The 107,319-nt window shown below is 59.1% G+C and overlaps 14 protein-coding genes across 14 annotated transcripts; 9 read left to right on the top strand and 5 right to left on the bottom strand.

Annotated features, from left to right (window-relative positions):
* Positions 1-2,857: 2,857 nt before the first annotated feature.
* On the top strand, positions 2,858-3,553 carry BESB_045140 (uncharacterized protein; the record flags this gene model as incomplete). The annotated part of the gene is made up of 2 exons (XM_029362965.1): positions 2,858-2,860; positions 3,110-3,553. The coding sequence occupies 2 exons, from the start codon at positions 2,858-2,860 to the stop codon at positions 3,551-3,553; spliced, it is 447 nt and encodes a 148-aa protein (XP_029220331.1).
* Positions 3,554-5,547: 1,994 nt separating this feature from the next.
* On the top strand, positions 5,548-8,988 carry BESB_045130 (uncharacterized protein; the record flags this gene model as incomplete). Its single annotated transcript, XM_029362964.1, has 1 exon — positions 5,548-8,988. The coding sequence occupies one exon, from the start codon at positions 5,548-5,550 to the stop codon at positions 8,986-8,988; it is 3,441 nt and encodes a 1,146-aa protein (XP_029220330.1).
* Positions 8,989-12,945: 3,957 nt separating this feature from the next.
* BESB_045120 (SART-1 family protein) lies at positions 12,946-19,605 on the bottom strand (the record flags this gene model as incomplete). Its single annotated transcript, XM_029362963.1, has 11 exons — positions 12,946-13,064; positions 13,562-13,658; positions 14,114-14,235; positions 14,578-14,647; positions 14,879-15,053; positions 15,379-15,598; positions 16,144-16,286; positions 16,522-16,731; positions 17,237-18,173; positions 18,504-18,771; positions 19,498-19,605. 11 exons carry the CDS (start codon positions 19,603-19,605, stop codon positions 12,946-12,948), a joined length of 2,469 nt encoding a protein of 822 aa, XP_029220329.1.
* Positions 19,606-22,974: 3,369 nt separating this feature from the next.
* On the bottom strand, positions 22,975-24,864 carry BESB_045110 (transporter, major facilitator family protein; the record flags this gene model as incomplete). The annotated part of the gene is made up of 1 exon (XM_029362962.1): positions 22,975-24,864. One exon carries the CDS (start codon positions 24,862-24,864, stop codon positions 22,975-22,977), a length of 1,890 nt encoding a protein of 629 aa, XP_029220328.1.
* A 3,738-nt stretch (positions 24,865-28,602) lies between these two features.
* Positions 28,603-29,328, bottom strand: BESB_045100 (MSP (Major sperm protein) domain-containing protein; the record flags this gene model as incomplete). Its single annotated transcript, XM_029362961.1, has 1 exon — positions 28,603-29,328. The coding sequence occupies one exon, from the start codon at positions 29,326-29,328 to the stop codon at positions 28,603-28,605; it is 726 nt and encodes a 241-aa protein (XP_029220327.1).
* A 3,379-nt stretch (positions 29,329-32,707) lies between these two features.
* On the top strand, positions 32,708-33,861 carry BESB_045090 (uncharacterized protein; the record flags this gene model as incomplete). Its single annotated transcript, XM_029362960.1, has 2 exons — positions 32,708-33,267; positions 33,603-33,861. 2 exons carry the CDS (start codon positions 32,708-32,710, stop codon positions 33,859-33,861), a joined length of 819 nt encoding a protein of 272 aa, XP_029220326.1.
* Positions 33,862-44,118: 10,257 nt separating this feature from the next.
* On the top strand, positions 44,119-52,245 carry BESB_045080 (uncharacterized protein; the record flags this gene model as incomplete). Its single annotated transcript, XM_029362959.1, has 9 exons — positions 44,119-44,606; positions 45,096-45,264; positions 45,516-45,594; positions 45,876-46,198; positions 46,586-47,618; positions 47,914-50,089; positions 50,610-51,525; positions 51,790-51,942; positions 52,174-52,245. 9 exons carry the CDS (start codon positions 44,119-44,121, stop codon positions 52,243-52,245), a joined length of 5,409 nt encoding a protein of 1,802 aa, XP_029220325.1.
* A 3,746-nt stretch (positions 52,246-55,991) lies between these two features.
* On the top strand, positions 55,992-59,810 carry BESB_045070 (uncharacterized protein; the record flags this gene model as incomplete). The annotated part of the gene is made up of 1 exon (XM_029362958.1): positions 55,992-59,810. The coding sequence occupies one exon, from the start codon at positions 55,992-55,994 to the stop codon at positions 59,808-59,810; it is 3,819 nt and encodes a 1,272-aa protein (XP_029220324.1).
* Positions 59,811-62,931: 3,121 nt separating this feature from the next.
* BESB_045060 (uncharacterized protein) lies at positions 62,932-66,056 on the top strand (the record flags this gene model as incomplete). Its single annotated transcript, XM_029362957.1, has 6 exons — positions 62,932-63,101; positions 63,446-63,908; positions 64,268-64,312; positions 64,513-64,623; positions 64,884-65,060; positions 65,220-66,056. 6 exons carry the CDS (start codon positions 62,932-62,934, stop codon positions 66,054-66,056), a joined length of 1,803 nt encoding a protein of 600 aa, XP_029220323.1.
* Positions 66,057-67,511: 1,455 nt separating this feature from the next.
* Positions 67,512-70,120, bottom strand: BESB_045050 (phosphoglycerate kinase PGKI; the record flags this gene model as incomplete). Its single annotated transcript, XM_029362956.1, has 4 exons — positions 67,512-67,787; positions 68,081-68,591; positions 69,044-69,471; positions 70,079-70,120. 4 exons carry the CDS (start codon positions 70,118-70,120, stop codon positions 67,512-67,514), a joined length of 1,257 nt encoding a protein of 418 aa, XP_029220322.1.
* A 2,126-nt stretch (positions 70,121-72,246) lies between these two features.
* Positions 72,247-82,583, top strand: BESB_045040 (Tubulin-tyrosine ligase family protein; the record flags this gene model as incomplete). Its single annotated transcript, XM_029362955.1, has 2 exons — positions 72,247-81,016; positions 81,406-82,583. The coding sequence occupies 2 exons, from the start codon at positions 72,247-72,249 to the stop codon at positions 82,581-82,583; spliced, it is 9,948 nt and encodes a 3,315-aa protein (XP_029220321.1).
* Positions 82,584-86,584: 4,001 nt separating this feature from the next.
* BESB_045030 (transcription initiation factor TFIID subunit TAF5) lies at positions 86,585-92,497 on the top strand (the record flags this gene model as incomplete). The annotated part of the gene is made up of 9 exons (XM_029362954.1): positions 86,585-87,104; positions 87,506-87,659; positions 88,256-88,661; positions 89,305-89,442; positions 89,729-89,893; positions 90,223-90,884; positions 91,141-91,655; positions 91,768-91,986; positions 92,298-92,497. The coding sequence occupies 9 exons, from the start codon at positions 86,585-86,587 to the stop codon at positions 92,495-92,497; spliced, it is 2,979 nt and encodes a 992-aa protein (XP_029220320.1).
* A 2,039-nt stretch (positions 92,498-94,536) lies between these two features.
* Positions 94,537-98,103, bottom strand: BESB_045020 (peptidyl-prolyl cis-trans isomerase, FKBP-type domain-containing protein; the record flags this gene model as incomplete). Its single annotated transcript, XM_029362953.1, has 5 exons — positions 94,537-94,742; positions 95,206-95,335; positions 95,665-95,743; positions 96,254-96,584; positions 97,257-98,103. 5 exons carry the CDS (start codon positions 98,101-98,103, stop codon positions 94,537-94,539), a joined length of 1,593 nt encoding a protein of 530 aa, XP_029220319.1.
* A 1,380-nt stretch (positions 98,104-99,483) lies between these two features.
* On the top strand, positions 99,484-106,294 carry BESB_045010 (uncharacterized protein; the record flags this gene model as incomplete). The annotated part of the gene is made up of 12 exons (XM_029362952.1): positions 99,484-100,429; positions 100,926-100,963; positions 101,541-101,763; positions 102,084-102,170; positions 102,564-102,646; positions 103,279-103,396; positions 103,509-103,584; positions 103,978-104,057; positions 104,437-104,529; positions 104,994-105,112; positions 105,602-105,685; positions 106,265-106,294. 12 exons carry the CDS (start codon positions 99,484-99,486, stop codon positions 106,292-106,294), a joined length of 1,977 nt encoding a protein of 658 aa, XP_029220318.1.
* Positions 106,295-107,319: the final 1,025 nt, after the last annotated feature.

The following is a 107,319-nucleotide window of genomic DNA, read 5'->3' as shown; positions in this document are numbered from 1 at the left end:
GTCGACGGAGAGCCAGGGAGACCGGAGTGTGCATAAAAGCAGGGAAGAAATCCGCAACAGGCAGGCCAACTATAGAGAGGAGGAGGAAGCGGCAGGCAACCAGCGGGTGAAAGATACAGGCGAAAAAAGCCACGGAGGACGGCGTGCGGAGGGGCAGACGCGACGATGACTTTGACCGGTACAGTCGACGAAGGAACTTCCCTCGCGCTTGCTAGATGCAGTTTCGTCAAAGCAGAAGACGTAGCACCGACACTGATCGCTAAAAAACAGCGGGAATAGCTAGTTCATCTGCGACCCTCGAGAAGCTGGCAGTACAGTGCGCAGGGCAGGATGCTGGCGCTCCAGAGCGCCTCGATTCGTCGCGTCACAGTCGTGAGGAAGGGCCGAATAAAAACCACCGCGACAATACCCGAAGACATACGATGGCGAAGAATGCCCGCCGACAGTGGCACGAAGGCGATGAAAAAACTTGGCCAAGACGGAGGCCATGGGAAGGTCGCCCTCGACCGAAGCGAGACTGCCGATGGCAGAGACAAATCCGAGAAACAAGACGTATTCGCTGGCTGGGCGATAGAGTCTTCCTCAAAGAAGCACGACGGAAGGCAGCAATGCAACGCTCTCCAAAGAGAAGTGATCGGATTCCATCAGCAAGCGCGATGGCGACGGCCTGATATCGATTTGATGCGAGGTTCCGTCTCACAAGGACACCTAGCGACGGGTGTTGAAGGGGGGCGATTTGTGGTCGTTTTGATCTCGACTCAGAAAAAAGCTTGAGAAAGCCACGATGAAGGGGAACTTGCAAAAAGATGTTCCCCAAGCCACAAACGGCAGAATGCCTAATTCTTTCAAGGCCGAAGACACCCGGCAGCCCGTGTGCAGGGTCGCGCAAAGCCTCACTCGAAGGCCGCCTCCGGCATCCACCAACACCGGTGTTTGCAGACGAATGAGTGAAGCAAGAATACGTAAATGAAGTGCGAGCGAGCATGAACGAAGTTCGGATCTTCTCTATGCAGGTCAAGAAGAAGGCGGTGAAGGCAAAGATTCTTCGCAAACGTCCACCAAGGAGAAAAATCAGTCTCCGGTGGAAACAGGAGGGGGGTCCAAGACACACCGCTTGCAGCCCCGTCGGAGACGTCCGCCTGGGGGGCTGGTTTACACGAAAGAACTGGGCGGCAAGAAAAGTCAGCAATTTCAGAAGAGAAGACATGTCCTCTATAGATGACAGCACATTCTATCCGCTAAAAAGAAAGCGACCGCGGAGAGTAATGTCTCCAATCTCGTGGCTGAGTCACTGTTGCTCGTACTCGCAGAGGGAGGTGAGCGTGCCGCGACGCGTAGCCGTGGCGTCACGGGACCAAGTCAAGAACTGCAGCGGAGAAAAAACGGAAAAGGTCTGCGGGGCCGTCGAACTATCGAATGCCTTGTAAAAAGTGAAGAAAAAATGTTGACTCTCGGTGGCCTTGGGGAAACCAACATGTCTACAGAGAGGCTCCTCGATCGACGGGAGGGGCGGTCAAAGGCTTGCCAGAAACATGGCATACCACGCGCGTTGGCGCGTGTAGATAGAAACGGAGACCTTTAGCAGTCCGCCAGTGTTGTTCAGGGTGGTAGATGGACAGGAGAGGAAGGCTGGATGCGTCAGAGCGAAAAACAGTGTAGACAAAACGTCGTGGCGGCTTCCGGCTTCTCAACCTCATGCGCGCGAGGACTATCGTATCCTATCGCACACCAATACAGAGCCAACACGGCAGACGCGAAGTGCTTGTCCCCATGGTCTCCCGAGAGCGCTACACGAACTGAGGGTTCGACTAGACCGCTTAGCGTGCCGAACGAGGTTGCGATGCCACGAGGCATCTGCGAACTATTTTTAACTCCAACTGGTCTGCAGAGACCTCCGCAGTCCGTCCTACTGGGCAAGAAGAGCGATAAGGCGAGCGCGAATTTGTACAAAAGCGGCAAAACGCGCTGCTGAAACGGCGCACATTATTAAATCTTGGGCAAAATGCAACTGTCCACCAGACGACGGGGATAGGCCGCGGAGCCGGTCCCACCACGTTCCCTGATACCTAGGATGAACCGTAAGCCTTCCCTCTCGGTCCGACCTAAAACGTCTGACGGCATTGTAAGCTGTACCAGTCTGGATACGCTGGAACGGCAGCTACCCTACGGCTTGCATATCTGCAAGCGCACTGATCAAGTCCAGAGCCAAACGACCGTTGCGCCGCTGTCTGCCATTCCGAGACTTTAAGGCAACCAGATGCTGAACATAGTTGTAAAAGCGCAGCAGCATCCAACCGTTTATTCCACGACAGCGTACCAAAAAAGATGAGGCACTGTCAGTCTATCGTCGGCTGTGTGCCAGAACATGTCGGGTCTTAACATAACACCAATCGCTTCACGAGGGCGAGGACCACATTTTTTAAGCAAATCAAAGCACTGCGGTCGAGGGTCAAGACACACACCATCAAAACCTCTTAGAATAGCATAAGTAGCTCCATCACAAACGTGTGCGTGATCAAGTTATTTCCGGTAGCTTGCAACCGACCGTAGGGGGGTTTAGGAGACGCGGGGGAGGGCGGTGCTTCAGGCGCCCGGCTGACGGCTAAGAAGAGGAGAGCCGTAGCGAGGCAGGGTCTGCAGGTGACCACGAAGCTCGGTGGAGACTCAGCGGGACCTGGAGGAGACGGTGCGGCGCGAGCAGCTGCGGCAGCGTCTGTGGATTCTTCGAGGAAGGCAGGTCAATGCATGCTTGCCAAAATAGCGGAGTTGGAGTCTCAGATGCTGTTCAGCGCGCTGCCCAAGATGAGAGGGCTTAAGGAGAATCCAGCTACAATGCCCCTTCTTAGCGCGATTTAAAATGGTGAGATCCTGACAGTATATCTGAGGCTGATATCCACGCCCTGCAAAAAATAGAGTATGTCCCTTCAGAGTTGCGGCAGTCCTACACCTATTTGTCCGAATTCATCAACACCGCAATTGAGACAAGCGCTCAGGCCCTTCTGGGCAAGCACGCGCCAAAGGGCAAAAACACCGGAAAGCGAAAAAGGGGCAGCAGGAAGACGCGTCATCTTCTGAGGATGACCCTCTTGCGTTTGCGCTATTCATGCAGTTCGCAAAAAATATGGTTGCTTCCACGAAGGACCAAATCCGAACCCTGGCTATGATTCAACTTGAGACAGTTTTCGATACTTTAGGTACACTTGTGGATGTGGCTGACGCGAATGAAATCGTGTCTTCGGCGTCTATCCTGCGGGGGACGCAGGCTCGTGAGGAGGTAGTACAGCGGCTACATGCCTGGTACAAGACAACGTCGCTGAAACTCCGAGTCCACGTTAACCAGAAGCTTCTCGAGGACAACCTCAGCGCAGAGGAGCTGAAGCTTCAACACACACTATATTACTATGCGACCGAATTCGTCATGAAATCGATGTTCGTCGTCGTCGGGTCTGTGATTGAGGAAGTATGGAAATCGGAAGATAGAGAGCACCCACTTGCGGAAGCCGAGGCCGCGCTACAAGGCTTACCACTGGCAGCGCCCTCCCCGAGAGTATAATTTGGGATAAACGGGTTTATGAGTCCATGTATTCGGAGTATCGGAAATACCTCAACTCCGATGCGCCTTTTAAGGTACAGTCCCCCGTCCTTTCCGCAAAAGAACAGACACAACTTCCAGAAACCCTCGCGAACGAGAAGTTATCGAACGTTTGAGCCTCTAGCTCCTTTTCAAGCCGACACGGCTGAGCCGCCATTTGTCGCAATGTTGCATCACTGAGACGGAACCTGTAAGCTAGTCTGGCAAGACGCGCTCATCAGTGTGAGAATTGATTACCAAGGTCAACAACGTGCCGTGTCAAGAGGCAATCACGACAAGCAGCAGCGGCTGAACGGCGGCTCGGACTACCGCCTAGGGACAATCTATTTCAACGTGCAGCATCGACGTGCAGTAACTTGACGCGCCCAAGTCATATTCAGATCAGGGAACCAAGCATGCTGGAGATTTGTGAGGCCGCCGACGAGTGGCTCAAGCGGGGGTCATCCCGGGCCTCGTTGCGTGTCAGATATACGTGTGGAGCTGAAACTACTTTGTCCTGATGTTAGCACCACTCTTCTCAACTGCGAGCGTCTTACATATGTGGAGGAGACTGTATGTGGTGGCTGGCAGTTCGCTCGCAGTGTCGACGAAGGTACCGCACAGCAGCACCTTCTGCTGCGAGGTTGCCTCAAGACCTCATGGCGACCAACTAACCTCCATTAGTGACTCAGTTGTGGGCGGCGGTGCTGAACCGCCTAGTGAACCCAAGTGAAACGCCGCTTGAAGTGGGCGAGGGAGGGGGTGTCTTCTCGGATCGAGGGGAGCTCCAGAGGGTCTACGCTCCCTGAACCTATAGTTGTAAGCGCTCTCAAGAGGTGGGAATATTTCGGCTGCAGTGTTTGTCAGAATAGAGCATCCTCTTGCCGACGAGACTTGCATGCGTACCGACGGGGTAGCCCACACTTTAGTTTCAGGAGTGTGCAAGCAGGTCCGTGCACGGCATGAACGCGTGCTTGTTCCCGCCACCGGTTAACTAAATGTAATTCAGCCACGGGCACACGTAGGAAGACGTACGTTCGTGCGCACGCCGCTAAGAGACCCCATGCAGCCATGGCGGAGCTCTTTTGGGGCCACCGCGAAGGTGGGATCTCAGTTTGGCTGCGCGGGATGGCACCTGCCTCCTCTCCAGAGCCCCCCCTCAGTGTCGAGTGTCGCTCGGCACGCTTGTTGCCGGGGTCGCGGGATCCTTAGCAGACGGCGGTGCTTGTCAGCAACCTAGAACGACGTAATAGAGACTCCGTGGCGAGCGGGCATTTGTTGAAAAACTGTGCCTCTGTCCTGACCCGCAGCTCGAGCAGACTCACGCCTCAACTCGGCGGATGTCTCCGTTCGTTTAGCCACTGATGCGTGGGCAGTTGGAGACGCGGCTGTCAAGCGGTCGCGCTGCCGCGCACCGCCCGGGTGGGGCAGACCGGATCCCGCGAGCCCGGCAGCCGGTGTAGCCGGTCGTAACAAGGCCTATACGGAAACGCCCTGTGAAGTTATACGTATTTCCAGAGTGATGTTGATGCCGCAATCTCTTGTCCTCAATCTGGACTTTCCGCGCATCCTCCACGCTTGCAGGTGTACCCGGAGGAATGCAACCCTGTCGTGGTCGGCCTTTTCTCTGCCGTTGACTCGAAGGACTGCGGATACTGCGAATGCGTTTCTCCTTCGTAAGCGTAGCAGCCCCATGAGTTTGAAGGGCGACACGTGCGTGGCCTCGTGAGATCCAGTATAGGTTCATCAATGTCAGATCTGCTGCATGTCATCACAGTACACTACCGCTACACGTGAGCTGAGCGGCTCTGTGGATTTTACCCCATCAGCGAGGACGATGTTCCACCGTGTTTGACCGGCGGCTGCGGCTCTTTACCGCTGGGTACATTGCGAGGGAGAGGCCACTCTCGTCGCGGGTCAACGCTGTCTACAGACGAGCGAGAATCGTCGCGTGATAGCGGTACCGGGTACGAACAATGGCGCAGTCACCAAGAGACTTCACGGCATCCGCGCCTGGTGACAAATTTCAGTATGCTGACGAAAAGACAGATGCGCACAGTGACACCGGCAGAGACGAATCTTTTAGCAGTCACGAAATGGCGGCGTTGGCACCAACGGAATCCCGCCGGCGGGAGCCTGGTGTGGACGCCGGCGAACGCAAACGGGAGGCCGTAGACACAGAGCGTGAGGATCTGCAAGGTTACGCTCTGGCCCGTTCAGAGTTTATGTCCGCTGTCCCTTTGGTCAATCCAGAGACGCCTCAGCACTATAAAGGGACCAACAAGGTCCGAGGGCGACTATCTTCAGGGACTGGAGGAGACCCGCGGGCGAAGCGACTTCCAAAAGCACTGGCAACAGGCCGGGCAGGCGTCAGGCTCCTGTCCGCCGTCGCAGTGACCGCAGTGTCCGTCGTCTTGGCTCGGTACGCTTTCCTCTGCGTACTCCGCGTCCCATCTTCGCTTCTGTCCGCAGACCAAAACGCGTCTGTTTCGGTTCGCCGCCTCGCGGCCGGCAGCGGGTGGGGGCAGCCGCCCGCCTCGCCGCCCACCTGCGACAATGCGGCGCAAGGTGGCTCGGGGCCCCCGCCGCCCCCCCGGGAGTGGCCGGCCGGTCACAATCCCCCGCACCCAGTGCCTAGGGATGTGCCTGCAGCGCAGCAGGAGGCGAGTGAATTTGAGTCAGGGGAGCTCGGAACTGTGGAGGGAGACGCAGTGGAGCTGGAAGAGATTGCTAATACTCTGAGCGCTGTTGTCGGCAGGCTCTCAGTAAGTCGCGGCCACATGAGGCACGGCCTGAATGCACTTTTCACCACCTTGAGCAGTGTGATTCCCTTGGTCGATAATCTGAGGAATGCTGCAGCAGAGGTCCGGCGGCAGAAAGACTCTTCGTCAGGCGCGGCTAGTTCGCTGGAAGAAAAACTGTCTGCGGATGCAGGCCTCCCGCCAGGCGCAGCGTCCGCTAGCGCGGATGCTGCGGAGGAGCAAGGGGTCGGTTCGCAGTCAAAGAGCCCTGCAGGAACTCATTTCCCGCAGACACATCCGGAAGGTTCACGACACGCGGCAGACTCTGCCGGCATCTCCCCTGTCCCTCGTGAGTCCTCAAAGCCGGATGTTCAGCAAGGGAGCCTGACAGGCAAGCACGGTGGCGCTGCAGGTCAAGAAGACGCCCTTCTCTCTACAGGGGTCGCTTCCGTCGAATTCCTGTTTGGCAGTGACGCGGAACCTGCCAAGGCCCACGAGGCGCCTACCAGGCTCCCGAGGCTTCCTCCGGGCACCCTCGAGACTGGAGCCCAGTCGCAACTTTCGACCGACCCCCCGGGTGCCGCCGGTCCTCTGAGCAGTGATGAACTAGGCCTGAGGTTCCTGGACCCTACTTCACCCCCTGGACCTGAACACATGCCACTGAGCCCGGCCTACGAAGGAAGCGGTCTGTCTTCGCACAGTCTCTGGGGGTCGCGCACCCTGCTCGAGCTGATTTGGGGCCGTCCACACTCCGCCCCGTCGGACTCTCCCAAAAGAACCGAGGCCGAGACTGGATCGCTTGTGTCATGGGCGCATCGTGTCCGCCACGGGGCTCCGAAGAAGCCTCCTGCTCCCTCAGCCGCCCCATCAGCGCCTCCGGCACAGCCCCCGCGACAAAGTGGCGCCTCTTCACAGCCCGAGCCCCAGAAGTCCAGGGATTTGGGGGCGAGACCGAAGACGCACATGCAGCAGTCCCCATCGACGCAGGGGAGCGGCAGAGCAGGCGCGTCGCGCGGCGGCTCGAGAGGATCTTCGGGCAAACACGCAGCGGGCGGAAAGGACCACGCTGCGGGCTCCGCAGCAGGCGGGTCATCGTCATCGGGTTCGGGGTCTGGCGGATCGCGGCAGACGCAGGCAGCGGGGGCCGGGGGAAGTGGCTCACCTCCGCCACCGGGAGGGCGGAAGGGCGACGGCGGTTGGTCGCAGCGCGGCGGCGCTGAGGGCGGAGCGAAGGACGATGACGAGGGTGATCAGAAGGGTCAGAAAAGGGACAAGAAGAGCAAGAAAGCGAAGAGCGGCAGAGATGAGCCCGGGCTGGGAGCGGGCCGTAGAGGACCACCCGGAGGAGACGACGACCCGGCGGCAGGCGGGGCGGCCGGAAGCGTTGGAGGCAGCGCCGGCGGCAGCGCGGAGCCGACGGTGTCGCAGGAGGGTGCTGCGGGAGGAGGCGAGGACGGCAGCAGGGCGGGCCGTGGTGTTGGTGGCAGAGAGGCGTCGGGAGCGAAAGAGACCGCAGCCGTTGGCGAGGAGGCGCAGACAGGAGACGCGGGGGAGGGCGATGCTCCAGCCGCCCCGCTGACGGCGAAGCAGAGGAGAGCCTTAGCGAGGCAGAGTCTGCAGGCGGGCACAAAGGCCGCTGGAGACTCGGCGGCATCCGACAGACCTCAGGAGACCTCGGCAAGCGGCCAGATCTCAAGTGAGGCGAGTGGCGGCCTGGAACCGGTTCTGCAGGAGATTGAGGCATTAGAGGCTAAGGTTGTAAAGCATTTGGAAACCCTTGTTGAGGCCCTGATGGAGAAAGCGACAACGAGGAATTTACTGCTGGCACTCGAAAACAACGATGATGAAGATATCGGTCTTGATGAAGAAACCATGCAAGGTTTGGAAGAGATTGAAGTCACTACGTCAGAAATCTGGCAGGCCTGTTCGCACTTCTCGGAACTCGTAGACGAAGCTAATAAAAAGGTTGTTGAGGCGGTCGTGAAACAGCATTCCAAGAGTAAGAAGCGAAAGGCGAAGAGGGGGGAACACCCCGCGGGTTCCTTCAGTGAGGAAGACGTCCTTAAGTTGGGGCCATATATGGAGCGTGCTAAGAAGATGAAAGATCGTGCCAGGAAGTGGATCGGCAAGATGGCCGGTTTCCGCCTGCGATCCCAGGTCAAGCGTATGGTTCCTCATTGTCAGCCGTTTGAGCTTCCCGGAAGTGAGCAGTCTGAGGGGTCGCCCAGCCGGCAGGAGACGCGTGAAGCGACACTTGAGAGGATGATGACGTGGTACTCAGAGACGGTCACGCAGCTCAGAGCACTCGTCCGTCAAGACGCTGCCAACGTCGAGAACCCAGAGCGCAGAGCGCAGATGGAAGAGACTGGCCATCATGCTGCACGTTTAGTCGCAGTGTCGGCGATCCGGAGCCTTGGACAGTCGCTCCTAACGCAGTGGAGGCAAGACAGTACGGCCTCTAACGCTGCTGCGATCCAGGGGCTGAATGACTTGTTGAATGGCTTTTCCGATGGCGTAGATCTCTACAGGAACCTATTCATTTTTACGTATGAGGTGTTTCTAGCGACCTTCCACAAAGATGCGCCTTTCCGAACGAATGCGCCATTTCTGTCGCCAGAGGAGCAACGAGCTCATCAACAGGCCATCTTTCGAGCCGCCGTTTTTGAGAAATCGTGAAGCATCCGAGAGGGTGTGCGGCTGTGCGAGTTGCCGTCTCTCCAACTCCACCCGGAGGGGGAATCCGCGCTTGTCGGGGGCAGTAGCGCGAAACATGGAGCGTGCATGATGACGGCCGTGTGCTTGCGGCCGCCATCGGCCGACTGTACTGCTTTTTCGAAGCCTGCCAGGTCTGGGTCGCCGCCTGCTTATGGCAGGGCACACCCTGGGCGCTGCCGCGGACCGACGTGTGAGGACGGTTTCGGGGTTGGGGCATAGCAGCGCTGTGTCTGCACTGTTTGCGGTGAGGGTCAGCCGGCGACAGAGTATGCACTCAACCCCGAGACACGTGTCATCGACTCTGTATTGGATCTATTTTTGCTCGGGGCACGCTTTCCGGCCGATGCGCGTCCACGCTCCAAGTCCAGTTAGTTGATGGGGCGCCCGCTTTTGGGTATGCTGCGGAGGTTTGAGAGTCATGTAGCTGAGCAGAAAGGGGGGTGTTACACACACCTCCTCTGCGTTGCTGCCAGTAGCAATTCGGGTGTCAGTCGCTCAAGATGCGCTCCCCGGGGCGATCCTTGCTCGTGCGAGAACACGGTCGCGTTCGCTAATGTGGATCGTCTGCTGGGTCACTTAGGCGCCGGTGGCTGAGCCGAATGTGCAGCTGTGCGCCACTTTTTATGCAACCGCCGTCCTCGTCAATGTCGATAGGACTCCTGGTCGTGCTCTTGACGGTGTCTGTTGACGTGGTCATCCAAGTATTCGCATTTTGGAATGCCACTATTACGTCAATCATGTTCGACCATCCCCCCTGCCATTGTTGTGTGCATTGTATGAATGGGGTGCGACTAAGTGGTGGGACCAACGTCGAGGACTGCATTTTTGAGCCTTCTTTTTCTTGAAGTTCTAGCTTTGCGTTACCGTTGTCTACTGGCCCAATGCACAGAGCGGACTCTCGGACTGTGAAGGCGCTCAGACGTTATGATGGAACATGTAGCGTTCGCGCGGAAGTTCTCGCCACAAATCGAAGTAGTGCGGTCGAGGGTCAAGAGACACACAAAACCTCTTAGAATAGCACAAGATGCTCGTTCACAAACTTTTGCAGTGCGTGATCAAGTTATTTCCGGTAGCGTGCACACGACCCGAGTGGGGTTTAGCAGTGGACCCACGACGGGTAGCCCACCCGTGCCAGCGTCGGCGGCGTTCGTCAGAGCGCTGCATTCTGTCACCAGGAGACGCGGTGCAATGCGCAGGATTCGGTTCTCGTGTAGGGTAGAAGTCCCACTGCATCGCCTTCTGCGGCCGAGGCCGGCCGCTCGTTGACTGCGCCATTCCACGCTTGCTGCGCCGCGTACTTTGCAGTTGACTCGGATTGTGGTGGCACTGCGTCACCCAGCACGAAAACCCTGAATTCGCGCAGAGATTCTGATGCTATATGGGTAGTATTCGTTAGTCCAAATACCGTATCTCCGTGGCAACTTGAAGGCAACTTAATGAACAGTCCAACTCTAACCATATGCCCGCGCGCACCGCCTCCGTGGCTGCGGAGACTGCCTCGATCCGTGAGCAGATAATCGTGCTTGGCTGCACGCACCTTCAGCACCGACTCCTTCGCGGCACCCCCCTCCGCCCACCTTGACGACGCTGGCCCCCATTGCACTTCTTAGACGTCTGAAACTACATCATCAACAGAGATGCTGCATAAGAGGCGTGATATCCAACGGCCTCGATTTTTGCTACGCTGCAATCGCCGATAACTCTCCCCCGCCAGACCCGCGACATGGCCATGAGGCGACTTTTTCCTGTGTGGAGGTTGGTCGTCTGTTAACGGAAGCCGCCTGTATCGTTCTCGACCAGCCGATTGCGCCCTAGCCGTGGGTCAGTCTGGTTGGCGTATGGCGTCCCAGATATGACGCCGTCGTCGGAAATGCACAGACTCACAAGGCGACCGTACGGCTCCTCGTACCTGACGGAGGTGATTCACCAGGCCATCACGTCGGCGGCTGAAGGGCTATCGAGCAAGCGCTCAAGAACAAAGAAGCAGCGAAAGTTACTCAGAGGGAAAACTGTTACAGAGTCCGGTGAGACTGTCGACTCGCTGGCCTTCACATAGTATATGCAATGTGCTCGCGATCTTACAGATGCCGCCAGAGAGAAGATACGTCGAGTGTCTGCCACCCGAACGCACGCTGTCGCCAGTCACTTGGCTCAAGTCGTGACGTTGTTCCCGTTGCCCCCTCCAGCGTCGGCGGAGTCGACTGCTGTATTGGGAGAGGCCGAGAGTCGGAAGGCACTCCTGCGACGGATGCGGGCATGGTACGAGGATGTGATCATGGGTAGGTCAGACCACATGAACGCCCTACTGGCCGCTGCAGGCTTCGACGACGAGGAACTGATCCTTCATTGGGCTGTGGCGCGCCAGGTGGTGAGGTTTACGACGGCGGGAATGCTGCGGTTAAGCTGTGAAAAACTTGAGGCTCAATGGGAGGAAGAAGACAGCGCGCGTGGACAGGAAAACGGCGATGCTGCGCTACGATTTCCATCTGAAGTATGCATAGGCTTGCAGAGTATATGACTCGTGTGAAATTCTTGTGTGAGTCCCTGTACTCCAACTACGTCGACTACAGGGATAGGGAGTCATCCTAAGTAATCGGGACACCATATGTTTTGGAAGAGAGGGCCACAAAGCCTCTTAGCGGACGAAAGTTATTTCAAGCTGTGAGTGTTGTGTGCGCAAGCCATCGTGCGAACAGCGACGAATACGCGGATCCAGAGGTCACGTCAGGTCAGCGAATATAGCTTCAGTAGAGAGGAATTTGATTCGACTTCTGTCCTCGTCCACGAATTGACTCTACCAGAGACCGGTGTGACGGTCGCGCAGCAGACAATCGATGCCTTCAAGGAGGCAGTGGATGATGCGTAGTGCCAGGGTGCTTGGCGACAAGCACGAAGCTCGCTCGAATGCTGTCCTTCCCACATGAACCCATGTCTGGCAGTAAAGTATTTGTTGGCGCGCGTCTGTGTTGACTTGAAGTCATACCCCTGCTGCAGACCCTGGCTCTCATTGTCAAAGATATACAGGTTTTTTCCGTCTTCCGTTGGGACAGCTTGTGTGGGAGGTGGGCGAGCCTGTCCTTCGCGGTGAGTTCTCTCCATTAGCCCCGCTCGTGAGCGCATTTCCATAACTAGCTGCATGCGTGTACGATAAGCCTATCCATGCAGTCCCAATTAAGGCTGGGCTCCCTGCAGCCGACAGCGTGACTGAAAGACGTCTAGAAGCGTTTTACTCGCGAGACGTGATAGTGAACACTCTGACTGCCCAAAAGTAGTATTCGTACGACCGTGCAGGTAAGAATGTGGCGTCAGGTGGCTGCCGAGCTACAGCGGGGTCGGTCGGTACTCTCGCATTAGTTCACGCTGGCGCTCCTGCGCCGGAATACGACAAACAGCGCGTCTCGCGTGCAACGCATCTGGCGGCGCAGATTCCGCGGCATAACGGGAGTGGGAAGCAATCAACCTACGGCGGCCCTGCCCCCTCCCGCTGCCCAAAAGTCCTTAAAAATGGCCTCTAATCGTCTCGTGAGGAGATCCATACAGAAATATGAGTAAACACCTACTGATGGGCACGCCGGAGATGCTCAATACATACACATTAATACACGATTCCAGTTGCTGCACATCTTCGTGCGGTTCACTTTTGGACCCTGCCAATCAGGAAGGCACTCCCTCGGGTGCAGTTTAGCCTCCTACGGATACACGGGCACGTATATATTTATGTACATACTTATATATACATATATATACGTATATGCTTATATATGTATATATATGTTAACGCGACGGCACGATCTAGTGTTTCGTCGCTCCACAGGCGGGATAGACGGAAGGCGAACGAACGGGCAGCCCCACCCCGCATCCTGCGCAGCCGTAGCGGCTCTGCGACAGGGGTGATTTTCTTTGTGGGCAGAAAGACGTCTACTGGTCCAACGAGCCGCCAGTGAGGACGAGGTGCGACACCTTCTCAGTCTCCTGCAGCTTCTGGAGTGCGTTCAAAGTCGGCAGCGCCTCCATCGGATTCTGAAGCAGCTTTCGCTCTGCAGAAAAAGCACACAGCGTCCGCGGTTGTAGTCTCGAAACAAAAGCACGTGGACCCTTACAGACGAACGTGAGCCGCAAACGCGCGCGAGCGACAGCTCCATAACCCGCGTCGGTCTGCTCCAAAAGACCGCATGCAGCGGTGCCACCGCCAGCGAAAGCTACACACAGCAGACACAGTCCATCGGGACGCCTTCACCGAGCGTGTCGCGTGGGTGCACGACGTCCTCCTTGGCACGGGCTCTTTGAATAGTCTGCACATGTCCAAGGCGACGCTCGCCTCAGCGCAGGATGCATCTATCTAACACTGCTTCTATTTGTAGGCGCGGTCACGCAGCCGCACGGGGATATTCACGAGGCCGGCGCCTACGCTGGAGGGACGATCGGTTCGGGTCGGGAACGCTGCGCAGGAGTGCTTCGCGTGTAGGCACATGGACCCCCGTGATCGAGTTTTTTGTCTCTCAGCCGGCACACGCCACCGCGGCAGACCGCTCACCGATGTCCATCTTTTTCATCTTTTTCTCCTGCTTCCTCAGACTCGGGTACTTGCCGTGGAACCGCCACGAGATCTGCCGGAACGCGTCCTTAGGCGTCTGCGCACAGAGGGAGACACAGGCGTGCGCAGGAGGCCGATAGTTTTGTTCATGCTGTCCAGAAATGTCCGCGAGCCTTCTGCTCCACGCGATGCGCACGGCGCACCTCGGGCAACCCCGCGAGCCCCTTCACCCCCCCCGCCCTCCCGGCGTCCCTGTTCCTGCCTCTCCTCGCTCCTTTCGTCTTCCGCCCTGGTTCGTAGAGGGATGGTGAGTGAGTCGAGTCGGGTGCTGGTCCGCGCGTGACGTGGATCTCTCACTGCATTGGAATGATGACTATTTAAGAAATAGATTGGTTTTCTTTAATTTAATGCGTGAGAATCCCACTGCACAGCTGATTAGTGGCGCGTCCCGTCGAGATCGCGAAGCTGGGATTTTGAGCGCGAGTGGATGTCTCAGAAGAAATCAGCGAGTTGGCGCAGTTTAGACGCCGTGCGGAGCGCGGAGGGACGTACCATGACGTTGCCAAACTGGTCACGCCGATCTATTTTGATGTCCTTCTCTCCCAGCGGCTTGTGAAGCGGCAGCTCGTCGGGGCGGTGTCTGCGCTGCCGCATCTTGTCAAGCGAATAGTGGTCTGAGAGACACCGGAAGACCCAGAATGCATGCGCCAACTGAAGAAAACGAAGCACCAAACACGGCGAACGCTGTGAAGGGCCTCCACGAGGAACAGCTGCAACAGTTGGAGCAACGCGGAGTCGCCCAGCAACACCTCCCGGACGAGCCGAACGGCAGGAAACACACGACAGAAAAGATGGGGGCTGCGGCCGCGACACCAAACTGGAAAAGGCAGCTGCAAAGCAACCGCAGACAGCTCAGGCGCCAGCGACGGCGGAGCCGAGGCTGGAGAGAAGACGCTGCTCCTGACTCCTAAACCCAGAGAAGCCAAGACACTCAGAGAACACGGCAGCGCGCTTACTCTTGCTCTGCAAATATTTCAGCGCCTCCGCAAGGCCTTGTCCCATGGGATTCTCGTTCATGAAGCCGGTCTGCAGGCCAAATTGGCAAGGTGCGAAAGAGGAGCGACGGCAAGCGGTGGAGAAAAATGTCGCAGAAACAGCCTCTGAACGTGCGCCTCGCGGGGTGCCCAGATCGAGAGACGGTGCAACCTGAACTTCGAAATGCCCCGCGTGAAAAGCATACGTGGAGGCTCGACAGGCCTCAGGCACGGGAAGGTCACCCAGAGGGGACCGGAGAGACACGGGGATCGCTCAGCTTACGTCAAGCTCGTCCTCATCCTCCTCTTCGGACGATGAAGCGCCGTCTCGCTCTTTACTTCCGCTGTCGTCCCTCTGCGCGCCCTTCTCGTCTTCGTCATCTTCTTCCTCGTCTCTCCGCGCCCGGTCGCTCGCCTTCGAAGCCCGCTCCTCCTTCACCTGAGCCGATTTGTGCTGCCTAAGACACGCAGAGTCAGCCAGTCAAGAAACCGCAGACCTTTCAGACGGAGATCCCACCTCGGCTCTGCGCATGCCTTGACTCGCGAATATCAAGCATCCCGCATTCGCAGACCCGCGTGAATTCGCGATAACGAAAGAAAAGCAGACAGGGGTAGACCGCTGAGCGGCGGACGCAATCGTTGCCCCCGCGTGTGTGTTGCTAGCCACGGTGCACGGGGCTGTGCACGCAGACATCGCTGGACAGCATGGTCCTGTCAGCGCAGGCGCCGCGTCGTGCAACGCTGCGCTTGCTCCCGCGCTGCGAGCCTCACGGCTCTGCTCACCGGCTGAATCTGGAGCCGACGTAAGCTTCTTGTTTCAAGTTCTCCATTTTTTCCAGAGGCGTTTGCAACGCGCGGCAGAACTCGGTGGTGGTCGTCAGCTGCAGGCCGCGCGTATCTTCCTCCTCGTCGCCGTCAGGCTGGTCGCCGGCGCCGCCCGCCTTGGAGAATCGAGAAGCCATCGGCTCGGTCTTCGAGACGTCCATCGGCAGCAGCTCGTCATCTGCAGCGGAGGCGCGCCGACACAGAGACAGCGAAGCTGTCCACGCGTTCCACACAGAGAACCCGCCGCGAAGCGCAGGCGCAGCCCGGTGTTGAAAGCAGTCAAAGGCAACACCCCGATAGACAGGAAGACGCAGCTGGCGCGCCGAACACGAGTGCAGACTCGCGCAGGGATCACAAACCGGAGTAGTGCGATGTTGAAATCCAAGATTTTTACGGAGGGACAGCGGCGCGCGAAGCCGCGAGCCACAAGGCAAACGCGAACTTGGCGCGGCTCATTCGTCGCCGACCCCGAACCCTAAACCCTAGACTGCGGGCCTCGACAAGCACGACACATCCCTAACTGCGAGGCGATGTAAATCTAAACGAATCCGGCCGCGAGAGCCAGCGGCTGTCGCGTGCTAAGCGGTGAGACGGCGGGAGGAGATACACAGCCAGAGGCCAAAAACGCCGACGATTTGCTGCGATTTTTTCTCCTCTTTTCTGGACCTCCGCTGGAGTGGGGCGAAGGAGAGAGAACGCGGCGAGGCAGGGCAAGGGGCTTACCAACAACGTTGCCTTTGTGACCGGCCTGTCTGCGCAGAAGATTCAAAAGTCTCGCCTGCGGCTTCTTCCTGTCCTCCTCTGTTCCGTCCTTCTCGCTGTCTTCCCGTTGCTCGCAGAGCTTCGTGAGCGCCAGGCGTCGCTGCCTGGAACACGTCGCGAAAGTCCAGAAGACACACCGCGCGCGTCTGGGAGGACGCCCAAGCGGGTGTGTGTGGGCACATATATGTATGCATACCTTACATATATATATATATATATATGTATGCATGCCCATATTAGCTACACGTTGCATGCTTGTGGACTTGTGTGCGTATGACAAGAAGCAGTGCATACCTATAAATGTGTGTGATCGGTGTCTATCTCGAAGCATGCGCCTACTTTTCGAGGCTCTCCTGAAGCTCTCTGTCAACAGCGCCGACGTCTACGAGGTCATCGGATCCTTCCACGTCGAGCTCGGCGTTCTTTGCGTCGTGGTTCGTCTCTTCGCGAGCCCTACGGTACGACGACGGCGCGGGGCTTAAGTTTTTTCCAGCACTGGCAGCCGCAGCTAGCGCCTCTCGCACGTGCTGCTTCTGAGTGTCAGATCTCCTGAAAAGAAAAATGGAAAAAACGAAAGGCACACGGCACAGTGAAACACCCGCGTGCCATCACGGCGCTCAGCGCACGCTCACGCAAGGACTACATAAACACATGCTAAAGATAAATCCGCATTTGAGCGCCATATCCGCAGATAGCCTGACGCGTAGATCTCGTTAATGTCTCGCAAATGTAGATAGCTCGCTTCACAGACTGTTGTAATAACCGTACGCATCAGCTAGAGAGAGGGAGACCTAGACACAGCGAGACATGATCATGGCGACTTGCTGAAAACGCGTACACGCAGAGCGAGGTCGACGGAGAAATCGAAGGACAAAAACGCACCGTAAAAGAACTTCGGCAGCTTAAGCTGAACACTCCTCCCCCTTCCCTGCCCCTCCTGGACGCCTAAGGCCTCCCGCGCGCTGCTTCCATTTGGTGGCTAAGAAGGGATTTTAAAGTGTATTTCTGTGAGACAAACCGGCTGCGTCAGCACGGCTGTGGTTCGAGGTCTTACTTGCTGTCTCTGTCCCTTTTTTCTGCTCGCGAGCCGTGGTGGCGATCTGTCTTTTTCGTTTTGACCGGGACGGGTCTGATTTCATCGTCTTCGTCTTGGTCTTGAGCTTCGCCTTCTTCCTCGTCTTGGGGTTTGGATCCGAGGAGTTCCTTCCAGAACTCTGCGCCTTGTTTTTTTTTCTGGATTTTTTTCTTTTTTTTCAGTTTTCGAAAGGCGAATTCCTCGGCGCCCGTGGCCGCTTCGCGCTCGCCAGTGAGGACGACGGAGGACGCGCCGGACGCGTCGTATTTCTGCCGATTCAGGTGCGCGCCCGTCAGCTCGACGTCATCTCTGTGGTAGGAGGCGAACGCGGAGAGCCCGAGGAGTTTTCGCTTTTCGCGCTCGACGAGTTTCTGGCGCTCGCGAAGGAGTTCGATCTGGACTTCAACCGGCGCGTCCGCGTCGCTGCCGTGGACGCTGGGGAGGATGAAGCCTTTGTCGTCTTCGGGCAGCGATCCTTTGCCCTGAGCCGCCAGATTCTCTCGCTCCCACTCGTCGTAGTGCGCGAGGATCTCCTTCTTCTGAGGCGCGCCGTCCTCGCCCGCTTCCCAGTCCTCCGTGGGGTCGTAGAGCGTCTTCTTCTCCTTGTCCCGCAGCTTTTTCTGCAGCTTCCGCTTCTCAACCAAGCTGATGTTCTCAAGTGCGTCGACCTCTTCGTTCAAACGGCCATCCGAAGTCAAAATCTGCGTATCTTTGAGCGTCAGGACGACCGTCTCGCCCTCCTCGAAGTCCTTCAAGTCGTGCAGCACCTTGACACCGGCCTCCGCGTCCTCAGACGGTGTGCCTTTGTGCCGCTTCGCAGGCGGAATCGAGTCTTCCCCCTGCGCGCGCAAAGCGCCTCCGCCGGAAGGCACCGAAGTCTCCTCGTCGCTGTCGTCGTCGTAGTGTGCCGCGTCCGCTGAAGCGCGAAAAGAGACAACGCCACCGTCAAAGAGCCGCAGTAAAGAATTGCATAGATCTGTACGCATACGCGTAAGCAGCCAGAGAAATACCTTATACATATGTGCACACCTGTAATACACACACGCAGATCCCCATACACGTGCATGCGTCAGATCACACCTACATACGTGCATCCATACAGACGCCCAAATATTGCATACATATATATATATATATATATATATATATATATATGTATATTTAGTGTGGACGTGGTGTACATCAGCTGAGAGGCCCCTGCTCGGCGCAGGTCGCGAGCCTCGCCTGTGCCGGGTAGCACACGCACCTCTCGCTTGTGAAGCCAAGACTTGTTTTTCTTTCTCCTGTTTGCGCATGCGCGCCACCCAGGCCGCAGGGTCGTCCAGGTCGTCGTCTTGTTCGCCGAGTGCCGGACCCCCCGTCATGGCAGCGTGAATCGCTTTCCGCTTCCTCTCCTCCGTCCGGTCGCGCAAGTTCTGCGCAGCCTGCCGGCGCTGCGCCTCGCGCTCGGCCTCTGTCAAGGCTTGGTACTCCGAGGGAGCCGCCGCCTGCTTATCCACGTCTGCAGCAGATCCCTGAGAAGACAAAAAACTCGAAAAGGCAAAGCAGGTGTGCCTCGCCCGCCGCACCGCGCCTCTCTGCGCTTCGAAGTTGCCGCGCGGATGCAGCAGCGACACAAGGATGGCGCCCGCCTCGCAGAGGCCACAGCGCAAAACAAAGAAGCGTTTAATGGTGCGTCAGATGCACAGTAGTATCCAGTGAGTAAACAAGGCGTTAAAAAACGTCCTGGAGAAAGGAAATTGCGGCATTCGCCATCCACTCTTCCACCGCCCAACGGCGACGGAGAACGGCGCGAGCCTAGTCCCGAGAAAACCGATCGTGGGAGTTGCAAAGGCAGACTCGCCCTGTTGTTTATTTAAATGGATTTTTTAAAAGTATCAACGGGCGCCACTGCTGTACGAAGGACGGAGGCGAAAAGCAAAACGTCGGACGCAGGGATCGATTCTCTCTCGGTACGAGCTCCGAGCGACTCAGAATGTGTGCGAGAGAGAAAAAGACGCGAATGGATGGTCTTCAAGTCTTTTCGGGTTAGGGGTTTACTGCCACGTCTCGGTCTTTCATTTGGCAGACAGTGCGGAGATTTGGCAGCCCCCCGAGACTGAACTCTTCGAAACACACTACTCGTTTCTATGAGAGATCTAAACCCTCACAGCAGATAAGAAGACGCACGCGCTGTCCTCGTTGCGCCAAGGGGTTTCCAGATGACTGCGCGAGGCGAGAGAGAAGAGACGGGGTTTTACCTCATCAGCCTGATGTGTTTCATCAATCTTGAGAGGCTGGAGTCCCAGCTTAATCCGCAGTTTGTTGGTCTCCTCCACCGACAAGCTGATCTCCTTCGCGCTCGACATGGCGTCTGTGAAAGGCAGAAGGCGAGATTTATTAGGGCAGATGACGCAGCAGTCTCTGCGCCGATATCAGCGGAGAAGCGACCGCCACTTCACGCCCCCTTTGCTCCCCCCAACGGCGCTTGACGAAACAGGATGCTCCGAAAAGGAAGGCGGAAGACGCACACGCGTCTTCGCGGAGAAACGGATTCTTTTGTAGAGAAAGGTACTTGAACTAACTGCAGAAACCGACGCGCAGATGCGTTCTAGGGCCACTTTGGAGAGATGCAGTAGGGGGTGCAGGTTGGGAAGAACGCCTGAGACTTGAAGGTACGCCCGGATCCGAGAAAGCAAACGAATGGAAACGCAGTAGAGTAAGAAAAGACATGGGCTGGAGGCGGACGAACACAGCAAAGACGGTACAAACTTCGTCCACGCAAAGAATGCACGGAAACGGCGAAGTACATGGTGCGCCGTGCGGGACGCGTGAAAACACGCCACGCAATCCTTCCGCTTGGTTCACATCAAAAGAGTGTACACACGATCCCAGAAGGAAAGTATCGAAGGATACCTAAAAGGGCAATGCCAGAAAAAACAGGTGAAAAAACAACTTCAACTGCCTTCTCGGCTTCGGCTCTGAGTCAGCGTCGTCCCGAAGCCCCGGAGCTCTACCGAGAGCACAGACAGAGGCAGCAGACGAAAAGTTCAGGAAAGGGCACAAAAGCAAGAGGCGAACGAGAAAGAATCGTTAGTGCGGTAAAAACTGCGATATTTTCACGGGGCGTAGTGACTGAGAAGTAGCGCATGCAGTGGTCAGTACTTCCTCAGCGCATGCAAGGTAGACATGTCAACCGGTTCTCAAGTTTACCGAGAGCCGCTGTTTAAGTCGCCGGATCTTCAGAAATGAGTGCATCGGCTCCCCGTTAGAGGGTGAGGGTCTCTGCTAGACGATGAGTCCGCAAGTCTGGATTTTGTAGAGTTCGACGCGCATGCGGCTTCCACTCTCGTGCTTTGCTCTCTGGGGAACTAAGCGTGGAGGATTCAAGGCTTGCTGCAGATGAGTCAAGGCTTGCTGCAGATGAGTCAAGGCTTGCTGCAGATGACTCTAGGCTTGCTGCAGATTCGCAAAAAGAGGGAAAGTTCCCTTTGCTTTCGCCGCTTTGGAGCTTTACCAGGCGCGCTTTAGTGAGCTGAATGTCTCCGAGGCCGGTTTCTACGCGGCCTCTACATATAAAGGCTCAACGCAGAGTCTCTGCGTCGTGGTGTCACTTCTCTCAGAAGCTCTACGCGTCTTTTTCCCTCTTGCGTTTAGCATTCTGTAGCATGTGCATGGGAGTTCCTGCTTTCGCGCTCCTGACTCTCTCCCCGATTGCGTTTATTAGTCGGGAGACTCGTACACTGAGGGTCCTAGTCGGAAGCTGGCATCGGATTGATCTACGGGTATGTAGTCTGCCCTATTCTCAAGTTCTTGGACGAGGTGAACTTGGAGGGGGTTACACATGAGTCGTCACGCAGTATTTGGGAGGGCAAGACGACGATTGTTCCGTGTGTGCTCAGCGTTGCAGAGTTGCCAGACTCACAAGCCAGGACTCATGAAGCCAGGGAAAACTGGCCTTCCTAGATACTTCTACACCGCCTGCGTCCGCCGAAGGCACAGACAGCATGCAAAAGAAAATGTGATACATGATCAGAGGGGAGGTCTACGACGTGTAGCAAAAGACTTCCTAGAATGGCGTAGCGTTCTGCATGAGCCTCGATCGGAGACGAGGCTCCTAGAAGTACCAGCGTCTCCGGAGGCTGGTGGGTCTGATTAACTGCAGCATTTGAACGAACCCTGCCCGCCCCCCCCCCTCTCCCCGGCTTCCTCCCACCTTCCGTTATCATTCGACTTCCGGCTACTCAGGCTGCAATCTGCTCTTACGAGTCCTCTCTCCTACGACCTCGAGAGGGACAGATATGTACCGCGGCATGCAGTGGGCCGATGCAGATATACGCTCCTGTGTCTGTTGAGACAGGCACGTGCAGCGTGTTAGGTTTGCGTGACACTTTGAAACAAGGCAGCTAGCTAGTGGCGATCTGATTAATTGCAGATATTTGAACGAACCTTCCCCAAGCCCCCCCTGCCCCCCCTATATATACACATATAATATACACATATATATACATATATATATATGTATATATATATATATGTAAATATATATATACTTCGACCATACGCTCCTCGCTGTGTGTACAGAGACAGGCGCGTGTAGTTTGTTGGGTATGCGTGGCACACTGGCAGCGGCCAGAGAGCCAGGTAGCGGTGATATCACAGTCGAGGGAACAGCTAAAAATCCGTGGCAACAGGCCATCTCTGCGTCTGTGATCTTCTGACTATCTATCCGCACATGTGAGGATAACCTTGGCCCTGCTCACCGATTCAGCCAAGTGCCTAGCTCTAGGGGCTTTCCGCCTTGACTGGTGTGCCATGTTGGAAAGCATTGTCCTGTGAGCGGAAACACTCGCGTGTCGACAAGGACTGCAAGAAATAGTCCACAATGCATCTGCCGTCATCGAAAACAACACGACCCACGTGATGTATAGCCGACGGCGCGCACAAACTACCTCTGGAAAATCGAGCGCATGCGCATGCAGGGCTTGCGAGGACACGTTTCGCGGGCTGGGGGAGAAAGCGGATGTGGCGCTGATATACTACACACTTCGCTCATTAAATGTGGACAAGGTCACGCGCGGAGATGCACCTTCTTCAACAAAGACAAACTTAAACAGAACACGTCATTGCTGCATCGTCATTCACGAAAAAAAAGTAGGAAGCGAGTTAGGCTCTTGCTTCCCCGTGTGTCGCACACAAAGCAAGAAGACAATTCATCGCTCTTCTCGCCGCCGCGTCCCTGAAGACGAAAAAAAAACCCGCTCTCAGCCTCGCACTCCGCCACACATCCGCGAGGCACCTCCAGGAGGCAGCCTCCAAGTAGCCTCTTCTCAGCGGAAAGAGAATGGCGCCCCGAGCTTGAACCTGCAACCGTCCGCTCCCATCAAACGAGACGGCCGATCGAGCGGTTTCTCGGCTCCCAAGATGATGCGCTCAGAAGCTCTATGCCCCCACCCTTCATACCCCTCCCCCCCGTCCCCCTCCCCCCCCGTCCCCCTCCCCCCCCGTCCCCCTCCCCCGCCTGCCCCTGCCGGAGGGGGCTTGCCTGGCTCACGCGACGCAGTCTGGGGGGCGGGAGAGACAGCGTGCGATACCAAGAAATCACGTCACACGTTTCCAGACGAACAGGGAGCTGGAGGAGTAGCTCGCCCGTCAGTTCCACTCGAGACACTGGATTCTGGATCGTCACGCACTTCCCTAGTCGACGCGGCGAGCTCCAGTTGCGCGCGGGGGCGCGCTCAGCCCTCGACAGCGACGAGAACTAAGTCGCCAGGCTCCGCGGCGGGCTCCACTTGCGCGGGGCGCGTGAGGTAAGCCTTAGGCCACCGCCGCTTGAGGAAGAAGAGGTGGAGCGCGAGGCAGAAGCAAATGAGCGCGAGGCCGAGCATGGTGACGCAGGCGTAGAAGTAGTCCCCGTCCAAGACGCGCACGGTGAGTGCGTCGTGTAGCGGAATCCGCAGCAGCGAGAGGAGCCCGCCGGTTGCACTCGTGACGCCCACGACTTTCCCAAAGTCTGTGGATCTGAACGTGTCGCCCATGTAGGCGTACATCTGCCCACTGAAGTTCGAGAGATACAGACACGAAAACACTGCGCTGACGTAGTAGCAAAACAGCGACTTGGGGATCGCGAAGGCGTACATGAGCACGCCCGACGTGATGATGAAGAGGACGAGCGACATCACCCCCCACATGTCTGCGACTTTGCCGAGGAGGATCGAGGGAATCATCGACAAGGGCCCCAGAATGCCCAGGAGGTCGTTGATCTCCGCGTTGAACAAGTTCTCCGCCGACGTCATGTAGAAGTTGTAGAACAGCGCGTTGAGCGGCCAGTAAATGTAGAAGCAGTAAAAGTACGGCGACCGGATCTGCTTGGAAAAGGGAATGCAGCGAGCGGCCTCAAAGGCCACACCCACTCCGGCGTCTTCCGCACGGTCTGCCTTCTGCGCGTCTCCTGCTGCGGGACTCGCCAGTCCCTGCTGAGAGGAAGCGCCGGTCGCATCCGGACTGGCCTCCATGCTCTCCTCCAACGAAGCCCCAGGCGCCGCTGTCTGCGCAGCTGTTGCGTCGGACTTGTGCTTCTCCAGCGGGGGACGCTCAGCAAGTTCGTTCTGCGCCTCTCGCTCGCGCTCCTGGTTTTCTTGCCGGATTTTCTGCGCCAGCTCTTCCTGGGACTTGTAGCTTTGCGCAGGGAACAGGAAAAGCGCGACAAGGAAGCAGAGGCCGGTCCCCGCAAGCGCGTACGCCAAGCAGATGGAGAAGAAAGACTGGTTCGGATTGCTGCGCCACGAGGCGTCCATGATAGTGGGCACCGAAAAGGACGCAGACATGGCTGCACTCATCGTCACAATCACCAGTCCTTCATGACCCGGGAACAAGTTGCTGATGTTCAGCGCGGGCAAGTAGCCGGCGTCGGCGCCGAGCGCGAGGCACAGCACGCCTGGGATGTAGGTCTGGCAGGACTCGCCCGCGACGCCCAGAAGAATCCACCCCAGGGTATTCATCAGCTGCCCAACGCACGCGCAGACCTTGGGCCCCCGGAAGTCCATCAGCAGCCCCGCGCCCAGCGAGAAGCAGAAGGCGACCGCGATCCCGACTGTGAAGAGAAACTGCACAGCGCTGTCCTGCGCGCGGCACAAGTAGCGCTTGTCCTCCACGAGCGGCTCGCCGCGACAGAGCCACGAGAAGGCGCCCGCGCGAAACAGCATGGAAGACAAATTCGGCCAGCCAAAGAGCACGCGCGCCGAGGCAAACGTGTAGAGGACGTACACCACGAGAAGCACGTAGCGACTGAGGTTGAAGGGCCGCCGCTGCTCGGCTGCAGCCTGCGCGCCAGTCACTGGCTCGCGCGCGGACGCGGCCTTCGCCTCGGCCTCCAGGCCGTCCGCGGGAAGCAGTGGGATGGAGGGCAGCCACGCAGTCGGGGTTTCAGCCGGATTCAAGGCGAGCTCCCCGACCGCGCTGCCGGAGCGGCTTGAGGCCTCCGCGCCCCCGTTCTGACCACCCACGAGACTCGCGGGCGGAGCAGCGGCCTCAACTGCGCCTTCACATGCAGCGACACTGAGGCCAGGCACGGCTCGCGGCGACAGAGGCATCGAGACCCGTGTGGTGTGGTCCGCCGAGGCGTCCATCGTGGTGGAATGGAAACAGAAAAGACGCAGGGGAACGACAGGGAAACGCACGCGCGACTGCAGATCCCGGCTTCCGGTGCACGAAACAAGGCAACGCAAACACGTGCGCGGATGCATGTAGGCATGCAGACGTCAACACTCGGAATGTGGACTATAGGCACGTACTACGGCGCCGCAGAGCTAAAGCAAGGCATATGTGGGACTGTCTGCACGCGCCCTAGTCTGTCATAGGCGGGCGGCGCGAACCTCTGCTTCCCCCGTCTCAACCCGCAGAGGGGAGACGGCCGTTTGCAAAACACGGCGACTTTCTTGACAAAACAACAGCTAGAAGCAAGCGGGCGAGGAGCACCGCCTTTTGGGCCCAAACGCGTACGCTCAGCGACAACTGGGTCAAAGACGTGGCCGCATGCCACTTCTGTACCGGCAAACACCGGCAAAATTCCGAACGACCTGAAGCTGTTCCGCCGCGGCACAAAAACAGGAAAGGGGAAGAGTTCCACCGAATGGGACTGCTCCAGTGATGCGGGGAATGCATCGCTACAACGAAAAAACGAATTTGACCGCCGTTTTGTTCCGGTATGGACCTACGCTTCACAGTCACCTCCCGCAAGCCGGGTTGTTCTTCCCCAAACGGCGCGGCACGGTGACCTCTCCAACAGAAAACCCACGAAATTTGCACTGCTGCTGCAGAGAAGGCAACACTGCCAGTACGCGAGAAAGCAGCGTGATGCGAACTTAATAAAAGACAGAAAAGCCGTCTCTCCTTTCCTCGCAGAGGCGCTGCGGCGGGGCCCCCCAGTTCCACGGCTCAGAGACCAGATATTCCGGAGGCCTGAAATGTGAAGGAGGCAATACAGGAGAGGAGTGGAGAACAGCCGCAACCTGTTGATCGTCGACGTGTCTAAAACTGAAGAACAGAGGCACACCAAACAGAAAACCTCGGCGTAATAGACACACAGTGAGCCGAGCGCCGCGCGACCGTCTAGCACGGTACTACGAGCCCAGTGAGGACAGAGGCCAGCTCGGAGAAGCTGGGACAGAACAAAAACACATCAAGATGATCACGACGGTCCTTGTCTGCGGATTTCCGGCGGTAAAAGTCGGTAGTGGAGGGAAGTACTCGTGGAACCCTTTCGCTTTGCCTAGGTTTCGCGAACCCGGCGCGCGCGCGCCAGCGAGCAGCCGCGCACGTGTGGGCCGAGAAGGCTGTCATCATGACGTCGATCGAGGAGGGTCACGCAACGGGCTACCGCTGGGACAGCTCGAAAACATTTTCACTTCGACAGGAAAAACGGCAGGAACGGCGTGCAGGCAGTTCCGTTCAGATACGTGGAGATGCGCATTGTAAAGGCAAAAAGAGTCTCGCTATACCTGTCGGGTTCAGCTCGCCTGAAATTTAAAAGAAACAAGGAGACAGCGGAGAAAGTGTTACGCAGTTGCAGAGCTTACTGTGGTGAAAACGAACCTCAGAAACACCACACGATCTCAAGGTGCTCCGAAGACATTTCTGCGTCAGCCCTACAACAGTTTGAAACCAGCAGTCCGTGTCTGGCCGTGTGGTCATGTGGACGAGGACTGGCTATCCGCCCCCTCCGCTCGCCTTTAGGTCTCATCCAGAATCATAATACGCAGAGGCAGCGGTGACTAGGCGCCTGATACCTCCGACTTAACGCCTCCATTGCTTGTTTGAGATCTACGTCAAGGTACGCGATATGGGGCTGGAAAAGAAAGGGCGTGCCGGCCGAGACCCCTCTCCCCCACCTCCCCCCTCCCCCGCCCCCCCAAATGCCTTACGAACTACAGTTTCGCCTTTCATTTAGTAGTTAACGGTTGCCTGACACGGTATGCAAGGCAGTTCCTTGATCGCCTGTTTCGCTGAACAGCAGCAGCAGTGCTCCTGTCAGCATCTGCGAGATGCAGGGTTCGGAAACTTACCGGAAAATCCACAGAGACTGGCGGCTCGAGAATCCCAAAAACCTGATCCAGGTGTTCGAGGCATTCGAAGGGAGGACAGACACGTCCGAAGTCTACAGTATTTCTCGCAGAGTGGGATGGGCTTCGCGCCAACAGTAGTCGCAAAACAACACACACGCCTCCAGAGGCAGTGGAGTCGCAGCTAAACGGTCGGTGTCTACAGCTCCCTCCTTGTCTCAAAGTAGTTACCAAAGTAAATGTCTGTTCACGACTCGTGCACGCGACGGGAGCGCGGATCAATCTAGGCAAACTTTGCCACGTGTATTCATATTCGCCTACGGATGTGAACATGCTCCGGAATTGCTAACCTGTGACTTACCCCTGTCACGAGATCACTACTCTTCACGTCGAGAAAGCGAGGTGCTCGCATGCGGCCGCTGTGCGGCACGCATTAGCCCAGAAACCTCCACCACGCCCGTGGACAGCTTCAACAGAGGGTACAGTGGTGACGCACAGACACACAGATGCGCGTGTTTCGCCGCAACGGCGTGAACTGTCACAGGTGCTACAGGTCTGCAGGTGCAGACGGCCTCGTAGCGCTTTCGCGCTGAAGCCGCAGGAATAATGCGGGCATCTGTTAACTTCCGGGCAGAGAACAGGGAACATAGTGTCGCTCTGCGGAAACGTAACACGACCATTCCTTGAGCTGGGACTAAATATACAGAATGACGTGACATGCGCTGGTCGCAGATCTCTTGCAATCTGAGAACGCTTTCACCTGTATCGTGTGCACTATTCTGCCGAGTCGTGCGACAAGAGTCGCCGAGCGCACGCGGATCTCAATGGTGGCTTGCGGTAGCTACGGACGGTATCTCGCGTGCTTGGATCGCCGCCCGGAAGTTGAAACTTTGGCTAAATGCGTGCGTACTCCGAACTGTGAGACCCGCGGAAATACTGCGGACATGGAAGAAAAGCAATGCACGTGTGCCGAGTGGATTAAAGCGACCGGTGGCGCATGCGTAGATACCCACACCTATGCATAGCGTGCGACTGGGGACGCGGCCGTTACGGCGATGGGTAGGGGATGCAGAGACGGCAACTGGCGCGATTCGGCGCGCTGACGCAGAAGTGGCAGAGATCTGAAAGACGAGTGTGAAGCGCCACTAGCGGGTCTAGTGATAATTCGCTGTTCCAAAGGCCACCACCGGAAGAGAGAGCGACGAGACTGGACATGTTTCCTACACACGTGCAAACACATGAACAACACGGCAGGGCGTAAGAATAAAGCCGACCTACGAAGAACAAACGGAAACTCGCGCAAAACACGGTATTCCACTCTCTCGCCTTCTTCCACTCTCCCGTCATACACTGAAAGACGCTCTGCGCCGGTTTTCCAGCCCCCTGGACAATCACGCGCACGCTCAGCGAAGACATTCTTTACAGAAGCGACCTCGGGAACAATAGAGGATGGAGCCGTTCGCCCAGTTTCCAGGTGTCTCTTGAATCAGAGAGGCCGAGGACTCGACAGACAGTCTCCACTCCGTTCTCTCTCCTCCCCAACCATGCAGAAACTCACGACCCTTTCCGTCTTCAACTACACTAATGTGCACGTTGACGTAGTTGTGCTTGGATGCGTGCGAGGAACGGGAGGCCAGAAGTCGTCAGCAAGAGAGGACTGCGTTGCGGAAAAAGGTGAGGTCTGTATTTCCCCTCGTAACAGTTCCGTTTCTCTCTGCTTGTGAGCCCTCTTTCCGGCTCCAACCTTCCATCAGTTGCGTTTCAGACACCCCACTTCCCCCTCACCCCCCCCCCCCTCCCCCGTCTTTAGTTGGCGACCGTCGCAGCAGTTCTTCCGAAGAAGTACCAGATTACAACGCCAATGAAAATGTAGACGGGAATGTGCCACAGCTCAAACATGCCCATGCCGCCGCTCTTTTGCGCGGCGCCTTTGCGGCCAATCTGCGCCTTGAGAGCTTCGTTTTCCTTGACGAGTTCGTCTTTATGGCGCTCCAAGGCCAACGCATACTCGACCAGCTGGTCGTAGCGACTCTTCAGATCTGCAGAGTAGTTGCCTCCCTGGCTGCCGCTGGCGGCGCCATAGCCGCCACTGCGACCAGTGGGGCCTGCGCCGTCGGCGGAGCCCATGCCCGCGCCGCCCACGTGGTCGCCGCCGGACCCGCTGGTGCGGTAGACGACAGACAGCCGAGTGTCTTCGATCTGATCTCTGTCGAGTGTTTGCCAGTAGTCGCGCGCCAGCGGCGCGTCGGAGGTCACAGCTGTGGACTGAATGAGGAAGCGGTCGCTGCACGGACGCGTCGGCTCTTCGGAGAGCGGCTGCAGGACGATGTGAACGACTTCTTTGCCGCCACGCGGAATGACACCGGTCGACGGCCGCACGAGGTAACTCTTGGGAGCCGTCGTCTTGATTTTGAAAGCGACAAACGTGTCGGAAGTGTTTTCCAGATGCAACTCGACAGTGGACGAACTGAAGAGAACCACAGGAAACTCTATCACCTTCTCGGGGGTGATTCGAAGCAACGGTCCCGCCATCTTTTCGACTCAGGCACACACAAACAGAAACGAAGTGTAACACCCTGGAGGCGAGTGAGACAGGACAACGCGAGACTGGGCTCAAGAGCGGACAAAAAGGAGAGAAAAGTCACGGGACAGCAGGACGGGGACGCGTGCACGAAAACACGGAGGAGTTGCTCAAGCCGGGCAAAAAACAATAAAAGGTTCTCCGCCCGGGGCCTGCGATGGGGTCGACGAAGCGACGGTAAGTGGAAAGTGAACCCCTGGAAGGAGCACCTGGATGTACATGCACAAGACAAACTCGTGCGACGAAAAATGGGGAAACAGAGGGTTTGAAACGAAACTGGAAGAAAAAAGAGGAACTTTACGACTAGATAGGCGACCTCCTACGGTGACCGATGATTTCCGCCTTCCCTGCTGGGGATGCGCTGGAGAAAAAGGTGCTGTTACAGGTCACAGAAAAAAGTGACACGACGCCCGAGAACAGAGAAAACGGGGAAAAAAGAACGAAAAGGAATGAGCAGACAAACAACCGCAGGAAGGGAGGGAGAGGCAGAGCCACAGAGGTGTATACACTACATGTGTCTTACGAGAGACAGGTTTCTCAAGTTCGATCAGACAAACTGTGAATGTGGTCCCATCTCCAACGAACCACACGAATGGAACACGCTAGTCTTTTTGTTATTTCAGAAGGCGAAAGGCCGGATGCCGCCACTGGATGGCCGTTGGAAAACCCCTTTTTTTCCTTTGCGCGTGCGCGAACGTCACTTTTTCGCCTGCCGCCCGCCACCCTAAAAAACCAAATACCGCGGAGAGAGGCGGAGGAGGGACGTGCCTCGGCGGTGGTTTGAGATTCAGAACGCTGTCCTGCGCCGAAGCTGCCTTCTGTACGCGGTGTCCGCCACCGCACGTCCTTTCCAACGAACGCTGATATCGACGTATACGGAGACAAACAGGCAGGCCGTGGTATCTCTACGGCAGGGGGGGGAGCCGAACCACCAAAGTCTGCGAGTAGGGACCTGCGCGCCGCCAGTGCGCTTCCGTCCAACGCCTACCTACCTTACGCATTCTATTATGTTTGAACTGCAGAAACCCTCGCACAGATAGGCGGGAGAGTGAAGCGATATCCATTTATTTGGGAGAGGCCAAATAGGGAAGCTCGCACACGTCAGTACGTTGCCTTGCGGATCGCGAATGCCGAAATTCGTAGAGCTTCGCTTGCAGGATGGGACGAATGGCGGTGACAATGTCACATCGCAAAATACTGACGGCTGTGGCAGCAGACGGTGAAAGAGTGGTCGCACGTTTTCGTTGAATGTGGAGCAGCAAAACCGGCTTTTAGAAACCTTCAGAAAAAGCACGCCCCAGCGAACCCGACACCGGCAGGCATCTGCGCTCAGTTCCCGGGGCAGGCGCCGCGTCCGCGGCACGCCCTCGGGATCAGTGGGCGAAGGGCTGAAGGTCCGAAAAGGCAAACACATTTTAGTAGATAGAGGATTTGATGTGCTCTACAAATACGTTCACTTACACCTAGTTTACCCGAACCGACAAGGTGAATCCAGACATCCTCGTGGCGATGTGTGCTACGCAGTGACGGGCCGCTCCTGGCTTGACTGGCAGTGGTCTGGCTTTTCCATGAGATCCACTGTAAATTCACTTTTCAAAGAAGGGCGTAGGAGTGGCGACAATGAGGAACCACGCCATCTCGATTCATCAGATGGCGGAGTCTAAGAACGAGCGTCAGCCCCCGAGGGTCAGTTGCCACGGGCAGCATCTAGAAGGACGACGCGTTGACTGTACGGCAGGAGCGGCAGCATTCCGCAGATTGAAATGCTTTTCTGCGTTGGAGCAAAAGCTTCCGTGGCGGTACGGAAGATCATTGAGTTCTCGGTTGCTTCTTCTTCTTTGCTAGGTTGTACGGATCGAGCAAAGCTCTTTGTTTGAGACGCATATTCGGAAATGTTTTTGACAAAGTACGGAACCGTGTCGACGTTTCTCTTCGCGCTGGCGTACACTGCTTTTCCCCAGTCCTGTTTCGGCGCGTTCGCCGCGTCCAGTTCTTTCCGTTGTGCTGTTCCCACGCGTTCTGACGCCACCAATAGTTTCAGAATCAACAGCGAAAAATGACGCGGCGGACTGGTGGAGAAGTAGGAGCTTCGTGGCGTTGATGGCGCAGGGATGGACGTGTCGCGGAGTCTCGTCTTCAGTTCGTCTTGTGCCCCTGCCATACGCTCACCTCTTCACCATTTTTGCATTTTGAGCAGTTGCGCAAAACATTGAACCACAATCTGGTCCGCATTCGCATGGGACAAACATACGGCTTTGCGCGCTGACCGCCAGCAATTTGCCGGTTTTGCACGCAGGCCTGGACTGTGAATGACAGTGACAGACGCGCTTTTGTGTCAGGCCTCCTTTTATTTACCACGAGCGTCTCCCGGCGTTTCTTGACTTCGCTGCAGTCACCGCCAGCTCTTAGCTCTCAAGTTGCCCCGGCGTGCTAAACTCGCTCAGAGGGTGATCTCATCGAGAATCGAGTGTGTCTTTGTGATGGGCTATCCTGCCGCAGACCAGCCAGTCGCGCTCTCTGTGTAAGTTCCTCCTGACGATCGCAGGCGCGTGCTATGTAAGGGGAAGTAATTCTCGAGACCGCAGTCACGCGCTGTGGTCACTGACTGCTGACTGTGTGCGGAAATTTCATTGATACGGATATCCTCGTCGGGAGCGTGTGCAGTCATTTTGCTCCCGCGAGGTATAAATGGGACCGCCCGCGGTGCGAGTCCCCAACTTGGGCTTTGTCTGCAAACGACTTCCCCCTGGCATTTCCTCGCGCGACGGCTGGAGCGTCGCTCCTGTGCAAGAGATGGTGCGGACTCGCTCGTCCTCCGGTTCGCTTCGAACTCTTTTTTATCCAGGAACAGACAGTCGTTGTTGGGCATTGGCAGCCTCGGGGAATGGAGCGCGAACTACAGGCGGCGCTACATCTCGTTCGTCCGCCGGGGAGCGAGAGGTTTCGTCTCGTCCCTTCCACACCGGCAGCATGATGTTTTCTGCGGTTCACCGTGCTCGCCCAAGGCTGAGAGGAGCGGCTCGCTGCCGTGTGGTTTCTTTGCCGGCCGCCCGTAACTTCATGGCTGATTCTTCGTCAGTGCGCCCCGCACATCTGAGCGAGGCGCGTGCTGCGTGTTCAAGTTCCCGGCTCTATTTCGGGCATTCATCAGCGCCTGCGTTTCCTCAAGAATCACTTAAAGCGGCTTTTAGAGGGTTCCTTTCTCCGCTGCTGTGTCTCGGCTGCGGACCTCATGCAGACCGGTGGAGCGGGGCACCGCGCCGTTTTTTCACGCGAGATGCGGGGTCCGTTTTTTCTGGAAAGGCTCCTGCGGAAAAGGCGGCATCTGGGATGCGCGCGCGGGGGTCGACGCAGTCCGAGTTCCTCGTTCTGAAGGAGGAGGACGGCGAAACGATTCTCCACATCTCGCCAGCTGCAGTAAAACGGTTGACGCAGATTTGGGTGAAACGCAGAGAGGTTGAGCTGCTGGCGTACGCCGCGGCCTCTCAAGTCGGCAAGGCGGCAGCCCAAGTCGACGCACATCTCCACGGGACCCCGACCTCACTGGGTGTATCTGCATCTGGCGACGGCGCAGGCAAGCAGGATTCCGAGTTCTTGCTGCGCGAGGGGCGCGTGAGGGAGGAGCTCTTCGGCGTGCTGCCTGGCGAGCGAGCCCAGCAGGCAGCAGATCGGCAACGCATTCGAGACACGGGGGGCGGGTCGGGTCACGCGTTTTCCACAGAGGCTGCGGAAGGATTGGAACGGAAGAATGCGGCGCGGAGTGGAATCCACGACACCAAGTTAGGACTCCTCGTTCGCGTAGTCAGTGGAGGTTGCTCGGGGTACCAATATTGCTTCGATTTAGTCGGCCAGAAAGCGCTCGGCGAGTTTCGACAGGCGGGCACACACCTGTAAGGAGTTCCACACAGTCCCAGTGAGACGGGGCGATCAGCGTACGAAGAACCGTCGCGTGCAGACGGAACATCTTGCGCCGTGTCAAGAACCTTAGGCTGAACAGAAACAGATACAGGTGTTTTCTGGTCGGGAGGCTACGAGTGGCTTGTGTGAATGGACACGCGTTGAGCAAGGTGAAGAGGCCTGTGTTTCTGTGTGCGAGGCGCTTGATTTCGTGTCTTCGGGAGTCGTGGTTGTGCTGCCTAGGAAGGCCGCCGCCTTCGGCCGCGAGTAGCGTACATTCATGTCTGGCTGCCCATGCGCATGTTTCATTTTGCCTATGTATGCCCAGGTTTTTCTGGCTGTCCTCGACGCCTGAAGGTTCCACTGCAGGAGGGGGGAAAAATCTGCCCGGAACGGTTTCTGCAGCTGCAAGTCGAGAGAGGAGGTGGTGCGTCGTGGTGGACCAGTGCAGCGTCCCGTTGCTGGAAAATTCAGTCGTGGACTACTCCGACACTCTCACAGCTTCTGAGTTTCGCATTGTTCAGAATGAACAAGCAGAGAACGTCTGCAGCTGCGGGCACTCCTTCGCCATCAAAGACGACTTTTAGCGAAAAGAGCCTCATGGGCAAGGGAGGGGTTGACTGCAGGGCATTTTCACTCTGCCCGAATCTTCTGTCGCGATGCACATGTGCTTAGAAACGCCTGGCGCCGCACGGAGCCGGGAGAGGTCTGTCCCCGCTTCTCTGTTTTGTGGAAAACGCCATCCATGTATTTCTGTTTGCATATTTCCAGGCAGGTTTCTGCCATGCCAGGGCTGTGAAGCAAAATAGGTGTTTGGTATCGCAGTGGCTGTATTTGTGCTACAACGACGTTTGCTGGCGCAAGTCTGCGCGGGATCTACGTAACATCGCGGCTGTTTCGCTGTAGCGTCTCTTGACTGCTGGGTATCAGTAACGATCCTTCCCAGTTATCTGTCCTCAGTGCAAGTAGCTGGGAGTGGACGCCGGAAACGGATAAGGCTGCTAGACCTGACCAGAAGTGGAGAGGACCAGAGCTCACACTGCCGCCAGGCATGGGCCCCACTTGAAAACGGAAAACAGTGCTACGCGTGCCGCCAAGCTGAAACACAGCTGAGAAGCAGCATGGCCGCATTCGTGTAGGCTATCCGCACACAGTGACGAATTGGATAAACGATCAGACGGTTCCACAATGGTTCGACAGTCCGTTCATCAAACAGCGCACACACCGACCGGGGTCGTTGCAAGCATGAATGCCCTTGCGCGTTGCAGATAATCGCTCCTGCGGCTGGAAACGTTCCTGAGTCCGAGCATACGCGGTGCGGACTCCTAGCAATCGGCTGGGACAGCTCTCAGTCGAGCTCTCCTCCACACACCGCTGCAAAAGTGTAAGTCCGCAACGTCCGTAAGAGAACTCTCAGATCTAAACCCTCTAGTGAACGTTGGAAGCGGCAAGCTTACAGGGAACTGGAAGGATATCTGCACTGCAGCCAGCGGATTTACGTGGGTGCCTCCGCCGTGGATCGTAAACGGGCATCTTTCCAGGCTCAGCAGGAGTGGAGGCAGCTCCGCTCGATTTTCGTGGTATTGATCGGGTGACCACTTGGGGCATCATTTTACTGAGGAAACGCAGTTTTCGCTCGCAGAATCTGAATGTAGTTGTAGCATGCAAGGCGGATTCCAGAGTGGAGTCTTCCGCACGTGTGGCCGTCGCTGGTATTGGACTGGAAACGCAGTGTCTGTTATTTTCATACTTGTATCGGCGCAGACAAAGCGTGCAACAAACCTACCGCAGACGCGGCGGCTCTGTACCAAGTCGGCAACGCATGGCGTACTACAGAATGAAGTCTCCCCCAAGGTACTCTGCTCGGAGACACCGAAATCGCTGAAGGGAGGAAGCTTCATTTCCCTACGCTGTGCCAGAGCGACTGCATTTCGGTGAAAGGAAGGATTTGATAGGTGAGCGCGCGGAGTGGGAGGAAGGGTTAGAATTTGGGAATTGCGGTGCGGTAGTCATAAGGAAGGGCGTATTACCAGTTCACCGTCCACGGCCGTCATTCGGAAGTCAATAAATACATCGAGGGCACAGATCCAGGCACGGAGACAGCCGCCGCATGTGTAAAGGGAGACCGGGGCTCCTCTTGCCCCGGCTCCCGTGGGGTTTTTGGTTTTTTCCGCCCCGGCCTCGCTTACTCCTGTCACAGATCCCGCTCAAGTAAGGCATCAAAACCATCGTACTATCATGATTTCTGAATGCTTCTGCATCTCCTCGCAAGTCCTCTATGCAGTCTATTTGTGTTCCTGCTTGAAAACAGGGTCACAACCGACCTAAGCAGCTAAAAGTCTTCTTTGTCACATTTTTTTCGAGTTGCTGCCTTCATGTTATCCTCCTTTAATGCTAGAACTGAAGCGCAAGACCCGAACTGGCTTTCGCATTCTGGGTTCAGAGGCGACGGATATCTAGGCGCGCCCTATTTCTTTCCGCATGTCTTTTTTGGTTACCGCATCTCGTCGATAAGAGTGATTGTCACCGTGATAACCTTCGTGTGCGGGCCGCGGGCTCCTGTCGAGGTTTCCGATCCTGGCTGTCAACAAAACGAGTTGTCCAGCTTCCGCGGGTACAGTGGGTGAGAGCCATTTTAGCGAACTATCGCGCCGGATTCTCTTGAAACGAAGACGGCATGATTATCTACTAGACGTACGTGTAGGAGAGTTCAGCTTCCATGTCTCAGGTCTTAAGTCGGGCCTCAGCAATAAAGACCAACTTTGTACTAGGGTTGAGGAATGGACCGCTGTCTCTCCTCGCGTCTTAACATAGTCGATGTGCCTCCTCGGGAAGTACGTTCTGTTCTGCATCTGGCCTTTGCGTATTCTGCGAGTCACCTGGCATCCCTATCGACTTTTAGACAGGCTATACAACCTTTTCGGGCCGGTTTGGCAATGTGTCACGGAACGAAGATCTTGTACGTGTAAAACGGTAGTCGCGTCCCCGCGACGACCACGGACGTCGTAAGCAAAGAAATATGAAAAACCTCGTATGCATGTAGACTTTGATGGTTCTTTGGTGATCTGCTTGGTTGCCGAACACTGGCATTCCTTGACCCCGATCTGCAGTATCAGACTCTTTGTTCCCGTGACCGAAGTCTATTCCATGTCCTCCTCGCCTCTCGCCTCCCCCCACTCTATCTCCTCCTCTGGCTCCTCCCCCTCCCATTCTCCTCCCCCTTCGGGTTCCTCTCTCACATTCGCTGCCTCACATTCCTTTTACGATCGCACATATTCTGCACCGCTCTTGTGCCACCTAGAAGGCAGCGGCGCTCGCTGCTTTTTTGACAATCTCCCTGGGACGGAATACCAAAGACAAGGAGAGGCAAGTGATTGGAGAAGAGGCGAAGACCAAGAGTTAGCACCATCTTTGGGGACAGAACAGATGTGGTGGCACGCGACCAGGAAGCGAAGCGCGGCAGAAATTCAACCAGCGAGTGCAGGCCGGGTGAGATTTGGCACCGACGGCTCAACTCGTTTGCATCTGCCGACCAACTTCAGGAGGCTGAAGAACGCAGCGCACACAAGCAGGCATGTCCCCCATCCCACCGAATACAACTCCCTGTTGCGGCTGCCCAGCATATTGCACAGTCTACTCACTCGAGTATCAGCCAGCCTGATTCCAGCCTGCGAGACACACGAAGCCGCATACTAATGCGGCATGGAGGTGTACAACCCCTTTTCCGTTCTGCAAGCCTAGAGGGCCGCGCGAGGACTTGGGAGGGAATCAGTGAGGCACGACAGCGACCTAAAACTCGAAGAACAGCTAATGGTTTCGCTGCCGCTTGATGTCTTCGTTTGGTACCCGCTTGCTTAGAAAACAGAGGCCCTGTAGCACAGACCCCTAGCGGCAAACGAGAAGCCCGTGTTCAACTGCTGACAAAGCAGGCAGGTTGCGTGGGTCGGATATATTCACAAGTTGCTGGGGAGATGCTCGCTGAAGTAGGAGATGACGGAGAGGAGGAAGGTAACCGGGGACGGGAATGGATGCGATGCCTCGGGTCACCAAAACTACTTTGCTGCCAGCGCCACGTCGACATCGTACAAAAGGGCACTGCCTCCGAGAGACGGCGAGAAAACCCCCCAGTTTCTTTAGTGTGCCTGCAAGAAACAGAGGCAGATGTTGAGAGTTCCACAGCTTCAATGGATACCGGAGTAGGCATCCAACATGGGAGGGAGGAATGCGAACAGCCAGGAGTATGGAGGGGGAGGTGCTGGGAAATGCTGAACGCCTGCGTTCGGCAAGCGGAAGCCGCTTGGGCAGCAGTGCCGAGTAAAGGAGATGTCGTAATGCTAAAGCGGCTTCTTACCGGCGAAAGGATGGTGAACTGGCTGCGAAATGCAGGCAGCGGCGTTTTAGAAAAGCAGAGGGAGATGATGGCGCGATACGGGAACTTGATCGAGAATATGCTCCAAGTAGCAGCGTATACTGCTCCCGTCGAAGAGGACGGTAAGTTGACAAGGGGTGCGATGGAGACACAGGCGGCGATGCTTTCGGCCCGTTCAGGAACGCAGATAGAGGTCGCTCGAGGAACCCGATGACAAGATGACTCCGCTTGCTTGCGCGTCACCTCAGTAGTAGCAGATTCGGTGTGCGTACGTGAACCCTGATTGAACATTGTGTTGAAGCCCTTGCAGATGCTTTCGACTTCATCTCGCCCCGAAGTAAGTTGAGCAGGTGGAGCTACGAGCCCCCAGATACGAGTGTATGAGGCGTGGGATAGAAGAGGGTGTTCTTACAAGACTTCGTTGTCTCTTTTGTCCATCAGGCCAGTCGTAGTGCACGTATTCGCGGATCTTGGCATTTTTTGTGTCGATTGCTGCTTCAGTACAGCCGGATCTACCTGGCCAAGGCGGCACGGCAACAAACGGAGGAAGTAGGCATATGCTTCTACTTCTGCAGGCTACCGTGCAGCTCTTCCCACTGTATCGCTACTATCTTCTGCATCCTGGAGGCCGAGGTCCTCACAATGCTGTATCTGATATTGTGGCTTCGCGGCTCGTGAACACAAACTGTCGTGCACCAGGCCCAAACGAGGCCGGACAGGAAGGCTCAGGCATTTTGGTGGCTGCACCACAGGCTCCCCCACATCACTGTCAGGTATCTGCTCATGGCACATGCTCTTTCTGTTTCTGTCACTCGGTGGGTTCTGATCGTCAACAGAGTATCACCTCTTCTTTACTCACACAAAAACTGGCTGCCAATGAACAAGGCACCCAGAGAATGCTCGTGGAAAGCTGCACATTCGGTTTACGAGCTCTTCGTGCGGTCCAAAGCCTTCTCGAAATCCACTTTCTCCGGACACACGGAGGTCAAGAGACTCGTGCAGTAAAACGCTTTTCCGTGTGTCTCTGGATTGAGGTCTTGAAGATTATCCTGAAACTTTACATACACTACGCAAGCCGCCTTCGTATTTTCGCTGATGACGAGACCTTATGCCAAGTTTTCGCAGCGGCGGCATCACAAACGCAGTCAGTTGATGCCGGCTCCCATTCTGTCGAAGCGAGAAAGCCTTCCAAAGAACCAATTCTACAATCGCCGTCTGCTCACGTGTCTGTGGGGAGACGCACTAGGCGGTTTTTTCCCCTACTGCGCTCCAAGACTAGGTCGGAAGACTCGCAAGGCCGAAGGGAACATGACTATTTTCTGGAAGAGCAGCAAGGCAAGTCACTGAAAGCGGCTAGTTACCCTCAGAGAGAGGTGGCGCCGGAGCGAGTCGCCGAGTTACGAGGTACGAGGGGTCAGGAAAGGAGCGAAAAGGGCCTGGGAGCAGGCAGAGGGCTTTCGCTCGCTTGCGAAGATGTGGGTGAACAACCTGATGAGCTTTTCCTTTCTCATCGCAGAGAGAGTTTGATGGAATCCGCCACTCTTCCCACGCCTTTCCTACCTCTCTTTCTATTGATGCTCTCGAGGCTTGTGGTGAGAGCCGCACACCTCCGTGTGAGAGAGGCTGTGAACGAATGGAGAGGAAGTGACGTCAAGCAAGGCATTACAGGTGAATTCCAGGCATACGAGCAAGCAGTGCAAGGAAATCAAAACCCCAGTGGGTGTGATATGAGCCGACAAAAGGGCTCGCCAAATCCACGGAAGCAAAGCACAACCGACAGGAACGTTATAGCGAACGAAGAATCGTACAGGCGGGCTCGAGACAATATGGACAAAGAGATATCGTTTCTTCTTCGCCTCGCTGCGCAAAAGAAGAAGTGCGTCATTTGCGAACGCTGGACGTTCTACTGGCCGTTTCTCCAATGAGTATGCTATCGAATGCACACGTATGCACAACGTCTGAGTTTCCAGCAGCCCCCGCACACTGTGGCCTCAGTTTTCTGCCGGGTCCCTCTGGACGCGCATTTAGTTGGCAGTTAGTGACCCAAGAGAGAGGATCCATTTCGTTTTGAGGAAAGGTGAAAGGACTCTACGATTCGTTGCCTCTTGATTGAATGTTTTTCGCCTTCCCGCCGATTGGTACTCTTGCTGTTCCTGTGTCTTGGATACCGGTTTGTGGGTCCTTTCCAGCCTACTTGTCGGAGAATCGCTTTACCATCTGCGTCCTATTTTTCATTTGCTTCTCCTTCGGCACCACGCTTCACGAGAGTGTGGACGACAGCAAACGGGAATGCCTCGAACCTCCTCTAGTGCAGGAGGCTGGTTGCCATGGATGGTGGCTTTCGGTAGGTTATGCTGCAGTAGCTTTTTTCCTGTACGACTTGGTCCTGTCTCCGCATGGGGTAGAGTAGGGGCACGATAGGCGTCCTCAAAAAATGTGCTTCGAGACTGTCGCAACCAGGAGAGTTCGCATACTCCTGCCGAACCGTCTCACTGCCTGGTGGCGCCGCCTGCCATGTGCCGGAGACAGCAGAGACTAGTTGCAGTCGTGCGGACTCGTGAATACACAGCACTCGTCTGTGTTGGCAAATACTAGGCGTTTGTCACGAAGAGACAGAGATTCGCTTTCACTCCAGCAGAATACGGAGCCTACTGAAACGTGCGCTTGCGAGGAGGCAAGGTGCACGTAAAAGCGGGCCTTGACTCGTGTGATACCCTAACTTCCTAGACAACGGGTATCTTGTACATTGCTCTGTCTTGTTCAGCTACGGATCTCCTCAGTTGCAACCTTGCCGAGAAGGGTCTCGTGCAAGAATGGACATTAAGGCGATACGCTGTAGCGGGAGCGGCTTCGGGGCCACCTCGTGGAGGAGAGAATTTTTCGAGGCCTACAGCTGAAGAAATCGAGCTAGCGGAGCTCCGGAGCAGGTAGTAATATCCTCTTTGTACACGCTGTTTTCTCGCGTGGCCAGTGATTACGCTCTTTATTCCAACCGGCGTCGATTTTCATGTAAACGTAGGCAAAACTTGAATTCCGCGCCCCCGTTGGTGTTCGTGGTGACACCGGCCTTGTCTCCACCCCAGATGGCATCTTTTAGCACACAGCACATGCCGCGCAACTCCCTAGAAAACCGAGTGTTGATGCTCATTGCACGCCTGAGGTGCTGATTGTATTGCATGCCGTTTCTCACGTGTCGTCGGACACCCCCGGACGCTGTTCGTAGACAACACCTACACATGCAACATATACATGCAGAAACACGAAGCCTTACCTAGCCTTCTTTAACTTCATACTCGGAGTCAGAGTTGCCCGGTTCGCACCAGTATGCTGACCCTCGCGTGCTCTTCTCTTCCCTGGTTCACCATGAAGGAGAAAATGCATAGGCTTGGCGGCTCTGCGAAGCCCATTTTTTGACAAGTACCTCTTGAGGGCATCTGAGTGCCTCGACAAGCTACTGAAATCTCTCCCATTTTTGCGACATTTCAAGTAAGCGTGGTCCCAGAGTTACACACCGCCAATGGACTAATGCAGCAAGTCTCCTGAGGGAAACGCCGTACGCTCCAGAGGGCACTGGAGTACACTCCATTGATTTCTTTCGTGGTTCATCCTGAGCACCTCGTAACTTTTAGAACTCATAAACGGACCGCAAGCAGCAGCAAGAAAACCGACATCATCGCGGCCGGCTTGAGTTACCGAGACAGAAGCACCGCTATTGCAGATTCCAATGAACCCTGACGTGCTCTCGAAAGTGTTCTTTCAAGTTATACTACATTGCTTCGCCGCATCCTCCGAGTACGGTCACTCTGTGTTCGTTTGTCTTCTGTGCTTGCTTTTCCAGCATGCTTGAGGCATTCTTGGCGTACCGGCACCTCTACTTTACAACGTCGGGGACCTAATATGCTGTGGCGGATTGGGGAGCGAGTCACGCTTCGAATGAAGATGACGCACATTCTCCATTGCATTCGCGCTGGCTCGTCCGTTACGTCGATCCCTTTATGACAGGAAGGCCACCGTGCTCCACCAGTGGTCAATCTATATGATTCTGTTTTTTGTTCTCTTCCGGACCCCGCATATGGTGATGGCGTACCATAACTCTCAGAGCGACCAGCTACATTTGAGTGACATATCATGCAGGGGCCAGAAAAGAGCACGCAAACGGCTACCACAGTAGACAATGCAGGAAACCGCAGTAGTAATGATACTGATGCCATCGTCTGTTGGTAATACTGCAGTTTGAACGGACGCTAGGATCACGCTGAAATTATTCGACACCCTGGATCCGCGGTGCGATCCTTTCGCAGCGTAAGCTCGAAGGGATGTTTTTTAGAGACTTCTGGATCACCCCCTTGTTGGCACTCAGTGCGAATGGGTGGTGAAGTAGTAAGGGACCGCCACATCGATCGCGTGGGAGATGCAGCGACGGTGGAACCAATCTCGTGAGAGTCACCCTTTCGTTGACGACAGTGAGAATGCTCGCAGACGCGAAGGTACCAGCACCGGCACTACATGTTCGAATCGGAAGCTCCTTAAATCCAAACTTCCGTCTCAATACACTGCCACGTCAACAGAGGCGACGCTGCCTTAGAGTACGAGACACGAAGCAGGTTCCACTAGTGACAGCCTGGACGGTCGCCTTCCCAGGGATGCAACAGAGAAGAGCGCAAACGTCTCCACAAAACACGCACGTCCGGCTCACAAGCGAAGGGGGCGCTTACGCGTTCGACGAACACGACGTGACTACTGTCGGGTGCTGTCGGCTGCGAAGCTCGTCGCGGCAGCAATGTTGCTAGCGAGCCACGACGCCTGCGACTCTGTCGAACCGTGCGATGCGGGAGAACCAGAAGAGCACAGAGCCTTGATTTACCCTGTGAACAGGTCAAGTGAGTCTTAATGAGCGGCGAGATTTACCGTAAGAAGATCGGTACATGAACGGGATCTCAACCGCGTTATGACCGACATGCCGCCGGCTTGCGGACCTGGTACCCCAAGACTTATTTCTCGCCCCCTGGATTTTCTGTCAAATTTAGCAGGATCCAAATTGAATCGGCAACGAAACAAACCACCTCAGAGATAAGACTGTCGCACGAGTTCTTGTTCTCGCGGTCTCGAGCCATGCGCGCATGTTCGCGCAAGTCCGAACACACGCATGCGTGCTTTGTCGAGCCGGGGTAGAGCATGCGCCTTGCTCTGGTATTCAGACACGGGTGTAGCCGTCAAGTTTCTCTTTTCTCGAGATTCCACTAGATATCCTTGACCTTCAGAGGTTCCTTGTTCACTCTTTCCGCGGGAACAAGCACTGGCGCACCTGTCGCGAACTACTGTGCCCTTTTGCCTAACTTGCGTACATTCACGGTGCTGACATTATCCGTCTCTAGAGGCGAAGCACTCCGGATGGAAACTCCATTATTCGACTCCAAACTTCTTCTTTAATTTGCATGCGGCGGCTAAATTTTCTAGAACGCGCGTCGAGCGCGCGTTAGAATTGACGCGTCTCTTCGCGGCAGCTTACTTTGCTAATTCTTCAATGGGTTTTTGAGATGCGCTGCACTCTCAGACTGTGGCCTCTTTCTAATGCGTGGCTGCACCGCCGCCAGACTCACGCACTCCACATCCTGTAGGCGAGCATTTGACTTGGAAGCGCCTGCCTCGCCCGAAGTGGCTCAGTGTGCTCCTGATGAAACCGCCTGGCACGTCTGCGGAGTCCCTCAATTTTTGCGCCAAGCGAGCCTCCCTACGTTTGCCGCTTCCCTCCGCCTTCCACATCCCCATACATCTCGTCATGTAAGCGACTAGTTTTGGCTTGACTCTCCCGCGGATATGACTCGCGCTATTGCCGGCGAGCAGACTCTGAACTCCGAGTGCTGCAGGAGGGCGTCATGCGGAGCGCGCGGAGAGGGCCCACGGACCGTGCCGGCTCTCCACATCATGCGACTTTGCTTGACAGAGCCACGCAGACGGCGAACCGCTGAGTACGTCGCACCACAGACTTACGCGCCAGCTGCTTGGTTCAAGGGAGTGAGGGTCGCATGCGAATCGCTTCTCATTTTCCGCGATACGAGACCCTGATGTCCCCACCGCGTGGCTCGCCCGAGGCGAGGAAGCAAGCCAAGACTGGCGGGCGCAGAATGAACGGAGGCTTGAGACTACTGGGCATCGACTGACTGAGGTGCGGGGGCCCCCCCCCGGGGCGGGGTCGGGGGGAGGGGGGGGGGAGGGGGGGGAGTAGCGAGCGAGACATCCGTTGCACGACTTTAATGCGATTCAGCAAGAATTGCAAAAAGATATATGCGATGTCTTTATGAGCGTTCCAAGCCTCGTGCGGGCTCTGCGACGTCTTCGGCGCTCGTTGCTGCCTCTTTGCCATCCTTGCCTGTTTTGTCTTTTCGTTTCGCTTCCGTGATCCGCGCCGACGGCCTTGGCTGGGGCTTAGCGGAATCCGAGGCAGACACGGAGCCGCTCTCCTTTGGCATCTCTCATGTCCTCACCCCCCCGGGCCAGTTCGGGTCCCGGTATCTTTTCGCGTTTGGTTCCTGCCTTCTTTGCAGACTCCTGCTTGCGTCGCTCGGCTTGCCCGCCGTGCGCGTTCCGCGCTGGTCTCCGAGCACTTCGCCTTCGCGTCTGCAAGATGTATCGAAACATGCCCGTTGATCTCGTTCTGGTGCGCCATGGCCAGTCCGAGGGAAACTTGGCGCAGCGCCTCTGCCGGCAGCAGCAGACCTGCCGCGCACAAGCTGCAGACGCCGCCTCCGGCTCCGCCTCCTCCCCCCCCTCGAGCGCGCTTCGCGAAGAGGCGCTCGCGGCTGAGCCAGGCATCGGCGTCTGGTCGGAGGAGTTCCGCGAGCGCCACAACAGCCTGTACCGACTCACCGACAAAGGGCGCATGCAAGCGGCTGTCGCTGGTCGGTGGATCAGATCCAACGTCGCCACGCTCTTCGACAAATACTTCACTTCCGAATACGTCAGGTGAGTGCAGTGACCGGCAGCACCCACTCGTGAACGCGTCGTCCGTTGACACACGCGAGGCTTGACCCCAGCTACGCATTTGCATACACTCTCTGGGCTGGGTGCCCTCTCAGCGTAGGTCGAGGTCTCGCCCGTCCTCGCTGTCGAGTCACTTGTCTACGTATCTCCTCAGGAGCGCAGCGCATGCGGGACGTGGGCGCGCGCACAGCTCGGGAGTCGACTAGCTCGTCAGGAAACCTTATTCCGTGGCGAGTTGCGCATGCTCCAACGAGTCCTCCTGATGCGTATCTACGCACATCAGTTGGCTTCCATTGACTGCACATGCAAGTGAAGACGTAGGAGTGCGTCGGTTGTCTCTTTCCATATAGTGACTTCGGGGATCGCGGGCCTCCCAGGAGAGAGGTGTCTGCCTGCACTCAGTGAAGAGTGCCTGACCGCCCGCAGGCGCTGGCATGTCTCGCGGCGCTCTTGGTTTCTGTCTCTCTGCAGGGCGATGGAGACGGCAGCGATGTTGTCGCTTCCGACGGCGCGGTGGGCGACGGAGATGTACCTGCGCGAGCGCGACCGCGGGATTCTGGCGAACAAGCCTCACCATGAGAGACACGAGCAGCACCCTGAAGAAATGCGGCGGAAAGAGCGAGATGCCTTCTACTGGCAGGTGCGAGCCGAAAATCACACAAGACACGAAGATAGCTTTGTAGACGTGTCACAGAATGTTCACATGTGGTTTCGCCAACGCCACTGAAGTGACAAAGATGTGTGCTGGCTCTGTCGGGGGAAAAGGCCCGACAGAGACAATTCGGCAGACGGCGCGGGCGTCCTTCTGAGCTGTTTTACTTCCTCCCGCATACTCGCGAAGATGTCGCTGCCTTCTGGGTTTTCTGGCTTCCCGTTTGCGTTCCTGCACAGCCTTCAGGCGGAGAGTCGATCGCGAATCTTTGCCTACGCGTCGACCGGGTGATGGAAAACCTCTGCGAATCTTGCTCAGGTGCGTCTGTACCTAGTTTTTGTCTGCGTTGTTTGGTTCAACGCAGTGTCATTCTAGGCATTTGTGAGCTTGGGTCCTGCCCTGCTCCTCTGCATTGTGTTCCTTTGTCGCACTGAGGATGGACTGTGCCTGCTGCACTTGCGCAGGCGGCGCCAGTGTGGATGGACGCGCTGGTATTCATCCCCTCTAGTCTCTGTTGATGCTGCGTGCCTTTTTTCCGCTCCCCCAGTCTTTTCTGCGTGTTTGCTGTCCGCTTGTTTCCTTCCTCCCGTGGCGCGCAGGCTTGCGGGTGATCATCGTCTGCCACGGAGGCGTGATTAAGTCCTTTCGAGCCTTGATTGAGCGCGTGCGCCCGACGGAGAGTCGCGCGTCTCCGGCGGGCGGCGCGGGTCCCGGCGGAGGGGCGATCACGACGCGCGGCCAGTTGGAGAAGATCCACAACTGCCAAATCGTCTGGTACAGCCGCCGCGACCCGCGCACGGGCTGCATCAGCTCCAAGTATAACTGGGTGAAGAGCGTCTGCCCCTGGAATGTGAATCTGAGCAGCAACCAGTGGAGAGAGATACGCCGACACGTCTACAGCAACGAAGAACTGCTGCGCTCAGTACGCGTCGCGAAAACGCCTGGAGGAAGGAGGCGGGGGGGGGGGGGGGGGGGGGGGGGGGGGGGGGGGGCGGATAGATCACGCATACACACACACTGCGGCCGGTACTGATGTGCGTGAACTTTTGCCGGGGTGAATCGCGTTGTCCTTCTTGGTGTGTTTGTCAGTTCCCGGTTGCAGCGGCCTCTGTGACACACGGGCGACAGGCCGCTGATTGATGACTCGCAGGAACTGGACGAGTGACAGTGCGCGCCCACGGCCCTCTGTTCCTTTGCGCTTCAAACCCCGCCATTCCATTCCTGCTCTCTCTCTCACCTCGCGGCGTGCCGCAGCTCCCTCTCATCCGTCTTCTCCATGGTTGTGCCTCCGCGATGGTGTATGCCTCAGGTACACCAGGTGCCTCAGTTGGTGAATCGGAGCCTGGAGGAGCTCGAGGGCCCCCTGCCAGGGCTGCTGCCGTCTGCTGGGCTCCCGCCTCGCGGCCGCCAGGGTCCCACGTCCCTCCTCGCGGTCGTGGCTGCTGCCTCTCTCGCGAGGCCTGCTGCGGCTGCGCGGGGAGGCGTCTGCGGGCCGCCGCCTCCCCCGGGTCACAGGCAGCAGACGTCCTCTTCATCGAGCTCCGCTTCCTCCTCCGCTTCCTCCTCCGCTTCCTCTTCCGCTTCCTCTTCTTCTTCATCTTCCACTCCGGATCCGGGGGCCTCCTCCACGGCGGCGGGTCACCAGGCTGCGTCGAGTGACGCGCTGGGCGCCGCGCCGTGGAACGACGAGAAGGGGCGGGGCGAGGTGCCCGCAGTTCTTGAGGAAGACCTCGACGAACTTTTGTCAGACGACAGCGGATGCAGCGACAGCGACGTGGACATCATTCTCAGTCAGCCGCCGTCGCTGGTGCTGCATGGCGAGTCCACGCCGCCGTCGCCGAGGGACGAGGAGGCCCCTGCGTCGCTCCCGCGCGCATCAGAAGAAGAAGTCGATGAAGAACTTGAAGAAGGCGAAGACGAAGAGGCGGAGGAGTCCTCCGAGCCGCGCGCCCACGCGAAAGGCGGTGGGACAGCCAGAGAATCCAATTTGAAGCTGGGCGGGGAAGACGAGCCGAAGAAATCCACCTGCGAGCCGAGCGACGCAGCTGCAGGGCGGCGGGATGGAAACACGAGCAGTGCGGCATGCCTCTCCAGATTCCTGGCCGCCGCGGCCCCTCGGATAACAGCTGGCGAGCGCGAAAAGAGCTTGACAAAGAAGCCTGGGGAACACAAGAACGAAGACGGCGCCGCTGCCGATGAGGGACCGGCAGACGCCGCTGCAGGCAGGCCGAAGCGACCAGGCTTGCTGCACAGAGGCGCTGCGCCACCGGCTCCGCCAGTCCCGCAGCCGCACACGCACAAAGAAAGCAAGTCGACAGACAACCGACAGAGAGAGGAAACGCGTAAGTCTGCTTTTCGGCGGCAGCGGACGCTCGATCGCCCCTTTGCGAATGATTTTCGTGACTCCCTCAGAGACGGGGGGGGAGGGGGGGGGGGGGGGCTGCTTAGCCCCAGACATGTATGCGTGCACGCAATTCCCTGATGTGTTAACTATGTGTGGCGTCCTCTGCGCCTCAGCAGTATGTACCTACGATGTATGAATGCGTTTGTGGGCGTGTGTCTTGGTGCCGGTGGATGGCGGCTTTCTATTCAGTCTTGATACTCCGTTCCCTTGTTGTCTGCCCGTGTTTTTTGCAGCTAGCCGAGCTCTGCGCGAGGCGCCGCCCCTCCCAGCGGCGCGCAGCCCGTCGAGTGCCTGTGGGGCGCAGGGTCCGGCCTGTCGGCGGCGAGGCTCCTTCCAGGGCCCCGGTCGTCTCCTGAGCTCCGCTGAGCTGCTGCGACGAGTCTCCTTTCAGGAGGGCGCTTTGCACGGCCATCCGGCGCCGCGACTTCCCACACCGCCGTCGTTCAGCGAAGACGGAATCGCAGATACGTTGGCTCTCGCGCGTCACTCCCTAACCCCCACGCGGGCGGCGGATGGCGGCAGTGCCGCGCCGGCAGCGCCGTCGCCCACAGGCCTGCGGCATTCGATCGACAGCGGCGCGCCGCTCCACAGTTTGTCCCTTGACGCGCCGTCCCTCTCCAGTCGCCGGTACAGCGCTAGTGACGCGCGGCGACTGCGGGAGGTCGCGCAAACGTCCAGGTCTTCCACGGGAGGTTGGAAGTTGGAGGGGAAGCTCTCTGGCGTGGATGCGGGCGACGCGGATCCGTCTTATTGCCTAGGCGAGAGCCGCTTTACTGCGGAGGCCACTCAAGCCGGTGGCGGCTCCGCTGGAAGAGACGCTGCCTCTGCTGCTTCGAGCTCTCCTCAGACGCCCTGGCGGGACGCAGGCCCGACCGGCGGCCAGCGGGAGGGGCTGGGCGACAGTCTCCGGTCTGCAAACTCTGCGAGGGACACGCCCCCTTCGCATTTTTCTGCCGAGACAAACGCGAAGCTTGCTTCGCGCGCCCTGCAGGCCTCGCCTGCCGGGGGGCCTATGCGGTCGCCACGAGCGGGGACGGCAGAGTCTCTCGCCGGCGTCGCCGCTTTGGCGGGCCGTCCGCAACTCGCCCCCCGTGAGATCACGCCGCACACCCCACACGAGAGCGCAAGCGCGGCGCGTTGCGCATTGGCGAACAGGCTCCCCCGGGGCGGCCGCAGGGGCTCCGCATGTGCAGGCGTAGTTGGCGGCGGGGAGGGGGAGGACGGGGACCGCTTCTCCCGTTCAGGAGCGGAGGATCGGCTCTCCACTGTGGGGCATGATAGTGCGAGAATTCGGTCATCGTTGGAAGCGCCCCCCGGCAGGGCGACCGCGGATCTGTCTCGCGGAGTCACAAGCTCCCCTTCGCCTTGCGGCAGCGGGGCAAGAGCTGGCGGGGCGGTGCGGGCAGAGGATCCCTCGGTTTTCTCGAGCCCCGCTCCGCCTGACCTTCGTCAACTCTTTCTTCTACAGCAGAACCACGTCCTTTATCTTCAAAGACAGCAGCAGGCATTGCGCGCGAGCCACGCCCTAGGCCCCGCAGTCGCCAGCAGCGCACACGCAGGGCCGTTGTCGTCCTGCTTTCCTGGAGACGCGTCGTGCCCGTCTCTGCCTGAGGCGGACGGCCTGCCCTGCTTTCCGCGCCCCTGCGCGGAAAGCAGCGCGTCGAGGGAGGAGCTCGAGACCGTCCCCCCTGCGACATCGTATGCAGACGCGGGCGCATGCGCTGAGGGCGCCCTGCGCGAGTTCGCATCCGTTCAGCACCAGATTCTTCAGCAGCTTCAGCAGCAGCAGCTCTTCCAGCTGCAGCTGCAGCAGCTGTTGCTCGCCGCGCTGGTTCCCGGACTGCAGAGGGGCCTGGCCGCCGTGTCTCCCGCGGTGGGCGCCGTGGGGTCTCTGGGCGACTTTGGAAGCTTGGGCACCTTCTCGAGCCAGCCGGCGTCCTTTTCCGACGCGCCTGCAAGTTCCATGCCGCACGATCAGCCGACAGGCTGCAGCTATGGGGGTGGCAGTGTCAGCTCGCTCAGGATCGGGCCTCGCTTCGACTCGCGGACGCAGCCTTTTCTACGGCGATCTCTCGGCAGCGGCGATATCATGAACATTCCGCCTCTCCCCGTCCCGTGTCCTCCGTACACCGGAAACGCGACCGTGCTTTCCCGGCGTGCGGGCAGCGCGCCGGGCGAAGGCTGCAGCCAGTCTCGAGCGGCAGCAGGAAGCTGCGACGGCATCTGCCAGGCGCCTTTTCAGACTCGCGCCGCGATGCCTGGCGCCGCGTCGCCTGACGCGGCGCCCGACGGCGACTCCAACACGGCCGATACGGAGGGAGGGACAGCGGGGGGCGCGGCAGACGTGGGCCTCTACTCGACGATGAGCAGTGGGATCACCTTCGAACAAAATCTCCTCGAGTCTCTAGGGTAAGAAGGCTTGACTAGGAGGCCATCAAGTCTACGCGGGCGTGCTCACGCGTCAAGTTCGCTACAGAAAGGAGAGACGCAGCGTCAGCCCACATGTTTCGGTTTGCGGGATCCTGGTTGGGAGTCGAAAAGGGAGGCAACTCGCCGCGGGCACGCTGATTCTTCAGTTCCCACGCAGGAGGGAATGAGCAGATACAGGAGCTGTGTCAGTGTGCACGAGGATCTGTAGGCGTCACGTTTGCGAGTGCGAAGGAAAGCAGCATGAGTCAACCAGAAGTGGCATGCAGCCGCACTAGATCCCTGGGCCTGCGTGTCGCCTCTGCGCTTTCTTTCAGAGGAGGAACGGCGCAGCGGCCAAGTCAAAGCGTGCCTTAGAGATCGCGGATTTCTTCCTGCCCGGTTGCTTGAGCGTTTGGCGTGTCTGTCAGCTGGCGTCGCGCTTGCTGAATGCTTCTTGTTGCATTCTCGTCGTGCAACCGTCCTCCTTTCGGCCTGTCTATACCCTGTCGCGGCTTCTCAGCTTCTCGCCTGACATCCACCGCATCGTCTCGCACGAGCGGGATCGCGTCGTTGACGAATACCGGCGCTTCCTGGCGGCCCAGCAGCACCTCGAGCCTGGAGCCGCGTTTTGGGAGGACGAGAGCGCGGCGACCGCGGGTCTCGTTGCCGCGTCTGCGCACTGGGGTTCGCAGGGCGACCGCGCGCAGACGCTGTCACCCGGCCCCCGAGCGCTGGCTGCCGCATCTCCGCTTCCTCTGTCGCCGTGGACTCTCGCCGACGACCAGGCGCCATCGGCAGTGGAGCCCGCGGCAGACCGCGGAGATGCGAGTTTTTTCGCGAACGCCACAAACCCTCAAACCGCCAGCGTCAAAAGGCAGACGTGGGAGTCCGAATTGTCTGAACCTCCGCTGTGTGCGCTCGAGAGCGCGGCGCCGTCAAGCGCCTCGGCACACGGCGGGGAGACGTTGGGGTTGGAGCCGCGCCCAGCAGCCAACCGGACGGGTGTCGCCGGCGCCGCCGCTAGCTGGGCTCCCACGAACGATCAGCGGGCGACGGGGGGCACATCGCGCGAGCCTGCGCACATTCCGCCTGCCGATGAAGGTGCAGGAAAGGAGTGGGAGAAGTCGGCAACGCGGGTTGGAGCGCCAGGCCCCGCAGAGGCAGGCTCCTCAGAGCCAGGGACGTTTAGAATGGAACAACAGCGGGACAAGACGGCCGGAGGCAGAGACGCCGACTTCAAGAGGGGAGCACTCGCGGTTTCAGCGGAGGAACCTGGCAGGCCACGCGAAGGGGGGAACGCGAAGGCGGCGGACGACTCCCCACGCCTGCGAGGAAACGCCTTCGAGCCAGGCGCCCGAAGCAAACGGGCCCCACTGCGACCGGCCGAGGAGCAGCGGCGCAGTGCCAGCGAACTTCGTCCGGCGTCAGCCAGCGAGGTAAGTTGAGGAGAGACTGGACCGGACGCAGAGGGTGGGGACGCGCGAGCGCAAAGCATACCAAAACCAGTCTCTTCTCCCTATGAGATGCCGCATGCGGGAGGCCAAAGACTGCCAACACTTTAAGTCGCGAGGTACTGGTGCTCGGCGGAGTGGTGGGCAGCCAGTTCTTCGAGGCGAAGGGGGGCACACTCAACGTTCATTTGTGTGCTGGTCTTCTGCAACCGCACGCGTGCTTCGCGTGTTGTTTTCTTTCCGTTTCAGGTCTCCTATGCGGACGACGCGGAGCGCGGAGAGGCTGGAGGGGGCGAAGGGCCGCCGTCCGGATCTGAAAATGAGTCTGACAGCGAGCGAGGCGGAGGGCGCGGCGAAGAAGATGACCAAGATGCCGACGACGAGTGCACGCGAAGCAACTGGGTAAGGCCCGTCTTTCGAGGTGCTTGTTCTCTGCCGGATACGGCGGGTTGCGTCCTCACAAGGAGGATATGGGGGGGGCGAAGGGGTGGCAAGGCCCATGCCTGAGCTTTCGCTCGGCGTCTGCAGCATTCAGGAAGGAAGTAGCACGAGAACCTGTCAGGGACGCAGATGAGCCGTGCGGATGGCTGGTGAATCGATCTCTTTCTGAGCTTGCCCATGTGTCTCAAACAGGACGGGCGACAGGGCGACTGGGATTCTCCTGATTCCGACCAGGACTGCAGGGGCGCGTGGAGAGCACGATAGGCGCGAGTTATCACAAGAACCCTCCCCAGAGTGGATTTTTCTAGAAGGAGATGCGAGGACGCCGCCGTGGGGGAGTGGAGCATTGCCGACCCTGCCCAAATGAGACCGCAGGGGTTTTTCCAGACGGCGATACGACGGCGGGGGGTTGTTAGATTGCGTTCATGGGGTTCATCGTTCTTTGACTCGGGTTCCGCGTCACTCGCACGCAAGGCGTGTGGCTTCCATGCCGGTGGAGTCATCGGTGACGTCCGTCACTCGTGATGAAAACGCCCACCCACTTGTGTTTGACGCCTGTTTCCGCCTGGGATGCATTGAGATGTCACGTCCTGCGGGGTCGCGACGAACAACGGCGCTTGGCCATTGTGGCGAGTTCACTCTTCGTCGTTCACAGTCTCTCCCTGTACAAGGTAGACTCACGCGCAGGCCGCTGGCTGAGGGGGGCTGCGGGAAGGGCAGAGGAAGGGCAGGGGCGGGGAAGGCACGAGGCCGTGCTCGCGGGCCGTCTGAGGGTCTGCGGTTTCCGCCCGTGTCTGGCCTTGCTTGGCTTCCCACCTGTTCGCCGCTTTAGACTGTTCACCTCCAAAGTGTGTGTTAGACTGGCAAGCTGTGTGCACCGGCCGAGTTTTGGGAGGCGCACCGTTTTCCTCTGACGAATCCGTGATTTCCGCTCTCTGTCCGGTTTTACAGAGACGTTTCATGCGCCCGCGGTTTCTTGCTTGCAAACCAACGTTTGCACGCACATACACGAGACAGATGTCCACGATGTGTGTCTGTGAAGCCACGCGCGGGTGCGTCGCACAAAGGAGTTGCATCAGGTGAGTCCTGAACAGGGTCGCGCGGCGGGCGACTCGTGGGATGTGTCTCGATTCGACGCCTCGTCGCTTGGGTTCCCAAGCGAACGATCCCTGGAGAGTGCTGTGTCTTGTATATGCGAAGGATTTATGTCTTGTCCTTTCTCCGTAGAATTCTTTGCAAAGCTGGGGGATGCTTTCCTTGGACCAAGGCACCCAAACGAAAAGAAAATCTTTTTTCCTCGTATCAGTGTGGCGGTACCTGCCACGCAGTCACCGTTTTCAAACTCCGTCATTGATATATCAAACAATTCATATTGCAGGTCTGCCTCCGCAAGTGGGAACTGCACTGCCAGCTTCCGTGGAACCCCCTTCTTCACACGCATATTTAGCTAGACGAAACAGAATCGTGTGCGTCACAGAGCCCAGAATCTGTAGTGAGTAGCGCACTCTTTTACTGACTGGTAGTGATTTACGTCCGTCCAAAGCGGCCGGCGTGCGAGGAGTCATATCCACACACTATGGAGTCCTCGCATCGGTGTGCGGCCGCCCAGATACTCTAACGACGTGCTTAGTGAGTAGTTGGCACCCTCTTCCCAACACCAGACGCCACTCAGGGACAAACCAGGCACATTCCCCCGGCAACGTGGACGCAGAGGCGAGTTAGCGTGGGGCGGGATGGGAGGGTCTACTGAGATGTCGAAACGCAACCGGAAAGGGAGAGAGGGTCCGACGCGGGGAGCAAGGAGCGGCACTTCCCCGCATCCGCGTTTCCCTAGAGTGCGAGCCAGCGTGCTTCTGAAATCTGATCAATGGGTTGTTTGGGCAGAGATTCGGCAACACAGTCACGGTTTGACGACGCTTGAGCGTGAGTTGCTCATACGGACTGAAATCCTGCACGATGTCGTCAGCGCAGTCGAGGGACCGACATCGCGCGAGACAAACTGACGCAGGGATTTCACTCTTCTAGGCACTGCCAGGTGCTATCCTCGTCCGAACAACCCTCCGTTCTGGTAATTGCAAGCGAGAAACCACTCTGGCGCTTGTGCACCGCCCTGCCCGCGGTCCCAGTCTAACCCAACGCGCGCACACCGGCAGATGCAGTGCCTCGTGAAGCATGCTAATCAAGCCACATTCTCCAAAGTTTTAGTGGCTTACGATAACCCTGCTCGGCTGCCAGACTACCATAAGCAGATTCTTAAAAGCCCGGGTCTGGGTGCGGTTCCGTTGGATGCCCCAGTAACATACCGGGAATGTGATTGCGCGCAAGGTGTGCGCTTGCATACTAGGAGAAGCAATGGCCTTCAAACATTGTGCGCAGACTCTTCCGTTAGAGATGCATGCCGAGGGATTTACTCAGGTGAGCGACAAAAATACTGATAGAAAGGATTGTACGCTTACACTGAAAGGTTGAAGCGCGGCGAAGGGCAGTGATATACGGTGCCAGGCGGTCTGGATATGGACGCGCATCTCATTTCGAAGCTGCCACGACAGATGAAGTACCACGCTGGTCATTGTTCTCCCCCGAAAAAAAGGCACAGCTGACCATAAACGGACTTTTCATACTCCCTTTCAGGTTCTTCTTCGAGTAAGGATACTAACTGAGCGGAGACGATGCAAGAGGGCGACTTTTCCCGCTCGCGGCGCTCCGCCCGTCTTTTCGCCAGTGAATGTAGACGAAAATGTTTTGTCACCTTTCGGTGGTCCTTTCGCTCCGTACAATGTTTTATCCGATGTTTTTGAGTTTTTTCCTCCACATGTGGCCATGCGTCTTCGTGCTCCTTGGCCTGAGTTTTAGTCATGCAAGTCTGCGTGTGAACTGTTTGGGTGTTCGCACAGCCGTTGGCACAGCGCCTTCCGAGGCAGTGGGATGTTTGCTGCCGAAAGTTGGCGCTCCTTCCGTTTTTCCACCCTTTCTGATTGCAGCCTTGATCTTTGTGTCTTTTTGTATAGGCATTCGAAGGGCGAATCTCGCCGTGGCCAGCGGCTTGCCTCTTCTGCTCCGGCGTGAATTCTTCCTAGCCAGCGTCGAGTGTCTCGATCCACTTTCAGAGGAGAGCCCAGATGTGTGTCGACTCGCGCATATTTCGGCAAATCATTTTCATGTGTTGAAGAGTGTGTCCTGAACATATTCGAGGTGGCTCTTTAAGCACTGTGCGCACTCTCCTTTTTGGTTGCCGAGGAACGAAAAGGCTGGTGTGGCAGCCCGGGGCGTCGTCCCCTCTGTAACTAGCTGCGGTTCGTCTTCTGCGAAAGGCGGGAGGTAGAGGTTTTTATTCCGCACTCCTTCCACCGTACAGACTAGCACTGTGCTCCGAGCCTGAGCGTGCGCACGAGTTCCACTGTAGGCAGTGCGCCTGTCCCCAGGTAACCTAGGGACTTTTTGCGGTGGCGCATCATCACATCAGTTGTCATTCCGGTGCGTCCACACCCACGTGATGGACTGATAGACCTCATCTCTTTGTTTCTAGTGCCCATCCAAGTGAATCTATAGTGGCCTGCGTGGGCATCGGAAGCCACGGCGGCGAGTGACTTTCGCTATGGTCGCGCATGAAAATGAATGGTGGACGGCCTCCAACCTGCACCTGTAGTTCACACAACTCTGATTTTCGCTCCGCTCCCTGCTTCCAGGTAGCTCCTTCCGAAGGAGATCAGCCGCCTGTTTCACCTGTGCACGGTGTGTCGCATGGCGCCTCCTTTGGCGAATCACTCGCGGGCTGTGATATAGACACCAAGAGATCGGTGCCCGAGCCCGATTTTATCTGCGACCGCGCGCATCTTGCCGCCACACGGGCCCCTATTTCCTTTGGCCAATTCTCCAGCGAAACCGCTGGAGAGAGACGCGACTTCAGCAGGGGCCGCGTCTCCACTCCATCTCGCTCGACGTTCTCACGCACGCAAGACAGCACCGGCACCGCGGAAGCAGGCAAGAGGGAATCCAAGTCTACCCACACCATGGCGCCAAACACCGCGGAAAGCCCTCTGGGGCGGGGTGAGGACGGAGGGAAAGCGGTGCTCGGGAAAGAAGAGCGACGAGGCGATGCAGAGCTGGAGACGACAGCCGCCCTGCTCGCGGATGCATCCCCCTACAGCGTGGGCAACAGCGAAGGCGTCGCTGGTGTCTCCCCGGCGCTCGCCGCCACGCATGCAGACGAAGAGTCCGCCAAGCAGGACTCCGACGCCGACGCGCCTGCAAAGTCCCCGAGAAGAGACGCCCCTGTCTTCCTCAAGCTCGACGCCTTGGTTGGGGGCACCGAGGGCCTCTCTCTAGGGCCTGCGGGTTTGCTGGAGGCCGCAGACTCGCCTTCGATTCCCCTGGAGACTGCCGCCGGGGGCGGAGGCCGAGTCCGATCTGTGGCGCCAGCCACGTCGTCCATCCGCGTGCCGCCAGTCATGCCGGTGAGCGCCGATGGGTTCGCTGCCCACGCTCACCGAGGCAACGTCGTGGCGGCAGTCACGAGAGGCGGCAGCGACGCGTCACATGCGCAGAAGCTTCGTGAAGGGCCTGCGAAACGGCCCTCGGGGGCCGCCGCCCGGGGGCTCGCCCGGGCAGGGAGCGAAGAGACGGGCCTCCGTGGGGAAGAAGGTCCCTCCAGAGAAGGCGACGGCGCCCAGGCACCGCGACGGGCGAACGTACCTGCGGGCGCCGCCTGCCGCCTCTCGAGCACTGGGTCCGCAGGAGGGAGCGGCGGCGGGGCCGTGTCTTACTTGGATGATTTCTACATGCGACAGCGAACTCGAGCCGAGCACGAGGCGCAGCGGCGCGAAGAGGCTCGACGCGAGATGGCGACTTGGCATGGGGCCCCAGCCAGCAAGGAATTCCAGTGGCTCCAGAGACTTCGCGAGCTGCACGCAGCCGCTTCGCCCGCGCCTGCTGGCGCTGCGCAGGGCTCCGCAGCTGCCGTCGGTTCCTCCGCAGGCCGCGGCGGTGGCCTGCGAGGTGAGGCGAAGCGCGGCGGCGTCATCGGCCGCCGAGTGCCGGCGGTGGCGCAGAAGATTGAGTCCGTCACCGAAGAGACCAACTCCCGACTAGTCAAACACCTCGTCAGTCTGTTCCAGGCGCGAGACAGGACAAAGCGTCCCGAAGCGAGGCACGGAGGCGCACAGGAGGGGGTGGGGTGGCAGGGGTCTGCGGCGTACGGCTCGTCGTCGTCCTCTGCGCCGTCCAAGGGTGCCGGCGCCCAGCGGGGGAAGCGAGAGGACGCGCCGATTTCTTTCTACAGATACGGCAGATTCGCTGGCGGCTCGGCGGCGGCACGGCCGACGACGCGGAGAACCTCGAGCGACTCCTCGTCCTACGCGGGCGCGTCGCCGCCGTCGTCCGCGCGGACGCCTCGCCAGCGGCTGCCCAATGGCATCCCGGCGCATGTCGCGCGGCTGCCCTCCGGCGGCGCCGCACTGCCCTACCAGAAACAGTGGACGGCCCCCCCTTCCGGTGCGGCGGTGGCGTATTTCCCTGCGCCCATGGGTCGGTGGGTGGCTCGCCGGAGGGGCGCTCCGGTCGTCGGGGCGAGCGGCAGTCCCGCGGGCCCCGGGGGACGCGGCCCAGCGGCGCCCGAGGAGGGGCGCTTGGACCGCATCATCACGAGGCAGGCGACGGCGGAGATCCTACCTCTCCGCTTCCCGTCGATGACGTGTGGAAACGCGAGGGGGGCCTACAGGGTCTCGGCGTCGAGCCGCTCGGCGGCCGCCCAGAGCCGCCCGCCCAGTCTGAGCCGCGAAGAAGTCCTCGTGATTCAAGACGCCCTGATGCGCTACCGGGCGCAGCAGCAGCAGGGTCAACCCCGCTTCCCGCAACTCGGCCTTGGGGTTCTGGGCTTGACCCACGGGCCCGCTGCGCCCGCGGCGGCTGGCACTCGTCATGCCTTCGCCGTTGCGGGTCTGCCAGTTGCCGGCGCAGCGCCGCAGCAGCCGAGCCCCGGCGGCGCCCAGGAGCTCGCCCAGGCGCCCGCAGGCTCACGCGCCTCCTCGGCTGTCGTGCCCGCTGGGCATCGGTCGCGAAGCCACGCCAGTGCAAAGGCGCCTGTCGCGTCTGCCAGCGTAGCGCCCCAGTCCGGCGTGGTCGCGCCGCAGGAGGAGGAGAAGCGGCCGGGGAGTCTCTTAGAGAAGCGGGAAGGCGACAAGAGAGGTGAAGCCGGAGGAGGCCAGCAAGAAATGAAACTCGAGGCCGCATGTGATGCGTCTCGTGACGCGCATCAGGCTTCGAGTCCTACGCCAGAGGCAGCTGCAGAGTACTCAGCGGAGCCCGTGGTCAGTGCAGCAACGGGCCCCCCCGAGGCCTGCGAAATGGATGCACCTGCTGCTGGCACATCCCCCTCGGGCGACGCGTCTCCTCGGGATCGCCATCCGCCAGCCGCGAGCAAGTCTGCCACGGAAGGTGGCGCGCCCGCGACATCGCCTCAGCCGGAGGGAGATGACACGGCCAAAAGGTACTCCCCTGCTGAGGCCGACAGCCGCGCCGCGGAGGACGCTGAGAGGAGCGAGCCAGAGGGTCCGCCATGTTCCTCCAAGCCCACTCGCGAACACGTTGGCGGGCTGAGCTCTCTGACGACGACGCCGAACTGCGGAGACTCTCGCGGTCAGTCTGAAGAGATACCGCCGCAGGACCACAGCAGTGGAGACGCCTCTCGTGTGCCCCAGGGGGGCTCGGCTGAGCCTCCTGCGTCGCGGCAGGGCCTGGAGCCTTCGGCGTCTGGCTCTCTCGGCGAAGGTGAGGCCTCAGAGCCCAGCGAGCCGGAGGAGACAGAGGGCGAACTAGCAGACGCGCACGCTGCGGCCGCCTTTGCCAAGCATCAGGTGGCGCAGGAGTCCCTCTTGTGTCTCGCCGATTGCTTCGCGGCGGCGGCTTCAAACGTCGCAGCTCTAGAGCGGGCGACGCGAGCCGAAGCGGGGGAAGACGAGGACAGCGGGCTCGGTGGGGAGGCTCAGGAAAACGCCGAAGGAAGCGCTGAGGGAGGCGATGGCAAGGCCCCAGAAGGCGACTCGGAGGCGCAGCTGAAGCCGTACGAGCAAATCATGCTCAAGTTCCTCCACTACAGGGACTGGTGGGAGGCGCAGGCTCAGAAGGCCGACCAAGGCGAGGCTCGCGCCCTCGATGACCTGCTGTCTGTCGTGGATAACGCGGCGGGCGACGGTGCTCAGCAGCCCGGAGAGAGGAGAAGCCGGCTAGATTTTGATGAAGATGCACAGAAGGTACTTGAAATCGATGCGCTCTTGGAGGCCATTCCCGACTTGCGAGGTGACACCTTTAGCTTCGGCGGCCTCGACGCCTTCGACGCCTCCCACCAGGCAGCGGACACGGGGCTCTTCGATTTCCACTTTGCCGATGAAGACGGCATCGTTCTTTTCTCGGATGACGACTTCGACGACGGGAGGGAATACAGTAACTTTTCAGAAGAGCGCGAGAGGGGCTTCTCCGGCGAGGCCAAGGCGGCAGGCCACGCCTCTGCTGGCGATCTGGAATCCTCGCCGTCTGTGGCGGATCCCCAGCGGCTCTCAACTCCGCAGCTCGAAGATGAGGCGTCCCACGCAGAGACCCACTCAGGGCGAGCGCAGGAAGGCAAGGCTGTCCAGGGCAAAGACATCGCGACGACGATCCGCGCCTCCGAGCTGCTGCGCGCACATTACCTCGTGGGGCCTCTCCGCGTGAGCCAGCTGGCGGCGGGAACGAGCGGAAGTCTTGGAATCGACGAACTGTCGGCGGCCGCCCGCGACAATGGGGGCGCGAGCAACCAAGTCTGCCAGGCAGATGACGCGGAAGAGGCACTGCAGTGAAGGAGCTTTGCTTCGGCTGTGTAGATCGTCAATGGAGGCTGCCGCAGCGGCGCTCGGCCGGTTTCTTCAGTGCGCCACGTTCGAATTGCCATGCGTTCATGTGAGAAGAAGACGCTGGAAGCGTATCCACCACTACGTAAGAGATGGAAAGTGGGAAGAAAAGGAAAGAGCTGGAGCTCCGTAGAGAGGCATAGCGCGGGGAAGTTGCATTCGAGGCATCGCTCGTCATATTCCTGCCGTCGCGCCTCAGCTGTCCGCAGCAGATCCGGTCTCGTGAACGGAGGGTCAGGAGATTTCGAGGGTTTCCTTCTCGCGAGCGCCTTGTTTTTCGTTCAAAGAATTCGACAGTTCTCGGAGCTCGCCGGCTGTCATGACGCGGCCGGCTCGCGGACACCGGCAGCTGCGCGCCGCTGTTCCTTCCGACAGGAGAGGCGGGCACAGGACGCCTTTCGTGTGAGCACTTAGCATCGGTAATTGTCGTGTGGCGGCGAGCCACATGTATTTCTAACCAGTGGGAGGTTCACTGGGGGGAGAGATGGAGAGTGGCCCCAGACGCAGACGACTTGTTTGTGCGTCGTCCATCCATAGGCTTTTTTTTCGGCTCTCTCTTTCGCTCACTTCCTCCCTCTGGGTTCATTGGCTGGATCGAACACTTCGCGAACTTAATAGTCGCCACTTTACGGCGTGCAGGCATGTCGTTACCGGAAGGCTGGCAGTTCGAGTCACAAGCTGCAGTTCGAAACCGATCATAGACAGCCCTACTGCCCGCTGGCTGGCAGTGAGACAGGCGTGCGCCGCCCTTGAATAGTCGGCTCATGCCAATGTAGTGGCCTACGGGGACGTCACATGGAAACGCCGAAGAGGAGAAGCTGCAGGCGCCAACGTGATGAGATCCAGGCACTTGGCACGTCCCAACGAAAGCATGTAGAGCGCGCAGTTCGCTCACCAAAACATTTCTCTGGATTGCTCGCTGTTTGCTGGTGTCACGCTTGGCGAGAGATATCTTGGACAGGTGCGACAGTATGTAATAAGGGGGGAAGGGGGGGAGCACGGGCGACTCCGTCACCGCACGCGAAGGGCTCCTCAAAGGAGTGTCGGGCCTCACCGTTTCGCGGAGACCCATGGGGCCCGCTCCAGCTGCGGCCAGCTCCTGAATTTGACTCAAGAAAAGGGCTGCACGGTGTGTAGCGCAGGCGGTGGGGGTGAGTACAGCTGTGACACCATGTAAATAACTTAGATTTGAGTCTATTTGGGGGCAAACTGAGCTATACAGAAGACCTATTTTGTCTGCCCATCACCACAGCGCATCAAGTGGCGGGTCGTTCTGAGGTTGGGGGGCAGCTTCCCACCTATTTTTGTGTGGATTCTTTCGCTGAGACTAGCGGAATAGCCGCTCATTTTTTCAGCGTGTGCCTCTCTTCTGGCTTGACCATACGTTTCTGACAGCGACTGACTGACTGAGGTCTTTTCACCTGCGGCGCAAGTAAAGTTCAGGGTATGTCAAGAGTATGTCGCCCATTGTGTCTAGTGGGAAGAGCCCTCAAGCAGGCAGCCAGGAGGCCCAAGAGGCTCCATTTGGCGTAGGACCCCCGGGCCGTATACGGACGTCATCACACCCACAAAATATCTCAATCACTGCCTCAGGGGTACGAGGCCATACTGCCTTCCCGACGAGGCTGCGCCGAACGCGGTCCGACTATCCAACCCCTAGAGGACTGTCTCTGTTGGCTGGCGATCCTCGGGCGACACCACAATCAATCTGCAACAAGGCGTTCTTGCCGTCAATTTGTGCAGCGTCGCGGCTGAATTCTCCCGTTTGAGACAGGTGGGTCGCTGGGTCTCACACGGGGCCCCGCCGCCGACGTCTTCTCGAACTCAGAGCCTGCCAAGCAGGCAAGAAAGCAGGTTGTTCGTAAAAGCAAGCAGCAGCCAGCTGGATGTTTCTTGAGCGACGATAGTGTGGGAAAGACAGAAAATAGGGCTCATCCCGAAAATGTGCGCGCCGTGAACAGTGCGCCGGCTAACTAGCGACCTTGCGCCCTTTGCTTCGAGGCTGGCAAGAGGCTGTCTCCATCGCGACGCGTGCGACCCCCGCTGTGTCGAGCGCGAATGAGGAGCATACGCGTTTCTCCCGCAGTGACGCAGTCCACCATTTAATTTTGCCCAAAACTTAGGGCGTACACGTTGAGGGAAATCTGTTTCAGGCTCAGCGGTGGGTCTCCGAGTTCCAGGAGGCCTTGACAACGGCCTCCGGCCCTAGCGAGCCGTTTGAGGTTGGCGCGCTTGACCGCATGCGGGCCCGAGACGGGTAGTGCGCTGAGAAGTCATTCAGGTGCTCAAGAATCCTCCCTTTTGTTGACTAAGGTACCCTCAGGCCAGGCACCATTTTGCTTTCCGGAGGCCGTTGCCGTTCCTGCGAGGTTGAGCCTCCCGTTTGCCGCCGCCTTTCGCTGAGTCGACGCCGGTCTAGGCGCATGGCTTGTCGCCTCGAGCGCCGCCACTCGCCTTGAGCGTGCGCGCACATTGTCCTTTCGCATCGCGTTCTCATCTCTGCATATCGTACCCTTTTTAGCTTTTGCATCTCGTTCGCGCGCACGGCCTCCCTTTGCCTTCGGGCCCTTTCTCTAGCTTCCCGTCTCGTCGTCTGGCTGCCGTCTCCCGTGCGCACGCCTCGGTGTCCTGTCGTCCTTAGCCGCCCGCAGCCCCATGTTTCGCCTCTGCTGACGTCCCATTTCCTTTGGCGTCGATTCTCCCCCCCCAGCTCTCTTTGCTTTCCTGGGCTGTGGGCGATTTGCGAATCCGTCCGTGAAAAATGCGCAGTTCGTCGAGCCTGTACTTAGTTGCCTGAACCTCCACGTCTGCTCCGCTAGCCCGCGGTAGAGCCCTCCGCCTCGCTGCTTCAGCAACGGCCTCAGTGACGGCGCTCGGTCCTGCTCCACGTGCTGCGTGTCGCCCGCATGCAGGCAGACACGGCCATGGAGCAAACAGACAGAGGCGAAGGCTGCCCCCCCCCTCTCCCGCCCCACCCCTCCCCTTCTGTTTTTCCTGTTGAGCCACGCACAGCTGAGTCGGCCTCGGCCGCATCCACCTCGCTGATGTGCACACCTGAAGCGCCGCGAGCATGTGGGGGTCTCGGCGGCGACATCCGGCTCGCGCCGCGCCGGAGCTCGAGCGAGACTTTGAGAAGCTTTTGCCATCCGTCTCGCGCGCCACCGCCCGGCGAGCGGGGCGAACCGCGTCCCCGGCCGCGCCTTACCATGCTGGGCGAACTCAGGCGACCTCTGTCGAGAGGTCAGCAAAGCGCCACGACGACTCTTTCCAACCGCCCCCCGCTTTCCTGGGGAAGCCAGACGCGTCGCAGTGCTTCAGCGACGACGTACCGCGCGCTGTGTATCTCGCGACCCGGTCTTACCAAGAAGCAGGCAGGTCTTCCTCGTGTGCGCCAGCTATCAGGGGCCGCCTGCTGAGTCGGCCTGCGGGCCTTTCGGCTTTCAGGAAGGCGGCCTGCAGACGATGGCCGGCCTACCTCGCTGCTCCCTACGCTCGGGTCGCCTCAGCCAGAAGAGGCTCCAAAGGGAACACAAGGCACGCTGCGGGCGCGCTTCCGCGGACGCGTGAATCGGCGGCGCCCGCAGTCCTCCCCTCGAGTTCAGGGCCAAAGGCAGCCGCGGTCTCGACCAGAGCGAGACGCCGCCATGCAGCTCAAACGCCTCGCCTACTGCGTCCGGCTGCTGGTCGGCTGCGCGTCAGAGTGAAGATGCCCAAGTGGAAAAGCCGCAGGGCCTTTCGGATGTTGTTCCCATTGCCAGTCCCACGGAATCCCTGCGATGCTCCGTTCGGCGGGGGGGGCCGCGCGCGCCAAGGTGCCACGCCAACCCCACGGAGCCGCGGGGCTCCTCCGGAGCCCACGTGCCCAGGCCCGCGCCGGAGACCCCGCCAGACTTCTTCCACGAGGCAGAGCTCGCAGAGTGCTTGAGTGAGAAATGTGTGTCGCCTGCTGCACACGGGAGACTGAGGCGGCACCTGCTTCAAAAATTGTGCGCGAAGGGGCAGGCGGAAGGCGACACTGAGACAGGCGCAGAAGGCGCTGCAAACGAAGTGAGTCAAATTTTCATGCTTTGACGCATACTTGGATCGAACTGTTACTCAACAGAGAAACGGTCGAAGTGGCAGCCCAGTGGACGATGAGTGCGAGTTCCTTGCCAGAACCTGGAGCTCAGGTGCTTGCAGAATGACCCCGTTAGATCTGTCTTCGAATGCTGTAGCGCCATGCCAGCTTGCTCGGACCCTCTAAGGCCCCGGCACTGCAGAGAGAGAGAACTGCCAACATGAAGCACTCTCTGCTCTCTGAGTAGAGGCACGACTGACTTTGCAGACTGTGCGAAGGGCTGGCGATTCCTTGCAGTGGATGTGCGCTGGAGACCTCATCAACGCAACGCTGATGTTGTTTCCTGCAGTTTGCCGATGTCAAGGAGCTTCAGCGCGAGAATCGGCTGATGAAGGTACGTTTGGGAGAGGGCAGAGACACGTGTGGAAGCGAACAGAGTGACACTGCGAGCAAGCAACCGCAGCAGATAGAACGTCATTTTCTGCCTGACGGCGCATCTACGCGGAAAACCTCAGGGCCTCGTGTGAGGCAACCGGAGTGCTTAAGAACGGCAACAGCCACTGCGAGGGCCCTTCGGTTGCATCTCACGTTCAGGTCTGGATCGCGTGCATGGAACTTCTCCCGTATCCAAAGGTCTGCGACGACAGAAAGCTCACCCAGCAGCTCCTGGCTCTTGAGGCGGACAAGTGGTTCCTGAATCGTCAGGTACGTGCAGCAGACTTGCGCGCCTCATATTTTCCTCTTCTGTTTTCCATAGCTTACTCAAGCAGAAGTGCTCATGCGTATGTCCGTGGCAATCTGCGCCTGCCATCATGGTCGCTCGCGAATTGCGGGAGTTACAGCATTTCGAGATCTGAAGTCTCTTTGGCATGGGACGTGCAATAAAGGTGGTGGTGCTTGTACTGTGAACCATACGGGTCCATAAAGAAACCAGGCTTGAATTTCTGTGCACTCTCTCTCTTTAGGTCAGCGAAGAGACTCTCGCAATCCGCCGACTGCAAACAGAAAAGCAACAGCTCTGGATTTCGCTGCTCCGGGCTCAGACGGCACGACACAGAAAAGCGTCAGCTGAGGAGACAGCACAGGAAGTTGCGGCGACGGAGGCGAGGCTGCAGCGCTCGTATGCGGAGACTGAAAAAAAGGTGAGACCTCCACGTCACCACAACACTGGGAGGGGGGGGGGGGGTTAGTCATTAACCCCCCCCCCCCTGGGTAGGCATTACTGTGGTATAGGTGCCTTCATCTTCGTCGGCTCGTGCCTCTGTATTTGCCTCATCGCCTTGTGTATTCGGATTCTACAGAGAGAAGCAGAGCACGCGTGCGAGGTTGCGCAACTCCAGGAAGCTATTGTGGAAGTGGAGAGACGTCTGCAGTCCGCCGAGGAAGCCCGGACCCGAATGGCACTTCACGTCAGCCGGCAAGAGGAGCAAGTCCTAGACGCGGAGAAAGAGAGACGGGAGGCCAGGGCGGCTATAGAAAGCCTGGAGAAAACAGTCGAGGAGCTGAAACATCAGTTGCGTACCGCCCAACAGGACCAGGTAAAGCTGAAGCAAGAAGCGCAGCGCGCTGCAGCAGACGTGGCGGAGGCACAGAAGCTTCGCGAAGAAGTCAAACAGTTAAAGATGAAACTGGAAGAGGAGACAACCCGACGGACGCAAGCCGAGAAGGACGCAGGTCGGCAACTTGCAGCAGCACGACAGGAAATCGACGCATTGAAGGACCGGTGCGAAGGAGAGCAGACACGCACGCGCGAGCTTGAAGCCGAACTGCAGACTCTCTTTGCGGCCGGCGCAACGCCTGCTCTGTCGCGCGCAAGGAGTCTCGACAACGATCTCGACGACGTTCTCAAAGGTCATGGGGGCAATTTCAGTATGAGTCGGCGAAGGTATCTGGAGCAGTTCCTTAAGATGAAAAAGGCTGGGGACGCAGCGCTGTTGAAAGCCACGTTGGTTGCCCACAGGGCAGGGATTGCCCCGCGTGTGATGAGCCACGAACGTCATATGCTAAATAGAAAAGCTGCCGCTGGGACAGCGAAGGAGCGCAGAGGAGCTCTGGCAGAGAGTCCAGTGGTGACCGCCAAACAGACTCCTCCTCCCAACGGCACGGACCTCGCAGCTCAAACCCAACAGACGGCATGACCAGAGGCCACTCAAAGACCTTCAAGATCTAAACCAGTAGTCCAACTCGTAGTATATACTCCCCAGAAAAAGCTGATAAATAATCCTGTCTCCGCGTTTGGGGTGGGGATCTAGCGGATACCAACAGAGAGTATGAAATCCGTGAGTTTTCTGTTCAGCGGCATGGAGCGTCGCTACGTGCAAAGTCTCGTGCTTACTCGTGGGCAGGGAAATTCATGTCCCAGGGGCACGCACGAGTTTTGTGACACGCTGGAACGCCTAGTGTGTTCGAGGCAAACCGACACGATCAAGCCAGACGAGGATGTGACTGGCATAGCCGGTTCCTCTCGCCGGCAGCGGTACTGCAGTGCAGCAGGGGATCTCTCTGGTACTGGGGTGAGGCGAACGCGCTGTGTGCTTCAGGCAAGAATCGGGATTCAACACGCCTAGCTATGACCAGAGAACTCGCGAAGGTCATCTGTGTCAGTGGCACCCAGAGAAAGCCCAATATGCAGCGGCGCGCCTGTAGGGTAAAGGTTGGGGTGGGTTGGGGGGGGCGGGCGGGGGGGGCGGGGGGGGGGGGGGGGGGAGCAGGGCGACGGGCTCGTTGCGACCGGCCGCACCGCGCCAAGTTCAGCGGTTCCTGTTCCGCTCTTCATGCGTGTCGCTTTCCCCTGTCGCGAACGAGGTGCCGCAGTGCAGCGTGTGTCAAGCAAAATTGTGGCATCAGTGAGTTCAGCGTAGAACGGAGGCCAGCTACGTTTCTGCGCCACCCGGCCCGCGCAACTCAACCCCTCGACCAGAACGGCTAGCCCGGCTCGTCCCCTGGAAAAGCAGTAAACATTTCTCCTGTTGTGAAACCGGATTGGCGCGAAGGCAATCGACGAACCGTCTGGGAAAGCCGGTAGTAGAACCACCATTGTTTGAAATGCGTGCCCAGACTTGCGTGAACACCTATAATACGAAGCCCTCTATATACGTGACCGCGCGCACAAGCCCGCGAAGCCGTGTAGACTGTAGTATGAGAAGTGACACCTCGACTGCGTAACTTTACACTTGTATCTGTTATAGAGCAGAGTCGGCTCAGCTGCCGGCAACGTGGGGGCGTCTGAGCGAGGCCAGAGCGCTGTTTCTCCTGTATGTAGGTATGTAGCAAGACACGGGGCTTTCGCTTAAGCCCGTTCGCGGGATTTCCCGTCTGTTTCGCGCAGCAGACGTGTCGCGAAGGCCGCGCCAAAGGAGTATCTTGAAAAATTGAGTACATGCCGCTGCGGGGAGCAGCGGGGCGAGTGTCCCTCCTGCGTGCATATCACGCAGGGGTGTCGCTTTAAACTAGCAGACTTCGCTTGCCGGAGACACAAGACGCTTCCCGGCCCGCAGAGACAGTCCTGCCCTCCGCCACGTGGTCAGAAGCTCTACACAGCAAAGGAAGACGCAGAGAACGGGTGCGTAGGGAACAAAAATCCTGAACTCGCTTTATTTGCTCGAGAGGGCAGCGACACCCGGGAGGGTCTTGCCCTCGAGAAGCTCCAGGGAAGCGCCGCCGCCAGTCGAGACGTGGCTGACTTGCGAAGCATACCCCTCCTTCTCAACCAGAGCGGCAGTGTCGCCACCGCCCACGATCGTGATGCAGCCCTGCTTGGTCGCCTCCGAGACCGCCTTGCAGAACGCAATGCTGCCCTGAGCGAAGTTGGGCATCTCAAACACGCCGGGAGGGCCGTTCCAGACCAAGGTCTTCGCCTTCAGGATGACCTATTGATAAAACAGCGAGAGAGACCGAGACAGAGCCATACATACATGCATACATACAAGCCCGTGGACGGCGTGGCGCTGAAGACGCCTTCGCGTCGCCTGACTGTGTTGTGCCACCCAGCATCTAGGGTCGCGTAGGCAGGCGTGTGCAAAAGCAGCGTTCCAGTTCACCACCGCGGCGTCCGGTTCTATCCACTTTCCTTTGCTTTTTGGGTCAGCCACGACGTGCGAAAACCTCCCTGGCCCCCCCTTCAGTAGCGCTGCTGCTTCGGCGGTATGAGGCAGAGACTCACCTCGCGGGCCTTTTCGCGGGTCTTGGGGCCGCAGTCGACGCCCATCCACTCGCCGTGGATGCCTTCCTTTTCGTCGCAGATCTTGGTGTTGGCGTCGTTTTCGAATTTGTCAGCGCAGACAAAGTCGACGGGCAGGACGATCTGGACGCCCTTTTCCTGGGCCTTCTTCATGATAGCGGGGACGATTTTGGCGCCGTCCTCGTCGTAGAGACTCTTGCCGATCTCCATGTTGTCGATGACTTTCTTGAAGGTGAAAGCCATACCGCCAGCGATGATCATCATCTGCACGCGGTCGAGCATGTTTTCAATCAGCTGGATCTTGTCCTTGACCTTGGCGCCTCCCAGGATGGCCAAAAACGGCTTCTCCGGAGACTCCAGGGCCTTCGAGAAGTACTCCAGCTCCTTCTTCATCAGCAGCCCCGCCGCGCGAATAGGCACCTGGACGCCAACCATCGACGCGTGCGCGCGATGCGCCGTCCCAAACGCGTCGTTGATGTAAATGTCGCCTAGCCTGAATCCAGCGCCAAGCACCGACAGAACCCGCAACGCATCCGCCCCCCGCGAGCAAGAAGCAAGGTCCTCCCCAACGTCAAGGACTTCGCATGTGCACGCACAAACACTCCAGCTACATATATATATATATATATATATATATATATGTAAATAACCCTCTATGTACAGTTATATAGAGACCTATATATGTACATATATATATACATATGTATAAAGACCCCAGTTATATATATATATATATATATTCATAAATATACACCTACATCTATACTACATACACCTACATATGTAGAGGTTCACGGCCGGGGTACAGCCTCCGTCTCGAGAAAGAGCTGGGACATCGAGATCTCCCACGCCGCCGGGCGCGGAGCCTGTGCATGCAGCTGGCGGCTTTGATTCGCGTTTGGCTCGAACCTGGCGGACGACTAGCTACGCGGCGAGAGACCTTACTTGGTGAGTTCGGCCTTGAACTTTTCGACAGCGGCCGCGTCAGCCTTGATCTTGTTGCCGTTCTCGTCAGTGCCCTTTCCTTCCTCCTCGACGTGGAAGCGGACGTTCTCCATCAGGAGGACTTCTCCGTCCTTGGCGGTCTTCACAGCTTCCTCCGCCGTAGGCCCCACGCAGTCCTCCACGAAGACGATCTTCCGATTGGGCAGCAGCTCGTGAAGCACCTTCGCGACCGGCTTCAGGCTATATTTGGGCTGCACGCGTCCGTCGGGGCGACCTGCGTGCGACAGCAGGACGATGCAGCGTGGACTCTTGCTCAGCGCGTACTGCAGAGTCGGCAGCGTCGCCTTCACGCGAGTGGAGTCTGTGACGACGCCGTCCTTCATCGGCACGTTGAAGTCCACGCGGATGAGCACTGACTTCCCAGTGAGCTGCGCAGACCGCACCGACATCACCCCGGAAATTGACGCGCCCGTTAGTCCCATGCAGCTCCCCCCGCCGCTCCACGCGCGAGTTTTCGACTCAGGCTTGCGCACGCCAAGCTCCGCTCCGCGCCTCGCTCGCCGGAGCACACGCCGTCAGGTAACGCTCGCCGAAAAGGCGAGTGTTTTGGGCGCGCATCTCAGAGAAATGCAATCAAGGGTGCAGCACACGTGCTGCCGCACACTTGCCGGGTCGACTTGGTCTGCAAGAGGGTGGTGCCTAGCTAATACCACGTTTCTGTTCAACGCTTCAAGCCGACCGCAGAGCGCGACACGCAGCAAAGAGCTCAATTCCTGATAGACCAAGAAACCTCGCTCGGCGTCCCTCCACGCCGCGGCGAATCACCCAGCTAGATTGCGCAGCAGCAGTGCGCCAAGTTGTCTTGCCGTTCTGAGGGTGCTGAGAGGCGACCGCACAAAAAGCCGCCCGGCGAAATGGCCGCGTAGAAAGAGACAAAGGTCGCCTGCTGTGTCGCTGATGCGTGCCCTTTCTTTCGCTGTTCGAGAGCGGAGGACGCGCGCAAAAAAGAGCGGTTTGCGCCGCGAGACCGCTCACCTGGTCGCCCACGTCCTGAATTCCGAGCTTGTTCGCCAGCATTTTGGAGCCCGAGAGGAGACAAATGAGAGAGGGGTTGTGCAGGTTGACGTCTACAATCGCTGGATTTCCGACACCGGAAAAAAGTGCTGCGCAGAACGACGCGCGACGCGCGGCACAGAAAGGGTCGGAAGAAGCACGGAGTCTCTCCCCACTCGGCAGTCGCCGACGCAGACGCACACCGCGCGCCACTCAAGTGCGCTCCCGCGGCGCACCCTTCGCGCTCCTTCGTCCTTTCTGAAGAGAACCCTGCAGATTTCGCGCAAGAATCGCGTGAAAACAGCTGCGCGCCTTTCGCCGCCCTGCGTGGAAGCCTCTCTCTTTTGTGTTCCAGAGGAAACGCGGCTCCAGGGAATGCGCGTTTTTCCAAGGATGCTGAGTCTGTTTCCGGTTCTCTGGGTGTCTGCTTCATCTTCGCGCCCACTGGCAGATGCAAGATCTTGGCTGCGCGACCCACGCACACACAACACGGACTGGGCGCTTTTGGAGAACGTCGTGGGCGAGCTCCTGCCTGTCCGCCAGCGGAGATCCGGACTGTTGCGCTCCCCCTCTCTGTTTCGGCTCATCCATTACACAGAAACTTACCAATCGAGGGAAGAAAACTGCCGCACACGCTTTGAAGCAGTTGGCAAAACCGGAGATTTCATTCTTTGCAAGGGAACGGTTACCCCGACCGCGCAGCCGTCTCGCCCTCCACCGTCGAGGCTCCCTGCAGATGTTTCCACCGTCATATTTTTCTGGCACAAAAATAAAAACCTCCTGGCGCACTCCTTCGTCATCCACTGCGTTTCCTTGTCACTAGAAAGGGACGTGGACTTCAATGTGTTGGATGGTGACTTCCGTGCGCTCCCCGTGGTAAAAATCGTTCGAGACAAATCCGCAGGTTCCGTACTACAGGCTCTTGCCTCCGTTCATTTGCGGAAGCCACTGTAGCGCTGCAGCTCTAAGCTGAAGAGACTAAGCTGTCTCACCCTCTTTTTTATCTACGTGACACGTCTGTATGCCGTACAAAACGCCGCGGCTAGCCGCCTCCCCCCCGCAGCGTTTCTGCAAGGCAAACTCCGCTGTATCTCACACTTTTAAAAAACCCGTTCGAGGGATTGTCCGCAAGAGGCGCAGCTCCACAGCTGTCGTGCCTTGGTGTTTGCGTCGCTGCCGATTCACACGTCGAAAATGGCATGCCTTCAGGCCTCTGGAGTTCTCGGTTTGACCAGCAGTAGTGGCGACCCTCCTTATCTGCAGTCTCAACGACGTCGCAAAGAGGGATATCAGCATCGGGCCTTTCAAAATTCCTGTCTCAGGATGTTGTAGATCCAGTTCTGTAGGGTGTTGCATCAGCAGACTTTGTATACAGAAATCCGGACATTCATTAGCGATGGAGTTGCACCGCAACGACAGGCATCTCGAGCTGCGCATTCAAGTTTTCCTGTTAATTTCTTATATTTGGTAGTCAGTCCATCCGCCGGTACCCGCTGGCTTAAGCAGCGGACAAGATTTGCTCAAGTAATCCGAGGCAGCGCCAGCAGGCTTCGACAAAAGACGGGCGCATACACGCTGTATCGTCCCTAAAGGGTTTTCTACGTGGGGACTTCTGGACCTGCCTGAGATCCTGTCACCAGATTCCACATTCGGGTCTGTCTGGGCCCCATAGGGATCCCGCAGAGAAGATACGTTGCAAACTCTATTACACAAACCTGTTGAGGACTCACACGAGTGTGTTAGTGGCTGCCAGCTTTCAGCTTTATGTACCGGCGCCACAGCTCTCCCACGAGTTTTTCGTGGAAAAAGGTGTCGTATTTGAGTCCGTCGCAGCAGTATTCACCGTCCCTTATTAGTTCACTGACATTCGTGTACCCCCACTAATGTACCGTCCACGTGTCTCAGTAGTGCGCATAACTGTACCTGTGCAGACTGTCGGTCCAATAGATTGCGCCAAATAAACTTCTTCATGCTGAAGAGGCCTTGCGAATGCCGACGCAGGCTTCGTGCGCGCGGCTGGTGACGAGATTCCACAACATGGATCTCGCCCCCCTGCCCACTTCTCTTGGAAATCCCCTTCTGCATCTGGTATCCTGTTCTGAGGCAGCCGAGTTGTCGGTGCCAAAGCTACATGACTCTCGTGCGGGATCATGGGCGACGCCGCCAGAGGCCGGCGAGGGTCCTCGGGGCTGGGACAATCCTCGCTCGTTGGAGACCTAGCGGGTTCGTCTGCGGGTTCGTCTGCGGGTTTGCCTGCCTTCTCTGCCTCTCCTCCTCCGGGTCGCCGCACGCCCCCCCTCCAAAGGCCCCGAAGTCTGCCGGCGGCGGAGACCTTCTGCGGAGGGCCGTTCCAGCCGCCTCCAGACGCCTTTCGCGTGGCATGCGCCGGAGGCCTCACTTCTCACGGCTCAGCTGCCTCCCGCCGCAAGCCCCCACGATATTCGGCGAGGCCGTCGGCTCAGGGCCCTTGGTCCTCAGCCTTCAGTTTCGCTGACACGCCTCAAGCCCCGCCTGGGGCGTTTCAGGCGGAGGGATGCAGCAGCTCCAAGGCGCGGGGCAACGACATTGCGGAAGGGGGGTTTTTCATGGCCTCCGTAAAGCCGTCAAGTTCTTCTGCTTCTTCGCAGTGCGTGTCGCCCCTGCGCAGAGCCGAGGAAGTTGCTGCCTTCGGCTCCACCGGAGCTTCAGTTCGAATTGGTTCGCAGCCCAGTCTGTGCCTGCGCAGAGACTCGCCTGACAAGGAAGAGGCCCGCAGGCCAGTAGTTCAGTTCGCGGTGCCCCCCGCCGAGCGACAGAGCTCACTGGCCCTTCGCCGAAACAGGAGCCGGTGCGTGATTCAGCTGAATCAAATTGAATTTTCGAAGGTGGCGCTCGGCATAATTCCGGTGGACTCAATCGGGAAACGCCCTCCGCAGCAAGCTTCGAACGCCGGCGCATCGTATTCCTTCACAGACTCCACTTCGCCTCTCCCAGACAGCCTCTCTCGCGTCCACGTACCTTCATCATCCGACCTGCATCTAGGCGAGCCGCGCTGGGTGGCGGGGCGGCGCCGCCGAGTCAGCCGCGGCGACTCGCCTGCCGTCGCATGTCGCAGCGGCCGCCGATCTGACACGTCGCCTTCCCCAGAGGCCATGGAGGAAAGCTGCGAACGTGAGACGCGTACGCTTGCCCACCCCGAGTCCCTCGCCTTCAGTTTGAGGAGGCACTTCGGGGCTCTGCCTGAGAAGGGGCGCGTCGGCGCCTGCCCGGCGCAGACTCCGAGAGCCAGTCTGGGCAGCGCGAACGCGCACGGGTCGCATTCGGCGGGCGAACTGACACACCCGCGAGGGCCGCGGCAAGCTAGCCAGAGCTTGGCCATGCCGTCGAAAGTTCAGCAGCAGCTGAAAACCATCCTGCAGCGGCAGAGAGCCTCCGCCGGCACGCTGGCGGCCGTTCGAGCCGAGTGTGCAGATCGCTGCTGGCCCCCCCGGGCCTGCGACGACTCCTCCACGCCGACTAGCCTCAGCAGCAGCCGCAGCTGCCTCGCAGCTTCCTCAGAGATGTCCGCGGATGCAGCGCGCGCACGGTTGAGAGAGGCCTCTCGAAGGCACTCGGCGGTCGCCGCGCTTCGCGGAGTGGGGCCGCCCTCGCCCGAAGGCACCGCGGCGCACACCCCTCCTGCGATACCTACGGGGCACGCCGGCAACCGACTCTCTGAGCCCAGTCTCGGTTCTGCGAAGACGAGGCGCGACAAACCGGCGTCTCACGCAAAGCGACAGGATTCGGAGCCGAGGGAAGATGCCGAAATCGAGTTTCTTGCGCATTTGGGTGGTCCCCCGAAACCCGCTGCGTTCCACTCGCCAGCCGTGCCTCGTTCACGCGCAGGCAGGTGTGAGCCAACGCGATGCGCAGAGGAGGCGTTGGCGCAGTCCCAAGACGCCGATCAGGCAGCTACCGCCTCCTCAGGCTTGGTTTCCCCCGCACGGAGACAACAAGCGTCGTCTCAGCGCTGCAGTCAATCGCAGGCGCCCACTGTTCAGCTGCGCGAGATGCGATCCCAAGCGGCGCCGCTGGGAGGTCAGTATTCCGGCATCAGCCTCCCGCAGACAAAGAAGGCACCAATCCTTCGCGGCGAACGGTCTGCCAGACGCGCGTCGACAGTCCGCGTGTCTCCCAAGGACGCCTCGCCCCAAGCGCTTGAGAGTGAAAACGAAATTTTTTTCGCAATCAGAGAGCCCTCTCCCCCCACCTGCCGCAGCCCAGGCTGGGCCGTCACCCACAGCGCCCTGCTAGCAACCGAAGATGCGGTAGAAGCTTCTTGTTTTCTGAAGGCGACGGTGGAGCGCGCCGCGCATCCGGACCCGCGGGAAGCCATGAAACACGATGATGCCTGCCCGCCTCCTGGGAAGGCCGATATCCAGCGCCTTCCAAACGCATCCGGGGCGATTGGGACATCTTGGCACTCCAGTCCCGCGGCTGTACAGGAGCAGATATACCCGACGTGTGGGCCTGCACGTCTCGCTGGCGAGCAGTCCTATTCCTCAATGCTCCTGCGAGGGGCGGCCGTGGAGAGCGTCCACTGCGCGGGGAGCACCAGCTCTGGACGTTCGCCAAACGTTTTCTTCCTCGCGGAATGCGTCGAATCGGGACGTGCCGGCCTGCGCGGGGTTGAGGCGCCCGCAGAGACGGGGGTGGAAAGGCACCTGAGACCCGCCGCGGGAATGAGTTTACGAACGTCCTTGTCGGCAGACCAGCTTGGTGCGGCGCGAGCGGCGTACCCGCCCGCCCCGTCGGACTGCGAGGGCGCGCCGAAGCAGACGCGCGTGTTTCGTCTCGTGCGCGCGTTCCCCACCAGCGAGTCGACTGGGCAAGAGGAGCAACACGCGTCGTCTGCCGTGGGGCCGCCAGGATCTGAGAACACCCGCGGCGAAACGCTGGAGTGCTCCTATGCGTCGTCGTCCAACTGCCAGAGTCGGCATCCGCCAGCCCTCGAGCCCGGGGGCAGCCGAGGGCTCTCGTCCCCAGGCACGCGACGTCCAAAGAGAGATGAAGCGAGGGGCCGCGCAGAGGCCTGCGGCGGACAGCGTCTGCGTTCGAGTGGAGGAGGCGCCGAGAAAGCCGCTCGCCGCGTGGGAGAGACCGACGGGCGAGTGTGGGCTCGAGAGAGTGGCCTCAACTCAGCGTGCGACTGCGCGGAGAAAACCCAAGACTCTGCCGTCTGTTCGGAAGCTGATGTCGTCAAGGAACTCGAGAAGCTCCAGCGCCTGCTGGGCGAGCACCTCGCCGGCGACGCGTCGTCCTCGATGGCGACGATTCAACAGAAGATCCACTGCCTCTGTGAAACTCTGCACCATCTGCAGCGTTCGGCGAGGCTCGCTCGCGCGACGGAAGCTGTGGAGGAAGCCGCACCTCTGGCGGGCGAATCACTTGCCGCCGAAAGCGACGGCGGAATCATCCAGACACCTCGCTGCCGCGAACTGTGCGATACTCGCAGAACACACGTGCGGCACCCTTGCGCACGCCTGCGTCCGGCGAGTGGCCTGGTATCCGCCTCCAGCACCGCGACCGAGGCGCTGCCTCGCTTCGAGAAGCCTTCCCGCGCACTGCCGACGACCGGCCTGAGGACCGCTGCCTGTGCACCAGATTCGCCCCCAAACTCTGCAGCGGCGGATGCAGTGAACTGTAGAAAAACCGTCCGAGCGGCGTGCGGGAGTCAAGCTCAGACTGTGGAATTCTCTGGGAACACTGTCGCGCGGAGCGGGGGGCTCATCCGGCCAAAGAGCGCCGCGTGGTACGCGAGAGGCGCCTCACGGCGACGCAGTGAACAGTGCAGTGTAACTATCGCCAGTCTCGCCCGTGGAGGGTCCCGCCTCGACGCCGTCGGGTCGCCTGCAGGCCTGGCAGAGACTAGATGGCAAGACGCCCCTCTGCACGAGGGAACACGCACTCCAGATCGAAGAGGGGACGACCCCCTCGGCGGGTCGCCAAAGACGAAGCAGAGTCCTCAAGCCGGCAGTGGAGATCCGGCGGCGAACCTGACGCGTCTCGTGACGTCTGCCAGGCACAGAAGACAACTCTGCACTGACGCGCCTCTGGAGAGAGGGCTGCGCAGCCGGGGCTTGACTTCTTCTCTCCGAGCTGTGGACCGGTGGGCGCGACAGCCGAGCTTCGCCCAGCGTGGCTCTGTTTCCTCAGCGCATTCAGAAAGCAGGCGGCAGACGCGCCTCCTGCCGCAGTCGCGGGCCTGTCCTGATGTGGTTCAGCGTCCTCGATGCCGTGCGGTCGCGTGCAGAGATGGAGGGCGCTTGTCCGACTGTGATACGGGAAGCGTCTCTCCCGGCATACACCAGAAAACAAGCATGGGACAGGACAGCGACGCCGTCGAGTCGGAGTCCTTTACGGAAAGCGTTAAAGCAGGCTTGGCAAACCGCAGCGGATTCGGCACGCGATCTCGAGCTGCAGCTGTGGAGGACACTTCCCAAGACGCATGCAAACTCCCGCCTCCAGTAGATTTCTCCGCAGAGCAAGAGGCCTCAGCGAATCCCTTTACCTGCTGCCTGGCAGACGTCCGCAGCGTCCGTGACCGGCCCGGTGAATCACCGTCTTCAGCCGCTAACGCTGCGACCCAGCTGAAGCCGCTGGATGGAGCGGCGAAAGCCGCGGTTAGCCTCCTTCTCGCTCGAACTTCGTGGAGTCGATTTGCTTCTGTGCGCCGATTTGGGCGCCTCAAGGTGAGACGGCGTCTGCGCCGCACGATGAAAACTTGGAAGAATCGTGAAGACCGGCCTAAATCAGACGAAAACTTGCCTCTTGCTGACGGCCTTCGTCCGTCTGCGCTCCCGCGCCCCAGTTGCCCTCTTGGCGCATGCGAAGGCCAGGCTTTTACGGAAAAAAACTCGCCGCGACCTGGAAGCCACAGCTTTGGCAGCCTCGTGACGACTCTAAAACACGGATGGGAGACTGCCCTCGACACCCTGGCCGCCCACGCCGCGAGTGCGTCGACAGGAGCTACCGCGTCTGCTTCTGCTTTCCCTGCGCCGGAAGCCGTCGCTTGGCTGGCGCTATCCGAGCCTCGAGGCCGCTCGCCGGGGCGCCAGTCTGCAAGCAGCGGGGCGAGTGCGCGGGTCGATCCTAGCGGCGCTTCGCCGACACTCGTGCGGAGCTCTGCTGCTGCTGCTGGCACGGAACCCCTTCCCCTCCCGCAGACACCGCCGGCAGAAAGCCTCGCGCCCTGCGTCACCGACAGAGGCCCTCCCGCCTCACACCAACACTCGAGGGTCGCGCTGCTGGCGGCGTCGCGTGGTCTCGGCGAAGCGCATCATGCCCGTGGCGACTGTGCGGTCGCAGCCGGCGGCCGGAACGGGTCGCGGCTTCGCCAGAGCAGATCAACCGAACTCAAATCCACGAGCCGGAACTCCTCAGCCGCCAGCGCCTGCGCCGTGCGCGGAGAGAGTCAGCAAAGGCGCGAGCTGCCTGCTCGCGTGGCTGTCCCCAGACTCAAACGCCAGTGGAAGGCGACTCCGCGACGGCGAGGAGCCACCGCCGCGCACCGGCGCCTTAGGCTGTCCGACACTTTGAAGCGAAGAAAGGCGGCGAGCACCGCGAGCCTCCTCGAGCCCCCAGGGAAGTCTGAAGTCGAGGGGGTCTCACATTCCACGGAAGAAGGCCTGCCGCCCGCAGCAAGGCACGAAGCAGCGCCGGCGCATATGCCCGGATCGCGGATGGCAGATCGCGCTGTCGCGCGAGCGCTGCGTCGGAAGGCGTCTCTCTCGTCGTTTCACCCGGCAGGCAGGGACACCGCGGAGGCGGGCGAGGCCCGCAAGAGCCTTGCGAGTGCGTTTTCCAGCGCGGACGTGTCGCCCAGCGGCACAAGCAAGCTCCCAATCTCCGAGACGTTTCAGCCTCAAAGACCAACGACAGGAGAGCTTGCGAGAGGCTTGCCGCGCCACATGGCGGAACGAGCTGACCAGCGCTTCGCGAGGGACAAAGCAAAGCCTGGAAAGGTAGTACAGGAAGCAAAGAGGCCGAGCGAGAGACCGGATGGAAGCTTGAAGCAGGCGACGCACGCGCCCAGCTGTTCAGACGAGTCTGACTTTGATGCGAACGAACTACAAACACGAAATAACGGCACCAGGTTCCTCGGGCTGGACGGCATCGACGACGGCGACTCTGGCGTGGGTGAGGAAGGCGGCGCGGCTGGCGAACGACACCGTAGCGCGTGCGAGAAAGCGGAAGCAGCCTCAGGCGTCCGCCGACCCCATCTGCCGCCGCGAGGGTCTCCCGAGGCCACAGAGCCCTGCGCGGAGCCCCCCGACTTGGAGTCTCTTTTCTGTCCCTTTGAGGAATTCTTTGGGATGCCGGACCTGATCCCTGCGGATTGGTATGGCGATTTCTCTGAGCGTGGCGCCGTGCAAACGCCACCGGCGATCTGCGTTGCGACTCCGCCCGCAGCCTCGTCTTCATCCAGGGTCCCTTCCCTGCTTCTTTCCTCAGAAATAGCCGACGCGGTGCAGACACGAGGGGCTGCCAGAGAGCCGTCTCACGCACAGCAGCTGCAGACGTTGCAGCTGCAGCGTGAGCACCTCGAGCGGAAGCATCTGGAGGCTGTTCACGCCCTCCACGCACGGCCAGCGTCGAGCCAATCTGCGCAAGCGGCGAACGAGGCGGGCGCGGCGTCGCCCTGTTTCAAAACGCCTGAGCTCGAAGCAGACTGCATGCGGAGCTCGCTGTGGAATTTTCCTGAGGACTTGATCGACTTGATCAGCTCGGTCGAAGACTGCTCGCCCAGCGCGCTGTCGAGGCTCCCGCGGAGCGCCCCGCTGCTTCCCGAGGCGTCTAGCGTTTCGTCGGCCTCTTCTTCTTCCTCCAGCGTCGCCTCCAGCGCCTCTTCGCCCTCCGGCGCGTCGTCGCCCTCTTCTTCTCGCGCTTCTTCCTCTCGCTCGCGCGACGAGACCGCGAGCTCGTCAGAGGACCAGACGCCTCCACACACGCGCAGGGGCCGGCTGGGGGCGCCCGTCGGCTCGGACTCTGAGCAGCGGCATTCGGCGTGCAAGCTCGCTGTGGAGGTCGGCTCGGAGTCCTCAAGCAGTGATCAAGCGTCGACAAACGAAGACGAGCTGCCTTCCCGCCGCCGGAAGCGCGCGCCCACGAGGCCCCGAGACTGCTGCGGAACTTGGGGCGAAGGCAAGGCGGCTCCTGCCTCGCAAATCACGAGTTCTGCGGACTCGCCAACGTCGCGCGGTGAGGACAGCAGCACCGACAGCGCCACCGAGGCCACAGATGGCAGTCCAGAGCACGCACCCCAGGAGGTAAATGCAGCAGGGCGCTCCGCGGGGAGTGCCCTCGGCGGCGAAAGCAACACAGCTGCCGCCTTCGTCGCCCCTGTCGCCTGCCCCAGTCTCGCGGCCGAGGCGATGCCAAGGCGCAACGAGGCCCTCTCGTCGCGCCCTGGGAGAAAAGCACACAGAGCGCTGAACGGCGAGAGAAAGCTCGGGATGTCTCGGCGCGCGAGCGCGGGTCTTCGCCGCCGGAGCCGCAGCCAGCCGCCGATGCCGCTGCGTCTCCCGAAGCGCCGAAGTCGCGCCCACCACAGTCGTCGGGAGGAGGGCCTCAAGCATAGACTTCTGTCACTCGAAAGCTGCTGCATGAGTCACGACGAGAATATGCGCCACTTCGCCCGCAAGATGCGGCTGACGGACCTCAACAGCAAAGTGGCCTGCGTCGAGCTGACGAAAGCGAAGCGAGCCATACCGTGTCAGCTCCGCTTCGCCAGCGGCAACAAGGAGTTCTTCATTAGGGGAGATGCAGAGCGACCTCAGGACATTCGAGCTCTGCCCTTCGAGGGGCCTTTGCAGAAGTCGCCGGAACGCGTGGGAGACGAGGCGCCTTGGAGAGATCTGCGTCTAGGCGCGGTGCTGACGATTGAGAGCGCGGTTTCGAGCTCTCTGCAGAGGAGGGGGTGGATCATGAACCGCCTTCTGGACACGCACTTTTTCGACTTGAAGTGGAAAATTTCAGACACCGACGACGACTACCGATGCCTCCGACGCGAGCAACTCTTTAACCACTTTCAGAACAATAGCGTGCTGACGACCAAGGCGGGGCTGTCGCGGAGCTTTCGGCTCCTCGCCGTCGAGGAGCGAGTGCGGACCGACGCCTTCTTCCCGCGGTGCTACGACCTCAGCACGCTGGACGACTGCGCGGACTTCCTCGTCGATTACAGCCGCTGCGAGGCGGTGACCATTCTTCTGCACTACCTGCGCTGCTGCCAAGCCTCGACGCGCGAGTTTCAGAGAGTCATGCGTGAGCCAGCCCCCGACGTCGCGGTGCGACAGTCCAGCGTCCTCCTTCTCTGGATGGCGTACCACATCGTTGCCAGCTGGCTCCACGAACTCGACCCCGACTTCTTCCTCGACAGACTCGACCCCCTCGGCGACAAGCGCAGACACGATCCGCAGCGGCTGGAGGTCTTCGCGACTCACGCGTGGAGCTTTCGAGCCCACCCAGGCGACTGCCGACGCTCCTGGCATGCGCTGGCAAAGTGCTCTGAAGGCTGGACTGAAGCGGCGGGCATCCGCCGCGAGGCAGGCTGCGGTGGCGGGCGCAGGACTCCACCCCGGGGCGCCAGGACTCAGGGCGCGGACGCCGTGGAAGTCCGTGGCTCCCACACCTACTCGCGCGCGCCTTACGCGGCGCAGATCATCGCTGTCCTGCGAGAAGTCCAGAAGCGTTGGCCTCTCTGGCGAGCGGAGAGAGGCGACGTGGACTTGGAGGATTTGCAGGCATCCGAGAAGAAAGCCGCCAACGCCGAAACCGAGCCGAATGGACCCCCCCACGAGCCCCGGTGGAGTCACCACAACGTGTGGATCATGAAGCCTTCCAGCAACTCGAGGGCATCTGGAATCTACTGCCTCAACAATCCGTGGGATATCTTGAAGTCAGGTGCGTCGAGTTTCTCCTGTCGAAGGCTTGCCTCGTCCATGTCCTGCGGCGTGCCGCGCGAGGCGGAGTATCCAGCTGGCGGCGAAACGCCCGAGCTCCATCCGAAGTCCACACACCGAAAAGTTTCATTGGCGTCGATATCTTATTGACGCGTTGGAAACATAAATGCGAACCAACCACAGGTTCATACCACAGCATCAGAGGCAGTCAGCGCTCGGTACGGAAGAAATCTCATGCCGGCGACCCTCTTGTGCAGAGTCCTCGCCATAGACGTGCCGCGGCCCCTGCGTTGGCGGCGCGTACCGGGCGCCGCCACAGGCGATGCGGTCAGGCCGCTGCTTGGTCGTCTTGGACTGTCTCTTCTCGCGCGCGTGTTTCCGTTTCCTCAGGAAGGGGGCTGAGCGATCGCCTTGTGCAGAAGTACGTGGAGCGGCCGCTTTTGCTCTTCGCCGGAAGGAAGTTTGACATGCGTCAGTGGGTCTTTATTCGGAGTTTTTCTCCGCTCAAGGTCTACGCGTTTACCGACCTTTACCTGCGTCTCTGCACCGAGGCATACGACCTGCGAGACTTGCCCAACCGCTTCCGGCACATTAGCAACTGGAACCTGAACCGCCTCAACAGCGACGCGCAGGGGCTGGCGAGCCGCGCGCAGGCAACTGCGGGCGACTCTGAGGAAAGCTATCTCTCCTCCCCATCAACCGCGATCTCTTCTGGCTGCATCAAGCCCCTTGCGGACCTCGAGCTGGCGTTAGATCGCCAGACGGGGACCCTCGACTTCTGGGATCGCCAGGTGAAGCCTCAGATCCGCAATCTAATCCTGCAGACAGCTCGAGCCGCCCGGCCGAGTGTCGTGTCGCGGCCCAACTGCTTCGAGCTCTACGGCTTCGACATTCTGCTGGACGCCGAGTACAGGCCTTGGCTGATTGAGGTAAACCTGAGCCCTGCCTGCGCGGCGATCGTCCCCTGGCACAAGCAGATGGTGTCTTCAATGACGCACCAGCTGCTCCAGCTCCTCCTCGACGAGCCTCGGCCGCCGACGCAGGCCCCCAGCTCCTGCGCGCAGCCGCGCTCTAGACCCTACTGGGAACTGCTGTTCGACGAGTCTGTAGCTCCCGCGGATGCAGTACGCACCTTCCCGCCCATCGAGCCCGCGCAGCCTGGCGCGCCACCCTCGGCAGAGGCTCGGAACCCTTTTCTTCAGTTCTACAGTCAACACTTTAGCGCGGCCTCGCTGTCAAAACGGCGGGCTAGTTGTCCGCGGACTAGCACACACCTAGGCGCTCCATCTTGTTCCACAGAGCGACCCTCGGGCCCCTGCGGAGTCGCCAAGGGCACTCGAGGCCCCAGCGCCAGCGGGAAGATGCCGCTGTGGGACAAGCTGCTGGTGATAGGCCAGCGCCTCGACAGACAGCAGGCGTGGGAGGTCGACACGCGGGTCCGAGTTTGTGAAGCTGCGCGTCGTATCGCTGTCTGGTGGAGGCGCACTGCGTGGCGACGCCGCGCCGCAAGGCGCCTGAAAGTGAAGCTACACGACGATATCGAGCTGGACGTCTGTTTCGCGACCTGAGACCCTCGCGCTGATACAAGGATCGCGTGCCGCCCCTCCCCCCTACACCTCCCCCCCCACCCCCCCCCCCCCCTCCCCACGTTTCCCCTCCGCCTCCCTGGTGTGCGTGTCATGTGTGTCTATGTCTATCTAGAGAGAATATTCTTCACAGAGGCGATTCCGGAGCTGGGTTTAGGGTTTAGGGTCGCGAGCCCGAAATGCTGTCCGAATACTGCGGGTTCACCACAGGACAGGGCACACTGCCTCTGTCTGAATGCCAGCGAGGTCCGTCCGCTCTCCGTGCGCTCCCTTTGCAGACACCCGTCATTCAGTTCTTCCTAATACCGCCACGCAACTATCTAGCGGGCTTCAGCCGCGCTTTCGGGGGACGACCTCCGGCAGATTAGGTGACCACAGGCACCGAACGGCGCGATGCTGGACTGTGGTTTCCTTCAGTCTGCAGCGGGAGCGCGCGGAATTTATTGCCTCCTAATCATGACTCTATTGTCAGCAAGTTCCGTCGAAGCTGTTGTGACTGGATGCGTCGCGTCTGTTTCACGCTGTCTCGGGGATTTCGCGGGTCCCACAGGGGCACGGCCCCCGCTTCCCCCCGTCCGCACAGTGCGCGCGCACCGCCGCACCATAGCACAACGTAGGATGCGTGCAAACGGCGATTTCACGAAGGGAGGCTTCTTCATCTGCTTAAGTCATGCGCTCGACAGCTGCTTTCGTCAAAGACGGCCAAAGGACACCGCCACACATTCCCAGTTCGTCGGAAGGCGCCAGCGACGCCGCGGACACGGCCCCCCGTGGCCTTGAAGCTCCACGCTCTCCCCGCTGCGGGGTGGCTTCGCGCAGGGCTGCAGTCGGTTGGCGCCCCGTCACCAGCGCCAATCGCGTCCTGCCTGCCGAGCAGCAAGCGCGGTCACCCTGCGTCTTCCGCACCTTCCTTCCCCGCTGCATTTTCCAGACTTTGCTGCGCGTTTGTACTGGGGTTCCTACTACATACAGTGAATAAGCGAGCGATTCTTCACCGTACGGCGCCCGGAGTCTGCGCCACCTACGCTTGAATGAGTGTGACCTACCGCTGTATCCGGCCTCCCCAGGCCGCTTTCATCGAATTCGCTCGAGGCTCACCGGGTCCCACCGAGCAACGTGTTCGTCTGAGAGCCTTGACGACTCTGAAGGTCTCTGAGGATAGGTTCTTGCGGAGGCCGGCGTGGTTGTGCTCGGGTACCACATCCCTGTATTACATAGAGTTACACGTTTGGGTGAGCGTCTCCCGGAGAGACTGGGGAGCGGCAATCAGCAGTAGCAGGGGAACGAGTGGCGTCGCCCGGCGTCAGGTTGGTTGTTCTAGAATCTTTGCCGTCTGCTCGCGAGCGCGCGGTTCGCGCGCCAGGCTGAGAGCTCACTGACAAGTGCCTGCGCTGTCTCGCGTCTGACGTGCTGCTGGAAAGCTTGTTCGCTCCGCGGAGCTCCAGAAACGCCTTGAGTGTCCGTCCTGCGCGCCTTTGTATCATGTTTCATGGGCGATTCCGAAGGAGGATCGCGATCTCGTATTTTTTAGTGCGACTAGTGATTGCTTCCGGCTGATCCTAAGTACGCAGTGAGCTATGGCTGCTCTGCTTGGTCAAGGCCTCCGCGAAAAACAGTCTCGTATGTTTGGATCCGCCCGCCCCGCCTTTACAGACGCGGCCCTTCCCTCCTTGGCTCACGCTGCATGCCGCAACTACATGCGGGCATCCATGATTGTTCTCTGCTCATGCTGGCAAATGCCTGTGCTCAGCAAAGGAAGATACGTTTTCACCCGAACTCACGTGAGAATGCAAATGGCTCTGCAGCGAGACCGAAAACGAAATCTCCACTCGTGGTCTGGCGGCAGCCGTAGACACCCGCGCTTGCCCTAGCCAACGAGAGCCTCCCACTACACCTGCTCCTTAGGACACTGTGCCATAATTTACGCATGTGGGGAACACGTTCTGGGTCCTATTGCACCAAGCAAGAAAACAACTCTGTTTTTTTGTTGTCGAGAAAACATTGAGAAGCAGCTCTTCGCTCTCCAGCAGAGGTGTGGCGACCCAAGCCGGTCGCGAGGCCTCACGCCCACGGGTGGACACGCGGGGCTTCAGCGGCTCAGTCAAGTGGCAACGCCGCAAGGCCAGCCAAATGTGTTTTGTGAGTCTACGCGGAAATGAGCACTTTGTGCCGTAACCTGGATATTGCCTAGCCTGTCTACAGCTGCTTTCTGCTTCGCTTGACTCTCCCTGGCCTCTGAGCGACTCTGATGGAACGAGGACGCGAGCTTAGAGACTGCAGCACCTTGCCTGCGAACCTTGAAAAGGAAACAGGCTTTCACCGAATTCGAGCCTGCGCTGCCCACGCTCGATGAGCAGTCCAGGGAACTCTAAAAGTGTCTGCCTAAGGCTTCAAAGCCGCACGCGAGGTGGGATGCGAAGCTACACCACCACACCGCCCGAGACAAGCTAGGCAGTGCGCAAGAGAAACCAAAGATGAAGACACAGAAACAAGGATGGAGACAAAGCAGACAGGCAAAGAAGAGAGCAAGAGAGGAGACTGGGAAGCCCATCCAGGCAAATCAGAGAGGAAGGGACAGAACAGGAAAGGACGGGACGAGAGTGTAGAGATCATCTAAGACTCCGACGCCGCAGAAGGACACCAACGACAGAAACGAAAGCCCTACGAGCCACCACGTATAGGCTCGACAAGAAGAGGGATAGGAGAAGAAAAGACACTGAAAGAAGGAAAACCTGCCGAGGAAAGAGAGACAGCTGGCGCATACGCGCAGGGGCCAAAGACTCTCCATGTCGGATCGTTGTAGTTTCCTCTCGTTCCTTTGCTTCTGTCGGCCTCTGGGACCGAACAAAGCGAGAAGAGAAGAGCGGTTTCCGGCAAGCAGAGCTCTCATCGAACCAGGACAGTTGGTCTTTTTTGCGGAAAAGAGAAAGGAGTGACAAGAGAGGAAAGTTACTCTGTGCAGGCAGACGTCGGCGAGACCGCGCTGAATGCGTCTTTTTTCGAGATGTCTCTTTTAAAGCATGCATTTCCGCAGTGTAGAGAGAGGAAGAAGCACATGCTGTTCCCAAGCAGTCAACGCTTGTCGACGCCGCGGTTCTTACGACATTTTCATTGCTGCGCTTCATCAGACTCCTCCTTCTCTAAATTTTTCTCGTTTTCGCGCTTCTCCACGCCGCCCGCCTCTCTCCGGTGATATCTCTCGCCCCAGCACACCGACTACTCTCTCCACTTCATTTGTCGAGAGCTTCGTCTTTTTTAAACCTTCTTGCATGCGTCGGTTTTCTTCCTCATTTCTCGTTCTTCTCTCCGCTTCTGGGGCCCCCATCTCAGCGGGGCTTGCGCCTGCTGAGAGCCGTTTCTCAGCCAGTGTTTCCCAGATTTTTGCAGTCGATGCTTACCTCATCGTCTTCTATCTTCCGGGGAAGTTATTGGCCTGCGCTTGCTGGATCAGTTGTTGGCTTCCTCCTCCCTCGTTTTTCGTCTTCCCTTCTTTATCTCTGGTCTAATGTGTGATCCTCATTCGCCCTCTCCCTTGCCGTGCAGCATCATCGTCTGCCTTCGTCTCCTCACTCTTTGGAGGAGGCGCCCTTCGGCGCATCCGTGTCCCCAGGCACTCCTCCTGTTTCCCGCTCGCGTATAAACTCTCTGCTGCACAGCGAGAAAGCGCCGCATTTCCGCCGTCTTCCAGCGCCTGTCGAGAGCGGATTTTTTCTCCTGCAAGCGCCCCGCGCATACGGGCGGCGTCAAAGAGCCAAGCACCGGAGAACTCTCTTCCCTGCGCCCATGGGGCCCGGTGGCGGCGTTGCTCGCCTTCTCTGATTGCTTGTCTTCTTTCTGGCGCCTGCTGCTGTCGCCTCTTGTCTTCGTTTCTCGTCGTCGCGCCTCGGCTCCTTACCGCTGCAGCCGAGGCGCTGCCGGCACGTTTGTCTTTCGTATTGAACGCGAAGCGCCCCTTGCGCGTGAACGCAGCCCAGCCGCAGACGATGGCGACACCCCCCGCGGCGGCCGCCGCGTCTCCGTCGTCTCCGCATGCGGCAGCGGAGGCGCCTGCAAGCGATTCTGCCGCAGGCAACGCGGTGTCTGCCGCCGCCGCAGATGCGTCCGCGCCTGTCTTGCGCCAGGGCGACACGAGCCGCGCAGAGGCCCCGAACCTGACCGATCTTCTCCAGGTCTTAGCAGACAAATACCGCGTCGAGCCCGCATTCCTCGCCTCCCTGCAGCACGCCATTGGCATGTCCCGCGCGTCGGGCTCTGTCGCGGCTGGGGGGCCTGCGCCGGAGGTCGCCGCGCTCGGGGCCCTGGGCTCCGAGGCCGGCCTGGGGGTTGCGCCGAGTCCGCTGGCTTCCTCGCTGCTGTCGTTCGACGTGTATGAGCGGCTATACAGCCGCCTCTGTCTCTGGATTTTCAGTGTCTTCTCGGACTGCAGAGAGGAGCTCTTAGACGTCGCCTTCGCCGTCCTCCTGCACATGTTCAAGAAGCTGCTGGGCACCGACGTCTACCAAGGTGAGTAGGAAGCGCCTGGCGCGGGAAGGCCCGCAAGCAAGCCTTAAAGCTGAGCTCCGGCGCCTGAACCCCAGGACCGAATCTTAGAAGTTCGGCTCTTGTTTGCCCGATAGGCGTGCAGGCACCTGGCGCTCAGCCGCGTAGCAGAGGGGACTGAACGCAGCAAAGAGACGCCGCATAGTCAGCGCGAAGCCGCGGAAGGAGAGGCAGACGCAGCCGGCACCGGTGAGAAAGGAGAGAAGAGGCGCAGAAGGGGAAGGAGAGAGAGAACGCGCGAGGAACTGATAGAGGATAGAAAGGTTTCCATGGCCGCAGTGTGGTCGGCGGCGGGCTGGGCAGGTGCTGCGCAGGAGAGACGTTGCATGCGGATGCTGGCGCAGTGCGTTTCGTGTCCTCTTTAGCTCGCCAGCTCTTGAGGCGATTCGCGTCGCTTCACACGGGAAAGCATCAGCCGCTGTTGAAGCAGATTGAGGAAACAGATCCCGTGCATCCTCTTCAGCTTCGGCAGATTCCCTTCTTTGCTTCCGACGAACGCCATCCGCTCTTTATCTCCGAGTGAGTTCCGCCCTGCCGTCGTTTGCCGACTTGGCTCTCTTACCTCTCGCTAGCCAGGGCCTCGTCGGCTGTCCCGTCGGGGATCCCCCGCGCGCCTCCTTGCTGCCAACTGCTGCCTTCGCTGTTCGAGGTTCGCATGGCGGCTGCCGGTCTCGCTGTTCCTCGTTCGCGGCCGTGGGTTCCTTCTGGTTTTCTTTCTGTCTCCTGGCTCGCGTGGCTGCCCTCCGGGCTCTGCATGCGTCTCTTCGCTCTGTCCCTTTTGTTCTCTCTTTCGCTCTCACGACGGCGTGCGCCCCTCCCTCCCCCTCCCTCCCCCTCCCTCCCCCCACTGCGCACAGCGCCGTGCCTCTGCCCAGGCCGTCTCGCGTCGCGGCCTGGCGGGGCCTTCGATGTCGGGGAGAACGACTGCTCAGATGCTAGTGTGGCTAGGAGTATCGTACCCGGCGTGGTCGGCTCTGAGACAGGATAATTATGTATGTATCTATTAAGTATCGGCCTTTTCTGGGGTCGCCCCGCTTTCTCTTGAGTCTGCTGGCGAGGTCAGGCCCGTGTTTGAGGTTGTTTCGCTACACGCTTGCCTGCATTTTACGACGCAGGCGCGCCTACTTCGTCCTGCGGACGTGGCTGCTGGACACGCGGTGCCTGCTGCTGGAGGTGATCATCCAAGCCGCCGTCCGGCTCCTTCCGCCGCCGGCGCATGCGCCACATCTGCGCGGAATCTTCTACCGGGGGCTGCTTCTCGCCTCGCCCTCCGCGGTGCCCGCGCGTGCGCCTCCAGCGCCCGCGGCCTCGTCGGGCTTTGCGTCCTTCTTGCCGCTCGCGGAGCCCAGACGCCAGGAAGGAGATGCGGGCGGCGCGGGGCTGCCGAAGCGCCTTGAGAAGGCGGAGGGAGCCAGGCAGGGCGACGAGACGGAGGCGCTGCCGCCCGTCACGTGGGGCCTGCCGCGCCAGTTCTTCCGCGAAGAGTCGACCGTCCTGGGACCCAGCGGCGAGCGAACAAACGTGGGCGAAGACAGTGGCGCGCGAGCGAGTCCTTCCGCGCGGGTGTTTGTCTGTTACTTGCGCGTCTTCTCATCCCTTTTCTTTGAAACACACTTACCTTCGCGCCGTTAGCATGATCTCAGAGTACTCCACTGGACTGCTTAAGACAGCTAGAAGTGCTGGATTTCAATATCCTACTACATTAGGACCATTCCACATCGGTTATGTTCTACGCGTAATATATGGAATCCTGTTCTCACTCATCTTAGCAGCGAGAGAAAACTGGCCTCAATCGCTTTTAAAACGCATTCGCGGGGCACGACACGGCGGTCACGTCGGGTACCTTCCCTTCTCGTTGTCCGCTCGCGGCGCGCGCCTGGAGAGGTTTTTGTTCAGGTTTCGACGTGTGCTGTGGTGCTTCGCCTCGTTGGAGCCCAATTTGGTCTTCGCGTGGGCATGTCCTTCTCCCCTTTTCTCCGCTCTCTGCGGCTGCCGTCGTGTCTTCCCGCGTTCCGTTCGTTTGTGTGCGTCTTCGTATATCTCTCTCTCTTCTCGCCTTCACTCAGTGTACGAGGCGGAGCCCTCCCTCTGCTTGACTGACTTGGCGGCGACCGCATCCGAGGGTCGTCAGCGCGACATGTGAAGTGTGTGGGTTTCGTTTCAGCGCGTGCGAATCGTCGGCGGAGAAAATCTTCGCGAGAGCGACCTCGCAGATCCGAACGCGCTGCTCCCGCTTCCCGAGCCCTCGAAGGACGCCTTCCTCTTCTATAAGCGCGCGCAGAGACAGCAGCTCGAACGCCGGGTAAGTTACGGACTCTCCAACCTGCCCGCATGCCGCAGCGAACGCCTCGCGCAAGCTGCGTGTCCCGACAGAATGCGCGTCTTTCAGATATCCGCTGTCTCAGGGGGGTCGCGGAGGGCCGCCATCCGCCCGGCGTGCTGCCGCCCTGGAGTGTCAACTGGCGCCTCCGGTGAGCGCCGGGCGTCAGCTTCCTCGTTTGTAAATCGTTGTTCGCGGCTGGCGACTCTTTCCACCAACTCCTGCCTGTGGGAAAGCTCGCTCTGTCTGTCTTGTTTGGCATGCGCAGGTGACGCTCTCGGCCTCCGCGGGGCAGCTGCCCTCCATCGCATGCATGACGGTCCTGAACTCCTCCTGCGAAACCGCCTCATGCGCCGTGAGCCCCAGCAGCGCGCGGCTTGTCGCGGTTGGCGGCGAAGGCGAAATTCGTCTGTGGGACCTGCAACAGTACCAGGTGAGGCCGCCACGCCAGCGCGGGGGAGCGTGCGGCGGGGACGGACAGGGGGGCTTGACGCTCGGCGCCGCCGAAAGGGCGACTTCAAGCCAGAAGGGCAGGTGGCGGGGCCTGCGGGGGTCACCGCTTTGGGTGCCTGGATGTGACAGAGAAACCCTGAAGCATGCGCGGCGACCTAAGACACCCGAAAGCCGGCGCAGTGGTTTGTTGGTAGAAAGGAAACTTGGACACATCGCGGATGCGTCGAGCAGAGGCACGGAGGCGACGCGGAGGGGCGCTTGCGACCCTCGGTCGACGCTGTGGTGCCGTCTTTGTTTTGCCTCGTGCAGGTTTCCAAGGCGCGCCGCGAGCGGCGGCGGCGGCGCTGCCTGTTGCGCATGCAGCAGCAGGCCCAGGAGGCGGTGCCGCTGTCGTCGGCGTCCTCCTTCTCCCTCGACGACGAGGCGGGCGCCGGCGACGCGAGGCAGGCGTCTTCAGACTCGGACGAGGAGGCGCCGAACCGCACGCGGAAGCGCGCAGAGGCGGCGCGGCCGCGGGAGGATACTTCTGTGGCGCGGGGGTCGTCGCTGGCGCCTTCGGCGCTCGACTGGGCGGATGAGGACGAAGCCGAGGCGGGGGTCTCGCGGCTCGTGGGATGCGACGGGCGGGTGCTGGCCCTGGCCTTCGGCGAGGCCGACGACCGCGTGCTCCTGTCGGGCGGCGTCGACGGCGTGGTGCGGCTGTGGCAGTCCTTCTCCTCTGTCGCGTGGACTTCGGGGCTCGACGACGACGCCGAGGAGGAGGAGGGTAGTCTTAAGACGCCGCGGCAGAAAGCCGAGAGGGACTCCCGCGCAGCCGACGGGCGCGGAGCGACGGAGGACGCGGAGGAAGACGCGAGGCTGCAGGACATCGGGCAGAAAACCAAGATCAGCGGCTCGAACGTCGTCTCGCCTCTCTGCGTTTACCGAGGCGCGCTCGCCGCCGTGTGGTCGCTGGACGTCGGTCCCTACGGGTGAGAAGAATGAAACGCGAGGGAGGGCGGGAGGGCGGCGGAAACCCTAAACCCTAAACCAAAAGAAGAGCGGGGGGAGGAGAGCCGAGGGAAGCCAGGGGCGTTCAGGCTGATCAGCGGCTGCGGCTCAGGCGAAGACGCGCGAGGCACGCGACGCGTCTGGTCGGAGGGGAGGGGGGAAAAAGGGGGGGGTGGAGTGGTCGCCACTGGGTTTCTCTATTTTTTCAATTTCTCCGAATTTTCTGCTCTCGTGCAGGCACTACTTCGCGTCGGGGTCGAGCGACAACTGCGCGCGGCTGTGGTGCACGTCGCGGTCGTTCCCGCTGCGGCTGCTGCAGCACCCGGCGGCGGCGGCAGACGTCTTTCGCGTTGCGTTTCACCCGAACTCGTCTCTGCTTCTCACGGCGGCCTCGGACGAGACCGTGCGCCTGTTTGACCTCCGCTCTGCGCAGGTCGCCCGCGCGTGGCGGCCGCTGCTCCTGCCGGCTCCAGGCGAAGACGGAAGGCGCGAGCGCGAGGACCGCCGCGGCCGGGAACAGGCGCTACGAGACGTTGAGAAGCGCGAGAAGGCGCTGCCGATGCTCAAGAAGAAGCGCCTTCTCGAGGAGGCGAAGGGCGCGGCCGCGAGATCTGTGAGCCTCCGCGGAGGCGGTCGGCGCGAGTGCTTGTCCGAGGATGAAGACGAGAGATGGAGGCTGGAGGAGAGGAGAAAGCGCGGAAAAGTTACTGCCCTCGCGCTCTCGCCCAGCGGCCGACTGGTCGCGACCGGAGGTAAGCCGAGACACGCCAACGGAGACAGACCGAGGCCAGGGCCCTGCGAGCGGTGTGCGCCTCGTCGGTTCAAACGCCCATGCTTCAACTGTTTGCTTGTGGTTTCTTCCAGATTCGGCGGGAGGCGTCTGCGTATTCGACATCCCATCGGGGCGACCGCTCGCGTTCGGATGGAGCCCCGCCCTGTCGCAGACCAGCCCTTCGGGTTCGCCTTCCGCGTCGCCGATCTGCTCCTCGCCGCGCATCTACTCGCTCTCGTTCTGCTACGGCTCTTCGCTGCTCGCCTCAGCTGCGGCCGACGGCACAGTGGCGCTTTGGGATACCAGCTGCGGTAGGAAAAAAGGCGGCAGCCCCAGCCTCGGAGATCGCATCAGCATCATCTCCCTCTGCACGCACGGGGCATCCCACTCGGCATGCAGCCCCTTATTGTCAGTCTTCTACGATCCAAAACCTTTCCACTGCATATCTCAATATTTAAGCGTCTTCGTCTGCGTGCGCGTCCGCGCCCGCTGGGCTGCAGGGCGCTGCACGGGTGCGGCGTGTGAATTCTCGTCTTCTCGCGGTCGCGGCCTGGGGGAGGTCGGCGCGGCAGTCAGCCTCCACGTTGGAGGTCTGGTTTCCTTTTCGTTTTTCTTCTCGCAGGGGCCCTGAAGACTCCACCGGACGGCGAAGATTCAGGCAGACCCGGTGCGCTGTTCGAGGCGCGGCCGCTGCCGTCGCTCGCTCTCGCGGAGACGTACGGCGCCGCCCACGTAGCTATGCGGGCGTGCGTGTTCACGCCTCAGAACCTGTTGCTCTGTTTGGGCTTCTCAACTCTCGCCAGCGACGGCTTGAGCTTCTAGGCCTTCCGCGCAGGTCGGGCTCTTCGCGCATTTGCAGAACTGACGCGCGTCGCTGAGGAACGAGGAGACAGACTCGCTAGGCCAAGGCACGCCGTGGCGGCAGTCTCCATGAAAGGCGACGCTCTCGCGTCAGCCATCTGCCGTTTTTGAAGAGCTTCGGAGCGAGTTTCGCGGAGCCAGGGGCGCGTGTTGCTTTCCTCGCGTTTCGCACGCCGACGCCCCCCTTCGTTCTCGACAGGTTTTCTCATCTTTGTGTTCGCTCGCTCTCGATATCTCTGTCGCCCTCTCCATCCGTATTGAAGTCTGATTCTGCAAACAGACTTTGCGTTTTGTCGTTAGCTCGCGAGTGTGCGTGTCTGGCTCTCGTACGCGCCTCTTTTTCCGAGGCCTGAGAGTCCAACGGCTTCTGGCGAGCTCTCGTTTCGCGCTCCTGGCGCGGGTGCGACCCCCCCCCCCCCCCCCCCCTGCCCTCGCCCGCTATCCCCTGGAAAGCCAACAGCGAGAGGAGTGATTCCAGACATAACGTTTTTTCGTAGATGCGCCACCTCTCTTTCTCGTTTTCTCCTGTGGAACAGGCAAGCAACAGATCGTCGGGCTGGTCATTCGCCCTTGCGCTTTTAGACAGACGGCAAGGGTTTCGCGTTCGTTTGTGGTGCGGAGGCAGCGACGGAGGGAAATGGGGGGACTTGTGCGTGCTAGGCGAGGCATTTTCGCGGGATTCAGGGTCTTCGTCTGGAGGTCTGTGCCCTCGTAGTTGACAGACACGCGGACGGCTTCGTGTGCTAATTTATAGGCTTTTTCAGCTCCTAACGTGCAGCAAAACCTGCACAAACTGGCAGCGCGATCTTTGCGTGGCGGAGCTACATACGGACGTACATATATATATATATATATATATATCCGTACGGATATATATTTGTATGTATATGCATATATATATATATATACAGATGTGGATGCAGCTACGTAGAAGTGTACCTGCAGATAGCGCTGAGGCTGGCGGTCTGCTTACGCTTTTTTAGCTTTGATACAACATGTATGTCTGGCATGCGTGTTGGCTTCACGAATGGGCTTCGACTTCTCAGTCGTATCTCTTTTGTTTGCTCTCTCTCTGCCCACGCCAGTGTAATGCTGAGTCGTCGGTTTATATTCGGGCGGGCGCGGATCGGCGCAGACGGAGCAGGTCCGCCCTATCGGTGCCTGCGGCGCCTGGCTCCTTTCTGCGCAACCCAAGAATGTCTTTTCTTCGATCGCGGCTTATCCGTAAATCTCCGCCGCGTTCCAGATAACGCCTCGGAGCCTCAGTGTCTCCAAAAATCGCCGCGACCGCGCGAGAGGGAAGGGGCGCGCGCAGGTAGGAGAGACGACCCGGCACAGGAAGGCATCGGTTAACGCCGCACACACCCGAGCCAGAGTCCGCGCAAGCCTAGCGAGTGTTAGAGAGACGTTTCGGAATTTCAGTCTAAAACAGAAAGGACTAGGCGGATCCAGAGACGCGAGAGAGAGGCAAGGCGTATAGGCGAGCGAGCAACGACTTCATCTGCAGGCTGCTTTGAAGAAGTGCGGTAACTTATAAGCAGCGATCAACGCGTCGGTGCGTGTAAATGCCGAAGTCGATAGAAAAGCCAGCCGACGCGTTCGAGAGGGTGTTTGAGTTCCACAAGCAGAAACCAGCTCACGTAAAGCTCACGCCAGAGATGTGCTTTCCAGAAGAGCAGGAACGCGCCCGACGGAGTGCAATAGGATGACGCAGACGCGACAGGGCAAAGCAACCAGCGGGCGCCGCGACAGAGACGGCGACAGGGAGATCTTCGGAAGGAGAGTCATTCTGATATCAATTGAGAATCACGGAAGGGCAGCGTGGGCGTTGCACACCATTTACGGTCTGTTGTAAAGACGAGGGATTCAGACCGGGCTCTCTCTCTCTCGCTTGGAGCTCGATGCGTGTGCTGTGTTTTTCCGTGTGCCGTGGGTTGCTTCGTGTTTTGTTTTTTGTCTTCGTAAAGTCACTCAGTGCGCGTTACATCTCCTCTCTCTCCTCACAGCTCTGTGTGTCTCCCAACGCGTCGTGCTGCAGCCTCCGCGTCCTCGTGAACCGAGCTTTCTCTCTGCGGCGTCTGCTTCGAGTCACCGGCTCTCCGTTCGTCGGGTGCATCTTTGGCCCGGTCTTTTCTCCTCGTTTGTTTCTCGACAAATTCCAGGTGCAGGTGAAGTAGCAAGACTTCGTTTGAGTCCACCTTGCCATCTGAAGGAAAAATAATGAAAACAGAAAAAAAGCGGAATTAGGCAGAGCGCGACGCGAAGCATCGAACCTCATGGCTGCCGAACATCACATGCATCTCTCTACATCGGTGCTTACGTGTGTATACTACCGCCGAAGATTCATGCCCATTAGTTGTCCTACGCACACACTTCAGGCGTATGTCCACAGTACCTACCAACGTATACGCCATTCTCCCTATATACAATTCCATATATAAGGAACCCATGCACTAAACGAGACGCAACGAACGGCGTACTGGCGTCTCCTTTTTCTCGCCAATTCGAAGGCGGACGTTCATGGCGTCCGTTCCGGGCGACGCAGGTAACGAGAGGTCGCGCAGCGCACGCCAATCTTCGCTTTCTCCAAGCCCTGATTCAGGTACGCCCAGAGACCCGCGGCGGCTGGCGAGTCTGAATCTGCGGCTTTCAGTTTTCTTCGGTCTCACCGAGGCCGAGTTCGCCGAATCCGAGGTGCGGCGGGATGTAGGCATGCATCGCGTCACCGGGCTTGAGCAGCCGGAGAGCCTCTTGCCACCCTGGAACCAGCTTGCCGAGTTGGACGACTGCGGCGTGTCCCTGCGAGGAAAAAAACAAACTGCTTGAATGAATCCGAAGTGGGCGCATGCCTCGTTCGCCGTGACCGGACAGCAAAGCTCTTAAAAGTATGTTATGCAAGATCTTTTCAGAGCCATTCACCATTTTGCATCTGCACTTTGTAGAAACCATGTAGAGATTAATTCACATTACATTCTATCTCTAAATCATAGGATGGTCGTCAGCTACGCCGGGGGTAACAGGTCAGATACTATTGGGAGTTTTACTTCTCGGATTGTATCAGCGCCTCCCTGTCGAGAAGCCGCACGTGCGACCGCGGCAGCGCCGTCCAAGAATCGGAGTCTGCTCACCCGCCTGAAGGTGTTTTCGAAGGTCTCGCCATTCAGCCGCTTGCCGATGTAATGCATGTGCACAACGTCCTCGGCGCTCCTAAACGCAGAGCGACAGCAGCGGAGGCCCGACGCGGCATCTAGGACCGCGAGCTCAAACAACCGGGTGCGGTAGGCTCGTCAGCCACGCATCCACGTCCACACAGCTATACACCCGGGGTCCTAGGCGCGGAAGACAAGCACACAGAGAGGCGCTGCACCTCCGGCGACACACCGAGGGCATATCTCCTTTCGTTAATGTCTTCGCATCGTTAACGGATTTCCCGCAGCGGGCCCCCATCTTCGCTCTCGACTGCGCATGCAGACAATTAACCCTACACGTGGCAGAATGCATCTCGTTTCTGAGTCTTTGCGTCTCGCCTTTGCTCTCAAGAAAACGGGTGCGTTGCGTTCTCTACTCTCAATCCGTACCCGTCTCCCCTGTCGACCTGGCTATGGCACGTCTCTTGGACCCGTACAGCGCTTTTTTTTTCAATTTTTGTCTCTCCCTCCGCTCCGAGCTGCGGGCGGAATCCCTGAGGCCTGCTGGGAGAGGCTTCACGTCGCTCACTCGGGGGACTCGGCGCGGGCGTCGCGCCTCTGTCCCAGCAGCCGGAACTGGAGCCCAGAGGCGGCTTCCTCGACGCCGAGCTGCTGGCGATTCCAGGCGAGGAACTCTCGGCTCAGCCGCAGATTTCTGGCCGCCTTGGTCTCGCTGGCGTCTCCAGGGCCCTCGTTGTCACGGAGTTCGCATGATCGCGGCGCGCAGAGGAAGCTCTCCAGCAGCCGCCCCGAGAGACACTCGCGCGAATTCAGGAACGCGGAGAGCCCCTCGCGCTCGGCGTTCAGAAGCGCCCGACACTCGCGCAGCATCTCCGAGACAGCGAGGTCGTCCGTGCGGTCTGCGGGGTGAACGACAAGAATCCAAAATCGTGGCAAACGAATGAGAGGGAGGCACCAGGGAACGCACGCCGCCACGGAGCTAAACACGCGCCAGATAAAGAGTCAAACGACTCGAAAGAAGAGCCGACTGCGGAAACGTAAAAAGCGTTCGCTTCCACAGACTCCGACGCCCCACGTGACTCAGCGGGCACACGTCCCTTCCTGTCCCTTTACCTATCTATCTGTTTATCTCTCTCTATATATGTTTATATAGTTGTCTCTCTACCTGGCTATATCTCAATCTATCTACAGAGATATGTCTACGTATCTATCTAGGTAGCTAGGTATCTCTCGTTCGCCAGTCTCGCGCGTGCCTCCGCTAGTGTTGACGCGTTTTCGAGGCCGGTGTCCTCTCTCGCAGTCAACACCCCGCGCCGAAGCCCGAGCGAGGATCGCATTCGCATGCATGCGTTCTGCCTTCACTTTAGCCTCCGTTAGCGACATCCGCCGGCGATTGGGTGTCTGTAGATCTTTGCTGCCTCGCGGTTGGTTCCCGTGCTTCCTACACCTGGAGAGATGAAGGTTTCAGCCAGGAGTTCCTGTCAGCCTGCGGGTCCTCCCTGCCGCAGAATCTTTGCTCGCTTTCCACCGCCCTGCCGCACGCCCGACTTGACTTTCTCCTCACCCCTTACCAGCGAAGGGTTTCCAGTAGCCGAACGTGCAGAGTGTGGAGGCGTCGAGAGCCGCGTCGACGGCGATGACCCGTCCGAAGCGGCTCCGTTTTTCGTTCTCAGTTCCTCGCCTGCGCGCGCCACGCCCTGCGGCGGAGGCCGAGACCTCGTGCGCCTCGCGCGCACTCGAGTCGCGACGAGAGTCATCCTTCGGCGCTGCGCTCTGCGCGTCGCGCTCGCGAGGCAATGCATCATTGTCCCGCCTGCGGGCAGGCGCACCGCGCGGGTCCCAGGCGTCCTGGTCTCCGCCGTCGCTGCCCTGCGCGGCATCGCCTGCAAGGTCAGCAAGAGGAGAAGGAGGCGGAGGACGCGACGCGCAGTCGCTGAGTCCACCAACGTCTCGCAGTCTCTCGCGAAGGAGCTCTGCAAGCGCCCGACACGCCTCGCAGGCCACAACGCTCTCGCGGTACTGCGCCCAGGCGAAGAGCTTCTTCTCAGGCGCACGCGTCTCCTCTTCTGCTTGTAAGGGCTCGAGCGAGAGCGCCAAGGGATCTGGTGGAGCCCATGCGGCTTCGACAGAGCCCACAGCTGCAGGGAGGAAGGCCAGGCTGCGCGGAAGGCGAGAAGGGGCGAAGGAAGAAGGCGAACTCCGAGGAGGAGAACCGGGAGCTGCAGCACACGCGAGTGAACCGGAGGTCGAGAGATGGGCTGGTTCGCTGCAAGACACGCGGGCGGACCTGGAGAGCGGAGGAGAGAAGGGCGCCGAAGCGAAGCCGAACAGGAACAGGAGCGAGAGAGAACGAGTGAGTGGGAAGAGAGGATAGAGAAGGCGCGAGGAGGCGCAGGAAAACCGACGGAAAGACGGCATTTTTGCTTTAGTTGCCCAAATCAAAGAATGCGGAAAACGTCGAGGAACGGTAGAAGGGGAAGCAGGCAAGGCTGCCAAGGGCGCGACGCCCGCGAAAAGAGAAAACAGGTCACGGATGGAGAGACATCTATACAAAAGAGAGTACTAGGTGGCGCCTTAGATATGTTTAATCTCCCAAAATACCTCAAAGAAAACCTCTAAAGGACTCGAAAAGAGAGGAATTGAACCAGACATGCGACGCGACAGAAGCGGTCCAGGTTCCTTCTTGTTCATCCTCTTCAGCCTTATTGCACACCGCCTCACAGCGGTCGCTCTCTCGCTCTGTCTCGGCGGGATTCGAGAAGTTGTCGGCTCCTGAGGGGAACGTACGAGATGCTGCAAACCTTCGTTAACGGAGAAATCGTCTCGAACACCACTAAGATAAGGGAGGTGCTTTTAAGAGAGCTCTCAGCTTCGGCGGTAAGCGCGCGCCGCTCCAACCTGCACGTGGGAGTCTTGTGCCGCAGCGTGGCTAGATGCTGCAGACGATATCTTTCCTCTCTACGGGGTCGCAGAGAGAAAGTGCCTGCTGACATCTGTGTCGTATGGCTGTGACTTTTTTGAAGAAAATAGACGAAGTGGAGTAGCCAGCCAAGAAAGTCCGAGGAAGTCATTTGGTGTGCGGCTGTGGCGAAGTGCACGTGACTTCGCGAACCGTCCTGTTCGCGTTCGCGATTTGAATCGTCCTCTCCTGTGGAAACGGGTATTAAATATCAATAAGAAAGATACCTAGCGGAGGAAAGAAAAAGTTGCGGAAAGAAGCTCGCGGGAGAATGCAAAATGTCATGAGGTAACTTGCAAGACACGCGTAGATGCGGACGAAGTGAACTTCTCAATTTTGACAAACGCGTGCATGCAGCAGCGCGCAAAAGAAATCGAGAAGAAAGCACAAGGAGTTGAGAAGGCTCAACGCAACGCCTCTGCTATTCTCTTTCTGCTTTCCTTCTATCACTTTCTATCTCACTTTCTCTTCTCGAGTCGCGTCGGTTCGCTCCAGTGCGCTGCCTCCATCTCTTCGTCCTCAGGCGTGTCTGGCCTTCGCCGCTTTTGCATTACCGCCGCGTTTGCTCTTCTCTCCTCCGCCGGGCTGTGGACTCCGCCTGTCCTCGCTCTTTTCTCTGTTCGTTTTCTTCCTGAGTCGCCCGCGGCCTCTCCTTCTCTCTTCAGAGCATAGCAGGCAGAGATATCTCTGGGAAAGGCCCTTGGGCGCGTGAGGCACGCGGAGGAGATACATCTTTCGAGAAGAGGAAACAGGCGCACGCGAGCAGGGGAGAACAAAGATTTTGCGAAAGAGAGACGGCAGCCAGGCAACCGCTGAAAAGACTACAACGCTCGCGAGACATGCGCGCGCGCGGTCTGCGGCCGTGGGCCCCGACGACGCGGTCGGGGCCCGCGCCTTGGGCTCCACGACCGTGTCTCCTCTCGGCCCCTTTGGTGGCGGTGGCGGGTCCTGCGGGTCTCCCTTGCCCCTCCACGGCGATGGGCTGGGAGGACGGGCGTATTAAAGATCAAGGCCACGCAGAATCGCAATCGGCTTCTTTCGGGCTTTCTCTGAAGAGTCTGGCTGTGCTTTTTGCAGCGTCCTCAGGTCTTCACATGCAGCAACGAGAGCGAGGAAAACCGGAGGCGAAAGGTCCCAAGGCATCCGAAAGGGCCCTTTTGTCCGGCTTGCGGAAACAGGGCCTCGAGCGCCGAATGCGTTTCTCGCTTTCTCTGTCTGCCTCTCCCTCGCGACCCTCTGCCTGTCCTCCCTATTCCTGCACATCGCACCCGCGTTCGCCTTCATTCCCTGCTCCCTCCTGTGCATCTTCTTTTTCGCCTCTTTGGCACGACTGCGCTCACTCTTCGTCGTCCGCTGGTCAGCGTCGCCTGCGCGCTGCCCTCTGCGCCAGCAGACCCCCTGAGGGCGAGCTCGACGCCCCTTCCGCTCAGCCTCCAGGAGGCGCGTCCTCTCCTCCTCACTCCGCTTCTCCAGCCCGCACCGCCCCCCGCGTCTCTTCTGCCTGGTCGCCCCTTTCTTACTTTCCCTCCTCTTCTTCCTCTTCGTCCTCTTCTTCGTCTTCGGCCTCTCCGTCGCCGTCTGCGTCAGCTGCTGCTCACGGCGACGCAAGTCTCTCTGCGGTGATTGAGAAGCTGATGCCGGCAGTCGTGAGAATCTACCGCGTGACTGGGGCCAAGGCGCCCGCGCGAGACAGCCGCCAGGCGCCGACGCGCGAGGCGGAGCCTGAGGCGCCTGGAGTTGTCAGCGTCCAGTACGCTGGATCCGGTTTCGTCTTCAAACCCGAAGGTGCGCAGCTTCAACCCGCGCGAGCGCGTATCTCTCTAAGGCGACGCACTAGAACTCCGATACGCTCGCGAAAGGAAGGGCCTACAGACGCGCATGTACTCAGCCGTGTGGAGCTCTGCATGCATTCGAAAATCTTTAGGAAATATATCTCTGTAAATATGTGTTTGCGAGGCTGTGCGTGGGCGTAGGCGCGCAGAGGAAATTGAGTTGAGGTGTCGCCGTCGCTTTCCCTCTCTGTGCGCGCGCACGCGGAGTGAGGCAGTACCACGCTTAAAGTTTTTGTAAACGCTAGATAAAAAGTTACACCAGTTACAGCGTCCGAGGAAGCATGGTTAGGAAGAGGATGTCCCTGTGCGTTCGGGCACTTGGATTCTTGAACTGAAATTCGTCTTCTTCGCCTAGCCACACGCGAAGAGAACTCGTGTTACGAAAACTCGGGTCAACAGCCTGCGACAGCAGATCGGCATGTCTCTGGGTGGCGTGTGTCTCTCTGCAGGCGTGATCGTCACGGCCGCGCATCTCTTTGGCGAAGAGGTAGGCGCTTTCGTCTTGCTTCGTCTCTGTATTTGGTGCTTTGCTGATGGCTCTTCCCGCTCTCGTTTCGCGGCATTCTGCTGTCGCAAGCGGCCTCGATCGTTCTCGGTTTCGCACGATCTGTCGGGCGCCTTGCCCGCAGCCAGATCGGGCGCTGCGTCGCACCCGTTTGTCTCTCTTGTGTCGCGCGCATGCAAGAACTGCAAGCACAGACGCACGCGTATTGGCGTGTACAGATGCCAACGCGTGCAGATGCCGAATCCATCAACATCCCCTGAGTTCAACCCGTTTTCGGACGCTGCATAAATAGATAGACAGATAGACAGACAGATAGATAGATAGATAGATAGATAGATAGATAGATAGATAGATAGATAGATAGATAGATAGATAGATGGATAGATAGAGGTGGAAAGAGATAGAGAGACATAGGTATATACGTATACTTGCGGTCACGCAAGGCGTATGTGTGCTGGTCGCGTCGCGAGGCCCCGCGTGGAGGGAAGCAACGAACGAGCGGCTGATGCACAAGGGGAAAGCGCGATTTGTCTGCGGGTGTTTGCGTCTTTGTCTGCAGGTCCCTGAGGACGGCGGCGGGTCGTTTCACGCGCCCGAAAGCGCCTCCGCGTTCGCCTCGCCTGGCGCAGTTCTAGCTCCGCCCTTGAATCCTCTGTCTCCTGCTTCTTTTTCGACGAATGTCTCTGCTGCCAGCAGAAGGGATGAAAAGGAGGAGACGCTCTATGTCGTGAAGCTGAACGACGGCCGACTCTTCGTCGGCGAACTCCGCGGCAAAGACGAACGTGCGTGGACTTCTTCCCAGTCTTTGTTATTTCCATACCGGTGGAAAGGGCCTTCTCCTTCCGCTTGGTTCGCGAGCGGCTTTCGTCAGAGCCTCAGCCTCCACGGCCGGCTCTTTTCCGCGTTTGCTGGGCGCTCGACGTACTCCATCCCCGGTGCTTTCCTGTGCCTTCGCATTCTTCTGTCCATACAGGGTCTACGGTTTCCTACTTCCTCCGTTCCGCGTCGCGAGCCGCCGGCTCGCGGCTTTTTCTCTCCCCGCGTCGTCGCTCTATGCAGCATGGAGGGACTCGTGCGGAGTGTGTCGGCTGTGTGTGCTCAGGCTCCGACGTCGCAGTGCTTCGCCTACGGGCGCCACAGGGGCAGCCTCTTCGCCTGCCGGCCGTCCGACCGCGCTCGCCGAAGACACGTGAGCAAGCGCGCGCGAGGTAGCGCTCCGCGAGCTGGAATCGTGGCAACCGGAGGAGCTGCGTTGCAACCCAACGGTTCCCGCAGAGACATAGGCCCGTCGGGCTCCGTCTCGCACGACCTGGCTGCGACGCAGCGGAGTTCTGCGGTTGGAGAAAGACGACTGATGCGTTCAACTGAATCGCACAGAATGCGCTGCGCAGCGCGCTGGCGCAGCTGTCTCGTGCCACGCCTGCGCAGAAGGACAAACAGGATAGAGCCAGGATGCCCAAGACCGGCGCCCAGGAGCTGTCGCCTGTCTTCAGCGGTGTCGCCTTAGTACGCGCGCGTCGCTCAGCGCCTCACGGTTCTGTGTTGATCGCGTTTCTCGTCTTTGTGGTGCTGCCCTTCTCAGACTCCGCGCGGCCTGCTGCGGTGCCGGAGAGCCTCTTCCGCCCCCGAGTAGGCGAGCCCGTGGCGGCCGTCGGGACAACCTACGTGAGTGCAAACTGACGCGCTGCAGGGGTCGACGCCGGCAGCAGAGCCTAGTCAAGATGGGACATATTGTGGAACTGGAACCCGATGTTCAGTGTGCTTAATGTAGCAAACAAAAGGGCCGGTCTGTGTGACTCTGTCGGCTAGTGGTGGCGTAGTCGAGTCGGCGTGACCCCCCCACGACTACCTTCTACACGCGTGAGGCGGAAACGGGGATGCCGTCGTGTGTGCGTGCGTTTGGAGGGCTCATGCATGTGTGAAAGAGTTTGCGGTCTCGGTTTTTTGGCGCCGTGCCCGCAGAGCTGTTTGCTTCTTGTCGCGGACTGGAGTCGGCTCGTGTATATGTGTAGAGGAAGGAAACCCAGGAACGCGCTCTATTCGGCTGTCCTCGTGAAGGCAGCGCGTCATGCCTGGACGCTCTAGCCTTCTCATGGGCTCACGGCGGGGGCGTTTGGGCTGTGTTCTTTTTCCCTTTGCGTGGAGACGAGTGCGCAGCCTCATTCACAAAAAACGTCTCTCCATCCTCGCGTCTATTTTGAGGCGTTCGAGCCCGTCGCTTCAGCAGAGCGCCCCAGCGAGTGTCCTGCCCCCTGTGGGACGTTCCCTCATGTTTTACATTTGTTTTCTGCGTTTAGTACGGCGACGAGCCCGTCGGTGTCTGCGGGATCGCGAGCCAGCCGTCGCAGTCCTTCTCCTCTCTGGCGGCGGGCACCAGTGTGCGATTCATTCAGCTGGGGGTCATCACGCTTCCAGGTATGACGAGAAAGTAAAAACTAGAACTCACTCGAGCGCGAAGATTCCTGCAACGGAGGCGGGAAGCAGGATCGACGAGGTGGCGAGGGTTCGTTCGCTTCTCGTTTTTCAGGCATGTCTGGCTCGCCGGTCGCAGACGTGAACGGCCAGGTCGTTGGCATGGTAGTCAAAAAGTTTCAGGACTACGGGTACGCGCCGGTGCAAGCGACCGGAAAACGAGGAGACTCTGAAGAGAAAACGGAGGAGACAGACGAAAGTGGGACGACCCGAGGCAAGAGAAAAAGCGAGACGCGGAAGGGGAACGACTCGCGAAACCTCCCTCAGAGACACTTAGTAGAAGTAGCAAGCCGATGTGGAGGCTTGTGGAACAAATGCAACGGAAATACCTGCACCTAGGCCGGCGTTCATGCGTGAAAGGGTATTTGTAAAAAACACTTCTAAGACTATTTATGAAACGCCATCCAAAGCTTGAGCTGAAGAAAACTCCAAATTGCTTACTCGCGAATGAAATACATTATATTTTATACTATAGACGTCCCGCTCTTCTGCAGCTGACGCCGTCCTTGTTTCGTTCTCTGCAGCCTTGCACTTCCCATCCACTTTGTCGCAGCTGTCGCCGAACAACTGGATGTCTCAGGCCAGTACCGCGCGCCTTCTCTCGGTAAGGCGAGCCGAGTTGAGACACACAGGAGCGTAAAAAGAGGAAGGCTGAAGCTGCGAAGCGAGCAGCGCCAGCATGGCTCTTGCCTGTTGAGCCTCTGCGGTGCCTTCTGTCCTCTTCATCTCTCTCGCAAATCTAATTCTAGAGTCTCTTTCGGATTCGTCCTGCACATGCCTGCGTCTAACACTTGCAGATCGTTATTCGCACTCACGTACGTGGCAGTCTTCAGGCTCGTCTCTTACATGCATATAAGTGCGTTTGTGGACAGAATGTGCGAGGCTGATGCATGACAGGAGGGTTAGACTGTCGTGTCGTCTGCGCTTGCGTTTTCGTCGGGGCGACGGAGTTCTTTTTGCGTGGCCGCTGCGTTCGCCTTCAGGTCTAGTTTTTCACAGTCCCAAAAGCGCTGCGGAGATCGGTGCTTTCGCCCTGGCAGCCGGCGAGGACGCGCCCGTCCCGGTGCCCGACGAACGTGAGCACGTCGCCGGAAAAACGGAACTGAAGAGTGGCAGATCGCACTGAAGGGAGCTGCACGCGCGCCAGGGTGGCAGGGTGGCGACATGAATAAAAAAAGCGAGGCGCCGAAGGGGCAGCGCACGCGCCTCTCTGCATAGGCGCGAGACGCGCGGACAGCTGCGTGCTCACAACAGTCCTGCAGGCACGAAGGCGCCCTGAGAGGCAGTAGACAACCGCGCGTCGGAAGATCATGGGATTTGCTCTACAGCGTCTCCGATGCAAAAGCCCTAGCATATATGCGACTCTGCAGCGTCGCGAGGAGGAGGCCAGAGCGCTGCACGCGGTTTCATGTGTGCGACGGCGAACGGATACACACGAGGTCGAGTCGCCCTGAGCGATGCGCCTTCGAGGCTCTCTGGATTAGGCCCCCGGTGTGTGTTTGAAGAGCAGGCGCGAGACGTTTGCTTTTCTGTTATGCAGGCCGGCCGCCGCTGCGCGTCGAGTACGTTGTCCCTGAGAGCGCGGCTGCGAAGGCGGGGCTGCAGCAAGGCGACGTCGTCGTTGCGGTGGAGGGCTGCCCCGTGACGCATCTGCACGACGTGAGCGAGGAACTAAGAAACAAAAATAAGGGCGGAAAACGCAGACACAGGCGGTGGTTTGTCGCCCGTCCACAGAACCCCGAGCCTCGTGTCCAGGTCTTGTTTCGTGTTTGTGAGGCCGCGAAGAGGGGGCAAGGCGGACACGCGGTCGACACTCCTGCCGACGTTCGCCTGAACCCTAAACCCTAACCCAACTCCTGAGTCCCCCTCAGACGCACGCGCGTAGAGTCCGATTGATACCGTGCATTCGTTGTTGAGCGCAATCTGGTTTCTCAGAAGGTGCGCGCGGCGGCAGTGTGCCCCGCGGCACCTCGCGACGCCTTGAGAGAAAAAGGAAGAGGATGTGCGTCTTCCCGAGCTGCCTGTGAAGGGACTGGGGGCGCGCGGTTCGCGGGCTCGTCCCCTGCGTTCGCCCGGGGCTCGGTTGAGGCATCAACCTGAGACAAATATAGTCATCTCTCTTTGTCTCTCACTGTCATGTTTTTTCAGCTGTTTGACTTTGTTCTGAGCCGATCTCCGGGTGACGGCATCGAACTGGAGATCGCCCGAGGCGGGACCCGACGCGCTGCCCAGGTGAGCCAAGGTGAATTCTGGCTCAGACTCGCGTAATTGAGGTCCCGTGTTTCCACGGTTTTCGCAGTTTGTGCGGCGGCGTTCACTTCTCAGGTTGCAGGCCAGCGCCGCGCTCGAGCCCCAAGGTGTAACTCTGTAGACTGCACCGAGAGAGTGTGTCTAAAAATTGCCCTGTTTTGGGGGGTCGATGCAGAGCACTGCCTGAGATCGGCGAGCCAAAGTTTTGATTCTCTTTTCCAAGCGCGGCGGTCGCGTGTCTTCATGGGCATGTCTCCCTGTCCCGATCGCTTCTTTCTTGAAACAAATGTGTGTTTTTCTCGTGGTTTCTGAGTTGTCTGGCTGGTGCGTGAGCTCGAACTGTTTCCCCTTTCCTCATCCTTGTGTCTGGTAGGTGCCGTGCCTACCGCGTATGAAAAGGCACCAAGTGAATTGCGCTGTTTCTCGTCGAGTTTTGCTACTTTCGTCTCGCCTCGTATGCGTTGGTATCGCGATTTTATTCTCGACTCGATCTTGGCTCTCGCGAGCTGTGCTCATCGTCATCTGCGGCCTGATGTGGATTTTTGTGACTGCTTTCCATAGGTTGTGCTGGCCCCGGCGCGGACGCCGTGACCTTGAGCTCGTGACTCGCCAAATGTGGAGTGGAGGGTTGGTCTCCGCCTAGGCCTTTCCCGAGCGTCGCGCGCTGTCACATTCTGCTTCGGCGCAGCCGGTCGATTTGCGTTGTCTCTGAGTCCATAGCGGAATGCACTTTTCAAACATATCGACTTTTCCTTCAACGCTGAATGTGAAATATCCCCATTTCCACACATGTAGATAGATGTGCCGTCCCCGAAGTATCCGGTGCGGCCGAGGTGTCAGGGGGCCTCGCGCCGTTGACTCGTTTCAGACGCCGGTTGTCTGGAAACGCGAAATGCCGGCGGACGTGGTACCTCCGTCCCAAGGCGAAGACTAGACAGGCGGCTCATGCGTGTCGCACCCGAGGAGGGAGACCGGCTGCTTGTGACTTTGCCTCCGGCGGGCGGCAGGCGCCTGGGCGCACATGCGCGCAGAATGCAGCGTAGCGAGGACTTCGCGTATCTGCGCCGGCAACTTCACTTTCTTATACGTTCCTTCACACACAGCTGCATGCAAACGCGCCTACCGAGCAGGCAGACACGTGGACTCGCACACGCACGCAAGTACACAGATCTATACATGCATAGGCGAATGGGAAATGCATGCATATGTATATATATATATATATATATATACACGCATGGGGTCGATCGCTGTCTTTGCAAGCATCTGCGTTAGACATTCAAGTAAAGCACAGCAGTTAAGAAAGCGGCGGCGGGAGGGCCTCCCTGCAGAGATGAAAAGCCGGAAGAATTGGATGCCGGGGCGTAGAGAAACGCGATCATCTGTCCACGGTGGAGGCGCCCTCTGTCCCGATCCGCTGCGGGCATGCAACACAGGCCCAGTTCGCTGTGTAGCGCGCTTTAGAGGCCGTCCCCAGCCATGAAAATCCGAACTTGGGGTGTTTAGGGTACGCACTGCGAGTCTCACCCTCTCTAGGCGCATGCTTCAGCTCGACCGGACGGTATGCTTGTCTCACAGCAGACATCTGCCGTCATTCAGACTTGTGTGCACGCAGA

The sequence above is a fragment of the Besnoitia besnoiti genome, chromosome III (assembly GCF_002563875.1).
Source record: "Besnoitia besnoiti strain Bb-Ger1 chromosome III, whole genome shotgun sequence".
NCBI lineage: Eukaryota > Apicomplexa > Conoidasida > Eucoccidiorida > Sarcocystidae > Besnoitia > Besnoitia besnoiti.
Note: the sequence above shows the minus strand (reverse complement) of the source record. Positions and strands in the feature narration are given on the sequence as shown.